Source organism: Pinus tabuliformis, chromosome 3_1, assembly GCF_031772625.1.
Source record: "Pinus tabuliformis cultivar Carrire ecotype Pingquan chromosome 3_1, CPIR1, whole genome shotgun sequence".
Taxonomy (NCBI): domain Eukaryota; kingdom Viridiplantae; phylum Streptophyta; class Pinopsida; order Pinales; family Pinaceae; genus Pinus; species Pinus tabuliformis.
This window is the reverse complement of record NC_142301.1, coordinates 495,765,399-495,909,577: the sequence shown is the minus strand read 5'-3', so window position 1 is coordinate 495,909,577 and position 144,179 is coordinate 495,765,399. Positions and strand designations below refer to the sequence as shown.

The following is a 144,179-nucleotide window of genomic DNA, read 5'->3' as shown; positions in this document are numbered from 1 at the left end:
TGCCCATATAAATAATAAATTGTCCTATTGATATTCTTATCATTGTTGCTTTGATTATTCTATCATAGAAAGTGTTGGCCAGGATTGAATGTTGATTTTGGTTTTTGTTTGCTTCAGAATCAATAGAATTCATAAATTTTAATGACTCTTATTCTTGCATCTTAATTCCTTATGGTTTATGTTCACCCATTTTTATGTTATTATAGATTTGAGGAATATTTTGATATTTGGGAAATAGAGGGAGGTGAAACAATTGGGTTTGCTATTGTTTGTTCCTGTGATTATATTCATCGTATTCTGAAAATATTCATGAAACTTGTATAAAATTAACTCCAACTCTTATATTTTATTTATGAATTACTTTAAAAGATATCCACCCATTAAAACGTAAAACTGCCTTTTTGGACGTGGACGTGGAGAAGAGAACTTCCTTTATAGTACATCAACCAGTTGCTCACACAGATAGCTTCAAAATAAAATACAGTATACGATATGCATTTCAAAACAAATGGTTAATTAATTAGATAATATGAAACATGCATCCACCCAGCCTAAAATAGAATTGTAAATAATTGAATTAACTAGATTGAAAAATTAACTTTCCAAAAGTTGTAAAAGAAATCAAACTGCAAAGGAAATAAAATGAACACACAAAAATAGAAATAAAGACTAACTAAAATACACAACACCTATTCTTATTCTTATTGCAGTGGATCTTGCATCCTAAAAATATAATTTCGACTTAAACCACAATAAACTAAGAAAACTCAATAAGCCACACATTCACACAAGCATATATTTATGAGACTGAAACTAGAATTGTGATTTGAGAAAAATCACCAAGAAATTTAAACCCTTTCATTCTCAAGTGGTTCTATATTTATATGTTCGTTATTATTGTCATAAGTAGTGGTTTTAACATGTTACTAACTTTATAGAGCTCACAACCAAACACACAAGCGGTTCCTGGGATTCTTGCTACATCGTATGGAATTTAGAATGTTGTAGACTGTATATTATAATATCTCACCCCAAATTCATCCAAGGCGTCTATTGATGGCGCTGGTTTCCCGGATCTATGCATGCATATAGAAGGTAGTAAAAATGGATCTACAAATGTGGGATTATAGTAATCTTCCTTCCCTCTACAAATGTGGGATTTTAGTAATCTTCCTTCTCACAGTCAAAACCATGAATTGCATATTTTATTATCTTCCCCAAATGGTCCTAAGAATGAATTTGTTGCATTAATTTCACTGATTTAAATTAGGTCAGAAGCACGTGGAGGAAGGAAACACGTAAAGCAACGCTTTGTGTTTTTTTTTCAAAGTATTGTGGAAGTATCTTAATGGTAAACACCTTTTATTTTGATTATGAAAAATTAAATTAACATTATCAAACTTAGAAGCCAAGTGTAGTCCCTAGAATTATGACCAAATTTGTACTCAAATTATAGGGATCATAGTGTCACAGTTGAAATTGTGGCTTTTTAAGTAATACACTATGACCAAATTTGTACTCAAATAATAGGGATCATAGTGTCATAGTTGAAATTGTGGCTTTTTAAGTAATACAACGTGCTTTTGTAAACTGGGTCCTAATCAATATAATGGTGAGAGATAATCAAAACCTTGTGCGGATTGGGGAGCTATAGAAATTTTATTTCATTAATTTATTAGTGTACATATTGTATCATGTGGCAATATAACAAAGTTTTGTGTTACAGGCTTGAAATTATGTGGGGAGATATTTGTTAACAAGGTTAAATTTAAATGCAACAGGACTTATAAAGATGGATGGAAATTATTGAAATTAATAATAACCTTACTATCTTTTATTAACTTTATAATTGGCCATTCAACTAGTGGTTTTCTAGCATCTTCCAATTAACTTTACAAGTGGTTTCTTCATTGGTGGTTCCTTGCATCCTCGTTGACAATGGAACCTCCAGAGGGGCGGGTCGATTCCCGGAATCAACCCGCCGCCCGACCCGGGGTGGCGCTGCGAGGCGGCGCCGCCCGACCCGGGGTGGCGCTGCGAGGCGGCGCCGCCCGACCCGGGGTGGCGCTGCGAGGCGGCGCCGCCCGACCCGGCGGCGGGTCGATTCCGGGAATCGACCCGCCCCTCTGGAGGTTCCATTGTCAATAAGTTTTAAGAAGCATAGGAATGCACATTAAAATCGACCCGCCCCTCTGGAGGTTCCCCGTGAGAAATCTATTATGATAGTTGAACGCCATGATGGTCAAAGACAACGGAGTAAGCTATACTGCGACTTTTGGAATTGACGTGACCTTCATATGGATGATAATACATGCATAAATCTCCATATGGTTAAGGAGGCCATTGAAGTGTTGCCGATGAACACATTCCGTGGTAGTAATCCCCTGAGAATAGTGATTCTGCATACATCAACAAAATGAACATTGTGGCTAGATGGTTGGGTGGAAAATCTTGTGGCAGGATTGATATACTTGATCCTGAGCATGACATCGCAGGGTCTATACACATTATATCGAGCAGAAAACAAGCCTGGACCTGCAGAGAAGAAAACAAGAATTTCTATGCCCTTACAGTCTGTGTAGATCAACCATTCATACATTTGTGCCAGTTTCATCCCATTGTTGATAGTGACCAGAAATCGACCAATAATTGTTTGCACCGAAGACAATAAATGTGCTTCTGGTTCTTGAGGTTGCTTGGTGTCTGAAACACCGTGTTGCACTTTCCATACAATTAAACACATTGGTAACATCTCTGTGTTGCTCATGAATTCTTTGAGGATGCAGGCCATAGAGATTGGTTTTGGGGTTTCACGCTACCCAGCAAATTGAATCAACCAGCGATTAAGCAATCAGATCTATCTATCCTCTCAGAGATTCAGATCCAAAGAGATGTGACGCGTGAGGTTGTCGCTTGCTGTGATAGTAGAGGTGAAGAGGATGACATATTTGGATATGCCATTTAGGTCGATTATCGTTGTATAATGCATATAGATATAACACGTTGACAAAAAAATTTAAACAACTATTTCGAATGAATTTTATTAAATTATTATCCTGCGAATGAATTTTATTAAATTATTATCCTGCGGCAGGCAGGTATAACGCATATAGGTGCAACACATTAGATATGTGTTGTCTAATGCATATAGGTATAACACATTGGATATGCGTCGATTATTAATTAATCAACCGTTGACAAAACAATTTAAACAATTATTTCCAAAATTCACATGTGAATTTAATTTATTTTTTACATATTTTCATTTTAGTTTTATTTGCACTTTAATTGGTTATGCCTTAGTTTTAGCGTCGATTCCGGGAATCGACGCTAAACGATTCTGGTATTGTTTGTTTAGCGTCGATTCCCGGAATCGACGCTCAGCAAGAAACTTACAAATGTCTGTCGATACAAATTCCTTTGTTTGTTTTTCTTGGATCGAATGATGGCCATATTGATGATTCTGACGTTTCCTGGTCGCAACAACAAAGAATTTCAAATGGACGTGAAAAAATTGAGCAAACAACAGTGACAAATTTCGCGAAACACCGAACACACACTCGCAAAATGAAAATACTCTCTTCGTATCTCCGAATTAGAAAATTTTGGAGGTGATTACTCTCGATGCTCTAGATTATATGTCAATTTATAATGTAAATCTTCTTGCAGGTCGACAGCCAGGCCTATAAGAATTTATACATTCTTCACAATGGTTCTTGCTGGTCTAGTCCAAGGTTGTGCTGGGCCTCCGAATTAATATTTTCACGATGTGAGTCGAACATTTCGTTAATCATGCATGATCCTCTCTTACAAGGGAGAAAGAATTGCTTTATTGCTTTTATAAAAATGCTTGATACTTCATTTTTTGTTTTCGGGTTCAATCCAAATAACTTTCACACTCCCATGATTGCAAATCAACAAAATGACTACACGACTGGATAAACACATACATCGTGCATCTTCTATTTCATGGTTTACATGGACGTCCAGTACACGGAGAGATCTCATGTAGGAAATCGACGGAGTTTGTTTAAGTGGATCTCATGTAGGAAATGACTTTTATATTTTTATAATGTATTGGAGTAAGTCAAGGGTGGTGTGACAAATTTAAAAATTCATATAAATTACAGATATCATTACATGGTAGAAATGTATAAATTCCCATCATAATATCAAATTTCATGCATGAAATAATCTCAATGTCATTCAGTGATTAAATTCAAAGTTCGGTGCCGAACTTACAGTGCTTATAATCCTTATTAATTAAATTTATTGCAAACCTCAGCATCGTATTTAAATGTTTGCAGAGATAAGTCAATGCTACGTTATTTTTTTACAATTTCAATGACATGATTTATATTATGTAATTGGAGAAAGTTAATGTCATTGTGACCAATTTAATATGAAATTCATATAAAAAATACTCCAATGTCAATTTCAACTTGATAGCTACATTTTGGCTCAGATCTTTGGTAATTTTTTTACAGTTTCAGTGTTCAGAATATTATATATGTAATTGGAGTAAGTTAAGCTTGGTGTGACAAATTTAACATGAAAATCATATAAAGTTTAAAGGCCCCGCCCCGCCCGAGGGGCGGAGCGTCGATTCCGGGAATCGACGCTCCACCTCTCGGGCGGGGCGGGGCGGCCCGGGGGTGGCGCTGCGCGGGGGCCGCCTGCGCATCGTGTCTGGTAATCTTAAACATGTTTTATGGTGAAGTTTGGAGAGCTTTGATGGTCGTAACTGTAGTTTTATTAATAAACTTGCTGTGTAATAACGACTTCGACTTGTTCGCCATGTGTGTAATAATGACTTCGATAGTTCAAATTATTGACTCAAATTTCGTAATAATAATGATTTTGTTAATTAAAATTATTATCAATTATCGTGCAATCGATATGGCTTTAAACTAAGTTAAAGGAATAATTTTGGTCTTCATTCATGGTAGCAATAATGACTTGGATAAGTTATATTATTGTGAGTTGTAATAATCATCTTTTAGAAAATTAAAAGCATTATCAATTTTCATCAATATAAAAGAGGTTTCAAAGATTCAATTAATTTAAGCGATATTAATTTAGGTATAGTTATAGGAGAGAAAATTATTTTTTAATAAAATAAGTTAGTTTACAATAATTGATTGAGAGGGGAGGGGGTTTGTAGAGTTCTTTCTAAAGACTTTTAAAAATATGTTGGATATTCACGCTGTTAGACTTTTTTAATGACTCTAATGAATATAGTAGGTATTTATGTTGTTTTTATAAATGTAGTGATTTTAAAGAGGGAGTTGGGCTTATTTCATATTTCTTGGTAATGCGGTTAACATTTTGTTGAGCTTGTGATCACTTTTTGAGTTCAAAGTGCTTGACTAGTCTACTACATTTAAAACCAAATCTTATTTTCAGGGCTTTATATTTTCAAGTATCCTTCACACTTAGTCAAGCTTCTTTCAATCTTGTAGCAATTAGCAATGTTTACAATGACAAAAACTTGATTGTTTCATTGCTTCCCAAGCTTTGTTCTAGCCCGGTTTTCAAATTGAGACCCTTGTGTACTTGTTTGAATGCCTTCTTTAGTTGATTCTCCAATCAACCTCCTCCAGACAATTTGATGTTTTCCTTGGTTGATCTTTGCATCAAGGCAAAACAAAACAACAAAACCCTCGAAAAACAAACATAAGTCAACACCGTTCGATCACCCCTCAAAGATCTGACGGATGAGGCTCATATCGGGGCGAGAACCTGCAACCACGTTAAAATTAGAATCGAACCCAATGAGGAAATACGGACCATTCTAAAAGGATTTTGGGTCTGAACGGGGGGATAACCCTCGAGCATGTAGTCCACCCGAAATCCACCGATTCCCACCATGAAGCACAACAAACTCAAAGGATAACACTCACCTTGACCTACATAGATATCCTCAATCGTCGAATCTCCTCGCTAGATCTAACGGCGGAGGAAGACATCGCTTGACCTACATACATATCCTTAATGGTCGAATCTCCTCGCTAGATCTAACGGCAATTGAGAAAGATCCATTACAATGCAATTTCATTCAGCAAAGAATTAATGCTCTTCAATTTCTTCGAGATGCAATGCAAGAAATTGGGTTGAACAAAGGGGACTTTAGTGAATCACGTGTGGCAAAAAAGGCAAAGGAACCCCAACCACCATTACATGGAATGTTTGGAAAGACATATATTGGGAGATTTGCAGACATCAAAGACCCATTAGAAGAGGAAAATGAGCAAAATGAAACATAAAATATTGTGGAAGAGGACAATGATGAAACTCTAGAGGACGAAGAATTTGGATTACGTTACATTGTTGATTAAATTTAAGTTATGCTTGTAAATCAAGCTTTACAATGTTTTGACTTTGACATTTTATGAGAAGAATAAACACTCAATTAGGGTTGTTATATGTTCAATATTGGTAATATGTGATTTCTGCATTGATTTTTAAGTTAATCATTATTTTTTGAAAAAAACAATAGTTATTATTATCTTTTTGACATGTAATTCATAAAAAAAACTATTATTTGACCATTTTTAGTTAATATTTTTGTATAAAAATTGTGATTTTGACATGTTAATTCTAGCAAAAAATTATCAAAACGTTTAGTTTTTTTGTTATATTTATGTTAAAAATGGTTATTTTTTATGTCCATTGTTAAAAAATGTTGGTTTTTAGAAACAATTATTTCATGTGGATTGAAAAACTAATTAAGGATGTCTAAACATGTAGATTATCTAAAATTCAAACTATCGACTTTCTAATTTAAAAACGCAAAACAATAAAAACCCCACTTAAAAAAAAAAAAAATTAAGATAGAGAACAAGAAAATATGAATACAATGACGACTTCAAAAACTATCAAATTTAGAAAATAATTCTTTACATTTCACACACTAGAAAATTTAAAGTCAAAAAATAGGTCTTTTAAAAAAAGGGTGTGATGCAGAATACTCACTTTTTAAAATCAGGATGAAAATCACTACAATTCACCGAGCCTCACCCAATTAATGCACATGAAAAAAATTAAAGTTCCAAAAACCATGTTCTTAAAAAAACATGTGTATTCTGCATCAACACTTTTGAAAATCGGGTCATTTTTTTGCCACCTCTACAAAACGGGTAACAGTATCAGTTCCCGTTTCAAAGTTTACATTGTTTCTTCTATAAGTGTGTTATAATAGGAGGAATAAACTGGAGTAGTCATACACTAGATTTCGTAAGTGTTCAGACCACCTAGCCTTCAAAGAAGGTCCACAACATTTACATCCATGATAACCTTTTGTTACAAGACCTGCGAAATTTTTATATACAAGTTGACACGTTAGAGACCATGAAGATCTCAACAATTACAAGAAATTAAATTAATATGCGAAACAATATTGTTAAGTATATAAGCAAATCAATAAAAATGTATTTTACCAGAGAAAACTCCTAATCCTGGATAATCATGTATGGTGTAAGCACATATGCCATACACTGTAAAAATCCTCTCTGTTGCAATGTGTCTTGATACATCGTACACATGTATCCCTTCCCATAATTCCTTCAATTCATCTACCAATGGTTGTAAGTAGACACCCATATTCTTCACTTGTCTTCTACCAGGGACTATGAGAGCGAACATAAGATGTCCATTCTTCACGAACAACCATGGGGGTATATTGTTATTGATCACTACTATAGGCCAATTAGAATAGTTGTTGTTTTGGAGGGAATATGGGTTGACGCCATCCATGGCTATGTTGAGTCATAGACTTCATAATTCATCCTTGAATTTTTCAAGCCATGTATCCTCTATATGCTTCATGGCTATTGAATTTGTTAGGATTTGCATAAATCCTAACTCACTTCTGTGTGAGGCATGCCATCCCTACAACATAGCTAATTCTTTGTTAGATTTTAAGCTTCTGTGGTTGTTTTTTGGAGTAGCATGATTCGGATTATCCACAGTATCATGTTCATTCTGTCGACGTTTCAAACCCCAAAAGGGGTCCATCATCAGGACTAATTTTTAGAATATGATTGATAGTTCCTTGAGAGAAGAATCTTGCGACCATAATATAAATAAACCTAAATCTTGATAAATTTTATATAGAAGCCGACCCTTATATATATATGAATTCTTTATTATTTTTATTTTAATGTATTATAATAATTTTAGTTTAATTATTTTAATTTTGATTATTATTTTAATTGATTTTAATATGTAGATTATTAATCCTATTTATTCTTTTGATTATAGGTTAGTTTTGTTGTTTTAATTAATTTTCTTATTTTTCTTTTTATTAATTTTCTTATTTTATTTAACCTAAGAATCTAAAAATATCTTTTTAATTAATTCATAAATTAATTGAATTAATTAATTTATAATTCTTTCAATTCAATTAATTAGTTAATTAATTTTATTTTATTTGATTAATTAATTAATTTAATTCATTGTTATTTTCCAATTTTTCAATGTTAATTTTATTGAACCCTAATTGGATGCGGTCTTCTTATGAGATCCATCAGAACATATTGTATATATTGCCTCAATATAATATAGTTCTTTTCTTTCTGGAAAAATAAGTAAATTATTTTAATTTATTTGATCAATTAATCAATTAATTAATTAATTAATTAATTTTTAATTTTTATAATTTTATTCTATCAAATGTTAATTTTTATTTGATTTTCAATTTTTATTTTTATTTTTATTTAAAATTAGTTTAATTAATTAATTAATTAAAATTAATTAAATTGATTTAATTAAATTAAATTAAATTAAATTAATTAAAATAAAAATTAAATTAATTAATTTATTAAGGTCCTCTCTAAGAGTCCTCTTGAAAACAAGAAAGAAAAAGAAAATTGTGGGAAGGTATACCTTCCATTCATCCAAGGGATTACAGATAAGATTGCAAAATTTTTAAGAAAGAATAACATAAATACTCAATTTACAGCATGTGGAACAATAAGGCAAATGATGAGGTCAGTCAAGGATAACATGGATCATCAACAACTCAAGGATGTGTACAAGATTGATTGCTCTTGTGGCAAGAGTTATATTGGGGAAACAAGTCGGTCTCTAAGAATAAGCCTTAAAGAGCACGAAGCTGATATAAAGAATGGGAGATCTCGTACATCAACCCTTGCGGAACACTCATCCAAAACCAAACATCATGTGTGTCTAGAAGATGCTAAAATAATTGCAAGAGAGGATAATTATCAAAAAAGAAAAATCAGAGAGGCCATCGAAATTATGAAATTTCCTCAGAACCTCAATAGGGAGAATGGGAGTGAGATTAGGAGAAATTGGCTTCCCCTGATTAGACAAATAAATCCCTCGAAACCTTTAGAAGCATAGTATCTTAGGTTTTCAAAATTAATAAAATTAATTAATTTAATTTTAATGAAATTAAACTAATTAAAATAAAATAATCAATTAAAATAGCTAAATTAAAATTAAATTAATTAATTAATTAATTAAATCAATTAAATTAATTTTAATTAATTAATTAATTAAATTAAATTTAAACAAAAATAAAAATTAAAACTGAAATTAAATAAAAATTAACATTTGATAGAATAAAATTGTAAAAATTAAAAATTAAAAATTAATTAATTGATTGATTAATTGATCAAATAAATTAAAATAATTTACTTATTTATCACTTAGACAATTAGGGTTAAATAAAATTAACATTGAAAAATTGGAAAATAACAATGAATTAAATTAATTAATTAATCAAATAAAATAAAATTAATTAACTAATTAATTGAATTGAAAGAATTATAAATTAATTAATTAATTAATTCAACTAATTTATGAACTAATTATATTGATTAAAAAGATATTTTTAGATTCTTAAGTTAAATAAAATAAGAAAATTAATAAAAAGAAAATTAAGAAAATTAATTAAAACAACAAAACTAACCTATAATGAAGGGAATAAATAGGATTAATAATCTACATATTAAAATCAATTAAAATAATAATCAAAATTAAAATAATTAAACTAAAATTATTATAAACATTAAAATAAAAATAATAAAGAATTCATATATATATATAGAAGGGTCGACTTCTATATAAAATTTATCAAGATTTAGGTTTATCTATACTATGGTCGCAAGATTCTTCTCTCAAGGAACTATCAATCATATTCTAAAAATTAGTCCTGATGATGGACCCCCTTTGGGGTTTGAAACGTCGACAGAATGAACATGATACCGTGGATAATCCGGATCATGCTATAGCTAATTCTTTCAACAAAAGAGTATTTGAATCCTTGGGATTATAGGCATGTGCCTCAATATCTTATGAGGAGGACCATGTGACTTACCTTTTTTTTTATAATTATGGTCCATGTCATGCCCACATTTTGGACATATCGCTTTGTCTGCATATTCTCCTCTATATAGAATACAATCATTCGGACATGCATGATATGATATGTACTCAACACCCAACATTTTCAACAACTACTTTGCCTCTTTGCAACTACCCAATAAGACATTATCACTTAAAAGAACCTTATCTTTGAATATCCTAAAGTTGGTGGGGAATATAATTATACAATATCAATATTTAATATTCATAAAAGTGACCATATTTTATTTTGATTGTGTGACAAAATATAAGGAACTTGATCGATCATGTAGCTCAATTACCTCAATATTGCCAATAAACATGCATTTGACATGCCAAAATTTGCTTTAACATTGTACAACAACATCGTTGTCCCTAGCTGAGTAGACTTTAACTTTCTGCCAGGTCCAAAGAGAGGGGTGGTGGAAGCATATTTCAGGCTTTTGAATAAGGTATCAGTGATATGAGAATCATCCCCTAGCTCATCATTCTAGAATGCATATAATAACATTGCCTCTATGGCAGTCATATCCAATAATTAATCATCCATACCAACCTCTATTTGATTGCCTACAATGGAAACTTGTGATGAATAACTATTATTGTTGTAGTCATTCCTAATTGGTGAATTTGGATGTAGTGGGAATTGAATAGGTGGTTGACTCAACCATTCTTTGTATGGTTCCTTTCCGAGTCTTTCTCTTAATGAAACCTTCTCTGGAGATGACATTGTAGTGGGGTGCACCAGAAGATGGTAGGTGGGTTGCTCATCATCACTCAAATCCTAATTTCAACAAATATTGAACGTCATTAGTACAATATCAAATATTAGTAAGCACGCCAATGCAATTGATTTGTTGAAATTACATTATACCAAATAATTATTACCATCATTGGCCCAGGATTGCGGCTGGAATATGCCATGTTTTAATTGGCAAGGTGAAGAGGTTGTCCATTTTCATCTATCAATTGCTTGCGATATGCTCCTCCTAATAAGAGCTTTCAGTTTTTGAAATGGAGGAATATTTTCTACATCCAAACTTGATTCTGAATCAAGATCCTACAAAATTGAATACATTTTTATTCAAATTGATATGGATTAAAAAAAAATTAGATAATTGAAATATAAATAAAATCTGAACTTACTGGAGATGGAAAGGGAGAACTCTGTGAAGGAATTTGATCAGCAATATGGAATGAGCTAGAATTTGAAGAATAAAAAGAAGAATATGGAACGAACTAGGACATTCATATCTTGGAGGTGGATGTTTCTAACAAGCTGGTGCCTGAAAATCTATGTAATGAATTGAAGAAGAAAAATAAGAAGAATTTGTGGTATTCTCTCATATGTGTTTCCAAGTAAAAATATTGTGCCTCCTTGTGTTGATGTGATGGCTTCTTGATGTATTATTGATGTGATGATGCATACTTATTCTATTTACTTATATGCTACAAATGGTTTTGATTCATTGATATATATAATTGTTCATTGATGAAAACTTTTGAAATGGTGAAATTGCTAACACACTAATTCACCCCTCCCCTCCCTTCAATGTGTTCTTTTGTCCAATAAGCTAACCCTCAACCATCATACCAAGTGGTTTCATCTTACCATAAAACTACACTTACAAATTCGTTTTCATATTACCATGAACTTCATATGGGTATACATGCCTCATCAGGCTTACATCACAACTGAATTAGATACATTTAAAGATAAACTCCACTCATGGCAATACCATGTACATAAATTCTCAAGGACTTCTACATCAATTCAAACATCAACCTATATAATTGCTTACATACATTACATAGTGGTCATGAGTTTCCTTATTCAACAACCCTTTACTTATATTTGTACACCATCCAATTTTAGCTGATACTCGAGCTAATATCCTTTGTTGCCATAGTGCCTCCAAAAACATTGTCTCTGCTACAATGATATACTTGACTTAGAATTTCTTCACAATGGAAATTATTCTTCTCCCTCTTGTACTTGCATACTATTGATTGTTGATGTCCATTTAAATTGAAACCCATCTATCGAGATATATGGGTGCCAACAATTGTACTTTCCAGTCTTCTAGGAATCCTTTTCTCCTACATGGTTCATCAAGATGTTAAACTTTCTCTAACTTGGTCCCTCACATTCTGATGTTACTTCAGCCCACATTCCCCTCCTTAATAGAAGATTGATTTCTTCGATTACACATCAATATTAGATAGGAGTACACTTGCCACCCTTGTACCTACCTAGTGATTAATTCCACAACTTGATGCCGTATCCTCTCTCTACATAAGAGATTGATGCACACTACACACTAATGCACGTAGGTCTGACTCAATAGGGCTTACTAATCCCCTAGGGAGATAAAAAAAAATTACAACATGGACCAAAAATATGGGGTGTCGAGTACAACCATTCATGCACCCCTTGCACATATTTACATCATTTTAAATCGAGTACAACAAGCATTCAAAATATTTTACAACAATTGAAATGTTGCCACCATTCCTTCATAGGAATCATATATCTAAAATATAAACCCATATTATCACCATGCATCACTTATGCTCTAATACCATGGTTCATGAACATGTTAAATTTTCTGTAACTTGGTCCCTCACATTTGGACATCACTTCTGCCCACATTCCCCTCCTTAATAGAAGCCTAATTTCTTCAATTACACATCAATCTTAGATAGTAGTACACTTTACACCCTTGTACCTACCTAGTGGTTAACTCCACAACTTGACGTCATATCCTCTCTCTATATAATAGAGGGATACACACTACACCTTAATTCATGTAGGTCTAACTCAACAGGGAATACAAATCCCATGGGGAGATAAAAAAAGTTTACAACATGGACCAAAACTCTAGGGTGTTGAGTGCAACGGGTCATGCACCCCTTGCACATCTTGACATCATTTTAAATAAAGTACAACAAGCATTCAAAATATTTTACAAAAACACCAAGGTTATCATCATTCCTTCATACGAGTCATATATCCAAAATATAAATTTGTCTTATCACCATGCATCACTTGTATTCTAATACCATGGTTCATCAACTTGTTAAAATTTCTCCAACTTGGTCCCTCACATTTTGAGATTACCTCAGCCCACATTCCCCTCCTTAATAAAAGATTAATTTCTTCAATTAACATCAAGCTTAGATAGGAGTACACTTTCCACCCTTGCACCTAACTAGTGGTTAATTCCACAACTTGATTTCATATATTCTCTCTACATAATAGAGGGATACAAGCCACACACTAATGCAAGTAGGTCTGACTCAACATGGCTTACAAATCTCTCAGGGAGATTAAAACTTTTACAACTTGGACCAACACTCAGGGGTGTCGAGTACAACTAGTCATGCACCACTTGGACATATTTACATAATTTTATATCAAGTACAATAAGTGTTCAAAATATTTTACAACAACACAAAGGTTTCCATCATTCCTTCTTAGGGATCTTATATCCAAAATATATACCCATATTATCACCATGCATCACTGATGCTCTAATACCGAAATAGAAAAGCAAGAGAATAATATTTTATTAAACCAACCTAGATTCATCTTAACTTCAGATCTACCAAGCGTTGAGAGGGAATCAAGCACCCCTTGCACATCTTTACATAATTTTAAATCAAGTACAACAAGCGTTCAGAATATTTTACAACAACACAAAGCTTGTGATCATTTCTTCATAGGAATATAATATTTCCCAAATATAACCCATCTTATCACCATGCATCACTTATGCTCTAATACCAAAATAGAAAAGAAAGAGAACAATATTTTATTAAACCAGCCTAGATCCATCTTAATACCAGATCTACCAAACACCGCGAGGAAATCATGCACCCCTTGCACATATTTACATCATTTTAAATCAAGTTCAACATGCATTCAAAATATTTTACCACACAAAGGTTGTCATCATTCCTTCATAGGAATCATACATCCAAAATAGAAACACATCTTATCACCATGCATCACTTATGCTCTAATACCAAAATAGAAAAGCAAGAGAACTATATTTTATTAAACCAAACTAGATCCATCTTAATCTCTTGAGGTGCAAACCTATTTTATTGTGAAAAGAGATTTGATTCCTCTCGGTGCTTGGTAGATCTAGATTTAAGATGGATCTAGGCATTCTTCTTCTCCCTCTTGTACCTGCATACCATTGATTATTGATATTCATTTAAAAACAAATCCATCTACCAAGATATATGGGTGCCAACAATTGTACTTGCCAGTTTTCTAGGAATTCTTTTTCCCTACATGGTTCATCAACATGTTAAAAATTTTCTAACTTTGTCCCTCACATTCCGAGATTACTTCAACACACATTCCCATCCTTAATAGAAGATATATTTCTCCGATTACACATCAAGCTTAGATAGGAGTACACTTTCCACCCTTGTACCTACCTAGTGGTTAATTCCACAACTTGATGTCATATCCTCTCTCTACATAAGAGAGGCATACACGCTACACATTAATGCATGTAGGTTTGACTCAACGGGGCTTACAAATCTCCTAGGGAGATCAAAACTCTTACAACTTGGACCAAAACTTTGGGGTGTCAAGTACAACCAGTGATGTACCCGTTGCACATATTTACATCATTTTAAATCAAGTACAACAAGCATTCAAAATATTTTAAAACAACACAAAGGTTGTTATCATTCCTTCATAGGAATCATATATCCAAAATATAAACCCGTCTTTTCACCATGCATCACTTATGCTCTAATATCATGGTTCATCAACATGTTAAATTTTCTTTAACTTGGTCCCTCCCATTCTGAGATTTCGGCCCACATTCCCCTCCTTAATAGAAGGCTAATTTCTTCGATTACACATCAAGCTTAGATAGTAGTACACTTGCCACTCTCGTACTTACCTAGTGGTTAATTCCACAATTGATTTTTGTAACTTGGTCAGTCTTCATAATGTATGTTTGAGTCATTAATGAATTTGTAAAGCATATTTCAAATGTTATTGGTGAAAAGAAAATTATTTTGTGTCAAGCCCCATTTGGAGTTTCAAAATAAAGAAACTTGAATTTTAGAAATTAAAGTTTTTGGCTCCAAAAAATGAAGTGAGCCTCCTCCTAGTCAAGTTGGCCCTTAAAATTTTCGAGTTAGCTTAGTTGAAGGACACACTCTTTTGGACCAAGTAAGATCTAGAAATAAGAGGCAACTCATACTGCCTTAGGCAACAACCTTAAAATGTTCAAGTTAGTTTAGTTGAAGGACACACCCTTTTGGACTAAGTAAGCTCTAGAAATAAGAGCCAACTCATAATGCCTTAAGGCAGCAACCTTAAAATGTTCAAGTTAGCTTAGTTGAAGGACACGCCCTTTTGGACGAAGTAAGATCTAGAAATAAGAGGCAACTCATATTGCCTTAAGGCAACAACCTTAAAATGTTCAAGTTAGCTTAGTTGAAGGACACACCCTTTCGGACCAAGTAAGATCTAGAAATAAGAGGCAACTCATACTTCCTTATGGAAGCGACTATAGCTCGCATATCTAAGGCTAGTTGTGAATACATTAATATTCTTAACTAATTAGTTAGGACAAAGAGAATTCAAAAGAAAAAAATGATATATTAATAATATATAATATCAATGTAATGATGATGACAACATTATTATTAGATTTTATTGGAAATTATTATGAAAGGCTTAGCAATACCACATGCCCAAAAATCATAACTCATTTCACAATAAAAAAAAATGTATACATATTTTATTTTAATTTAATTTTATAACCATTTTTTTAATTAAATCTAAAAGAAAAAAGTGTATAATTAATTTTGAGATATATATAAACTCCCTATCCTCACTATTACCAAAAATAGTATGTTGATATTCCATAGAGATTAAATCACGATTTTAATAAAATAAAAAATGAAAATACCTTAATATATAAACTTGTGAAATTGATAACAATTATTATTAATTATTATTATATATTAATATAAAATTGTATGGTGTATATTTTTTATTATAAATACTACATTTAAAAAAGTTGAAAAATTTAGTTACATTGTATTACTTATTTACATTGCATATCTTTCTTATATTGGGTTGTAGAGAATCTCTTGACTCAATCATATCTATGTTTGAAATACACAAAAATCTTATATTTGTAGTAATATCTATGTTTGAAATACACAAGAGTCTTATATTTGTAGTAATAAGATTAATACAAAAAATAACCATAATAACCTAGATTTTATTTATTTTCCATATTTGTGCCATGTGTAGCCGTCTTCTGGTGGTATATGGTTTTCTGAGTAGGAACTATTTGCAAGCACAATGTTAGTCACTGTTAATCTCATGCAATATTTTCCATATCTCTGTGAGGAAAAATTACACAACAGAAATATTGAAAATTAAGAGTAACTCAAAACCAACTATCTGCATATATGAGATAGACCTATTGGCAAGTAAGAAAGCTAGAAACTGGATACTTCTATCAATTCTAAAGGTTTGAGAATTATCAAAAGGCCAAGTATCTGCGGATATGGATTTTTAAGCACAAGGCCAGACTACTTGAGAAGTAAGAAAAACTGAATAACTTTACTAAACATTTCATCTTCTCTTGTAGGCCCAGAACAACGTAATGAGATTTGGTGTAAAATAAGGCAATAAAAATGAAATGTTATAGATATAATACAAATTCAAAACTATGACAAAGGGCGATAGATGCATGTGAAATGAAATTTATGTATATTAATAATATATGATATATGATTAAGGAACAAGGAGAAACTATTCAACATCTTATGGATTCTTGCCACATGGCCAACCAACTATGGGAAAAACTTACCTTTAGGTTTCAGCGACCTTGCAGAATCACAGGGAATATTAAAAGTACCATTCACAACTGGGACCTTGCTCCCTACAATAGCAAGCTTTTAAACCCGGGCTTCCTCTTTTGGACAATATAGAAGGAGAGAAACAAAAGAATTTTCAAAAATAAAAGCACTTCTTTGGAAATCATATGGAACAATCTATGCCAGAACATTCAAGAGACCCTGGCACTCCAACAGTGGAATGCAGAGGACCTCCCCACTCAGGCACAGGAACAGAGTATCTGGGACAATAGGCAATTATGGCTCCCATAGACTCAAAACAATCACAACAAAGCAACGGTTATCAACAAGCAGCCCTCATAATGGAATCCCCCTCCCACAACTGTGGTCAAACTAAATTTTGATGGGGCCTCAAAAGGAAACCCAGGCAAAGCAGGACATGGAGGAATATTCAAGAATCATGAAGGACAACCTCTTCTTCTATATTTTGGTTCAATTGGATGGGACACAAATAATTCAACAGAACTGGAAGGACTATGGCAAGGTATGAATTTAGCGCATCAACATAACTTTCATCCTCTTATAATAGAAGGGGACTCTCAAATCCTCATAAATATGGTTACTCAAATACAAATGGGAACCCTGACCTCAAGAGTAGCCACCAGTTGGAGACTAGCAGCTCGGCTCAAACTAATAGAGTAGTGGATGAAAAATAGAAGAGCCACCACCTTCATTCACGTCAAGAGAGAGAACAACAAGGTTGCAGATATTTTGGCAAACATAGGAGTTGAACATGATCAGGTACTCCAATCAGGAGCCATAAACATTTTAGATGATCAAACTCAAATACAAGCATGCACTGACCTGGTGCACAAGGAAGCACAACTCCCAGATGTGGGTGTACACAACAGTTATTAAGCGGGAGGTAGAACGGGATGGCAAGTGGCCCTTCCACATGGCCATCCATAACATTGCACTCTAATCTAAAAAATGGATTAACACTGGCCTCTGCCTGTATATACCCGCCTCGACTCAGCTCCATGACGACCTTAGGTGAAATTAATTCTACCGCCCCTATCTCTTATTCTCTGCCTTTGCAATGCCAATGCCCCCAGGCTGTCGCTACTCAAAAGCTCTCGAACCGCCACAGGTAGACGATGCAGCATCCTATGTTGCACTGATTTTGGCCCAGGACTTCATTATACTCAAAGCCTGCTCTACAATCTCATCATCCACTCAGCGTCTCTAGCTAATCCTCCCTCTGAACCATACCCCAGCAGAAATTCTCCTACTCCTGGTGTCAACATGCCTAGAACTCGCCATAGAATGTGGATTCGCAGAGGTGGCAGCAGATTAGGATCGACACGACCCCCTCCATCTCTGGCCTCTGAAACCAACTCCTCTTCGGCTCATCAGACTACAAGTCGCTACCCAAACACTCGTAGTGGTAGAGGTCGTTCACGAACTCTCCGCCTCAATTCGACACCCCCTGCTTCGCCACCCAACGGAATTCCCTCCAATCCACAACCGCCCCTCCACTCAGCCCAATTCCTCTACTGTTGCTCCCTGAGCAAACCCATCATTACCACCACCATATCCATTACCTTTCATGAGGAGGAGCAAGATACAGAAGGTGGTCGCCACTCCAAAATGACGCCTGCCAGAGTCGAGGGAAGCTCACATTCCATCACCTTCCACAAGGAGGAGCAAGCCACAGAAGGTGGTTGCCACACCAAAACGGACCAAACCATGGCCAAGAAAAGCATTCACTGGGCAGGGATGAAGCAAACTGGGAAGGAGGCGGACCAGGAACATCATGACGATGAAGACATGGATCCTTACCGTTGTTCTATCATGGAGGAACAACCGGTGAAGCAGGGAAATGACACGGGGACTTCGAAGAAGGCAGATGACGACATGGATGATTACAGGTGCTTCGTTATTGAGGAACACCCGTCGTCTCCGCAACGCACCTAATCGGCCACACAACCTGCCACGTGTCGACTATTCTCAGGTTCTGGGAATTATGCTATTTGGTTCTTTTATGGGGTTTTCAGGAAAACTTGTTGTTACTTGGTTACATGGTAGATTTTTTGTTTCTCTGTGAATTTTTTTTAAAAAATTTGTGCGTAATTGCTGGTTTCCCCTGCGTGGGCAGCAAGATAACATTGGTAATCTCATTTTTGATTTGGACTGGTTTCCCATCATGGGCAATCCAGACCTTGTTTTGTTGTTTTTTGCCCTACACTATGGCATGGACAAGCACAGGCTAAAGCCTTAGTGTACCATATTTTTATAGTAATAGAATTTAGTTTATATATATATATGATTTTGTTAGAGATTTTCTAGAATAATATTGTGTAATATGTGTGATCTATCTAATTTTTGGATGGTGATTCTATCCATCATTAGGGATCACAAAGAGCTTATGAGTAAACAAGTGTTCGATAGTCTTTTTATCGAAAACTATTTTTGAATGTTGGATTAATGGTAAAATATATATATATATATATATAACCAAATTTTTGAGACTAAAATTTATTTGAATTAAATAAATAAACCATATTTGACCAATAATGATTATGATTTGGCGATTTTTTAAATTAAAAAATGTGAAATTTTTAAAATAAGATTCTTAATTTTAATATTTTTAATAGAAAATGAAGAATTAGTTAAGAACTAAAATTTTAATTATGAATACTATTTAATCAAACTACTTAATTAGACTACTCAATCAACCCTAATGCAAGACTACTTAATCAAGTCATACCCTAGTGTAGGACTACTTAATCAACCGTAATATATACCAGCATAGATCCATTTTAAATACAGATCTAACATGAGCCAAGAGGGATCCAATTTCTTCACGTGCAAATTTTTTTATGAGTCGACATTATTTAAATGTTTTGTATAGTTATTTAATTTTTATTTTTTAGATTTTTAAATGTTTTTATTTTGATGTGTATAAGCAAAATTTCAATTTTGATGATGGACCAACAACTTTAAGCATCACACTGGCTTGTACTTTGATAATTGACCAATAGCTTTACACATTATACTGGGTTGTAAAATAAGCCTTTGGACTAATAACATGCATTACAAATCATAACATGCAACACATAACATGCATTACAAATCATCTCCATCTCTAAATCTGAAATAGAGAGGTTGAAAGGATTATTATCCAGCTCCAGCATAGAGTAATCAATTCCAGAATTGGGGGTTGAAAAAGCCTCTCTGTTGACGGATTCTAGAGTTTGAGATCTTAGTTCCCAAGTTCCCATGGTTTGTATCGGTGGTATAGTTGGAGGCATGGATTCTAAGGGTTAAGATTTTAGTTCCCAAGTTCCCATGGTTTGCATCGGTGGATTAGTTGGAGACATGTAATTACACTCAGAAGTGAATGGCAAGTTAAGAAACTGATCAAGGAATTCCAATTAGCATTCGTTATGTTGAGGATAAGAAATGGAATCAGTCTCACTGCCTTGTAATCTGTATATGGGACCTGGAGAATGGCTAGTGAATGTCATTGGACTCTGTGCTGATGAATCAACACTGAGTGGATAGGATGAGCTCTTTCCAACGCTATCCAAGCTCACACCACCATCTGCTTCCAACAAAGGTGTAGATGAGCTTGAAGGTACGTGGGTTGGAGGGTGTATCGCAATTTTGCCCGTAGGAGTACTGAATTGAAGATTAGAATCGGTCCCAAAGACACCAGTAGTTGGAGTTCTTGAATTGGGATCGGTATCTGAACATTGAATCTGAGAGATTGGGAAGGGAGACTGTAAAAACTGGGCATTGCTTTGGCAGGTGTGGACCCCATGGCGCTGTACTTCACGGGCCGACGGATTGTCATTTGGTCTTTGCAATATCATCTTCGCCTCGCAGCCTCGGTCTTTGTGGTAGGCACATCTGAAATAGGTCCTGTAAGTTCATTAAAATCTGTAGACCATTAGTTTAACTGCCATTAAAGAAATACAGAAGCTTTCTGGAAGAGGGTATAAAATTGAGAAGATTAATTATAATACCGAGTAATTGAGTTCCGAGCAGCGGTTTTCTGCCATATCTGCGCCATCTGTAGTCATCCTGTGGTGGTACATCGTTTCCTAGCTCGAAACTATTCCCAGGCATATTTCTAAGCCCTTCGGGAACTGATCTCCTGTAATATTAAATTACACGATAGAAATATTGGATATTAAGAGCAGAACTCAAAACCATCTGCAGATATGAGGTGGACCTATCGGGAATTAAGAAAATACTACAAAAGGGAGGATTTCTACCTCAATTCAAAAGGTTTTGAGGACATGGGATTTTAAGCAAAAGATCAGACTAGCTGAGAGGTAAGAAAAAATTTAAAAATAATACTTATAATTAAATCCAGAAAATCAAAAGAGAGAGGAAGCTCAAAAAGACAGAGGATTTGAAGATTTGAATATAAACAGACTAGAGCATATAAAAAATAATAGTAGGAATCAAATAAAAAGATAATATTTTATTTTATGGTCGTAAATATCAGTGAAATTACTTGTAAATCTATTCCAAATACTAAAACTCCAGAAACCAAAATAAAAATGATAAACATCTCTACAATTTCAATCATTCAAAACTAAATTTGAATCATTCAAAACTATACCTTTTCCTTGATATCACTTGCTCCTAGTCCTTGTTAGAGCATTTATTCTCCGAAGACTTTACAAATTCATGACATCTCTGTTCGCCTGAAACAAACCTTTCAACGTTTATTTTGGTGGGGCTATTTATCCCCACCATAAGACTTGTATCTGAGGACCTGCACCAAAAGATTTAGCAAAGCTAAGTCTCAGCTATCAGCAATTTAATAACCTAGGGTAGTTAACTTCAATCTAATGGAAACTATGACTGAATCAAAATGAAATTAGCACTGTAAATCAAAATGGAGAAAGAGACATGTAAATACCAATACTGTAAATCAAAATCGAGAAAGTAACATGTAAAGAAATAAACACAACCAAGTCTTTCGGATAGATTTATTTATAGAATATATTAAAATATTTTGAGCTAAGAGGAGGTTCATTTTGGGACGAAAACGAAGGGATGTGTAAGTTTGTCAGTTTGTTTGTCTTTTTAAAATAGAAATAAAAATTGTATATAAAAAAAAAATGTCGGCTATAATAAAAAAATATAAATGTTCTATAAAATACTTAGAAGTAAATGAACTGTGGGATGTGTAAGTTTGTTAAAATAAAATATTTTAATATTGTATATAAAAATTATTCAACTTGGGTTATCAATAAAATATTTTAATATGATTAATATTGAGATATACTTAAAAATATATTAATAATAAAAAAATATTTTAGTGTACATGTTATGTAAAATATTTTAATGTCAACCATATATATATTATATATCATTATTTATTTATTTTTTTTATGTATATACCGTGAAAAAATTAAGTTTTTATGGCTAAAACGTATATTTGGTCCTACATCCACTCTATATAGCATTCAGAAATACAATTCAAACAATAAAAAATAACATATTGTATTTTACACTCTGAAGAACTTTGTAAATGAAGAAAGTAACATACCCTTTGTATAGGTTATGAATCTCCATGATAAAATGAGGTGAATCTCCATGATTAAAAATCATGTTACATATTTTTTAAATGTATATATACTTCACTCATATACTAGAACCACTATAAAAAATAAATGGCTAGTAAATGTTGATGATGGGTAGCAAAATACTTACTTTATGATACTCTTACCATTACCAAGATAATTAATTCTTTTAATAATTAATAATAATAATTTTCAATAAATTTAGCTCCGAGGATGTGGTCCAACGAGTGTGGTGGTTTAACCGTACAAGTCCCAAGGTCAATTCCCCAAGAGAAGAATACATATGCGTAAAAGAAAAAAGAAAAAAAAACAATGAATTTATAATTTAGTTAAATTTTATTGTTGTTTTAAATCTTAATAATATTTAATGTATTGTGAAATAAATGTTTTTGTGTTTATTATGAATTAATACATATAAACATTCAATAGTTATTTAATTTATATAACTACACTAGTTTATTGATTTCAGACTTTTGTGATCTATATAGCTATTCAGAATGTATTTAGGATTAATCACATCTTTGTTTTTTAGTCAACAATGATGAAAAACCAGATCTATCTTTAGGTATAAATAGCAGAGATGCCTCAAGTCCCAAAAATAAATGCTGGAATTCAATTTAATAAATTAAATAATTTCAGCTATAAGATGAACGTTAAAGTATGGTTAGGTCAAAATAATATTCAAAGTAGTTATTTAGTTGGGAAATGAATTAAAACTAGAAATTGCACCAAATGTTGCAAAGGAAACGTCGTAAGGCATAAATTCGAGAAGAATCCTACCATATAAAACATCATTGAAAATAAAAATTAGTAAACAAAATGTCATTCAAAGCTAGAAGATAAAGAGAAATCACTTACCTTTCCAACATAGATTGCCTCTTAATCTTCAAAGATGGTGTTTCAAGTTCCAATAGCAAATATTTGATAGATTTTGAAAAAATACTAGTAGATGACATTAGATAAGCTAAATAAAATAACATTAATTCATGAAAAATATGATAGCTAACAATATGGCTATCTTTCCAAATCTAAATTTGCATAAAAGCTCACAAATTTCAGTCATCACCATGTATTAGATGAAAATGAGCTAGACATCAGCTCCCAATTATTCATAACTTTTGGTATAAAATCTGCAACTTTGATGGGAAACTCTAGTGCAATGCAATTGATGATGTTCAATATCTCTACTGTTTCCTATGAGAACATCATCTCTAAGATTGTAAAGAAACATTTTGAATTGCATTGATAGTAGCAACAAACTATTAGTATTTTTCATTGCCCCCTCAATTGTGCAAGGTATACATGTCGTGGTGGCCAAAATTCTAATCTATATTATAACTTCTTGTCTACATCATCGATTTATATTGACAGTTGGAATAGGCCATTGCAAGAGTTTACATGGTGAAAACCCTCTACATTGTTGAAGACATTGATTATTCATACAATCCAATAAAGCAACATTAAAGAAAATCATTCTTCATTAGAGAGAAGAACATTTTTTGGAAAGAAACTGAATGCGAGGGCACCATGAGGGAAATTTGATCCCTCTCAACTCATGTTAGATATGTGCTTAAGATAGATCTATATTGGTTCTAATCAATCCCTTTTTAACTATTTAACATATAAGCTAAGATCCCTAAGTACATTGATATCTAGTTAGTGTCTTGTTCATTCAAGTTGTAAATATAATAGGATACTTAATTGTATTCAAATTCAAAGTTTCCAAGTTATATTTTATTAAGGTAATGAACTTTTTATACAATACTTTATAGGGAAGATATAACACTTTTTGTGTATACAAAACTTTATAGGGAAGATATAAGGTTGGTATCATGATTTTTTTTAAGTAGAATTGAATAATATTTAGATGAAATTGTGATTCTTCATTATTTATAAAATATAATTTTGAATATACAAATATAATTTTGAATATATAAATGGATTCAATACCTTCAAAAACTCACTTGGATTATCCAAATTGCACAACTTAAATTTGTTATTCTAACCAATCCCCTTTTTTATCAACATTAAAAAAAAAGAGACCAAAAAAAATCCCAAAAATTAGAATGGTGTTTAATTTATTTTTTCTCAGTAAAATTGAATAATATTTAGATGAAATTGTGATTTTTCATTATTTATAAAAAATAATTTTAAATATATAAATAGATTCAACACTTTCAAAAACTCACTTGGATTATCCACATTACACATTGCACACCTTAAACTTATTATTCTAACCAATCCTCTTTTTGATCAACATTGACTTAAAAATAATACCTAAAAAACCCCCTAAACTTGGAAAAATTAAAGCACACCATATATAATACTTATGATCATTACATTACTAATGAAAAATTTCTAAAACCATGTGCAACAAAAGTTGAAAGAGAGTAATCATATTGGATTTTCCCACCCTTGTGTGGGAGGAATTTGGAAAGAAAAATGACTCCAGAGATGTACAAGGTATCGGGGTTGACACTGATTTGTTTTTGTTATTGTTGATTCACATGTTTGTTGCACAACAAATTTGGGTAACGAAGAACAACATGATTGAAAATGAACCTGTACATACATTGTGATACCTTAATTTTGCTCGAAGTGACCTTCTCCTACTCATACAAATGTTATGTCAGATGTAGTCTCTCCGCTTCCAACGGAAGGAGATATAAAAATTTGTGGTACGATAGCCTGAATTGAATTGCAAAAGTAGCGGTGTGAGTTTCAGAATGTAGAGAAACATGCTTGTGACGGTTGAGTTCTATCAGATACTGTGTCGATGAGATGTATTCTCCTGTGTCCAATGATTCCTGTAGATATGGTGTGTGTAGAAGCAACACTATCGAGGATTTTGAGTTTTCTATGTTCCGTCCTTCCCCATTTAGAAGCTGAAAAACCTAATTCAACATGCACTGCAATTTTCAAAAATAAAACACAGAGGTAGATTTGATGTGTATTGAGAATTGAGACAGAATTTGATGACTGTTAAAAAATATAGGGAGGAATTCTATAAAGTGAATATTAGAGCAGGTAATATAGAGGATTCCCTAGAGAGAGTGGTCAAGTATGTTAATGGGTTGAGATTTGACATTCATGATGAAATAAGTTTGTTTCCATTAAGGTCTGTTGAGGATGCATTAAAAGCTAAGGAAGTTTTGATTAAGAAAAAAAATCAATGAGCAAGAGGAAGGAGTTATGGAGAAAAAAAGGACAAAAAAGAGGAAGCTAGCAACTCAAGCGAGTAGGAGAAAACAGAGGACACCAGTGAGTTTAGAGGAAGAAGAACTTCCCCAAGAGGGCAACATAGAGGTAGAGGTAGAATTTATCATGTTAGATGCTACACATGTGGTAATTTAGGTCATATGTAATGGGATTTTATGGAGAATGTTGCAGTTTAGACGAAGGTACAAATTGCACAAGCTGAAAATGAACTTAAAGAAGAAGAAGCACATACTAAAGTTCCAGAAATAGGAGAAAATATATTGATGAACAAGGTATTTTTGATGCTAAACAAGGAAGTGTGTGAACCAATTCAAAGAAAGAACTTGTTTAGAATAGTGTGGGAGTCAGAAGGTAAGTGTTGTAAATTAATCATTGATAATGGCAACACTGATAATTTAGCTTTTGCAAAAATGGTGAACAAATTTGGAGCTGGGAGGAATGCCACATCCTACTCCATACAAGGTTTCTTGGATATAAAAAGGTCACCAAGTGTTGGTAAATGAACAATGTCTGGTTGTGTGACATAATGCCTATGGATGTTTGCCATGTTCTATTGGGTAGACCTTGGCAATATAACATGAAAACCATTTATGATTGGAGACAAAACACTTACACCCTTAAAAAGAATGGTTGGAAGCATGAGTTATTACCCTTAAAGGATGAAGGAGCCAAGGAGTAAGCTAATGTACTTGACACAGGGCTACCCCCGCGTATACCCACAGTATGCATAAAGAATGCATAAACTAATTTTCCAGGAATTTCATTTTCCCTACCTAATCAAACCTTCATTCGATTAAGGTTTAAGGCTGCTTAATTAATCTTCATTTCGGAAACATGTTATTTGACTAACCCAAAGTCTCAACCTTCAATTGCCTTTAAGCGGAACTTAATTCAACCTTATTACCTCCCATAAACCTTATCCGTGCATTATTTCTATTATAACCTTCATATAATAGGAATATACATAAATACATGTAAACTTACCTTTTCCGCCAATCTTTGGCCTTTTCACAGTTCTCGATGCTTACCTTTATTGCTATCGCAATCTCACTTCATCGCATATCGTTTTTTCCACCGTTCACCATCACTTGACTTTTGCAAAATGCAATTTGTGACCTTTTCAGCGAATCTTTGGCCTTTTCACAGTTCTTGATGCTTACCTTTATCGCTATCGCAATCGCGCTTCATAGCATATCGTTGTTTCCACTATTCACCATCACTTGACTTCTGCAAAATGCGATTTTCTATTAAACCTTGACCGTTGATCTGATCTTACGATTCGACGATTGCCACTACACACGATCAATGAAACTAATCATTGATCCTCCACCGTAGATCAAACCCCATTTGATCCGATGATTGTCAGAGATTTCGGGTGGACAAATAGTATGATGGTTACCTGCCCGAAATAAGCGGTTTCCTCTCTCCTCGATGTGCTACGTGTCACTTGGTTAGTGGAATCGGGTGACTCCCTCCTATTACCACTTACCACTATTTCTCTGTCCAATAACCCGCTTTCGCTTATAAATCCACCTTTCTTCTTGGTTAATGTTCGGACTTGTTCGCGCCCGACGATTGTAGATCTTCAACCATCGACCGCTGCGACGGCTCCTCCACATTCATCTTCCACTAGCACTTCAAGTTAATCTCGACCGTTCATTCCTTGATTCCAATCTACATGACTTAATCTTGGCCGCTTATCATCTGACAAACTCGTCCGTTGATCATAAAGATCCAACAGATCCTGTGTACTGACACCTCACTTCTTCATTCATCCCTTTTCTTGACTTCGCTATTTCTTCAATGTTTTCCTGTGGTTTTAGGTTTCTTCAAGGTTTCATTCTTCTGCTCTTCCGCTGCTCAACTCTCTCTGAGCTTAACTCCGCGAATTCTCACTTCGCTGCCTCTCCAGAGCTTCACTCTGATCCTTCAATTGGATTCGATGATCCATTATGATTCCTCTGAATCATTCTTCTCCTCTGCGTATTCTACAGAACTCTGCCTGCACACATATATTATACAGAATTCTGATTCACTCATAAAACATCATTCAATACTCGAAACACACACATTTATACAGTTTCAGGATAAACCTCTGTATTATATAAATACAAACAACTGATTACATATCGAGACTCTCTGTCTCTCTGGCCTGATCTTCAATATCAATGGCCTCTGTATTTCGACCTCTGCCCGTAGGCTTACAATTCCACTCTAACTGGCTTGCTGGCTAACTAACCTATCCAGCCTCTCTCTTTTTTTTCTTTTCAATACATTATTAGTAGTTTCTTTACAGTTGAGGAACTGTTCCTCAGTTACTTTTCAGTCGCTCAACCAGGATCAACCTCTATATTATATAAATACAAACAATTGATTACATATCGAGACTCTCTATCTCTCTAGCCTGATCTTCAATATCAATGGCCTCTGTATTTCGACCTTTGCCCGTAGGCTTACAATTCCACTCTAACTGGCTTGCTGGCTAACTAACCTATCCAGCCTCTCTCTCTTTTTTCTTTTCAATACATTATTAGCAGTTTCTTTACAGTTGAGGAACTGTTCCTCAGTTACTTTTCAATCGCTCAACAGTTTCTTCAATCTAGTTCCTAACTAATCCTAATCCTCTCATGTTCTCCTACATTCGAGAATATTTACAAATATGTCTCACAATATCTAATTAATTCCTAATCTCATTAAAAATCACTCAAAGGCCTAAATATTTACATTAATTCAATACTTAGGAAACCAACTTCCCTAAAACACAAGACCCCCCATGTCTACTAAAATACAATGATCTTGTTGGGTTGAATGCTCCTGCATCAGGCTACCAAGGTAGAAAATATTCATGATCTCCTGATCATGTGTATTCATATGTTGTTACAAAACCACCATGGTCCCAAACTTTAGTTTCCAACTGCCCAAATGCTTTGCTTCTTTGTTGCTACTGCATGTCTGCTGTCTTTTGCTTTATCTTTCTCTCCTTGTCAATCAGGTTCATACTCTGATTGATCATCCTTCCTGTTGCTGTCAACCTCCTCCATATGGACTACTTCATCATTAGCTGCCATAACTCTTCAATCTCCATCTCTAGCATTTCTTTAGGTTGGTCCATATTCTGCCATTCACAGTTACCTCTTTTTCTCTACTTCGGGTTGTTGTTGTTGTCCACTAACTCTTCAAATTGTTATTAGTTACTTCCACCGTGTAGTTGTTGGTTCCTTACTTATTCCTCACTTGTTCTTGATGCCTCCCTTTCATCCTTACCCTCTTTCATAGATATCTTTGTTTGCACTGAATTCTGACTTTCCAACATTCTCTCCAATGATTGAACATCTCTATTCCATGGATTAAATTCTTCCATAGAATCTTCTTCTTTCATTTTTATTTGGCTACTCATTTGTGCCAAATTTCGTCCAGCATCTGTAACTATACCTGCACTCACAAAATAATTATTAAAATAGAAAACATAAGGCCTCAGTGCCTCTTCTTCCTTTGGCAACACATCAGTATGCTACTCTAATTTTTCCTCCTCTATCAGCATATTAGTCTGCTGATTTGATTTCTCAAAAGAATTCATGAGGCTTTCAGTTAGTCTCTCCTCCACATCATCCGTTACAAGGATGTCTCCTTGCTTGAGTTCACTATAGTGAACTTCTTCTGCAATTTCCTTGTAATCTTCATTAGGTTCTTTCTTCCCTACTGGTGCTTTCAGCCATTTCTCCAGTAGTTCCAATTCTATCTCCCATTCACTGATCCTTTGATGAGATTTTAGTCCTTCTTCTTTAATATATTTTTCCTCTTTAAGACCTCCACTTGGTTGCTTGATATCCTTCTCCACTTCTTCTTTCTTTTGGCCATCATCATAAGCCAAACTTTCTTTACTCTTACCCCTTACAATATGCTGAAAAGAAACACTTCTCCCCAATTGTGTATGGACTTTTATATGAGACCTAGCTATCCCATCTTCTTTCGGAACAGAGTTTAGATTCTGCATGTCTTCTTCCTCCTTGATGACAATGTCAACAAATTGTCCTTCCTCACATGTTCCACCTGCAAACATACACAAGTTATCAAATTTAACACCATAAGACCTCTTGGTCTCACTTGAAGTTTCAGTCTTCAAGTCTTCCTCCTGATACTCACTTATTCTGAGTAATTCTTCCTTCAGTCAAGCATTCATCATTTTCTCTTTCCTCCTCTGTAGCCTATGCCACCTTATCTTTCTTCTCATATGAAAACCACACCTCTGGTCTTCCTCTTTCCTCTGTAACAGTTCCATCAGTACTTCAAGATGGACTATTATCTCAGCCTTCTCCCTCTCATATTCTTCATTAGTCAACTGCTTCCATATGCCATTTGCCTTGGCATCTTCTTTCTTCACTTTTCTTCTGTTTTGTTCTTTCTCAGAACCTCTGTTATGACTATTTATAGTCATCTTCTTCCCCATCTTCATGAGTTTCTCACACTCACTATGAGCTGGCTAGCTGGCTCGCTCGTTGGCTAACTAACCTATCCAACCTCTCTCTTTTTTTCTTTTCAATACATTATTAGCAATTTCTTTACAGTTGGGGAACTATTCCCTAGTTACTGTTCAGTTGCTCAACGGTTTCTTCAAACTAGTTCCTAACTAATCCTAATCCTCTCATGTTCTCCTACATTCGAGAACATTTACAAATATGTCTCACAATATCTAATTAATTTCTATTCTCATTGAAAATCACTCAAAGGCCTAAATATTTACATTAATTCAATACTTAGGAAACCAACTTCCCTAAAACACAAGACCCCCTATGTCTACTAAAATACAATGATATTGTTGGGTTGAATGCTCCTGCATCAGTTCTGTTAATAAGTGGGAAGCAAGTGATGTTTGGAGATAAAGAATTTGTGAAGCCGAGACAAGAAGATGAGACAAAGATAGTAGTTATAGTTCTAAAGGTAAATGATTCACTTTCAAAAAATCATAATTTATTAATTGATTATGAGAATAAAATAGCTAATAAAATGTTTAGTGAATCGATGCCAATAGAAAGTGAAGACCAATCGAGAGTCTCTATAGCAGAGTCTGTCATGAAGGAAGAAATTTTGATAAATGAATAAAATTATGTAAGGGGAACATTGTCTTGAAAGGAATTGAGAGAGATTTGAATGGGGAGCTCAAGAATATTGTTGAAGATGGTGAAGGGACATAATATTGTGAACAGGATGTAAGCAAAGGAAAATAGAAATAAATGATTCATGTAAAGGATTCTTGGTTGCACGCAATCTTAACAATTTTATGTATGATATTTCTCTTTGTGACAGAGAAAGGACTCAATCAGGTTAAGGAAGAAATTGGTTCTTTTTGATAAATTTGTTTTATGTGTAGGAAATATGGAGCCTTATGACAAATTCATTCTAGTTCTTATTGAAAGAAGGCAAGTTTTGAAAAATCCTGCTAGAAGAATTCAGGAATCCAAGTTCCATATGATAGGAAACAAAAGCCTAAATCAAATTCTTCAGGCATCCAAGTCCCTTATGACAGGAAACAAAAGCCTAAGTTAACTAAGCCACACAATATTGCAAAAGAAATCAAAAGAGAAGAATGTAATTACCCAATGTCAAGCTATAATATGAAAAGGTCAGCAACAATAGATGGGGTCATATTGGATTGAAAGCATAGAGAAGATATAATGTAGCAAATATTTCCAATACTTACTTAGATGGAGGAACAAGATATTTGAAGGAAGTACATGGGGAAACCATGTAGTAGGAGATACTGGATGATTGTTACACTATTACAGAAAAGTAACAGTTCAATGGAGACCTCATGAATAGGAATCCATGAACAATTATGTTCCTTAGGAGTTTGTAGGAGTTTGATGCAGGGGCTTGGCGCAACTTTTGAATTCAAACTTCTAGAAAGTCCAAGTTTTATTTTAGCAAGTGAAATATTTAAATTTAAATGTCTATTGTAATAGAATAACAAAAAAAAGAAATTCGATCTCTTTATTATGTGATAGTTTGAGTCATGTTTAGTTAATAGATCAATGAAAATATGGGACAATCAGATTTCTTATTCAAAATAGAATATTGTGATCCTATTATTTTGGATATGAGATTACCTATATTTGTATAAAGATCTAAACTTGAGACTACCCCACGGGAGACCTTGGTGAGGTTCGACACAGCAATAAAATAAAGGAATTTCAATTCTATATTTTTTCTTTATTTTCATTTTCCCACGGGATTGGAAGATTGTGGAATGACCTATGTTTTCCGTTCCCGCGATTTGAGTGCTATCTAATTTAAATTACAGAGTTGTGTCTGTTTTGTTGCGTGCTATTACATTGAAGTAATTTGTGGTTGTGTTTGATTTGTGAGTAATTGGGATGCATTGTGTTTGATTGCCAAAGTGATTGGAGGTTTATTGCTATGGAAATAATGATGTTGGGACTTTGAAAGAGGAAGGGCGCACCTCTGTCTAGGCCAATAGTATGCTACAACAAACGTTTACTTAATTTTTCCTTAGATATTGTTAATGCCAAATTGGAATCGATAAGCTAGGAAACCCACGCTCTCGTCAACAAATTAAGGAATCGATTTTCTTTGATATTTTCACAATTAAATTTAATGGGTAATTAATAGTTCAAATCGCTATCCATATTGATTTTGGTAACACTTTAGAAATTTTGGTAACCTCACTGTTGGACATTCTAGTAAGGACAAAAAATGATTTCTTGTAACCTTCACTGTTGGACATTCTAGTAAGGACAAAAAATGATTTCTTGTAACCTTCATTGTTGGACATTCTAGTAAGGACAAAAAATGATTTCTTGTGGGATGAGATTTTAAGATTTATGGATTCCTGGTATGATATATCTTTGTGCCATCAATTGGGGTTAATTTTAAATGATTTGCAACAACATTTTTGGAAACGTTGTATGAACCCACTATGAGATCTGATCATAGAGAATCTGGAAACAAAATTCATTTTCGATATGGAGGTTGTTAAAAAACCATCCTTTTTGAAACACAAATTTGTTGAGATAGTTGATTTGTGAGACAGAGGCAGTGGAAAATCTAGTTAGCATTCTAATCCTGAAAACAGAGTTCATTATGGTTGCATGGAAGGCAGATTATACCTTTCACATACACTATTTATCTACATGCCTGAAGCTATCATGGTTGTGCTTGGTGGTGGTGGTGATTGGAATTTGACAGTTCTTGTAGATGGAGTAGAAATAGTCAGCCCTATGGTTGAGGTGGCCATGGAAATGATCATTTCTAGCTTCATATCATATATTATCTTTAATGTTGTGCCAAGAATATAATTCTATATCCCATTCCTAGTTATATTTCTTTGGTTATCCACAAGAAGTAAAAGGCATAATATTGGTATAATTTAGATGTTATAATTTTTGATGTCTATAATAAAATAGAGGAACCAAAAAGGATAAAGTTATTTCTTGAACAAGTGGCAAATTTTTCCTCAATATCTCTATTTGGAGACACTTCTACTGAGGCAGATGATAAAATTCTTAAAATTGTCCTTGTATACTTTACATTCTATGGAAAGGATATTTTGATACATTTGAGTGACTAAATGATACCCATGCTTTACTGTTTAAAACAAGATTTCATTTTCATAGCATTGCTCGACAATTCCTTTTGAATATTGTATTTTCTTTCAACATTAGTTTTATGCTTTGGGGAAGAGAAATTTGAAAATGCGGTAACATTCAACCATAATTATCTTAGTTTTTCATTTAAGATTGTTGTTGTTTTCCCATAGTGATAGCAAACTTGGCATGAATTTGAAAATGCACTAAAATCCAACACTAAAATGAATTTGAATTTATCCTGTGGCGCTACTTTTCCTCATTGTGGCATGAAATTTAGACATGCTCCATAGTTTCCATCATAAGGAATCCCTTAAAATCTAGTCACCTCTAATGAAATAATCGTTCCATCATAAAACCCCCCTTAAAAGCTAGTCACCTCTAATGAAATATTCGTTATCTTGGATTCTCATAACAACATCTAAATAGAGCTCAAACTATGGTATCATATATGCCCTGGTTTTGTTAGAGAAGATTGAAAGGGTCTCAAGGAACAAATGTCCTAAGAATTTAGGAATGGATCAACTTACTAAGTTCCTTTAAAATATGCTTTAATGCATGAAATATTTCAATGATACAAGTGCAAAGCAAGACTAATGGCATCATCCAACCCTGCAGATTCTGCTATCAGTTATCCCTTACTCATAGAATATGGAGGCTTGTATGAATAATGAGACAAAGTTTACCTATGGGTCAAAATTCTCAGTGAGTAAGATGTTGGATGCTTTGATATCTATATGAATAAAGAAGCCTCGAGTTGTGCCCACAACACATTTGTATTGGATGTTCCAATCTAGTAGATGAGACTTTGTGCCTAGATAGAACAATCCAAAAAAGGACAAAACAAAACTCATGGATCCATAAACCTAAAATACAATTTAGGCGAGTAATGAATTTTGTGAAGAGTTGTTCTCCTTTTATAATTTCCTCTCTACACTTGTTTAATCAGAAATATAAATCATAATCTCCACATACCATGAAGCAATGATGCTAAGCTTCCATGTGGAAAAAACTCAAAAACAAGGTGCAGTCCACCTTCAACACCAAAGCCAATAATACAAGCTGAACAGTAATGAGTTGTGATCTTAATGTTGTCATTATTACATCAAAGTCATCTTTTGTCATTATTTTGACAGCAAAAGGTGCAACCCAACATGCCAAGCAGAAAATACCAAAGGTAGTTCATCCATCTGAGATAGAAAATACCAAAATAGACTTCATATCCTTTCGATCATGAGTAATGGTCCATGCTCTAAAATTATTAAGAACTTTCTTCCAAAAATGAAAATTAAGGTCTTTCCAGGTGAAATTTTAAATTATGAACTTATGAACTCTTTTCGAAATTGAATATCAATGTAAAAAGTTTTTATGATGTTTCATTCCACATTTTCTCATGTCCCAATATATGAAATTGAAATCTTCTAACACTCAGTTTTATTGGAACACCATCACATTCTTTTCATTCAACAACCCTATAATGTACAAAAATAAAAAACAAAAATAAATAAATAAATAAAAATAGTGTTTAATAATGCAGTTAATCCCATCTCATTTATCCTGATGTCAAGAATATCAAGAATATCGTTAATGATATTCCCTTCACGAAAAGTTCTCTTAGATATTCCATGATATGAAGTTCTCTCAAATTCAGATGAAACTCCACTTTGAACTCCATTTTCTGTTAAGGGAGATCCAATAAGATGCCTTGACGAAACACTTGTTATTTGCCCCTCCAATTTAGCATCATTTTCAACATTGCATGTATTAACATTCATACATGTGTCTTGTGGCTGAGTCCTTGATGTAGATTTGATAACTCCAACAGGTAAGACCCACTTTGACCAGTCACCACACCTCCTTATCTTGTAAGCTTGTCACAAAAGACTGAAAATGTAAATAATAGACAAATGCACGATAGTAGAAATTTCTGACAAGTTAGGTGATGATGACACTCACCTTCACTTCAACTACACTTGCACCTCACAATACAAAAATTATAAGTTTTATGTCAGATGTTAATGCCTTAACCTGCAAAATATATTATAGAAGCTTTTATTACATACAAGATTTACTACCCCAGAACAGAAACCAATTAATCTCCCTTATGTAAACCAGAAAAGTTATGAACTTATTGGGATATCAATTGTAGACATTAGTAGGCTTTAAAAGACATTGAACAATAACAGGTGAACACTTGTCCAATATCTCACCAGACTAAAACTATACAAGATTTACTACCCCAGAACAGAAACCAAATAATCTCCCTTATGTAAACCAGAAAAGTTATGAACTTATTGGGATATCAATTGTAGACATTAGTAGGTTTTAAAAGACATTGAACAATAACAGGTGAACACTTGTCCAATATCTCACCAGACTAAAACTTGCGATCAATGAAATAGGCACCCAACTCTGCCCATCCATATTCAGACGCAAAAGAGATCTTTACATAAATTTACAACACTGCAGACAACAAATAAATCGTAAAGAATGTACAACACAATGGGGTAAGAACAAACTAATTATAACCAAATAGAAAGTTCAAGTAAAAAGGATTTTTATAGTTATTAATAAGTAAACATATCAATTGTTAGTTTGCACAATGTATATTTTTGATAATGAGAATATAAGTTCTTTTTATGAGCGGAAAAAACATATCAATTGGTTCATGCTAATGGAAGAACAATAATAGACCCCCTCCCAGGAAAACCTGGCAGTACTAGATTGACTGTGATGGGAGTAAGCATGAGTTATTTGTCAAAGAATTTAAAAAGTCAAAAGAATCACATGTTGATGAATTACAAACATACTAATTGGTTCATGAAAATAGGCCACAAACAATAAAAGTGTATGTATGAGCAACCCTAAAGTAGTACTCAATCTGATTGACTATGCTAGCACACAAATGAGGATCAAGTGTAGAAATGAACACACCAGGAGGTGGGGGTGCGCACAATAAGGCCCTCTAACACTATCTAGGTGTGTTCTCGGTGGAAAATGTAATGTTGATATAGTTGCAAATGGAAAATTCACTACAAATATGAATATTACGACAGTAACAAGATGTGAAACACTATGAACCATTTCTACCAAATGAATTGGAATAAGAACCATTGTTAATGGAAAACAGGACAAAGCCCTTTTTTTCACCTCGAGTAATGACCAAGCGTAGGTTGGCGTATGCATCCGCTCAGCTCAACTGGAAAAGAACAACCCTCAAACCTTGAACATGAAACCCTTGAAACTGTTATAATTCCACCTGCATCGATGAACGAAAGGAAATTTAAGTGCTTTATTAGCAAGGGAGAAATTATATATATGCAAGAACAGAAAAAAAATTACCTGCCAGAGGGAAACTCCCCTTCCACCGCTAGAGGATTACCCTCTGTAGCCATCACGACCTTAGGAAACCACTCAAACTCAACTATAATAGTCAAAATATTAGCATAGATGGGAAACTTTTGTGATAAGGTCGACCGGTGTGCTCAGAGAGCCATTTTTTTGAGGCCTTGTCCAGACTAAGGGCTGGTCGGAGTCCCTGAAAGCCTAGTTGGGGTTCTACAGCTGCTCGTGGTGGGCCTTCTCAACAGAGATCATAGGAGAATATGAGGAAAGCATGAAATGAATACGAGGATATGACACCAAGTTTATCTAGAACTCAGTCACATCATCATTCAGAGCACCATCAAAACGCAGAGAAGCAGTTAGGGAATATATGACCTGAGATACAAGTCTATTAAGGTTAGTGTATGTAGGATGCTCGATGTCCAGGGAACGACGAAAATTTTTGTAGATGACCTCATTATCCAAAAACACAACCACATCTGTATGCTCTAACAACAAGTGTGTTGACAACACGTTATTGTAGGGCTCGACTGCAGATGTGAAAACCTGTGGAGATGGATACACAGTGAAACAAAACTTTCCATAATTGACAGAAAGCCTCTCCAATAGAAGGGACCCCAAACCAGATCCAATACCGCCTCCCACAACATGGAAGACCAGGAAACCTTGCAGGCCTGTACAGTTGTCTGCCAAATTCTGAATTCGATCCAAGCACAGAATCACAATTTCTTTACCAAGGCTATAATGGCCATGAGAAAAGTTGTTGGCAACATCTTCTTTTCCATTGATCAGCTGCTCTGGGTGAAAAAGCTGTTGATATGTGTTGGTTCGAACTTCATCAATGACAGCTGGCTCTAGATCCAGAATCACAGCACGGGGAACATGCTTACCCACACTTGTCTCATTGAAAAATGTGTTATCACTAGGAATTTATCCATGAAATAATCCCAGTCAAGTGCACAAAAAAAATCATGTAGCCGAGGAAAAATGACACAGAAACGAGAGAGCATTGTGAAGACGTCTGCGCGAAAGCTGAGCAGGAAGGCTGAATTGCACTCTGAAATGACCTAACTGACTAAATAAGAGTTTGGCAGACAATGGTGAGGTCGAACAGTTGATGACATTTTAATCATCTAACAAGCCATCTGACAGATGTCAGTGGAGACCAAATTCATGAATCACAAGTTGACAGATGTCAGTGGAGACCAAATTCATGAATCACAAGAGGAAATTTATTCTCAGAAGAGAATGTTTTACGCCGTAAATATATTAAATGAATAATATAAATAATATTAAAAAAAAAATCAAAGTCTGTTTGAGGTAGTTTAATTGGCAATGGCCGTGGAAATGTAAGTCTCATCAAACAACAAGTCATGGGTTCAAATTTTGTGCTATCCCTCAATCGGGGTGAACAGTTGCACATGATAAAATGTAGTCCTACCAAGCTTACCAAAAAAAGACCAAGGAAAAAATATATAATGGTTAAGAGAAGGACATAAAACACACAAGAAAAAAAAAAAAAAAAAAAAATTGGTTTAAATAATAAAAATAACTAATTTATACAAAATAAATAATAAAGCAAATTTATTATTAAAATACACAGAGAAATCAAGACGAAAGGATAAGAACCCAACTCCTATTTAGTTTCCAACCATCATCTCTATTGAGATTCCTCGCATGCTTTTCAATTTCAATGACCTCCCATAACTTCCTATAATAAAAATAATCAATCCTAATAATAACCTGAAAATCCTCAATACAAATATGATAATTTATCTCTACCAAAAATAAAACTCTCACCAAAAAAAACCTTTACAAAATTCCTTAACAGAGTCCCGACTCTCACCAACTTAATAACCAAGAACAAGTAAATTCAATGCTCATGTTTCCTCGATGGTAGAGAAGGTTTTTCTTTAAATAGTCTTTGCGCTCTACCCAAAGGTTTTTGATGGTCCTTACCATCTACCAAGAAAAATTACCCTTTTCAAACACTTTATTGAATTTAGTAAAATTTATATTTTTTACTTCTTATTTTTAAAATTGCAAAATTTTAAATAATTTTTATTTTAAATTTTAATTTATTAAAAAAATATTTTTATTTATTATTTTTTAATATTAGTGATATTTTTTAAAGTTTGATTTTTTATTAATTATATTTAATCTTTAATTAAATTGTAATTTAATTATTTTTTTATAAACTTGATAAGATTACATTTTCACTATGTCTAATATATCATTTAATCGAAGACTTTACATCAAGGAAAAATTGTAATTTAGTTATAAATTATTTTGTATTAATAAATTTATTTATGTTATGACATTAATTTAATTAATAAAGAAAAATATAATGTTTGAAATTACTTCATATATAATTTTATTAATTTTTTTTTAAATTACAAATTCTCTATAACTAACTTAAATCCATTTTGAACCCGAATTTATCAACTATCCAAAGGGATAAAAATATTTGAGATATAAATTTGCATGTACTAGTTTCTAATTAAAAAATGTGCTTTAAGAAATTTGATTCCTCTAAATTAGATTTAGGCTAATTTGTTTTTTAAACATTGTCATGTACATTTGATATATGCAATTATTTCTTTTTTGTTTTTTATTCTTCATGTAAATATATACATATGTAATTTTCTTTCTTTTTGTTTTGACATACATGACATCTTCCCAATACTAAGTTGTAGAACACCTAGCCTACAACCAACTATGACTGACTCTAATCTTTTTAGAGCAGCTCGTTGCAATCAACTATAAATAGAATCTAATCTTTTAGAGCAACTTGTTTGCAATCAATTATGATTCAATTCTAATAGGTTGTGTTTAGTATCCACTTATAAAAAGCAATCTTTTTCTAATTTCATTAATAACTCATGATCATAAATAAGTGATCATTGCTTTTCTTATTACAAGCTAATTAAGAAGATTTTTGTTTTCTATTTTCATGACCCATTCCTAATTAAAAAGTACATCTTTATTGCTATTTTTTTGTTTATTAGGTAATGTGAATCATGTAATGATTGGCACACTTAATTTGTGCCTTAAGTAGCCCTGACCCATGGTCATCTAAGCCCACTAAGTTTTGAATTGGTGACCTTTACACTATGAAATGCCTTAACAAAACACCCTATCATCGTTTTCTCTATGCCCAATGGATATTATTGTTATTATTAATATATAATAAAATGATAATAGTTTTGGGCTTATAGGCATTCTATGAGTGGGAAATGTATGAGGAAATGTTGGCCCATAAAGTTACATGACAACAAAGTACGGGGGAAATGAATGGGGAGATGTTGTCCCATAAAGTTATATTTAAAATAATCAAATAATACTTACATTAACAAATTTCAAAATAATAATAACAAAAAAAAAATCTTTAGGAAAAATAAAATGATTCAATTTTCACCTTAAAAAATCAACTTATATAGAGATAAAGTGATTGGAAATAAAAATGTTTCTATATAATTGGTTTCTACTTTTGAGTATGAGGGAGATGTGTAATTGCTTCACTACTTAATATGTAGTTGACATGTCGCATTTAAAAATATTTTTTATATTACAGTACTATGTCACAGATTCAAATCTGGGGGGGTAGAGTATGCATGCCTCCAAAGACTTTAGCACTCAAATCCTTACGTGGAGGTGGGTATTTTTCCCCACTAACTGTAACACCCTCCTCCCATATTTACCCAAGTTAATCGGTCCGTTGGGGTAAACGTGTGACGAGAGGATACTATGATGTGATTCAACTTCTCATGTACAATGGAAGTGGAACCAACATAACGAAATCAAATTGACCTTCCAAACATGCTACAGAACCTTCAGGAGTCAACTAATCCTTCCAGATGACCAACCCCTGAGACAATTTGACATTTAACTGATCTAGACCCTTAACCACTCCCATGACAAGTAATGCATGCGATTGAGGCCTTCCAACCGCTCCCACAGCAAGGCAAGCCATCGACTGTGGACTTTTTCAGGCAACCCCGTGCCAACAACCAAGGAGAGGTTAGGTCCAATGAGATGGGAAAGAAGAAGGATATGCGTAAGATCAAGTGCTTCCATTGCCATGTGTTTGGACACTATGCTTCTAAGTGTCCCAGTAAGAAGAAGGGGGTAAGGAAGGATCATGTTGCTACATCAAAGAAGGTGGATGAATTTTTTGCCCAGTTTGAGAAGGATTTCTCGTTGATAGCTTGCATGGAGAGCTCAATAGGTAGTATATTGATTCAGGAGCTTCCTTCCACATGACCGAGAACATGAATATTTTCAGCCACCTAAAGGAGAAGGACATGCAAGTTCAGATTGAGCTAGGAGATGATGGTCAATATGTAGCTAGAAGATTTGGTACTGTCAGATTTCAGAGGGAGTCAAATAATTCCCTTCATCTCAAAGATGTTATTTATGTTCCAGGATTGAGGTAGAATATTGTTTCAGTAACCACCCTTGAGGACAAGGGATATGATATCATATTCAACATAGGTAAGGCTCACCTTCAGCACTTAGTTTCTGGATGTAAGAAGAAAATAAGTGTGAGCATGAATAATATTTACAAGTTGCAGGTAGAGACAAGTGCAACTTTGAGTAGCAAGGAAGGTAGTGTACAAAGTATAGAAGTGATGGTTGAGCGAGAGAAGGATAAAGCTCTCAAGATGGAGCCTCAACCAGTATCTCATTTTTAGGTTAAGGTAGATGGCAATTTGGTTGACTAGTAGGAGGATGAGGAGGAGGAGCAGAGCTCACAGAGTATGGTGGGAAAGAATAGGTCTTCAAAGTAGGTTCCACAGAAGAAATCAAGGAAGTCTTCTAGCTTAGAGGGAGCAGTTGTAGCCATGGATAACTTGGTAGTGTTGGGGATAGATCTAGGTGGACAAGGTTCTTCCAGGAACACCTTCTTCACTAAGAGGGAGTGTTGAAATTAGCGAGAAGAGTGATTCCTTGATTTGTGCCTTAATTAAATGAGTCAAAGTTGAGTTTCTTTTTGTGCATGGTCGAGTTCCTAAAATTTAGGAGTTTCCTTAAAAATTAGGAGTGCATGAGGCAGTTAATTGATGTGTTGAAATTGAAAGTCAAGTTCTTTATTTTCTAGTGTGAGTTAAATTAGGAATTGAAAGCTTAAGTGGAGTTAGCCTCAGTTAACTAGTTATGTTGACTTTTGTTAACTAGAAAAGCTCCAATTCAATTCCTTAACTAGAAACTCGCTTATTTTAACCATTTGAATTGCCTATAAAAGAAGGAACAAAGGCACAAGTTTAAGTATTGTTTTGGTGAGACCAAACAATAAGAAGCACAAGGTTATACGTGGAGCTTGTGAGAGAAGGTGAACAAGCCTAGGAAAGGCTTGTTGGAATTGGAGAAGGACGGATTGCTTGGGTAAAGAAGCAAAGATCAGAATTCTTGCATAGATTTCAAGCTTAGATTAAGTAGGGAAAACAAGGTTGTTTTCAGATTGAAACAATTGTATTGTAAGAGATCTAATTCTCAATTTTCTTCAATAAATTCTTAATAATCAAGCAGAGGATTTTCCCAATTGGGTAAAAATTGTGTTATTCAATTGTTTGATTGTTAATTTATTTCCGTTCCTAATTCCATTGCAAATAGAGTAGACAAATTTTTTGTTTGTAAGAAAAGAATGTGTTTTTGAGATTGTTATTATCAACATATTAGAATTTCATGGATTTTTTACAATTTGCATACTATGTATACTAGTTGTACTAGTGATCGAGGGCCATGATCTCTGCTACGAGAGCCCCATGATTATTTTATTGATGGATTAAGAAAATAATTGAGCTTTCAGCTCAAATCTATGTGTACTAAATTGATTTCATTGTTGAGATTTCCATTGTACAGAGTGCTATAAGGTTGAGGGTTCCTAATGTGTTTGTGTGTGATTAGCCTCAGACCAGATCTAGGGCCTAAGGAAAATTCAACATGGTATCAGAGCTAGTTTAAAGGAATTGTGTAGACTCAGAGGTTGTTTGCAAGGGATTGTCAACTTCCCTATGGAAGTTTGAATCTTCAAGTTCTAACGAGATAGAGGATTTTTTAGCCCATGCAAATAGCATTCATAGACCATGATAGAACAGTAATGATGATGCAAGGAAAGTCGTAGATCCTGCGAGGACAAGCATGGATCACGTTGGAAAAGTCATGTTGCATGTGAGGACATTCATGCACCATGCAAGACAAATCTAGGCCTAGTAAAAAGAAGTCGTGGCACATACGAGGATGGATATGGATACACAAAGAAAGTCATGACTCATGTGAGGACGATCATGGGTATGCAAGGAAATTCATGGAGTTGGAAGCGTGAAGAAAATACCTTCCTCACTAAGAGGAATTGCTAGATTTTGGGTAGTTCAAAAGATATTTCCCAGAGAGGACAACCCACCAAAAATGATTTTATTGGGCAATTTACCCAAAAGTGGGGTTTTGGACCAAAATAAAAATAATTTTTTATTCTAAGGGTTGAGAAGAGAAAACCCTAAGTTCTAGTGGTTTCCTAAATGACCCTAGAGAAAATTATATAAGGAGCCTAAGCAGAGGCTCATGAGACACATCAATGAGAAGGACTTCATTGTGTGTGAAGGCTAGAAGGATGTAGCCACAGGACAACCCTAGAGGAGCCAAATATAGAGGATGAGTAGGGTTGGAAAAGGGGTTGAGTTTTGTCCATGAAGATGGCTGAGTATTTATGTTGTCATGTGACCTAGTTTCCTTTGTGTGGTGACTACAAGTGAAGTAGTTTTGGAGTTGAGGTTTTATCGATATAACCGCAATGATGCGACAACTGTATCCATGGTTGAGAATAGGAGGATGCCATAAAAAAAATCATGGGGTAGCCACAGCCTACAAAATGGTCCGATTTGTAGCAAAGTAAGCCAAAAAGGGCCAACATTAGACATGTACAGACCTGATCCAAGGTAGTCAGGAAGGGCCAAACTTACAAGACTTAGATATGTAGGTTGAGGCTCTAATCTGGAGGTGCCAAGTTTAGGAGGAATGGTCTATGGTTAGGCTTAGGGCTTAAGAAAATACAAGTAGAAGGTTGAGTGCAGGAAGAGCGGCAGATCATGTAACCGTAGGGTGATTAAGGCCTAGTATGGCCAAATGATACCTGAACAAAGGAGCTAAGATTCAGATCTAAAGGGTCAAGGATCATCTAAGGAATAATACCATGTTATCCCATCTAGATCAATTGTTTAGGAATTTTAATTTAGTATTTACAAAATTATATAATTGAATTCCTAAATCAATTAGACCTTGCAGTGAGACTGTTATAATTCATTATTATAATATTTTACTTCTTGAACATAGAAAAAGGCTTGAGGAAAAAAAAGTTAGCAATTTAGCATCAACCTCACAAACTAGTTTGGAATTTGAAGATTGAAACTTAACCACATGATATCCATTAACTGAATTGAATGAAAGTATGGAAATTTTCTATGATCTTGCAATTAATGGAAGATATGAATAGCAAAATGATATACTTTGTAAGGAAAGTTTCTCCTTTTCCAATCAATATTTCCCTTCATCTTCTCAATCTATTCTTATGAAATCCTCACCTACTACTTCCCTTGTAAGTCACCACTAGTGTCATTCATGTTTGGACTATCATGATGAAAAAAACGTGAGGTTATGAAAGAGACCAATGAGAGAATTTTTGGCAAGAAACATGTATTTCTAGTCAACAATGGTTATACAAATATCTTAGATTAGTTAGAACATGTAATTCATGTTGTAACTACTCATGTGCAAAATCATAATACAAAATTACAAAATAATTCCTTTAATAGAAATAATACTAATTTTGCTCCTAAGCAATCTACTTCTGAACACCCTCCTATAGGTGGAGTTAATGTACCCAACAATGAATAGTCATTGCATGTTTTTGAAGATCATAAGCAACTTCATCATTTTCTTGTTAATGAAGTTCAAGAATACTCCTAGATTATTAATCTATGGAAAAATAAATATCCTAACGGTCTTGTTCCTTTAGAAGACACCTTTTCACCCTATTAGGTAACAAAGATTGAAACTCCAAATATAACCTTCAAGAAAAAAAATGATGCAACTATTAATGTTAATATCAAAATTGAAGAAGAACCTAAGATGTTATATGTTTCAGAAACTTTTTCTATTGAAGAAATTGAGCATTTTTTTAAGCCTTTTCAATGAATTTTCAGATATATTTGCTTAGTCTTATAGTGATATTAAAGGATTTTATCCTTTTATTATAATTCATGCAATACCTATTGAAAAGATTGTTTACATGTAAGAGAAATGCAAAGACTGATAAATATTTCTCTTGAGGAGACCATAAGAGTTGAATTAGATAAGCTACTCTCTCCACATATTATTTTTCCAATTATATATTCTGAATGGGTAGCTAATTTGGTCCTTGATAGGAAAAAGACTTGTCATATTCATTTATGTGTTGATTTTAATTCCCTTAATTAAGCCAATCTAAAGGATAATTTTCTACTCCCTAACATGGAAATAATTTTACAATAAGTAGTTGGTTCTATTATGATGTCCCTTTTAGATGGATTTTCTAACTAATCAAATTTTTCTTAAGAAAAATGATGGGAAGAAAACAACATTTACTACTAAATGGTGAACTTTTGCATTTAACCGAATGCCTTTTGGCACATGATGATTTAATTAGAATCATTGTCCATGTATATTTAGATGATTAAATTACTATGCATTCTAAACATCATATTGACCATTTTGCTCATTTAAGAAAAATATTTATATGTGGTTGAAAAATATGGTGTGTCTTTAAATAATGCAAAATATATCTTTGGAGTTAAATTAGGAAAAATACTTAGACACAGTCTTCGATTTTGGAATCAATATAGATCTAGAAAGGGTAGAAGCTATTTAGACTCTATCTCCTCCTAAATTTAAAAAAATACATACAATTTTTCATGGGAAAAATTATTTTTGTTTGGAGATGTATACATGATATCACTAGGATCATCAAACCCATTCATCATATGCTGAATAATGATAAATTATTTCATTGAAATTCATCAACAAAAATATATTATCAACAAATTAAAGATTTTGTTTCATCAACTCTTGTCTTGGCCACCCTGGACTTTAGAAAAGACCATTATTTATACGAATGTTATTGAAGTAGCAATCTTTCCTATTTCAATGCATAAAAATCATGAAGGGCTTGAACAACCCATAGCATTCATGAGTCAAAGTCTTTGGGATGAAGCTATGAAGGATTCTTTAATAGAAAAATCATGTTTATTCTTTTTGGAAAAGTTATTGAAAATTCTAGGCATTTAATTATTAGTAAACACATAGAAGTTAGAACTCCTTTACCAATTGTCAAATTCTTACTATCTCTAAATATTATGTATGGGAAATTAGCTCATTGGATGAAAAAAGTTCAAGAACCTAATTTAACAATATGTACTATGTACACAATCAAATGAAGAGATATGGATTTACATTTGGAACAGATTCTAGGAAATAATGAAGATGTTGAATTACTTCATGAATATTTTTATGATTTATTATATATATCTATCTATCTATATATATATATATAGTAAAGAATCTGAGTTGCACCAACACCCTTGGTATTGTCACATGATTCTTTATTTAATTCATCAAAAATATCTTGAGTACTTAATTAAGACAAAAAGGAAATGTTTTATTCAAGAAATCTCTTAAGAGTATATTGCTGAGATGTGTAGATGATAAATTTGCAAATCAAATTTTCAAGTCATTGCATGGTTCTTCTCAACAATCTAATCATGTAGGTGTTCATTTTTCTTTTGAATCCACTGCTTAAATGACTTTAAGCACTGAATATTTCCTCCCTCATATATTTCAAAACACTTTTAAATTCATGAAATATTCTGATGAATGCCACTGTGTAGTAGAAAGGTTAAAATATTCAATTATTCTTATTATCTCCACTTGGAATTTTGTTAAGTGGGAATTATATTTTATCAAACCCACAAATGCATCATCCTTATTTTGACATATTTTATTTCTTATTGCGATATATTACATTAATAAGTGGCTTGAAGTCATTCCTCTAAAAAACATAATTGAGGATCAACTTATCAAATTCTTTGAAGAAAATGTACTTCCTCAATTTGGAACATTTATTCACAGAAATCGACATGTGTCCAGGTCCATCTCTAGGGATGTCGACCTGGATTGTTTAGTTGGGGAATCCTCTTTAAGCCTTGAACCTCTATCTTTAAAGAGGACTTTTGTCCAATATAGGGAGAAAAAGAAACAACAAGATTTTGGATCCAAGGAGCCTCCCAGAAGGAGGAAGAAGGAAACTAAATATAAGAAGGTGGCACTCTATGGGGCTATTGATGAAGAAATGAACGAGTGATTTTTTGAGTCTATGGAAGAAGTTCTTATCCCCCCATGTGATCCTGGACCCAAGAGGGATACATTCTCATGTAAGGGGATGTAAGAGTCATTGGGCCTTAGAGCAGTGTCTCCGGCTCTGAATTCTCATAATGAAAATCCTATCTTTTAAGATCAGGGGTCTGGGATCTCCCCAATATAAAAGATATCTCCTATGGATCATTCAATCAAAGGTCCCTGATCTCATACTATTACAGGAGACAATAATCTTTGAGGACAAGGCAAATTAAATACTCCTTTGGTTATCCCCATGCTGGACTTCTTGCACTAAAAGTGCCAATGGATTTTCAGGGGGATTAGCTAATCTCTGGAACCCAAATAAGTTCTCATTCAAATCATATCAGTCAGATGTTGGAATCATTCTATCAAGTTACTGTCAAAGCTTGGGCAAAGGATCTGGATAATGAATGTTTATGGTACTTACTCTAAGAGGAAGTATTTTTGGGAAAGAGTGGTTGGGAGTGGATTTCTCGATCTACAAAATCTTATAGTTGCAAGTGATCTGAACTTAACTAGGGCCACTAGGTAATGTTGGGGTTTGAAGGTCAGACTGGATCCTTTGGCCATCTATTTCAAGGACATTTTCGCTAGTAATCATCTTCGAGATATTGTCCCATCCACTATGTGCTTGACATGAAGGAATTCCAATGCTAGTGGGGAAGCCATAGCCAAAAGACTTGACATATTTCTAGTCCACTCATCCTTATCAACATGGATGGATGCACTAGAAGCCTCATTTATATTTTTTGAGGCCTCAGATCATAATGCGATTATGATACAATGGAAGGGGTTGGAGGAACAAAATTCTCTTCCCTTTAAATTTAATCATCACTAGATTCAAGGGCAGGATTTTAGGGAACTATTTACCAACTCCTAGTGTCATTCCATTTTCGTTGTAAACCAATTAAAAATGGAATCCTTCTATCACAATCTCAAGGGGCTAAAGTCTAAAGTTCGAGCTTGGATTGGCAAGTGTAAGGAGGAGCAAAAGATGGAGTTGAGAAAAATTGAGGACGGTCTTGCCATTCTTATGGACCCTTCTACTGATGATTACTTCTTGGATTGGCAAAAAGATCTGATGATGGATTTGATTCAGAAGAAGAACAACATTCTAAAAGAACAGGAGGAGGAATGGAAGGTTAAAAGTAGGGTTACATGGATAAAAGGAGGTGATAAAAGCACAAGTTTTTCCCACCGAGTTGCTTCTAAGAGAAAGGCTACCAATACAATATGGAAAATAAGGGATGCAGAAGGTTGTATTCTCACTTGCCTCAAGGACATTAAAAATGAGGCGCTCAGATTCTCAACAATCTATACAAAGCACAAGGGGAGGACTACTTTAATGATAAGATGGAGTTAGCAAGCCTTTATCCTATTGTTGTAAAAGATGATGACATCGGTCTGATGGACACCCCTGTCAATGATGAGGATCTCATTAATACATTGAAGAAGATGGCTAAAGACAAAAGCTTGGGGCTTGATGGTTGGTCTGTCGAGTTGTGCCTATCCTTTTTCGACATCATGGGTCAGGATTTGCTACAGCTAGTTGAAGAATCCTGGAATACTAGACAAATCTCAGGTGTTATTAATGCAACATTCATTGCTTTAATTCCTAAGAAATCTAATTCTATCAGTTTCTCATATTTTAGGCCGATTTCTCTTTGTAACTTTCTTTATAAGGTGATTTCTAAAATTATTGCTAACAAAGTAAAAAAAATATTTTGTCCTCCTATATTTTTCTAGAGAAATTTGGCTTTCTCCTTGGAAGGAGAATTCAGGACGTCGTCATATCTCAAGAATGCATCCACTCAATAAATTCAGGTAAACAAAAGACTTGCCTCATGAAAATAGATCTTTTGAGGGTGTATGATTGGGTAGATTGGGATTTCCTCTACTTGATCCTACACAAAATTGGCTTTCTTCGTCGACATGTCAAATGGATCATGGCATGTGTGTCCTCGGTCTCAATGGTGGTTTTAATCAATGACCTCCCTACTTATTTCTTCAAACCTTCAAGAGGATTGAGACAAGGTTGTTCTCTTTCCCTACTCCTTTTTATTTTGGTCATGGACTCTCTCAGTCATAGCATCTTCATTGTTAAAGCAAACATTGCCATCTCGAGATGCTTGGTCACTCCTTCATTGGCTATAACCCACATTTTATTCGTGGTTGAAGTCATGGGTTTCAGTGCTGCTAATTATTTGGAATGGGAGTCTTTATTTCATATCCTTGCTACTTTTGGCAGAGTTGCAAGGGTTACAATAAACAAGGATAAATCGGGTCTCATTTCCGAAGAGAAGGACATAGTGGTCTATTAGTATGTATCCGCTTTATTTGGGATCAAATCCTCCCTTTTATCTATAGGATTTAAGTATTTGGGTTGCTTGCTTAAGCCCTGTAAATACCACATTGCTAATTGGGAGTGGTTGGTCCTTAAAATCCAGAAAAAACTAGCTCTCTGGGACCATAAATGGTTGTCTCTGGGTGGAAGGGTGGTCATGATTAAGGTGGTCCTTCAAGGAATATCAGTGTATTGGATGCATGTATTCCTATTTCTTGTAGTGATCACTCATAAAATCAATGCCATCTTTGCAAAATTCCTATGGTCTGGTTCCTGTCAAGCTAAAAAATTCCGCCCTATTAAGTTGGCCTCATTCTCTTGTCCCATTGATTCAGGAGGTTGGGGTATAAGGAACACAAAACTATTTAAAATGGCTCTCCTCTCTCGTAATATTTGGATGGTCTACAATGTCTCAGGCTTATGGAGCGACATTCTGAAGGGTAAATATCTCCTTCATCAGAGCTTGGAGGATTGGATTGCTGATGGAGTGCCCTCTAGGAGAGGAAAATCAATGATTTAGAGCAGCCTAATGATTTCTAAGTTCTATTTATGTGGTAAACCGAGATGGCAAGTAGTAATTGGTGACAAAATAATGATTGGATTGGAAGCTATCAAGGGTCTTGGTGGGGAGGACATCCTTTATCTTCAAACACTCTTTGTGTTGCATCAGTTGGGTTATAACCGATTGTCTGATCTGAAAAATTCTCTCCCTCTAGAGCGTGATACCCTCTCCGGGCCTCATTCATGTGAGTTGGGCCTTAGTGTAGAGTTTGAGCTCGAGTGGGAGACGCACAGGTTCAATCTTATTAAGGTTGGCATATATTTTAATGACAGATTTGATGCTCTAGTGTGGGGTGGACATGTAGTTGGAGGTAACATTGTTGTCAAGGAATTTTATTAATATATTGCATGTTCTTCCTCCCCTAGTCCCTTTGATATGTGTTTTATGCCCATGTGGAAATGGGATGTGCCTCTAAATATTAAGTGCTTCACATGGATGACCCTTCACAACAGGATCTTGACTTGGGAGAATTTGATGAAAAGGGGATTCCAAGGTCTGGGCAGATTCCATTTTTTTCATTCAACTCCAGAAGATGTATTACATATTTTCATTGAATGCACTTTAGTGAAAGCTATCTGGGACCATGTGGCAGATTTTTTAAATCTCAAGTTCGACGGTGGCTAACCCTCCATTGTCGACCGTTTAATTTATTGGCTTTCATGTCATAAGCCCTATCGATCTCTCCCTTATATGTCTTTTGGGGGATTTGGGGTTCCCAAAATGCCACCATCATTGAGTACCAGACCCTAAATTATCATTCTGTCTGCGTCAAGGTAGTCGGTAATTTCCTTGAGACTGTCCCTTGGTTCCTGTTGAATCCCCAAAAATCGGGTCTACAACAAGGGGGATACCCACCCAGTCCGAACCTTGGTTAGAAGCTCCTTTTCCGTTTGGTATAGTGGGTCCGACTGGGGATATGGGACCAGTTTCCCAATATATGTGTGTGTGTGTTGAGAATTGATATTTCCTTTCTAAGGGTTCCTAAGTGAAATGCTTTTATTCTAAATCTAATCTAACAACATGCAATTGTATTCTAATAAACAAAAATATCTAATTTTAAACTAACCCGGGATGTAATATTTCTGTTATGCGATCTAAAATGATTTCAAATAACAATTGGTAATAAAGATCATTCAATTGCTACGAGAAAAGAATTCAATGAAGATAAACCAATTCATATAAAAAGTTAGATGAAACAATTGTGGAAAACATATCGCATAATAAGCTACTCATATATTAAGCATAAATAAATAGCTATCATCGTACAGAAGTGCCAAATGATAACTCAAGCATTCACGCATTCATACATAAATAAATGAACATGAATATCACTTTAACACATAGGCAGAAATAGTTAAGAGATAAAAGTACCATTTATAACTAGTTCTACTCATGAGCTTCAAGCGATAATGATTTATCTCTTCTTAATCCAACACCCACTAAGAGTACAGAAGTGTTGTAGTGGTTCCAGCTAGGGTACTAGACTAGACTCTGTATTTAATATCGACCGAGGTGCGTAAGCTTAGAGGCGTGGTCTAAAATATATAGACATAAAGAATCTATGGCCAAGTGATTATGATGTAGGTTACAAGGCTTCTTTACGGAAGACCGGAATATGTAGCCTATCATTCACACACCTAGATTACCCTACTGATATGCTTGATTACAGTGCTTGTTATGAGATGCATCTATCAAATCAAACCATGAACCTAAGTACTGTGTATGACTGTAACAATGATTTTAACCTCCTTACAGAGATATCACCCAGAAAACCCTTGTTTGGTAAACACACACAGCATGCAAAGATATTTACACTATCAAACTATATAAAGAGAACATAAATGAACTGTGAAATAAAACAGAGTTTATGATAATGTCTCTATAAGTCACACAGGGATCGAATCCCTTACAAGACTCCCTTCCAGATCCTAGTGCTGACCATTCAACATAACCATAAACCATTCATAAGCGCACACCATATACATGCAATGAAAATCAAAGGCTATGGAAATCGAAAGCTATGTAACTGCTATGCAAACCATAGGCTGTGTAAATCGAAAGCTATGTAATCGTAACTGTGATGCAAACCATATGCTATATAAATTGAATCCAATATAAATACTGTGTGAACATGTGATAACCGAAATGTAACAAAACAAATGAACAGTATACCAATCGAAGAACGCAGGGCCCGTCCGCGTCCTAAGGGTACACTGGCTATAACCGATCAGCTATCAAATCAATGCAAGAGGTATACACACGTCGTGACTGTGAATAGGTCTTTGTATTAACTTAAAACTCTGTTCTGAGAAAACGATTCAACGATTAACCCTTCAAACATTAACCTGACTGTATTTACATATGCGTACGCACAGCCATGTCATTGATACAATGAATGTACATTCGGCTGTTGCCGATTTTATTACATAAGCCTTTTCAAAATGTTTCCATGCTAAGTGTTTCAAAAAGAACAAAAACTAAAATGAAAATGGAACGATGCTGTTGCTGCTTTTATTTGCCAGAGTGCCCTGCTTTGACTTGAGTTGACCGCATACATAGGAGGTTCGATTTGGCTGGGAGATAGGTGTTTGTCCATGCTTGGACATTCTGCTTTTCGCCCATGCCTTTCGTTCTAGCTCATCTGCTGCGCCACATGTCAAACGATAAGCTCATTACAGGATGTGGGTACTTCCTGTAACCATGTCATCAAAAACTTCCAATTCTTGAACATAAAACCCCTAAATTAATTTCTATGCAATTTAATAACTATAAAACGATTAATAATCAATATTCAAGGATTTTGAGGGATATATGATGAAAATGTATGGATAAATGATATGTTTTTGGGAAGGAAAAAGGGTCTTGGGATGATACCAACATCTCTCCCCGACTTAAGGACTTAGCATGTCCTCATGCTACCCCAGAAGTACTCCCCTTGAACTCTGTCCCTGCATGGATCTCTGCTGCCTTGAGCAAGGTATCTACATTCTTCTTCACCTGGTGATCTTTCTGTCCCTTGAGCTCCTGCTTTAACTTTTTATATTTTTCTTTAAGAGCCTTCTTCTGATTGTACCACTTAGTTGCCCAGTTGGAAATCTCAGTTTGCTCAGTCTCCAACTCACTGATTCTTTCCTTTAGCTTTTCATTTGTTTTCTGTGTTTCTTTGCTTTGCGCCCTGAGCATTTCATTTTCCCTTTTAATAACTTTTTCCAACATGTTAGCTTCCATGAGCTCTTCCTTCAATTCTTCAATTTGTTTTTCTAATTTCTTCTGTCTTTTGGTGGGAGGTGGTGAACATTTTTCCTGTTTGTTACAGCTCTCTACCTCCATGTCAACTTCTGGTGCTGGTAGTGAATGGTCACCACTCTCAACATCCATTTGTGCAGGTGCATAAGATTCAAACTGGTCTTCTTGCAACTGAGTTTTTGGTGTCCTCCTTGTTCTTCGTGAGTAGGTGGTAAAATTTTTGTCTTTCTCAGCCCTCTTGGCATCCTCTTTTTGCATGTTCCTGGTCCTTATGCTGCCCACAGGTAGAGGTGCTCTGCTGGCTTTGGACACTGGAATTTCCTCATCAATGTCCTTCATAAACCCTGAATCTTCTTGCACTTCCTCTTTTTCCTCCTCATCTCTGATTTGATTGACAGCTAAGAATTCTTTCCATGGCTTCCCTCGCTTTTGCAACTCATGTTCAATGAGGATTTTAATTAGGCCAAAATGGTACAGGCTTTTGTCTTCATTCCCCTTTTGCTTCTGGATAGTTTTGGCCATCTTTGTTAAACTTTGCAGCAGAAAATATGGCACACTGATTACACATTGTTTCTTTAAATGGAGGAGTAGCTTGATGTGGTATAGATAAACAATACTATACCTACCTTCACAGGTTATGAAATTTTGAAGAATGTAAACCATTTCATCCCAAGGATGAACTAACCAGCTTCTTGGAACACCCTTCTTCCAGTTTACTGAGGAAACTCTAGATCTGGACATGAACTGTGTCCATGATTTCTCCTTAAATTGTTTGGTTTTAAAGTACTTCTCTCCTTCAGGACTAATTCCAATTGCCTGAGCTATAGTATCCTCTGAGATTCTGAAGGAGAAGTTGCCTATTAGGGCCTTTTCTCCATTAAAGGTGAAGGCAAATTGCTTGGTGATTTCCTCATTACTCCCATGGAATTTTTCCAGAAAAGGTAACCACTGTGTTTCTCTAAGAATCTCAATGCAATCCTCATGGTATTGTGAGCTGTCGAATATACTGGGTTCGACCCTATTAGTCATGGTGATGGCAGAGGGTTGTGCCTCTAACCCTTCTCTGTCTATACTCTTTAAAATTTAAACACAGAAATGTCGAGTTGGTTACCTGGTATATATCGCTTCCTTCAGTCTTCAATATGGTGCTTGGCCGGTCGATATGACTGTGATGGGAGTTAGAAATAGAATGGTGATGCTTTCCCTTTTCGGCGCTCACTGGTTTCACTGTGTAAACCGACCCCAAATGGTGATACTCTCCTCGGCGCTCCTTGCTTCAGATTTTCACTTTGTAACTCCACCCAAATGATAATAATCTCCTCGCGCTCCTTGCTTCTGATTCTCACCTTGGAAGTTATGGGAATCGAGGGTGGAAAGGATGGTGAAATAACCCTGTACTCACTTCACAATGTAATCATTCATTTAAAAAACAGAGTGTTGTACGCTTGCATGCATGTTACCACAAGAACGCTGAGAGCGTACCCATAGTGCTGGGCTATAACGCTGGGTGGCGAAGTTATGATTCAGCTGTGTGTGGAGTAAAATATATATAGGCCGCTTATTATGATTTGACTGTATGGAGTGAAATATATATATAGGCCGCTTCCACATCTATCTCATCCTTTGTATTTAAAAATACACAGCTCACCACGTACCCTTTTCAATTAGTATTCGGTCGTATAGAGAATGTTGGTATGCCTGTAGGGTATATGACAAGGTGGATGTGTTGGTAATGGGTTTTAGGGATATGAATAGGTTAATGTAGGGGAATGATGAGAATTGGTGGGATAAGGGTGATAGATTGATGTATATAGGTGTCCTTGAAATCAATTACAACAGCTTATAGTCACCAAAGTTACATTAAAAACCAATCTAGGAAATTAAATGTTTAAGAACAGAAATACATTACTCCTTTGTTGATCATTTGACATGCTGAGTTGCTAATCCTTTTTGACTGTTCTTTTTGACAGGTCCTCTGAGGGAGATTGAATGCACAGGTCTTTTGAGAAAAAATTTTGAAGATGTAACAGGTCCCTTTGAAAAATTTGAATGTACAGGTCCCTTAGAGAACTGAAGATGTAATAGGTCCCTTAAGAAAATTTGAATGTACAGGTCGCTTGAGAAAACTGAATGTAACAGGTCCTTTGAGAAAACTGAAGATGTTCATGCATCTCTTTATATTGTTACAAGTTCACTGAGCTTGCCATTTGCTGAAGTGTTGGTGCCCAAATCCTTGTAAAAGCTTGGTGGAAGTCTGTTGAAGTAGCCTTTGGTGTCAAAAACTTTTTTTTAACAGGTCCCAACTGAATGTTTTAAACAGGTCCCATTACTGCTGGTTGGAATGTCTTAACAGGTGTCAATTGCTTTAACAGGTCCCTTCTGAAAATCTTAAACAGGTCCCATGACTGCTGGTGTTGGACTACTGGTGTTGGTAGCATAGATGTCTGAACAGAACAGGTCCCCCTGCAAAATATTTATAACCAGGTCCCTCTGAAATAAAATTATGACAGAACAGCTTATTTGTTAAAGTCTGGAATTACTGCTGGTAACAAGCTGCTGTTGGAAATTTACAGTGAAATATAGAATAAGAAATCTGAAGAATTTACAAGGGAGAGATAAAAGTAACAGAACAGATGCCTCTCTCCCAGACTTAAAGTTTGACTTGTCCTCAAGTCATGATTCAACTGAGAAATGAAACAATGAACAAAAGAAAGAGAATTCATACCCGCCAATAAATTGGTTTTCAGGTAGGAATTCGGGGTTAGATTGTGCCAGATACTGGTTTTCACATCTAACCCATTATTATTATTTTTTTTAGTTTTTGTTTTTTTTTTTTTTTTTTTTTATTATTTTTGTTTTTTTTCTTTTTATTTTTCTTTTTGATTTTGAAATTGAAAGGAAATGAAACTAAGGCAGTGATACTGCAGCTGAGGGCTGCAGTATCTCAACCTCTTCTTGCTGAGATAGTGTATGGAGAAAATCTTGCTTGCTGATGGGCTTGTTGTACAGCTTCAGGCGATGACCGTTGACTGTGAAGGAATGACCTTCGCCATCAATAGTTTGGAGCTTTACTGAACCATTGTCATAAGCCTGAACAATTTCATAGGGGCCCATCCAATGGGTGGTGAACTTAGCTTTATGATCCTTGAATTTTGAATCAAAAAGCAGAGCCCAGTCACCTTCCTTGAAGTGCTTCTTCTTAATGTGTGAATCATGCCATTACTTCCTGTGCTTTTGCATGAGGATGGTGGTTTGTTCTGCTTGCTGCCTCATCTCATCCAGCTGGTTCAACTGCTGGATTCTCTCTTTTTGTGCTTGATCCAAATCAATTAGTAAATCTGCAGCTAATTTAAAAGTGTGAATTTGGAATTCAATAGGAAGCATGACATCCTTACCGTACACCAATTGGTATGGTGTAAATCCGGTGGTATCTTTCCAAGTAATCCGGTAAGCCCAGAGTGCCTCTTTGAGCTTTTCTTCCCAGTTTTTCCGGTTCATTGCAACAGTTTTGGTAATGATCCCCTCCAAAGTCTTGTTGGTTGATTCCACCTGCCCATTGGCCTGTGGATGGTAGGGGGTACTTTTCCTATGCTTTATTTGGTACTTGCCTGTGATGTCCTTCATGAGCTTTGAGGTGAATTGAGTACCTTGATCAGTGACAATTTCTCTTGGCACCCCATACCTCACAAAGATCTCCTCAAAAAGGAAATTGACTACTGTGTGTTCGGTTGCTCTTACCAGTGCTTTTGCTTCTGCCCACTTTGTGACGTAATCAGTACATACTAGGATGTACTTCTTACCATTAGAGGCTGGGTTGATAGGTCCTATGAAGTCCAGAGCCCACTTATCAAATGGTTCTAAGTGAACTTGGGGCTGAAGGGGCATCTGATTGGTAGCTGTTGGTCTGCCCATTCTTTGGCAGCTGTCACAACTCTTTACATACTTCTTGGCATCCTTGAAAATGGATGGCCAGTAGTATCCAAGAGTAAGAACTTTGAAGGTTGTCTGCTTCGCTGCAAAATGCCCACCACATGGTTCATCATGGCAAGATTTTAAAATGTCAATTACCTCATCATTTCGTACACATGTCCTAATGATCATATCAAAATCAGTGTAAAATAGATCGCCATTAAGCCATGAATATCTAGCACTTTGTTTGATCAGTCTTTTCCTTTCCTTTGCAGTGAAATGTGGAGGTGTTCTACCTGTAGACAAGTAATTAGCTAAATCAGAAAACCAAGGAGTTACTATGGAAATTGCAAATAAGTGCTCATCCGGAAAAGAATCCTCAACAGGAACAATCTCACCTGGATTTTGCAGTCTAGACAGAAAATCTGCCACCCGGTTTTCTTTGCCTGGTCTATCTAACACTGTGATGTTAAATTCCTGTAACAATAGTAACCATCTGGTAACTTTGCCACTAGTTATTGGTTTATTCATGAGATGTCGAATGGCAGAATGATCAGTATGTACAAAGACTTCATAACCAGTTATGTAATGGCGGAATTTATTCACAGCATAAATGATGGCAAGTGTTTCCTTTTCTGTAACTGTATAGTTTAGCTCGGCAGGTGTGAGATTTTTACTAATGAAATAAATTGCATATGTACAAGATTCTTCTTTTTGGCCTAAGGATGCACCTATTGCAGTGTCAGATGCATCGGTAAAAATATGAAATGGTAAACTCCAATTAGGCCCTCTCAGGACTGGTGCGGTAGATAGTTTCTTTTTGAGTTGTTCAAATGCATGTTGGCAGTTCTCAGTCCAATTGAAAAGTACATCTTTGGCTAGAAGTTTAAACAAAGGTAAGGCTATCTTGCTAAAATGTTCAATGAATCTGCGGTAATAACTAGCATACCCAAGAAAACTTCTTACCTCTCTCTGATTTTGTGGAATAGGCAAATCGGCAATAATCTGGATCTTGGCTGGGTCAACCTGGATGCCTTGAAAAGAGATATAATGGCCCAACACTATCCCTTCATTTAACATCATGAAGCACTTTTCGTTGCTGAGGGACAGGTTAGCTTCAATACACCTTTTCAAAACTCTCTCTAGATTTTCTAATGCATGTTCAAAAGAATTGCCATATACTGAAAAATCATCCATATACACTTCAACACAATCATGAATCAAATCAGCAAAAATAGCTAACACAGCTCGCTGAAATGTAGCTGGAGCGTTACAAAGTCCAAATGGCAAAACATTGTAGGCATAGGTGCCCCAAGGACAGGTGAAGGTGGTTTTGTCCTGGTCTTCAGAGGCAATCCAGATCTGGTTGTAGCCACTGAAACTGTCAAGAAAGGAAAATGATGATTTGCCGGCTAGGGTGTCTAACACTTGATCAATGAATGGCAGTGGGAAGTAGTCTTTGAGCATTGCTTTGTTCAGCTATCTGTAATCAACACAGATGCGCCACTTGCCATTTTTCTTGGGCACAATAACCAATGGGGATACCCACTGACTGTCAGAAATAGGATATATAAAGTTGACTCTCAAAAGTTTTTGCAACTCCTCTTTGACAATGTCTTGGAGCATGGGGTTCATTCTTCTTTGTGGTTGCCTCACCGGTTTAATGGTGCTATCTGTGTAGATGTGGTGAGTGCATGTGTCGGGGTGAATCCCATGCATGTCAGTGTAATCCCAAGCGAAGGCTTTTTGGTACTTCGTCAAGAGTCTAATCAATTTCTCTTGTTGAGATGAGTCTAGGTGGTTGCCTATGTTCAAAGTTTTCCCTGGACTGATCTCTATGACTTGACTCTGTGTATTGGTGATGGATTGAACTGGAAAGATGTCATGAAATGTAGATTGCAAGGAGTGGATAGTGCATGTTTCTTGAAAGTTTTGAGCCAGAAGTACATCTGCAGCATTATATTGTTCATTTCTCAAATTTTCAGATACATCAGGTTGAGAAAGAAATAGTTCTACCAAATCATTATTGTCTTCGTGGAAATCATAGATCTGGTCAATGCTAAAAACAGATTGTACTTCCTCTTTGTCATTAAATTTATCATCAAGCCACAAGTTATGTGTTACTATAGGTGATTGTGCCGATGGATAGAGGGTGAGTTGTTTCCTTTCGGTCCCTCTAGAGATAATCATGTTACCTGATCGGCATCCAATAAATGCATCAGCAGTCGCTAACCATGGTCTACCTAGAATGATAGGATGTCCTCCTAGATTGGATTTGGGTTGAAGGACTAGGAAATCCACTGGATACTCCCAAGAGTCCAGTGAGACAATGATATCTTCCAAAATCCCCTCAGGAATGACTTTGGACCTATCAGCTAGTTCAAGAACAATCGTGGTATGTTGCAAATTCATAAGCTGGAGTGTTCTCATGGTTTCAAGGGTCATGACATTGATTGCGGCTCCTAGATCTATCAAAGTGTTTGGAATCCGTATGTTGTTAATGATGGTGGTCACTTTTGGAATGCCCGGATCAACATACTTCTCCATGGAGATGGTATTGGTCATAAGGCCTGCTAAATTTCCTAAAACATGAATGGTCTGAGGATCAATCCTCTTTCTAGCAGGTTTCTTGAGACACATGTCTTTGATGGCTTTGGTGTAGATAGGAATGTCCTTTATAGCTTGCAGCAAAGGGATTTTTATGTAGACATTTTTAAGTTCATCCAAGACATCAAATTGTGGTGGAGGCAGTGGTGGTTTTACTTGGACCAAACGGTCTGGAAAAGGTGGGTGCAATGATTGCATCTGTTTGTCCTTGGTTTCACTGCTTGGTTTTGTTTGAGTTGTCATTTCATTTTCTTTTTCTAAGTTTTCTTCTTGCTGATCTGTTATTGGAGAATCCTTTTGAAGCACCCTACCAGACCTCAGATTAATGTTTTGCAAAGGCAGTGTGGAGTAGGAGGTTCCTTCCTCTACATTATAGGCTGGCCTCTCTGCTCTATTGTTCGGATTTGGGACAGTTTGAGCAGGTATTTGTGTGGGTCTGGGAGGTTGTGGGTTAGTTGGAAATTGAAGTTGTGGTACATTTATTTGTGGAGGAGCAGGCAATGTTTGTTGAGCAGGTTGGGGCTGATAAACAACTTGCTGAGGGTGCTGCTGATATGGATGTGAATGTGATGGATATGGCTGTTGGTACTGCTGATATGACTGTGAGTAAGGTGGGTATGATTGAGGATATGGATGGTAGGATTGGGAATACTGTTGAGACGGTCTCCATTGATTTTGTTGTTGGTTTCCATGCTGCCATGGCATAGGTATATTCCATGAGTTTTGTGCATACATCTGATCATTCATAGGAAATTGCATATTTTGATTAGGAAACATACCTTGGGGTGCTTGCCTTGGCTTCCATGGTCGCTTTGCACCCATGTAGTACACGTTCTCCATCTCTGTGATGGCTGCCATGTTACAGTTCTGCAAAATTTTAACTTTAGGACAGTTAAACATATCATGATGCTCAGTACAGAAAGCACATACTTGGATATTCTCTAGAGGGCAGTCTTTTAATGCATGTTTCTTGCGACACTTGGGGCAGAAAATAGCCATGATATTGTCTTCTTCCTCCTGTTTCTTTTTGGCTTTTAAGGTATCAATTTGGTTTCCTAGAGTGCTCAACAAATCTGTTTTGAACTCTTCTAAAAGATTACCAATTTCAGCCCGGGTGACACTAGCAGAGGCAGTTTTTGTGACCCTAGATGACAAGGTTCTCTTTCCCATTTTGGCTTTACTTCTTGAATATTTTTCACACAGTTCAGCTATTTCTTCAAAGGGTATGTTGGGTCCCTATAATACTAGTGATTACCCCATTACTATTGTAGTTATACCCCTTATTTATATTGATGTACCCATGTAGTGCCCATATTGTTACTATTGTGCCACATAGAAGCCCACTATTGTTATTGTTGTGCCCTACAATATTATTGTTATGTAGGCTTTGATTGTATTGGGACCACTTAGACTCCTATATATAGAAAGGAGGTATTTTCATTTGTATCATCCAAGAATTGTTCATTTATGTAATGTAAAGGAGGTTGCCCCCTCGAAGAGGCTGAATTCTAAGTCGTGGATCTCTCTTTTCTATCTTTTTGTGAGCTGGTTTCATAACATTTGGTATCAGAGCTTTGGATTCTAGGGTTTCGCTGCTCCAAACAGGTCATCGTGGCATTTTCGCTATAACTTTTTTTCTGTAACGTTTCAGAAGTCGCAAACAAAACCCATTTGAGAAGAATTGGCGCTGAACCTTGGGTCCGAAGTTCATAACCTTTCTCGCGATATTTTCGGAGATATGATCTGAGGAAGTTGGTCTTTTTGCAGACTCCTGAATTACATTCAAAACAGGTGACCTGGGGAAAATCGTCATAACTCTCTCTCTGAGGATCGGATTGAAATTTCGTAAAAAGGTACATAAAGAGGACGGACTGTAGTTTTTTTTGGGTGAGTTTCAGATTCAAAGGTTGAAACAGTGACTCGTGGCACGTCGTACAAGTTCGCTCTACTGAACCAGTCTAAAAGAAAGTCACTGTGGGAGATTTCACATAACTCTTCCTTGGAGAATCCAATTTGGCTCAGACTTGTGGCAGTGGAAAGAGGACGCAGAAGGCTACTACAGATAGCAATTTCAGAACTGGATGATCCGAAATCACAGAGATACATCAGATTCAATATCAGGCTTCTATAAAGTGAAAAAAGGTGTGTAGTTTTTTTTTAAATTTTTGTGTAAGCTTGGTTTAACGGAATTCAAAGGGCATAGTAAAGCATTATTATTGGTAACTGATGCCCCGAGGAAAGAAAATGCAAACACCTAGTAAGGAACCTGAAAGCTCTAGCATGACTCATGAAAAAGAGGAAGAAATGCTACATGATATATCAAAATTACAAGAACAAGTGCAACAAATGTCACGCTCACAAAAGCTAACAGAAGCTAAGATAAGTGGCGTGGAATCTAAGATAAATGGCGTGGAATCTAAGGTAAATGGCGTGGAATCTAAGATAAAGGGCATGGAAGCTAAGATGGATGGCATGGAAGCTAAGATTGACGCTAAATTTGATGGCATGGATGATAAGATGGATGAATTGAAGAAGTTGCTACAAGAAAGGGTCACTAATGGTGAAAAGGTAGTAAAGGAAACTCATGATGAGAATAAAAGAAATGTTAATCATGATTCCATAGACTCTAATGTTGGATCGAAGACTCACCATGTTCCAAAAATCGATGTGAGGAAGTTTGATGGCAAGGATCCCGCCACATGGATATTACAGATGGAGCAATTCTTCGATCTCAATAATGTGCAAAACACACAAAAGGTACGTATGGCAACTTTATATTTGGAACCAAATCAGTTTGTATGGTATCAATGGCTTTTTTCTCGTAAACAATTTATCACTTGGGCAATTTTTACGGAAGAATTGATAGCACATTATGAGGATACAAAAAGCAACACTTTTTTTAGCCAATTGATGAATCTCAAACAAAAGGGTTCAATAATGGAGCACATTGAGGAGTTCCAAAAATTGAACATAAGGATAAAAGATATTCCAGAGGAGCATAGGATTGATGTGTTCATAGGGTCTTTAAAGGATAATATCCAACACGATGTGCGCCTTTGGGAACCTGATTCATTAGAGAAGGCATTCAGGTTAGCAAGAAAAATGGAAAGCAAAATTATGGCAACTAGGAAGCATACCATTCACAACTATAAAGATGGAAGTGTTGTTGCCCATAGTCTTCCACAACCTACAAGGTTGACACCACAACAATTGGAAGAAAAAAGAGCAAAAGGGCTTTGTTACAATTGTGATAGCAAATACACAAAAGGTCATAAGTGTGCTGAGAAGAAATTATTCTACATAGATTGTGAAGAGGAAGAAGAAAAGGAGCAAGAAAGGTCAAAAGAAGAGGATATATTCCAGGAACAAAGCCTAGATGAAGAACAAATAAATCCGACCATATCTTGTAATGCATTGGTGGGAATTACCACTCCTCAAACCATCAAGATAGAAGGACAAATCAAGAAGAAAAAGGTAATAGTGTTGATTGATTCAGGAAGCACCCACAATTTTATTCATTGTAGGGTAGCAAAAGAATTGAATTGCTTCCTATATCCAGCACCAGAGTGTCAAGTGATGATTGCAAATGGAGGAACAATAAATTGCTCTGGAAAGTGCCATAATATCAAGCTATCCATGGGAGAATATGTATTGACTAGCCCAATGCTTTCCATTCCAATGGGAGGTGCTGATGTTGTACTAGGAGTCCAATGGCTACAATCCTTGGGTACAATAGCTTTTAATTTTCAAGAACTTTTCATGAAATTTTCTGTGGAAGGAAAGGAAGTTGAATTAAGGGGTATTGCAGGGAAACCAGGAAAGATAATCAGCTCTAATGGTATGACAAAGCTTCTAAAAAAGGAGCAAAGGGTGTAATTGCACAATTATGTTCGCTAGATGTTTCCACATTAGAATCATCTATTTCTCCAGATCTCCAAAAAGTCCTGGACAATCATTCCAAGGTATTTGAGACTCCCAAAGGTCTCCCACCTATGCGTGATCATGATCATGCTATTCATCTGATTCCAGGAAGTGTTCCTCCAAACATCAGGCCGTACAGATATCCCTATGTCCAAAAAAGTGAAATTGAACGTATGGTTGCAGAAATGCTAGAGGCTGGTATAATTCAACCGAGTCAAAGTTCTTTCTCTGCTCCAGTAGTATTGGTGCACAAGAAGGATGGATCATGGCGCATGTGTCCGGATTATAGGGAGCTCAACAAGCTCACTATTAAAGATAAGTTCCCCATTCCTGTCATTGATGAATTACTGGATGAATTGCATGGATCAATTTACTTCACCAAGTTGGATCTTCGTTCAGGATATCATCAAATCAGAATGAAGATTGAAGACATTCCGAAAACGGCATTTAGAACTCATGAGGGTCATTATGAATTTTTGGTCATGCCTTTTGGCCTTACCAATGCACCTTCAACATTTCAAGGTTTGATGAATTCAATTTTCAAACCATTCCTTAGAAAATTTGTGTTAGTATTTTTTGATGATATACTATCTACAGCAAGTCTTGGAAGGATCATGTTGAACATGTTGACAGGGTGCTACAACTATTGGAAGAGAAACAATTATATGCCAAAAGATCCAAATGTTTCTTTGGAGTCCAGGAGGTGGAATATTTGGGTCATATTGTATCTCATGAAGGAGTTAAGGTAGACCCTAGCAAAATTAAAGCCATTAAGGAATGGAAAATCCCCACATCCATAAAGCATCTGCGAGGATTTCTTGGGTTGACAGGGTATTATCGCAAGTTTGTTAAGAATTATGGGAGAATAGCAGCACCTCTAACAACATTATTGAAGAAAGATGCATTTTCATGGACTCCGGAAGCAACAAAGGCCTTTGAACATCTTAAAGAGGCAATGTGCCAAGCACCGGTCTTAGCTACACCGGACTTCACAAAAACCTTTATTGTGGAATGTGATGCTTCAGGAAATGGAATTGGTGCTGTTCTAATGCAAGATGAAAGACCCATTGCCTTTGAAAGTCGTCCAATCAAGGGAAAGTTTCTAAGAAAAGCTATTTATGAGAAGGAAATGTTGGCAATACTCCATGCACTTAAGAAATGGCGACCCTACCTAATGGGAAGACACTTCAAGGTAAAAACAGATCATGATAGCCTTAAATACTTTTTAGAACAAAGATTATCCTCTGAAGAGCAACAAAAGTGGGTCACAAAGATGTTGGGTTATGACTTTGAAATCATCTACAAAAAGGGGAAGCAAAATGTGGTGGCAGATGCACTCTCAAGGAAGGATGAGGATGTGGAAGCATTGTTGTGCGCTATTTCTATTATCCAACCAGATTGGATAAATGAAGCAAGGGAGGAATGGAAGAATGACGAAGAAGTGTGGGCACTTATTCGAAAGCTACAACAAGATTCCAGTACGTCTGATACATTTAGCTGGAAAAATGATTCGTTATGGTACAAAGATCGCTTATACCTCTGTAAGAATTCCCAGCTAAAACAAAAGATTCTTATGGAATTGCACACTTCTCCCTTAGGAGGGCACTCAGGATTTTTAAAAACTTACCACAGGGTTAAGAAGGAATTTTTTTGGGATGGCCTTAAATCAGATATTCAAAAGTTTGTGGCAGAATGTTTGGTTTGCCAGCAAAATAAAGTTGAAACAATTAAGACACCGGGTCTATTACAACCTTTACCCATTCCAAGCCAACGTTGGGAGGAGGTATCAATGGATTTTATCACAGGTTTACCCAAGTCTGAGGGAAAGAGTGTCATCATGGTGGTAGTTGACAGACTTACCAAGTATGCACACTTTTGTGCATTATCACATCCATTTAAAGCCAGTACAGTTTCTACTGCATTTATGGAAACAATTCAAAAGCTACATGGAAACCCAAAGATTATTGTAAGTGACAGAGATCCCATTTTCACTGGAAATTTTTGGACAGAATTATTTTCTTGTCTTGGTACTCAGTTAGCTCATAGCTCATCTTATCATCCTCAATCTGATGGGCAAACTGAGATAGTAAACAAATGTTTGGAAGGATACCTTCGTTGCTTTGTATCTGATAAACAGACACAATGGGTCAAATGGTTGCCTCTGGCTGAATGGTGGTATAACATTTCCTTTCATACAGCAACAAAAATGACCCCATTTATGGCACTTTATGGGTATCAACCACCATCCATCACATCATATTTAAGAGAAAATTCTAAGGTTCAGGCAGTGGAACATCACATCGAACATCAACAACAAGTCCTCCAACTCTTAAAGGATAACCTTGTGTTGGCACAGAATAGAATGAAACAACAGGCAGATCAGCATCGCAGTGAAAGAAGTTTTGATGTAGGTGATTGGGTATTCCTACGGCTACAACCATATAAGCAAATGTCCCTCAAGCAAGCTAAGAAGGATAATAAATTATCACCAAAGTATTATGGTCCGTACAAGGTGTTGCAAAAGATTAGTACTATGGCATACAAATTGGAGCTTCCTGCAGCTTCTCAATTGCACCCAGTTTTCCATGTTTCATGCTTAAAGAAGGTTATAGGCGACAAGCTCCCGGTTCAAACAATATTGCCAGAACTTGACGAAGAAGGAAAAATTATATTGGAACCGGAAGCAGTTATAGAAACAAGAACTCGACAGCTACGAAATCGATCAATTTCAGAGTACCTTATCAAGTGGAAGAACTTATCCGCTGAAGATTCCACATGGGAGGACGAGAATTTTGTGCAAAAGTATCCTGAACTACTCAAGCATTGAGGACAACACTTTTTTGAAGGAGAGGGGCATGTTGGGTCCCTATAATACTAGTGATTACCCCATTACTATTGTAGTTATACCCCTTATTTATATTGATGTACCCATGTAGTGCCCATATTGTTACTATTGTGCCACATAGAAGCCCACTATTGTTATTGTTGTGCCCTACAATATTATTGTTATGTAGGCTTTGATTGTATTGGGACCACTTAGACTCCTATATATAGAAAGGAGGTATTTTCATTTGTATCATCCAAGAATTGTTCATTTATGTAATGTAAAGGAGGTTGCCCCCTCGAAGAGGCTGAATTCTAAGTCGTGGATCTCTCTTTTCTATCTTTTTGTGAGCTGGTTTCATAACAGGGTAAGGCAGAGATGTCACCTTTGCCCATTAAGTTGAGATCATCCATGTATTCTTCCGGATACCTTTCAAGAATATTGTGCGGACTAGATCAGGAGGCATTGTTCGGTGTTTAGATTTTTGCAAGTTATAGACAAACCGTTCTAGATATTCTTCTAAGGTTTCATCCTCCTGCTGACTCATTCTAAAGATGTCATCTTTAGAGTCTTTGGATCTGCAATAAGGCTGATATTTCCTCAGAAATATTCTCCTCATGCCATCCCAATCTACTATGGCATGCTCACCTAGCCCCATAAACCATTTCAAGGCTGCTGCCTTTAATGTGGCTGGAAACAATCTGAGTCTATGAGCATCATCCGTATAGCCATAAGTTCGACATACAATGTCAAACTCGAATAAGAATGAGTCCGGATCCTCTGAAGCCATACCATAGAAATTGGGTAGCACGAATGGGGGTATATTTTTCATTTTGATCTCCTCATCCTCCTGTGGTTCTTGTATAGGGAATTTAAAAGTTGATTCCTCCTCCTCTTGAAGGGGAACTGATCCAGATCCCTCCTCATCCATTCTAATTGGTCTCTTGGTGGAAAAGAGAGAAAGGAAGATTGCTTGGTAATGGTACTACTTTTCCCTTGTGTAGAAGATTTAGGAAAGGGTTGCTGCTGTGATTTATGTGCAAATAGAGTTTCCCTCTCAGCAAGAGTAGTGTGCTGTCCTGAATAAAATCTTTCTGCCAATGTTTGAATATCCTCCTCAGATGGTGTTGTATTCCCTGGAGAGTCTGCTCCTGATGATGATGGGTTAGTTTTGAGATGGTGGGGGGTTCTTACAAATCTCCCTTGATTGTCCCTAAGTCTAGGCATAAATGAACATGATTTCTAACTGTGTTTTTGTTTGTTTTTGTGTATTGAAATTTTTTTCTTTTTGTTTGAATCCTTTACGTACGCCTCCCCGGCAACGGTGCCAAAATGTAGTGGTTCCAGCTAGGGTACTAGACTAGACTCTATATTTAATATCGACCGAGGTGCGTAAGCTTAGAGGCGTGGTCTAAAATATATAGACATAAAGAATCTCTGGCCAAGTGATTATGATGTAGGTTACAAGGCTTCTTTACGGAAGACCGGAATATGTAGCCTATCATTCACACACCTAGATTACCCTACTGATATGCTTGATTACAGTGCTTGTTATGAGATGCATCTATCAAATCAAACCATGAACCTAAGTACTGTGTATGACTGTAACAATGATTTTAACCTCCTTACAGAGATATCACCCAGAAAACCCTTGTTTGGTAAACACACATAGCATGCAAAGATATTTACACTATCAAACTATATAAAGAGAACATAAATGAACTGTGAAATAAAACAGAGTTTATGATAATGTCTCTATAAGTCACACAGGGATCGAATCCCTTACAAGACTCCCTTCCAGATCCTAGTGCTGACCATTCAACATAACCATAAACCATTCATAAGCGCACACCATATACATGCAATGAAAATCAAAGGCTATGGAAATCGAAAGCTATGTAACTGCTATGCAAACCATAGGCTGTGTAAATCGAAAGCTATGTAATCGTAACTGTGATGCAAACCATATGCTATATAAATTGAATCCAATATAAATACTGTGCGAACATGTGATAACCGAAATGTAACAAAACAAATGAACAGTATACCAATCGAAGAACGCAGGGCCCGTCCGCGTCCTAAGGGTACACTGGCTATAACCGATCAGCTATCAAATCAATGCAAGAGGTATACACACGTCGTGACTGTGAATAGGTCTTTGTATTAACTTAAAACTCTGTTCTGAGAAAACGATTCAACGATTAACACTTCAAACATTAACCTGACTGTATTTACATATGCGTACGCACAGCCATGTCATCGATACAATGAATGTACATTCGGCTGTTGCCGCTTTTATTACATAAGCCTTTTCAAAATGTTTCCATGCTAAGTGTTTCAAAAAGAACAAAAACTAAAATGAAAATGGAACGATGCTGTTGCTGCTTTTATCTGCCAGAGTGCCCTGCTTTGACTTGAGTTGACCGCATACATAGGAGGTTCGATTTGGCTGGGAGATAGGTGTTTGTCCATGCTTGGACATTCTGCTTTTCGCCCATGCCTTTCGTTCTAGCTCATCTGCTGCGCCACATGTCAAACGATAAGCTCATTACAGGATGTGGGTACTTCCTGTAACCATGTCATCAAAAACTTCCAATTCTTGATCATAAAACCCCTAAATTAATTTCTATGCAATTTAATAACTATAAAACGATTAATAATCAATCTTCAAGGATTTTGAGGGATATATGATGAAAATGTATGGATAAATGATATGTTTTTGGGAAGGAAAAAGGGTCTTGGGATGATACCAACAAGTGCAACATCAGTAGTACATATTAAATGCAGATATTAATAAATCCTGTTCCATTCATTCATCAAAACCTCCTCGGACGGTGCAAGTGCATGTTCTGAGGACAAGTTTTTGACAAATTTCAGGACCCTTCTCTAAATGCATGAGAAGGGTTTAAATACTACTAACTTAAATCTAAAAATAATTTCTTACAAAAATGTAGGATGTGGTTTAAATGACCGTCCTCATTTCAGGCAAAAATAAAGCAAAATTAACACTAAAACTGAATCTAAAACTAAAACTAACAACTAACTATTTATGAATATGTTCCTTGAGATCACAAGCGTTCAACATTTGCTTGAGGAGAGTTGGCTGGCCGACTTCCGACTTTAGCTGTCCTGCGAAAACGGAATCGGCAGGAGCTGGCACCATTTTCTCGGCAGAATTGATGATACATTTGAGAGTCATGCACTAGCTGTGTGGTTTTACCAAATACGTCCAGTAAGAATCCCAATTCAACTTAGTTAATCTTTTGATTGATTCTGCCTTTTCTTGAGCCTTCTGTCTCCAGCCTGTCTGCAGATGTTGTACTTATCTACATACCACTTTGAGGATATCTCTGATAAATACCACTGGTTTTAGAGTTTAAGTTTTGCTTTTTTGCCTTTAGCATTTTTTTTCCTACAAATTTTCGGGCTTACAGGCGACTGAGCAATTAGAGGCTTTCCTCTTCAAAGGGTTTTGCCCAGCGATGCGTGATTAGCACTAGGAAACTACCTCTGTTTCTTGATCCGGGCTTCCCTGGTGCGATTTTCGCCTTTCGCGCATTTTTTGTTAGAAGATATAAAGCTTAAATTTTGTGGAAATAACGACTCCATGAGTTCTTGACTCTAAGTCTTAAATTGTCTATCTATAATGTCAGCGCTATCCAGTACCCATTTAATCATATCCGTGTATGGAACAATTTTGGGCCTCGCCGCTATCCGGTGCAAGAACGAGCATGCGAGTTCTGTAATAGATGCTTCAGAAGACCCATGTGAGCCTGCAGTAGTTGTAACCTCCATCATTTTGGGATTTTCTTCCTCAAGTAGACTGTACATGCCTTCCCAAGTAGTAATACTGGCATCTTTGTTACAGGCGGTGTCTGTATATAAGGGCGTCATTTCTTTGTCTTCAGAACTCAGAGCTTTACCCTTCTTTCCCATAATATCCTGAACACTGCTATGTATAGTTCTCTGCTCTTCGTTCCTGTAGTTTACAAATGAGGTGAGAATAATGATAAGAAAAAGGTGATGGGAAAGCTTTAAATGCCGAAAACATATAAAAATATACCACCTTACGTGAAATGGCTCTTCGATCAGATCAAAACCATATTTCATTAATGATTTCCAACTAACTCATTGATTAACATTAACGCGCATAACCGGGTCTCGGTTTATGGAAAAAGCTTTTTCGAACAACGAGCCCTAAAGATCTGCGATAAGGCGATTTGCGATTTGCTTCGCAATATCGCAGATCGCAGTATCGTAATATCGTAATATCACTGGTTTGTGGCGTATGACAATCATCCATTCATGTGTTTTCAACAAAATGCGATTTGCGATATGCACCATCGCATATCGACGATTTGAAGTGTTTCAGCTTTAAGTGACATTTGAGGCATGCGATGCGATGGATGTTTTTAGTGTGTAGTTTCGCATCACGATTTCGCAACTTAGAATTCCGCTTGTAGGAAGGCATTCATTACCCTTTTTGTGATGCGATATTTCTTAAGGAATGATTTTATTCTAACTTATCATAAAACTTAAGCCTTTTTATATTTTTCGAGGGTATTCTCCTAAGTCTATGATAGTAAGTTTTATTGAAGAAGGAAATACAAGCATTAATCGATTTTTTAAACTTTTTTAATAAGGGTCTTCACTTATTTAGTATTAGTGATAAAACTAAATAAGAAGGGGGGGTTTTGCTGGCCACAACTGTTCCTTAAGCCTTCTCGGTGATCTATTCAGCTTCAAGATTTGGAGTCATTTTTCCTGATGGTCTTTTTTGATGGGGCCTCTGTTGTTGGGGTCTATGGTTGTGGGGCGGTCATTAAAATATGCCCCAACATGCTTGTCATTTCTTTTGGAAAGATGGAGTTAGTACAAGTTGTCAGGAAGAGGTATTGGCATTCTGGGGGTACTTTAGATTGCTTATTGGTTGTCTATAAACTCCTTGAAGGTGATTGGTGACTCTTGAATTGTCATTGAGTGGATGATGGGGAGGATTGTCCTACAGGTTCCTCTGTTATTTCATTGGATGGCATGTATTTTTTCACTCCGTTCTTCCTTCAATAATATTTCTTTCCTCCATGTCTATGAGGAGAAGAATTTGAAAGTGGATTTTCTGTTTAAAAGATGGGTTTCCCTTCTGCCTGGCAGAATGTTCTTTGAATTTCTAATTGATAGATCCATCTCTCAAGAGGGCTCCTTTGAGCTCTGGTTTCTGGATGACTATTTCTCTGGCTCTTTTTTTTCTCCTGGTCTAAGCTTATAGTGTAGGAATTTACAGGGTAAGTTCCTCAGATAGAACACCAAAGAACACCACTTACAAACAGATCACAGATCAATTCACGAGTATTCTTGACGTGGTTAAAACCCTCAAAGAGGGAAATAGTCCATGACATGAGCCAACGCGACCACTTCAGACAATTTATTAATAAAAGAGAGAAAATTTATATAAGCTTCTCTCATGAACAGTTACCTTACAAATGACCCTCCATGCTCTTTAAATAGAGATCATGGACCAATCGAGTGTTAAGCCACAAATCAAGTGTCAGCAATTCCGATGAGAGAATGAATCGTTGGATCACTTCATCTCTAGAACATATCGTGACCGTCGGATTGTAAGTTACAAAAGTACATAGTAAAGAAACACACTTTACCTAACTCTACACTAGACCAAGTTATACTTAATTGTTTCCTATGTGTCGGAATATCCTAACATATGGTAAACTAACTCTTCATTTTTTTTGCATGAAAAGTGTTGCCTCTTAGCTATCGCTTTGTCTATATCTTTTTGCTTTGTTTTTAGTGGTTCCTCTCTTGTTTAGTCTCTCACTTCTTCTAACCTTGAAATATGCAATGGAGGAATTTTGAGATAAAAAATAGACCTCCTAAGGAAAAAGTACAATCAAAATTCACTTTATGAAAACCAATCACATTTTAAGATATGACATCATCCTCAATAGTTGAGGTGACATTCCTTGAGTTAAAGGTACTTGCTTGTCACATTCTCAATGGTGGATAAAAACTCATGGTTGACCATGGTAGTGCTCTAAAGATTTTTAAAGTCAAAATAAAATACTCATAATAAATGTCATTTCACACTTTTTGAATAAAATATTATTATTGTCATTTCATATTTTTTGAAAGAAACAATGCATATCCCTATACAATCTTCATGTCTTTACACACTTTTCAATAAATATTATATTTGTATATTTTCATATATTTATTTTTAAATTATATATTCATTTCATTTTATTTAATATTACAATTTCACATTAATTATAAGTTAATATCTATACATATATAAATAAATACTTACTCATAAATTAAATATATTTCAATATTTTTTTTCTTTAATTTTAAATACAATTCATTTCATTATGGTTATATTAATATTATATATTATTATATATAATATTATGAAAAATAATCTAAATGTAATAAAATATGTATTAAATTCATTTTTATATTATACATTATTTCTGCTTATATTATTAGTCAAATCAATTCAATATGTAATATAAAATTAACACATAAAATAATATATTACATTTATTATTTTATTTTATTTTATTTTTATATAGCATCTTAATTACATGTTATTATATAATTTAAATAATATAAATTTTGATTAATAGTATATTATACAATTAAGAATTTATGAATTTATATTTATAATTTATTTTAAGTTATTTAAGCACAAAGGATAAATGCATTAGTTGTACAATGATAATATTTTTTTCTTGAAAAGTTCATTTTTATTTATAGTCACATTAATACAATTTTTTATTAATTTTTTTTGGTACAACTTTTCAATTGAATTTAACTATGGTTACATGGATTGTGGTGCAAAAAGTAAATTGCAAATTCATAAATATTATTTTATTGGTTTAACTATTACTTTGTTATTTCCTTAAGAGGTCCAATTTAAACCTCAAAATTCCCCTATTGTAACTTCTCTTTTTTCAATGAAAAAAATATGTTTTCTTATGCTGAAAAAAAAAAAACAATGATAATCACCATGGATGGGATAAAATTAGGGGCCTTTGAGATCATATTGTTGTGATCGACCAATCTAAAGCTAGAAAATGAAGCAAAACTCTGATTCTTGGAGTTTCCCTGAAGGAGCAAATTAATGTCTCATAGTCTAAACAAGCCACAATTTAGCCCGGAAAACAATAGAAATTCTGGTGTGATTTTGAAAAATTCTAGTGGAATTTTTTGAAAATTAGGGTTACAGCAGTCAACCTTCAGAAATTTGGGTTCCACATAGTTTCTTGATAATGTTGAATCCATTTCTGCCACCAAAAAAAATTATTTAAATGATGCAACAATGGGATTTCAAGATCCCTGCTATTGTTATCACAAGCATAACCATGATAATCACCATGGATGGGCTAAAAGTAGGGGCATGTGAGATCATATTGTTGTTATCGACCAATCTAACACTAGAAAATGAGGAAGCAAAACTCGGATTCTCATAGTTTCCCTAGAGGAGAAAATTAATACCTCCTAGTCTAGACATGTCATAATTTCACCCAAAAAACAATAAAAATTTCAGTATGAATTTGAAAAAATCCAGTAATTTTTTTTTAAAATGTGGGTTACAGCTATCAAACTTCATGATTTTGGGTGTCACCAAAGCTTTTGATGGTGTTGAATCCATTTATGTCATCAAAAAACTATTAAAACAATGCAATAGTGAGATTTTTCGGTTGGAAAATCACAGTTAAAGCGAAATTGTGGCTTCAGTAGACAACGCCATTTAATACCTGTGTGTTTTGTAACTAGGTCCTCAAGCAATTCAAAAGGGTCAATCATCGGCTATTCATTATTTAACCCGATCAATTAAAAAATAAAAATAAAAATAAATCCCAATTTCCTTATAAGAAATAGAACTCACACCAACTTTCTTTATATAAATTTTAAAAAGTGCAGGTATCTAAGACTTCAGTTTCAGATTGCTGTGGCACCCAAGAATATAACTCCAGAAGCAATACGAACTTACCCTCAAATCTTTGGATGTAATAAGCAGCAACAACATATATAGGCATATTTTGGATCTATTCAATGACGCATCACCATTCGGAGTTCTAGCCCAAGTACTTGTGAGGATTAACTCAAGCCAGAGACAACGCCGAACAAATGAATGGATCAAATTCTTGTGCAACACAGCTTGATTCCTCTCAACCAGCTCCTCAATTACTTCAACGATCTAAAGAAAAAACACACTATAGTGAGTGTAACAGTAATCCAAACCACTCTCCTACAAACAGTTCTACTCCTACTCTCCCTTTCTATGGGCCCATCCTTCAGGGAGTAAAGTTAATTCATTCTCTATGACCGAATTAATATTCGATAAGCAAATTTAATTAATTTATGTCACGTAAATATACGAGTGTTATATCAAGATTGAGAAATTGAGTATTGAGTAGTAAACTGCATTTTTTGGAAAATTTTCTAGTTTATTTTCCTCAGATTTAGAACCAACAGTAATTTATTGAAATCATAAGTTTGACAAGTGAACTTTTTACAATTGAAGTGCCTTAGGGTTTTTAGAGGGTGTTGAATTTATATATGTAGTCAAAAAAGCAGTTTAAAAAACACAAATCAAGATTTGACCACAATTTTTTTCATCAGATTTCGACCAGAAAACCACCAAAAACTCCAAAAAGTTGCACTTAAAGCTGAGTAGTCTTTAAGTAGGAACTATCTTGACTCTGAGTGTGTCTTTAATAAATTCATGTCAAGTCCGACTCTAGCATCAAATTAATATTTGATAAGCACACTTAATTAATTAAATATTGAGAAGGGAAATAGTCTCAACATGGTTGACCAAATCTCTCGACCACAAACCAATATAGGAATCTAGTTAACGGAGAATATCTCTTAACCTAACCAGATTTAACAACCTCCTCATCATACTAAATTTTACACAAATTTAACCAAAAAGTGTGATCAGTGAATCTTCAAATCATACAATAGTTAGACTACACTTATGATTTGAAATCACATAATAACTGCATACAAAGATGACAGACGAGCAGAGAAAAAATAAAAAAGCATATCCAGAATTTGAAATCATGGAATTGCTGCGTACAAGAGATAGAAATGGGAAGATAAATTAAAGAGGCCATCTAAGGTAGGGAGTAGGAAAACAAGAGATAGACAGGGGGCAGAGAAAATATAAAAGGGCATCTCAGGTAGGGATTGATGTTGGGAGTTACAATAAATTTTGGACTAAAGGACTTAATAGTTATGAATGGTAGTCAGGGAGGGCGAGTACTATCCATGAAAAGTTTTTAAAGGTTGCCCTATCTCCTCTCCTTTTCGCCATAGAAATATTTCACTGCCACCCCGTGATATTGATAGCCATCAAAATGTTCCCATGTGAAATGATATGATATATGAGGTGATTCACCGTCACCACCTAATATCGATCGCCATTGAAATGTCCCCGTATGAAATAAGTGGTATAGTATCTGAATCGGATTCATTAACAATATTGTACACATTAATTCCATGCTCATTTGAATTTGAAAACCTGCCAAAAAATTTCAAATTCAAAGTTTAAGCTTGTAAACACGCTCGCGACATCGGCCACATTCAAGCCTTTAGCATGTTGGTTTGTAAAGAGCAGCAATGCAGGCGTCCGAATTGGAACTGGAGGAGCGAGTGGCAGATATGGTGTGCGTCCAGTTGAGTAGCAGGTCGTGTAGGTGGCCTAGGTGGTGGCGACAAGGTGTGTTCTATATTTTATATATGAAATAACTTTTTTCATCCAAATGGAATGATACAATTTTTGAATGCATAAATAGATTCAGTGCTTTGAAAAACCCATGGGTACTCAAATTCTATAGATTAAACAACTTAAACCAAAAAAAATTAACCAAAAAAAATGTAGTGAAAAAAGTAATTTCATTTTTAAGTTATACAATGTCGTGGCAGCATAGATAGAGGATTTGGTGGAGCCCATGGTTGCATTTGTCAGGGTAGAGGAATTGATGGTTGAGATGCTAGTGAATGTGGGCTAAGTGGGGTTCATGGCAGTGGTCTTGGTGGAGTACATGGTCGCAGTGGCCTTGGTGGTGTCTTAAGTGGTAGCGGTGTCTTAAGTGGTGGTCATAGTTGAGGTGTTGGTGGAGGAACTCGAGGTGGAGCTGGATGAGGTGCTCATGGTGGATCGGGTGCAAGTGCAGTTAAGGATCTGGTGGTGGAGTACTTCTACACCAACATCTAGAGCATTTTGGTATCTACGTTTTTTTACCTTGGTATTTCTTTGAAGGTATTTTTTTAAGACTATGAGTAGGTGCATAATGTCACTTTTGAGTGAATTTTCCTTTCGCACCACATTTTTCCTTTTGCACAACCTTTTTTGCAATAAACAAACTTATTGACACCGCATTTTTTCCCAAAAAGTGCAATAAACAAACTTATTGACACCACATTTTTTCCCAAAAAGTGCAATAAACAAACCTATTGACACCTCGGATGAGGATCCTTTGCCCTTTCCTTAAATAGAGACAACGTTAAACTCCGATTATTAAAAATTGCATAACTATTTCAAAAAAAAACAAAAAAAGAGACATTCATTCATCTCTCTTAATAAAAAATTGTAATTTTGAATATAGAGAAACAAATAATGAGTATTTTGAATTGAGGTTTTATAGAAAATTATAAGGAGTAGTCTAATTAAGCCATAATTTTGCTGGGAAAATAGTAGAAAGTTTTGTAAGATTTTGTTAAATCCAACATAAATTTAGGGAAATTCGAATTACAATTGTCAAGTTTCAGGGATTTGGGTGTTCGGGATTTTTGATGGTGTTGAATCCATTACTACCATATATATATATATATATATATATATATATATATATATCAAACACTCTTATGGTCAATTTTTTTGAAAAAAAGGTGGGATTCTGGCAAAAAAATAGTGTTTCGAGCAAAATTATGCCTCGATAGGCAACACCAAATTATAATCCCTAGGGAAATCATTCCAGAAGGATGTAAATTTAGTTTTGAACATTTCATAGTGTGGATATGTATAATGATTTTGTATGATGAGTGTTTTTAAATTAAAATTTTTAATTTTTAGTATTTTTTGTTTTGTTTTGTAAGCTTGGCAAGACTAGATCTTCATCATGTCCAATATATCACCCCAATAGGGGCAAGAAATTGAATTGGTGATTTCACTTCAAGGAGTTCATTAACAGAACACCCAATCACCATCTATCCAAGACCTCGTGGACCATTTTTAGTTTTATTTTTAACTAAATTTAAAATATATAAATAAAATTGTAAATCGAGTTTTTTATACTTCGAATATTGTTGTAGCAGCTACAAACACCCTCCAAAATCTTGCCTATGATTTGATTTTGGAGCCCTCCTTCCTATCCACAGGAGCTTACCTTACATTGATTCAGGTATTCATGTTATGAATGAGACTTATCTTTTTCATTTGTGTTGTGTTTCCTTGTTTCCACAATTAACCTATCTTTCTAAGTCACAAGATGATCTCCTGACTTGGTCTCGTAGCAATTCTGGGCTTGCCTCCATAAACTACGCAATCCTTGAGGTCAAGCAGCCTTGATGATTGGAATTGCGCAGTTTAGACTGACAATCAGCCTTGAGCTTAGAAATTGCGTAGTCATGGAAGGAAGCCCAACACTAAGCCCGGAAATTGCACAATCCCTCACTAAGCTCAGAAACTGTGTAGTGAACTGAGCCAGAAAGTTGCCTAGTTCCCCAAAATTCCGCAGTATTTCCTGGTAGTGTGCGTGGCAAGTTCCCCAAAAAAAGTAAAAAAGATAATTAAAAAAAGAAGCAAAAACATCCCTAAAAAATAGGGATTTATTATTAGTATCCCAAAGGAGGCACTTTTGTTATTTTTAGAAACTTCTGCCAAGTGTCGTTTTTTCCTTGATTTTAGGCATGTGTGTCATAAACACTAATTCCCTCAAATCTATTCAATCGATGCCTCTAGAGCTCACTTTCACATTCGATCTTAGATCTCTAGAATTTCCAATGAGATCAAGGAACCTTTTGTGCAGTCGTTGTCGCTTTTTAGGGTGAGTTTCGCTTTTGTCGTCTTTTGTCGCTTTTTCTATCGGTTTCTTTTGTTTCGTTTATGTGAGTGTTGTTTTACTTATTTCTCTTCATGGTTACTAGAGTTTCAACTTATTTTAACTTTTAGAAGTTATGTTTTAAGTTTTCGTTTTCCTTTCATAAGTGTTGCATCGATTTTCCTTTTTTTGCACCGATAGTCGTCGTTGTGGTGACTCTCCTCACATGTTGATTTTCCTTCTGTTTGATCAATTTATGCACTTGATCTACATTTATTTACTCATACTTAGTCAGTTTTTCACTCAATATCACATCATCGTTCACTTCCGCTCATTTTTTACACTTCCTCGAGCATATATGCACTTTCCTTGGCCAGGTCTTGACTTGCCCAGCTAGGCACTGCGCAATCCTAAGGCTCAAGCTGAGAGCTTTGCCTCTGGAACTATGTAGTGTGAAGTACAGGTTGGCCCAACTACGCATTGTGAAATTCCAGGGCTCAGCCTGTCAACTTAGCTGTTGAGACTGCAAAATGCGCAGTCTCTCCTAGTCTATGTCGAGGATGAACTACGCATTCAATGGTCTCAAGCCTCAATCTTTACCCTTGACTGCTAGGAATACGCAATGCACAGTTCCCACATCTAGTCTCCCTTGCTTGTTCATGAAAATTGTGAAATCCCTCTCAATAGTTGCCTAGTTTTCTACTTGATCATGCTTTGAAGGTAGATTTGATAAAGTTAATGTTTTCTTTCCATGAGTGTCTATTTTGTCCCATAGGTACCACCTTTGTGAAGAACTTCTCTCCAACAGTCATTGATACCATGCCACCAAAGAGAGCTAATTCAAAAAATACCACTGAAACCAATACTGGGAAAGCAGTTGAGCAAACATTAGTAGACTTGCCATTGTATGCAGACACTCAATTGTTTATAGAAAAGGGGTCAACACTAACATGGCAGCAAGTTAATGAAGCTCTTTCAACAAAGAGACTTGAGGCAGATCTAGAGGACCGACATGTTTATCTCAGTATCTGGTAGTTAGGACTACACAAGGTTACATGCAAATATCCAGTCTTCCCATGTGAAAATGTCATCAGTTGGATTTTTTCACACGTTGATGAGAATACCATGACACTAAGCAGTGCCAGTGGACAAAATCTTGCTACCTTTCGAGCATAAGATTATTAGTGCATGTATCACTTGTTTGAGCTAATGAAGCTCATGGACTCATTTTTCTATGCCACCAACAGCTACGTGAATACACGAGACATTGTCAAAGGCTGGGTGCAGGAGCCATTGAAGTTTTGACAAACACCCACCCATTCATATAAAACAAAGTATCTCAGAAAGGCCTGCCAACTCTTGGTTATCTTAACATGCAGAATCCATGGTCAGCAGAGCACGAAGACTTTTCATGAAGGGTGAGTAGTCTTATTGAACCAGGTTGTGAACAAGGGGAAGTCGTTCAACTGGTCATATATGTTGGTTTGATAATTGAGAGCCCATGTAGCACAGGTTCAAATTCCTCCCAATGGTGAGTTTTATATGTCTTCATATTTACTTGATTTGAAATGGAACAGATTAGTAATGTTGTGCTAATTCCCCATTCAGAATAAAAACCCAAGATGCTTATCATTTTCTTATCAAATTCTTAAGGATTCACCATTTTTGCTTAATTAACTAATTCCCATGAGAGTTTCTTATGTAAATGTTATAAACAATTTAACATAAAAACATATGTTGAACAACAACAAAATAACATCAAAATACAACACACAAGACAGAGATTTGATGAGGAGTTCACCCCTCCTGGGCTACGTCTCCTTGGTCTAGCTTCCAATGCTTAGGCCTCTCTATTATGCTCAAAATTACAACAAAAGTGTGTTTGCAATGTTCAAATGCTTCTGAAACCTCTCTCAGTGAGTTCATAATAGCCAAAACTGCTAGCATTGACTCTTTTTGCCCCTAATTTGGATAAGAACTAAAGAAGCTATGACCTCTCCCACTTCTCCCACAATTTTCTCAACAAATTCCCCTTTTTCGATCACTAACCATTAAATTCGGCCTGAAATCCGCCAACTTTTCCACATTTTGGCCACCAAAGCCATACTTCCCAGCGGGTTCGGAAATTGCAATCACAATTGGTGTTGGCGGAGAGACGGATGGAACAACTCCTTTCAAAAACTGCGATCGCTAATCTGCAATGGCGGACTTAACAATTTAGGCACCATAGTTCATAACAATTTCACATCCGGTATATATCGGCTTGTCACAATTGGTGCAAGACCGAGGGATTCCTTAACAACTTGTTGTTTGCTACCGCGAAGTGCGAATTGTGATGAATTGTCAAACCCAAATATTCCATACATTGCAACCTATTCTCTTTTCACATCCGATTCCATCGGCGTTTCACTATCTGCGCAGGCAGGGTGATTCTTAATAAGACTTCCTATTGCGATGTGATTTTGCAATGTAATCCATGCAATATCGCATATCGCATCTCAACGGGACCGGGGGCCAATTTTTAACAGAAAACTTATGCCGATGCGATGCGATGGGCCAATTTGCGGGACTAGCGACAAAGTGACACTTGGCACCTCCCGATTGGCTGAAGAGACTTGAACTTGCTGACTGTGCGCTTGGTTTGCCTATTTAGCAAACTGATCAGAACTCATTTATGGGAGCATCCGAACTTCATTTTCGATTAAATGAGTTTCATTGGATTCAAATCGCTAAGATCTATCCAACCATACAATTTTGCATTCCATTCTATGAACTTTGATTTTTGAGCATAAACTTGAGCACCTGATCACTCCTCCCCACTGGAAGCTTTTGGACCCAAAAGATTATATTCAATTATTGAACAGATGAGGGTATTGTTCCCTCACCTTCTCTTCTTCAATCCATTTTCTCTTTGATGGATTTGTACCTTTGAGACCCACTCAAAGATAATCAACATTTCCCCTCTTTGATGAACTCGTTCTTCTGTCAAGTATGGTGTCTTACTGAAGCTCATCAAGAAATTCTGGAGAAAAATCTTTGACGGAATCTGTACACTTTCTCCTTGATCTTCAATCAAAGGAGGTTCATACAATCTCAAATTTTCAACATCAACAATGAAATAAATTTGCATATATGAAGGCAAATCAAGCTTGAAAGCATTATTACCGATCTTTTCCAGAATCTTAAATGGACCATAATGGATTGGTTTCAGCCTTTTACCTTCACCTTGAAGCCTTTCCTTGCTAATGTGAAGCCAAACTTCATCACCTACTTGAAACTGATGATCCACACAATGCTTATCATGCCTTGCCTTATACTTGCCTTGACTCTTGTTAGGATATTCCGACGCATAGGAAATAGTTAAGTATAACTTGGCCTAGTGTAGAGTTAGGTAAAGTGTGTTTATTTACTATGTACTTTTGTAACTTGCAATCTGATGGTCACGATATGTTCTAGACATGAAGTGATCTGACGGTTCATTCTCTCCTCGGTATTACCGACACTTGATCTGTGGCTTAACACCCGATTGGTCGATGATCTCTATTTAAAGAGCATGGAGGGTCATTTGTAAGGTGACCGTTCATGAGAGAAGCTTATGTAAATTTTCTTTCTTTTACATTAATAAATTTCCTAAAGTGGTCATGTTGACTCAGGTCATGGAAGGTTTCCCTCCTTGAGGGTTTTAACCACGTCAAGAATACTGGTGTATTGATCTGTGATCTATTTGTGAGCGGTGTCCTTTAGTGTTCTATCTGAGGAACTTACCCTGTAAATTCCTACATGGTATCAAAGCTATTTGAGGGCTGCATCCATTGGTGATCCAAATCTGAAGTCAGTACAACTGCATCTGACTGTCATTTCCTAGATCAACTGTTTCTGACCGCTTTCGGGCCGAGATGGATACTCTATTGTGATAGGAGCATATGTTCTAGTGAGGAAACCCTTTCATTTCACGCGAAAAGGTTTCTAGTAGCCCTAGCTACGTCGTTTTTAAGATCTTGAGGTATACAAAAAAAATTGCAGTTTTAGTTATTTATCTCTTTGTTTATTTCAGTTTATTTATCTCTCTATTTTTCTATTACCAGATCTATACCTTTCATTTTTGCGTATTCTCTTTGCCCTACGACTCTATGCAATTTGGGCAAATCAGAAACAGAAGGGAAGGATTTTTATCATGCGTATGCTCTTTTCCGTTGCACCTTAGTGTGATCTCGGAAAATCAGAAACAGTGAGGAAAATATTTAGTTTCCGACAAAATCTAACTTCAAGCCGTAAGGTTTGGTTTTTTTACATTTTCATTTTGGGTTGTGTGTTTTTTTGTTTTGTAGGCAAAAAGGGCTTTCTTAAGTAAGCACGCACTCCAAAGCTTCAGTGACTAAAAGAAAAAAAAACCCTTTCTCTTTTCCAAAAATAAAAAGCACATGTAACTTATGTTTTAAATTTACTTTATGTAAAAGTGTTTTCACCCATTATAAAAAGTGAGTCACTTATAATTCTAAAGTCTCTTTATCTTTTATTTAAGTTACAATTTAGTGGGTAGCTCATAAAGTACCATTGTAAAAGTGACTTTCACTTATTTATAAAAATGGGTTAGATAAAATTTTTTTTTTAAGTGAGCTAATTAGATTAAGTTTGGAAAGTGGGGTTTTTTTTTTAATATAACATTATCATTCACTTATGCACATTCACGTACTTTTTCGGCATCTTCAACAACTTTTCTTCAAAAATCCATAACTTCTTCATCCCGAAGCCGTTTTCAGACGTTTTTTTTAATGATGCTAATTTTTCTATATCTTTCCATTGGAACACTTAATTTCAACATCTAAAACTCCAGTTTCTATTAAAATGGAAAGTCCATGCCAAGTTAGTCTTGACAGTACCAACTACTTCCAATGGGTGTCAGTCAAATGGGAAAATAAGCAAGATCAAGCACGTGGGTTGATAGGGATGTCTATTTCTCCAGACCTTAGATTCCATATCACAGAACTTGATACCCCTGATGAAGCAATGAAACAACTCAATAAAGTTTTTGGAATTAAAAATGAAATTAGAGCCCATTAACTCGAAAATGAGTTTCTTACATTGGACCCCAATAATTTTTCTTCCATTGAAGATTTTTTGTCCAATTTCAAGACCCTTAGACTTCTCTTGGAAGGTGTTAAGGTTAAGAAGAAGATGGTAGCCTTATCTATTCCATTCTTACTAAGTTAGGACCAGCCAATTATGTGTTTGTTTCCACCTTGCATTCTACTAGAGAAGCCTTTATTTCTCAAGGACAAGCCTAAAATTCCCCCTCTTTTGATGCCTTTTGTGATTCTTTAATAAGAGAACAAGAAAAACTCTTATATCTTGGTCTTCTTAATCTTGGAAACTCTTCTAAGAAATCCTTAGCTGCCCAGAAGCAACCAAGTTCAAAGAATCCTAAGAAGCAGCATCCTAAAAAGAATGGTCCTAAACCAACTAAGGGTCCTAAGCACTTTCAGTCTCAAAATGAAAAATCAATTCAACAAAATGATAAGGAAAATAAAAACAAAGGGAAGAAGACTGATAGACATTGCAACTTTTGTAATCGATATGGCCACTTAGAATCCAAATGCTTTAAGAAGATGGAAGCCTTAGAAGCAGCAATGAAGAAGCATAACATCCATTTGGAGCACTCTTCAACTTCAACTTCATCTTCAATAATAGCCCTTTCTGCATGTGGTTGTCAAGAATCTCAGTCTGGTTATGCATTAAATGTATCTTATTCTTCTCATTCTCATGAGTGGCTCATTGATTCTAGAGCTTCTTATCACATGGCCAAAAACAAAGCCATGTTTTCTTCTTTAAATGATTGTAACACCAAAAATATATATGTTGGTGATGATAGATCTCTTAGTGTTGTAGGGACTGGAACTATTCATCTAGACAATGGTCAATTTAATGATGTATAATGTGTTCCAACCTTATTTTTCAACCTTTTATCTATATATCAGATAACTCATTCAAGTGAAGGTAAAACCGTTGAATTTTCACCTCATGATGTTGTGACTAAAGACCTAAGAGATCCTGGACAAATTTTAGCTACTAGAATTGCTCATGATTCTACAAGGTTGTATAAGTTTAACAACTTTGGGTCATCAACCCTTCCCTTGGTATTTGTTGCTCATAATGATGAAGTGAGCAAACTTTGGCATGAGCGATTTGGTCACTTATACTATCATTCCCTTCAAAATATATGTAAAGAAAATATGGTGACAAGTCTTCCTATGGTATCTTACAAAGATGGTTTTTGTTCCATATGTGTACTCAGAAAACATTATCGGGATAGTTTTGAAAAATGTGCCTCTTGGCACGCCTCAGCCCTTTACAGTTTGTGCATAGTGATTTATGTGGTCCACCTCCAGTTGTTTCATTCTCTGGCTACAAGTATTTATTAACTTTCATTGATGATTTTTCCAAACACACTTGGGTATACTTCTTAAAACTCAAGAGTGAAGTATTTAACATGTTCTTGGCCTTTAAGGCCTTTGTTGAGAAACAATCTAGACATCAAATTCTTAAGCTAAGATTTGATAATGGCGGAGAATATGTTAACAACAAATTCATCAACTTTTGCACTAAGCATGGAATTCAAATGCAACAAATTGTTCCATATACTCCACAAAAAAATGGTGTAGCTGAAAGGAAGAATCACACCTTAAAGGAAAGGGCTAATTATATTCTTCAATCTAAAGGACTTAGTCTTAATTTTTGGGCAGAAGCAATTAACTATGCAAATTACATAGTAAATCGCACTCCTACTAAGGTTTTAAAGAATATCACTCTAGAAGAAGCATGGAGCTCAATTAAACTAGATGTAAGTCACTTTCGTGTTTTTGGAAGTGAAGCATGGGCCCATATTCCATATGAGAAACATAAAGCCTTAGAACCTAAGAGTGAAAAATGTATTTTTGTTGGATATTTTGAAGATGTCAAAAGATATAGACTTCTTCCACCTAAATCCAAAAATGTTATCATTAGAAGAGATGTAAAGTTTGCTGAAAATATATCGGCCTACGAGCCTAGTTCGGCGAATGTGCCACCTCTCTCTATCCATTCTACTTCTGAAAATATTTATTCTTCAGATGATGATAGCGAGGATGAAAATCCTCCCCTACCTTCTCGAGATCCTCCTTCAGCTCCTCAGTTTCCAGAATGGGTCTGTATTACTCAGGATGCAGCAGGTGCTCTTGCAGGTGATCCTACGTATCAGTTGACATACGCGTTCTCAGTTTGATAGAGCCTCTTCTTTACTGGCTCAAGCTTCAACGAATTATGATCGTGACAGCTTTACAGAAGCTTCAGGCCATCCAGATTGGGACGCAGCTATGAATGAAGAATATCGTTCATTATTGGCAAATGATACATGGGATCTTGTTCCTCTTCCAAAGGGACGAAAACTTGTTAGATGCAAACGGGTTTACAGAACCAAGTTTGGACCAGATGGAAAAGTTGATAAACATAAAGCTCATCTTGTTGCTAAGGGTTTTTCACAAGTTGAAGGCAATGAATATACTAAAACCTTCTCCCATGTTTCCAAAATGAACTCTATCTACCTTGTTCTTTCCCTTATTGCCTCTTTCAAATGGTAAGTCCATCAGATGGATGTTAAATCTGCCTTCTTGCATGGGGACTTGCATGAAGAAATCTATATGGAACAACCTCTTGGATTTATACAAATAGACTTCAGCCTTGTATGTCGGCTTAAGAAATCCCTTTATGGTCTCAAGCAAGCCCCTCAAGCTTGGTATGCCAAAATGGATAGCTTTCTTTTAGATACTAGCTTTTCTAGGTGCCATTCTAACAATATTGTCTACACCAAGAAAGTGGGTAAGTATCTTATCATTCTTGTTCTTTATGTTGATGATCTTATCCTTACTGGTAATGATCCCAACCTTATAAACCATGTGAAGTCCAGCCTTAAAAATCAGTTTGAAATGAAAGACTTAGGAAACTTGCATTATTTTCTTGGTCTTCAAGTCCTGCAATCCAAGGAAGGTATTTCCCTTTCCCAATCCAAATATGCCTATGATCTTCTACGCCACTTTCATATGGAAGACTGTAAGTCGGCCCCTTCTCCCTTTCAGTCTGGAGCCAAAATTTCAGTCACTTATACTCCCCCTGAAGTTGATGTTACCTTATATAGTCAGCTTGTAGGAAAAAATTTGTATCTGACCCGTACCCGTCCTGACCTTTCCTTTTATTGTTGGCCTTATTGCTTGATTTATGCAAAACCCACATGAAAGTCATTGGAAAGAAGCTAAAAGAATACTTCATTATGTTCGAGGTATAGTTCAGTTTGGGATTCATTATAGTGCAGAATCATCTCCTCTATTGGTTGGTTTCACTGATTCTAATTGGGCTAGTGACCCTGATGATCGAAAGCCTACTGCAGGTTATGTGTTCACTCTTAGTTATGGACCTATTACTTGGGTTTTCAAGAAACAAAGTTCCATTTCTCTTTCTTTAGCAGAATCAAAGTATCGTGGCGTCGTAGAAGCTAGTAAGGAAGCCATGTGGCTTCGTCAGATCCTGTCAGAGTTTGGCTTTCAGCAGCAGCATCTGACTACACTTTGGTGTGATAATTAAATTTCCATTCAACTATGCAAACATCCATTCCAAAATCAGTGCAACAAACACATTGAACTACACATGCACTTCATCAAAAATCTCATTCATGACCATGTTCTTGAAGTGCAATATTGTTGAATTGATAATCAAGTTGCAGACATCTTTACAAAGTCTCTCACAAAGGCGAAGTTTTCTAAACTTCGACTTATGTTTGGAGTTCAAGAAGTTGCCACTAAGGGGGGATAAGCTCTAATGCCTCCTTCCTTCTCCCATTGTGTCATATTTGTACATCCTTCAATCCTATCCCAAGTTGTTCTTAAGGGGGGATGTTAGGATATTCTGACACATAGGAAATAGTTAAGTATATCTTGGTCTAGTGTAGAGTTAGGTAAAGTTTGTTTCTTTACTATGTACTTTTGTAACTTACAATCTGACGGTCACAATGTGTTATAAACATGAAGTGATCCGACAGTTCATTCTCTCCTCGATATTACAGACACTTGATTTGTGGCTTAACACCCAATTGGTCCATGATCTCTATTTAAAGAGTATGGATGGTCATTTGTAAGGTGACCGTTCATGAGAGAAGCTTATGTAAAATTTCTTTCTTTTAAATTAATAAATTGCCTAAAGTAGCCACGTTGGCTCAGGTCATGGATTGTTTCCATCTTTGAGAGTTTTAACCACGTCAAGAAAACTGGTGTATTAATCTGTGATCTATTTGTGAGTGGTTTCCTTTGGTTTTCTATTTGAGGAACTTACCCTATAAATTCCTACAATCTTTTCTAGTTGTTCTTGAAATTTTTGGTGAATCAATTGAATTTTCTCAATGAATTTCTTTGCTCTACGTATGTCGCTATGTCCATCTACAACTACATCTTTCTCAAAGATGAAATCCAAATGCGGTTTAGGAAAATAACCAAGACATGCCTCAAAAGGCAAAGTTAGAGTAGAAGAGTGTTTTTCTCAGTTGTAAACATGTTGAATATAATGCAATTGTTCATCCCACAACTTAGGATGTTTGATGCAATATCCTCTTAGCAAATGAATAACTGTCATCTGTGTTCAACTGTGTTCACCTTCCAAGGAACATTTTATGAGCAAACATCCGGTGTAGCTATGGGATCACCCCTCTCGCCAATCGTGGCCAACCTATACATGGAATATTTTGAGAAGAAGGCCCTGGAATCATATCCTTTAAAGCCGGCCTGGTGGAAGCGTTTTGTCGATGACACCAATATAAAGTGGACACATGGTAAAGCAGAACTTGACAAGTTTTTCATTCACCTAAATTCCATCTCCCCTGAAATAAAATTCACAATGGAGCTTGAAGAAAACATGAGCATCCCATTCTTGGACATTCTTATCATCAGAAAGGAGGATGGCTCTTTGGGCCATAAGGTTTTCAGGAAGTCAACCCACACAGAAAGTTACCTCCATGCGGATTCCCACCATCACCCAGCCCAAAAGTTTGGCGTTCTAAACACTCTTGCCATTAGAGCCCTTCGAATTTCTGACGCAGAGCATATAAACGAAGAAAAGAGGCATTTAGTTTTAACTTTTAAGAATATAGGCTACAAAGATCATGAGATTAAAAAAGCCATGGAGAAAGCTGAAAGAAGGTTGTCATCTCCCAAGCCTAAAGATCAGGACCAACCTCAATGTGGTAAGGTTTTTCTTCCCTATATCCATGGGGTTACAGACAAAATCGCTAAAATCCTAAGAAAGAAAAACATTATTACACAATTCTCAGCTCCTGGTACTATCAGGCAAAGTTTGAAGTCTGTAAAAGATGATATTGACAAGCATCAACTTAAAGGTGTCTATAAAATAGATTGTTCTTGTGGAAAAAGCTACATAGGTGAAACAGGTCGCTCCCTCCAGACAAGACTCAAGGAACATGGCGCTGACATCAGGAATGGAAGATCTCGTACCTCAGCATTGGCAGAACACTCCTCGAAGACTAAGCACCACATCTGCCTGGAGAACGCATCAATTATCGCAAGGGAAGAGCAGCATCAGAGACGAAAGATCAGAGAAGCACTTGAAATTATTAAGCATCCTTGTAATCTGAACAGAGACAATGGTATGGAGATTAGCGGGAGCTGGCTTCCCCTGATCAGGGAAATCAAAAAGCGTCAACCCATCCCCAGGTAAGCCTTCAGCAGGTAAGTTATCCCTATCCTATCCTATTCTATTGGTCAGTTCTTTTTATTTTTATCATAATTAGAATTATTAGCATTAAAATACTTTAATTTATTAAAAAATAAAAAATAAAAAATTCATAACTATTAATTAATTATTATATTAATTTATTATAAATATTATTTATTTATATAGAATTAATATAATTTGGTTCAAATAATTAAAAAAAAAATTATATAGAATTTGATATATTTCCCTAGTTTTTCTTTAATAATTAATCCTCCCTTCATTTTATTAAAATTGCTCCTTTAACTTAATAATTAACTTTCTAATGCTAGAATTTAATAATTTCTATATAACTATTAATTAATATATTAATTATTATATTAATCAATTATAAATATTTATTATTTATAATTATTAATATAAATTGGTTTAATATATTAAATTAATTTATATACAAATATATTAAAATTAATTTATATAGAAATGAATATATTTTAGTTCATCTATTATTTAAAAAAAAAAATTAATATCAATTCTATCTTTAGGTTATAAACCTAGTTATTAAAAATTTTAATAAAAATTTCAATAAAACAAAAGAAATTTATTAAAATGAAAAATAAATTAAAAATTAAAATAAAAATAAAAATAAATTTAGATTCAAGCCGACCTGTGCTTTTCCTTAAAAAATTTATCCTCTTGAGTATTTATTCTATCCATTCTGCTCTTCTTTTATCATCATTCTCAAACCCTGATGATGGATCCCATTTGGGATTTGAAACGTTGGTATAAAAATTTTCATACTGTGGATTCTCCGGTCAATGGTTCAAAAAAAAAAAAAAAATTGTCATGTTAACCACTTCATTTTAACCCTCTGTTTGCAGATGGAAGGTTGTACTTTTCTTCAACTTGGTGTCCAACAAGTTCCATAAATTTGACCAAAAATTCCAAAAAAATTGGGAATCATGATCACTTACAATAGAAGTAGGTAATCCAAAATGAACCCATACATTTTGAAAGAAAATTTGAGCTATTTTCTCAACTGTAATTTGTTTTTTACAAGGCATTAATATGCACATCTTATTGAACCTATCCACAACTACGTACAAATAATCATGACCTTTTCTTGATAAAGGAAGACCTCCTACAAAATCCATAGAAACACTCTCCCATGGACATAAAGGCACTGGAAATGGTGTATACAATCCTAGTTTCCTATTACTAGGCTTACTAACTGCACATAATGAACAACCTCTGATAAAATGTGACACACTTTCAAGCATACGAGGCCAGTAAAAATACCTCTGAAGATTTTCCACTGTTTTACTTACACCGAAATGTCCAACAATAAGAGAAGTGTGTGCTTCCCTTGTGACATTTACTCTCTCTCCTTGTGGAACACAAAGTTTTCCCAAATGATACAATAGATTATCATGTACATGGTAGTCTAATTCCTCAACTTGGTGGCCTTGACTCAAGTTTGAATATACCTCTTGAAAGTTAGCATCATGTGCGTATTGTTCAACATAACTTTTAGGAAAAACAAATGATTCTTGAGTAAAATGGCTACATTAGCAACCGATCTAGAAAGCATATCAGCAACTCTGTTATAAATACCTTTCTTGTACCTAATTACCAAGTGGAATTGCTATAAGAATTCCATCCAATGAAAGTGCCTTGATTGTTGCAATTTTTTTTGAGATTGCAGATATTGCAAAGGTTGATGACCGGCGTGAATAATGGTTTTTTTTCCCATTAAGTAATGCTTCCATTTCTTCACACTTTACACCAATGCATAAAGATCTTTATCATATGTAGGATAGTTAATAATAACACCATTAAAAATCTCATAATGAAATGAAATGGGCTTACCATGCTGTAAAATAACTGCACCCATGGCATAGTCACTTGCATCTGTTTGTATTTCAAATGGTTGTTTCAAATTTGGCAATGCTAAAACTGGGGCTGAACTGATCTTTTGTTTTAAAGCATCAAATGCTTTTTGTTGTTTTCCTCCCCACTAGAATACAACCTTCACATTGGTCAAAGCATGTAGTGGAGCTGCTATGGAAGAGAAATTGGCAATGAACTTCCTCCAGTATTGCGCTGCTCCTAGAAAACTCCTTACTTCTGTGACTAATTTGGGTATTGGCCAATTCACAATGACCAAAACTTTAGAGGGTTCAATCTTCAGCTCACCTCCTCCAACTATGTGGCCCAAATACACTAAGGAATTTTTCCCGAATTCACATTTAGACATCTTCAGAAATAATTGTTATTTTTTCAAGACATCCAACACTTTCCTCACATGTTTGACATGCTCTTCTCGTGATTTCCTGAATATCAAAATATCATCTAAATAGACAATTACAAACTCATCAAGAAAGTTTCTTAAAACATCATTCATAACTCTTATGAATGTAGTTGGAGCATTGAAAAGACTGAAAGGCATAACCAGCCACTCAAACAATCCATGTTTGGTTTTAAAAGAAATATTCCAAATATCCTCCTTCGCTATTCTAACTTGATGATATCCACTTCTCAAGTCTAATTAAGTGAAATATTTTGCATTCTTCAATTGACCTAGCAAATCATCTAATATGGGCAGTGGGTATCGATTATTTATGGTAATTTTATTTAAAGCTAGATAGTCTACACACATGCGCCAGGTTCCATCTTTCTTGGGTACCAAAACAATTGGTGAACCACATGGTGAAGTAGAGGGATGAATTACACCTTTATCTAACAATTCCTGGACTTGTTTCTTAATTTCTAAACTTTCCATAATTGACATTCGATACATACCGATATTTGGGAGTGGACAGTCTTGTTGTAGCTGAATTTCGTGTTGAATTCCCCTTTTTGGTGGCAATCCATTTGGTTCTTGAAACACATCTCCATATTGATTGACCACATCAACCAATTCAACTTTCAGCTTCACGTCACATCCTGCAAAGGATTCACACTTTATGTCATTCTTTTGCTTGATCATAAGGAGCACGAGATTCTTGCTGGAATTGACCAGTCGCTTCATTTTCCCTACACTTTCTAAAGACATATTAAGCTTTCTACGATGGGATCTCAAAATATACTTCACTCCATCTTTGAACAAATGATATTTTTTCTCAAATCTATGGAGAAATACTTTTTGGTCATATAGATATGGGCTTCCCAACACAATTCCAGAAATATCTCGCGGCACTACATCTAATTCGACTTCATCAACAGAATTGGAAGTAATAGCAAACCTGAAAACGCATTTCCTTGTGACCTGAAGATTTGCATCCTTAGTTATCCAACCTAACGGATATGGTTTATGATGAGGCACGGTTTCCAGATTCAACTTCTTGACCAAGTCTGTAGAAATTAAATTTGCCTGGGATCCACTGTCAAACATCGTATCAATCTTGGTGTGTTTGGAAATAACTCTGATATGGAACAGCTCAATTCTTTTTTCTTCATTTTAAGCGTTGTTAGAGTTATTTTTTGCATTGGTGCTTGCCACGGCTTCCTCTTTGCTTGTTTTTTCCACGGCTTTCCCTTTAGTGACTGTGGATGCAATCTTTGTCTCATCACCTAAGTCGGAACCCAAGTCTTGTTGTACAACAACATTTGTCTTATGTTTCCCTTTATTGTTAAATTTCATCGGTCTTAATTCAAGATGAAGCTTCCAGCAACACGCTTCATCATGGCCCTCTTTGGAACAATTCTTGCACACGGGTTTTTCCCCTTCTTTCTTAATAGAAGCATTTTTCTTCTTCTTTCCTTTAGATTTCTTTCCTTTTTCACCACTCTGGAATGGCTTCTTATTACCCTCTTCTTGTACATTTTTCCCTCTTGCTTCAAGGTGTGTAACTTGAACAAACCTCATCAAGATTCGTGGGATTAAACATAAGAATGGTGTGTCGAAGATAGCTTTGCAAACCTCCTATGTATTTCAACAAAGTATGTTATGAATGCAATTCTACTCCTAGCATAAGAGCTCTTCTTCTAAACTCCTGAGTATACTCTTGCACATTTTGACCTTTTAACTGTCTGAAATTTTTCCAATTCATGATAGCTTTTTTCATATGAGCTAAAGGGTAGAATTGTCTTTTTATAGCAGCAATGAAATCAGACCAAGTAATAGAGATATTACCATGTTTTTTGATTTCGTCTTGAGTTCTTGCTTCCCACCAAATGAGTGTTGCACCCTCCATTATCAATGAAGCCAATTGAATTTTGATATCATCCTCCTGAAGGTTCTGAATTCTATAATACACCTCCAACTAATGAATCCAGTTATCCAGCTTTTCTGCATTAACTTCACCATTATACATGGGCAACTCGAATTTTAATATCAAGTTTTAGAAAAGGTGATTTACCAGTTCAATTTGAAGAATGATGATGAGTATGAGTAAGGGTTATATTAGTGGAAGAGTGTTAAGATTCTTGTGAAGAAGAAGATGAAGAAGATGATGGAAAGGATGGAGGTTTGTTTCCATTCCAATTACCTCCTTTTCCATTACCTCCTCCTGAAGAGCCTTCTCCTTTGGGAGGTTTGCAATTTTCTCCTTGTAACCTGTTATTCCTCTCTTCATAGAGGACCTTCACCATCTCTGTCATATCAAAGAAAGCCTTTCTGAAGGTCTTCTCATCTTCTGTCATGTTTGTAGGTTCTCCTTCATGAGACATGATCTCTGGAGTCTCAACTGCAACTTGAGGATGTACTGGTGTAGAAGACTTTGGAAACCTTGCTCTTCTTCCACTTGAGCCAACTACAGGGCTTTCAACCAGCTTTCCTTCACCTCTTTTGAGTTTTAACCTTGTTAGCATGACACAAAACTAGCAAGCAATACTTCTTCTTTACACAAGAAAATATACTAAACAAAAACCAGTGCTCTCATACCAACTTGATCTGAAATGGATCAGATTAGTAATGTTGTGTTAATTCCCCATTCAGAATAAAAACCCAAGATGCTTATCATTTTCTTATCAAGTGCTTAAGGATTCACCATTTTTTCTTAATTAACTAATTCCCATGAGAGTTTCTTATGTAAATGTTAGAAACAATTTAACATAAAACATATGTTGAACAACAGCAAAATAACAACAAAGAACATCAAAATACAACACAAAACACAAAGATTTAATGAGGAGTTCACCCCTCTTGGGCTATGTCTCCTTGGTCCAGCTTCCAATGCTTGGGCCTCTCTATTATGCTCAAAACTACAACAAAAGTGTGTTTACAATGCTCGAAGCCAACTTGGCCTTTGTAGGAGCAACGAGATCAAACATTTAGTATTTGACGGCCGAGAATGAGCAATTGGCAAAGAACTTGCAGGTTTCTTGGCAAGAGGCAAAACAACTCCGCACAGTAGCACAAAATGCAGTTTCCACACAAGTCTACTTGGAGGAGATGAGAGCAGCAATACTTGATGAAGTATCAACACTTGGAGAAACAATGCAAAAACTCTATGAGGGGTTTGTGACCATACATAGAGCATTTGCCTGTTTTCATGGCCTACAGCAACAAAGCAAAGATTTTGTTAAAACTCTCAAGAACATGCAAGATGCCATTTTCTATATGTAAGAATGGACAATGCGATACAAATGGGCATCGCTTGACTTAGTAAAGAAAATGAAGCCACAAGCAAAGCTAGAGAGAGCGAGAGTTCAGATGTTGATTCAGAACAATAAGCAGCTCGCCTCATTTATTGGTAGAATTCAGGCCTCATATGTATGGTTGTTCAATAGTTTGGATGTCTTGGTGAAAACACACAAGATCCCATCAGTTGGTTCACTCACCAAAGCCAAACCCAGGAACCAAGTCTGACAGGAGATTGAAGAGTACTTGGAGCAGTTGAGACAAATTTCCACCAAGGAAGATTTGGAGTTGAACAGACATAACATGTAGACCTGCATCGGTGGTCCTGTCCAAATTAGAACAACATTGATCATGCTTCAGAACGAAGTTGAAACTGGTTCCAAGTCATTATACCAGAATTCCATGGAGGCTAGAGTCCACTTCCAGTCAGACACCATTACACAGTTTGGGGATGTCATCACACAATACTGAGCTTGGCACCAATATGTTACTAAGAAGAATCAAGTGGAAGTTGTTGAGCTAGAGTTTTCCCAAACTCAAGCATCATAGTGTTTTGTCTTGTTAGGCTGTCAAATTGTCTCTACCCTATTTTGTCTTATATGGGTACAAGTGTAAAAAGTGATATTATTTGTAACTTTGTTGCAAGTGAAATTCCAAGTGTCAATATTGGAATATAAAGAGTCATAAATGTAATGAGTCATTATGTAAATAAGTTGAAGAGTCACAAGGGAAGTCCAAAAGTCACAAAGGGGAGTTGAAGAGTCACCCCCTCTTGTTATAAATAGAACCTCATAACTCATGTAAAGGACTTTTGGGAGCCATAATTTTGGCTAGGCTTAGGCTTAGAAGGAGCTTGGGAGTATTGTGAAAAGCCTCGGCTTCTCCATAGCGTAGAGCGAGTATACTTCTTTTGAGGAGCAGTTGTTCTTGAATTTAATGTTTCACTATTGGGGTTAGTGATCCATCAATGGTGTATGGATGGATGGAACTTTCACTTACAATAAAACTCAGATCCGAAACGCCTTCATGCATATGGTGTGAATATATTAGGACTATTCTTGTTGTATTTTCATTGTATGTTATTTAACTTACGCTCATGCTTATGAACTATTTCGTTTGCATTTATATGTATCTTGTTGAATGCATGTTATTGTATTAATTCGTCACCTTAACTTGTGGACTATTCTGCATGTTAGCTCATGATGTCATTATGCTCGTGTGTTCCTTTTAAGATGCGTACTATTACAGGCTTCCAAGGGGTACACTTCCTTTTCCCTTCGTGTGTTGGAACCTTTATACATCGCACTTGAATGTCCGCAGGGTCACACACTTGCTCCCACCAAAGTTATCATACTTCACTTTGCATGTTTTTGCAATCAAGGCATAACATTAACACCCGTTGTTGGGACTCCTACTCCAAATGGTGTGAGGTCTAGTTGGGACTTCATATCGGGGAGATCCCCTGAATGTTGGCAGGTCCAGCACTGTGAGCAAATATTTATACTAATTTTATTTACTACTAGCCTGGATTTATTTTAATTCCTTATCTACTAAGCGCTAAGAGGGATAGGATCTTTTTCACTCTAAAATAGGTTTGCATCTCAAAAAAATTGATCCCTCTGGACGCATGGTAAATTTGGAGTTAATATGGATTTAGGTTGGTTTAATTTCCTCCTTTAAATATGGTATATTCCACATGAATACCATGAGTTCTCATAAACGTGAAGCTCAAAAACAACCAGTTACTTGACCAAATAAACATTACAACATCTCTACCATATAATATAAAGTACCTCTTGACATAATGATCTTTTTAAATATTTTTTCTACATTTTTTAATAATGAAAGAAAGGTTGGTTTCAAATAACATTTTAAAAAGTTTTTTGTAACCTTTTTTAAGTGTTTATTAAAGAAACCCTAAGCTATGGCTATCGCTGTAACTTGCTTCTCGAGATCGAAGACCTGCTTTGCAAACCCCCCAGTTCTGGTGATTCGGCGCATAGATGTTTCTCCTGCAGCTAAAGAAAAAGAGAGCGAAGCTAGGGGACCGCTCCACCCCTTTTCTCCTGCGACATACAGGGCTGATTTTAATTTCTGATGCAACGAACCAAGGATTCAGCCATGGATCTATATCTACACTTCATCCCATTTCTGCAGCTGTAATGCACCAGATCTCATCTCTGCCGTAAGCAAGTAGCGTATCTACTTCTTGTTTTCGCCAGATATGCTTGCAGACGTATTAAGGTTAGCAGCACACAACCACTATGCTCCTCGTCCAGCTTTGGTCAATGCTCCAAGACCAGCAAATCTGGTTTGTTGGAAGAAGGTTCCTCTCTTGAACCAGCCAAATCTGTCTGAAGAAACACTTGCATTTTGATCCAAGTCAAACTATTGGGCAAGACGATGATGCAGTGGGTTCGCGCAACAGATCTCATGCAGGATCTTCTGCAAAAACTCGAATGCCGGCTGGGGATCCCCTCCTCTTATCTCAGATTGCTATATAAGGGTAAGCAGCTTATGAATCCCCTTCCTCTCTCCTTTTACAGCATTCATAAGGACGCTTCTATTGGGGCTTCTTTTCGTTTAAGAGGGGGTTCCTTTGGGCAGACCTCCTCTACCCCTTCTTTCTCTTATAAAGATGCAGCTCGCAAAGACGCTGCCCAACCTCAGTCCTCTTCGAAAGCAGCCCAACCAAATGGGGTTCCAAAACCGTTTTTGGTAGACAAATCAGAGGAAATTCCTTCCATCAATTTCTCTCATCCTGAGATTGAAAATCGCTACCAGATATTTGCAGAATCCGCACTCATATGCAGATTTAATGGGCTTTGGCCTCGCACAGCAGATCTATACCAATGGATCCATACCACTTGGACTAAAAAAAGCAAGATCTACTTATGTTCAAAAGGATTCTTCATTGTGGTTTTTGACTCAAATGAAGATTACCAGAAGGCCTTAATGGGAGGCCCTTGGTTCTGGGGTTCGGCTGGGTTTTTTCTCACCCCTTGGTTTCCAAACTTCGACCCTTCGACAGCCGTCATCACCAAGACTCCCATTTGGGTCAGGCTCCCAAATCTTCCGACACATCTATGGCATTCCTCTGTCTTCTTAGCCATTGGAGATACTTTAGGACGCTAGCTGGCTACAGATAATTCAAGAAAGAAAAATGGTCTCTACACCTATGGCAAACTTTGTGCATAAATAAATTCAGCAAAGGACTGTCGGATCAGATTAATCTCAAGATTGGAGATTTCCATTGGACTCAAACCTTGGATTACGAGAATACAGCCTTCCGTTGCCACCATTGTCATCAAACGGGGCACCTCCAGAGTACTTGTACCCAGTTCCTCAACAAAAAGAAGAATCTGAAATGCAAACCCAAATCCAAGAACTGGAACCCTTGTGAGCCACCCTGTCCTATGGATGATTTAGATTTCTCTAGTTCGGATGAGGAGGAAACTGAAGTAGATGTGCAGAATGAAGAGATTCTGATGGACGCTCCCTCGGTCAGTTCGACAGTCCCCTCTGACCCTCAAATTTCTCAGAAACGTACTCATTTTTCTTCGTCCTCAAACTCTGATAAGGATATTCCGCCGCCAGTGCAGAATAGTCTGCAACTTGTTATGGCTTAGCCAAACTCCACTAGGTGGGTCAAAGTAAGCAAGAAAAAAGGAAAAAAATGTCGTGTGGCAGGAACTAACCCCTAGGGGTAGTTTTCTCTGCTTAAACTCTATCTTTTTGTATTCTCGTGTTTCTATGACCTTTCCCTTGACTATCTCTAAGGAGCGAGGTAGATAGCTATCTCCTATGGCTCCCTTGCTTTTTTGCTTCGCTTGCATGTAAGCTTGGTTGTACCATACATTTCCTTTCTTAATAGAATTAGTCTTTATTCAAAAAAAAATTAATAATAATAATAATAATAATAATAATGAAAAAAAAGTTCACCACACAACGGGTGCAAATGTGTGATGTTCCCTACCTCCATTGTGACATGCCTATCGGCCCGACCTCACGCAAGGTTGGTGCCACTTGGCACTTAGCATACATGGAACTATGTAATCAGTATATCTCTCAGGCCATTCTCAAGATAGAGTCGTCTACATTAGACCATTATTGCGCATACATCCTCTAGGCTTCAACCTATGTGAGCTCTCATCGACTCCAGTGCTTCATGATGGCGAGAAGGTTGAGCTTGTATCAGTTTTATCATTACCCGACTGCAGAAGGAATGATGTCAATTTATAGCTCCATTTTAAATGAAGGCCCTAGGTGCGGCTGCCATCACCACACTATGGTGAATTCCTCAATAAGCTCTATACAAGAAGATTATACTTTTGATCTATATTTTATGTCACTTGATCTATGTTAACCAATAATATCAGCAAAAATTTACAGAAATTTATCTCTTCTTATCTATATTATATTCTAATTAAGCAAGATCTTTTTTTTCAGAAAGAAAAAGCATTATATAGATTATAGTGAGAGAATATAAGTTCAGATGATACAAAAAACAGCAAATAGAAGCTGTATGACCCAGATAGTAGAAATACCAGCAGTATGTGCCTGATATTTGGGATGCAAAACAGATAGCAAAAATGCCCAAAAAAAAGTGACATACATTTATATTTTATTAATTTAATTTCCCTTCCACATACCAATAGCAGCTTATTTTTCCATATACTATCTTTCTTTCTCAAGTAATATAAGTGCCTAAGGCCACACAAAAAAGAAAGCAATTTTCAAACAATAGTATATTTAATGAAATTTTCAATTCAAATTTTGGAAAGTGATTTGGTATGTTAATATTGATTATAACTCTATTTAACAATTTTAATTTTGTTTAAAGTGGATTAAATAAATTGTAAATTGTATGCCATGTTGAAAGTGATTTGGTATGTGAATATTGATTATAACTCTATTTAACAATTTTAATTTTGTTTAAAGTGGATTAAATAAATTGTAAATTGTATGCCATGTTTAGTTATTTTAAATGTATTTTAAAAAATATAAAATTAAATTTAGTTCAAATTTTAATTTTATTTAAAGTGAATTAAATAAATTGTAAATTGTATGTAATGTTTAGTTATTTTAAATGTATTTTCAAAATATAAAAATAAATTTAGTTCAAATTTACTTAGGGAAAAAAATTCAAAACTTACAACAATTAGAATATGTTAGTCTCAGTGTTTTATGGTTTGGGAGGTCAGAATTTAATGATGCATTGGAATATGTTGCACACTAAACCTAAAATTCCAAGGAATATTTTTTATCTAAATTTGATAATATTATTTTTTTGAAATAAAATTGATATTATTTTATATATATATATATATATCTTAAAAATTGATTTAGTAAAAGAATTAAGAAACATCTAATTAAATGTATAGTGTGCAAAAAGATCAAACTTTTAAAGTGCAAACATTTCCTCAAATTTTACATTAAAAAGGATCAAATTTTTAGAAGTGCAAACATTTCTTCAAATTTTACATTAAAAAATGATCAAATATCTAAACATGCAAACCTTTCTTCAAATTTTATGCTAAAAACACTTAATAAATCTAAAATTAAAATAGATATAAACTAAGTCAAATATCAACAATAACAATAACGATCACAATAAATATATATATATATATATATATATATATTATTGAATTAATTATAATTTTAATATTTAATAATATTAAATATAATAATTTTTTAATTGAAATAATATATATTATATAAATGACAATTACATTACACTAATAAATCAACGCAAAAAAAATACAGTCCAAAACTCAAGGATCCAGTTCAACAATGAAGTAATTAAATTGGAATAATTAAATGGTGGGGATTATTTTGGCAGCGAGCCAAGAAGCAGAGAAGCTCACCCAAATTCGAATCCGACGGCGATGAAAATCGGATAATGTTTCTTTTAACCTCATAAGAAAGCACAACCTCACGTTCGTAATCGGATTGGACTAATAAGCAATCATTTGGACGGTCAAGATGAACTCGGAGACCAAAAACGCACAATCGAACGGCGGGTATCTCATCTTATAATCCAATATATCATCATCTGTTCATCCATAAATAAAAGTTGGTTTCTGTTTGTGGCAGAGATAGGAATGAGATCGAACTGAGGGATGTGAGTTAACAGTGGTGCCAACTTTGTGATATTGAACTTTCATTCTACCAACTTTTTGATGCTGAACGTTCGTTCATTTCATGATCGGATACCACTCTAATTATTAGAGCGGTTTTTTTGGTTTTTTTTTTCTACGAGTTAAAGATTTAAAGAGTTATGGAGAAGTTTTTTAAGTATATATTGCGAAAAGAGGGGTAAAAAAAACAAGTATTATGTTCAGGAATTCAACATTAAGTGTGATCTCCAATAAAAGGAGTATATTGGAGCTAACATTCCATGGAAAGCAAAGATTCTTATTGCTCAATTAAAAACTAACTCCATTGAAGCTAATGTTACATGGAGAGCAAAGATTTTTATTGCTCAATTAAGAGACCTAAAGAAGCGTGGGAAGAGTGGGTGTGTAATTTTTGCACTTCTAGGGTAGTGGAATCCGAAAAACATTTCATTTTGGAATGTGATACTTTCAGAGACAGTTACAATAGTATGTCAACATTGGTTCCTTGACATTGTCTTTTCAGGGATTGTTAGAAAATTGGGTTAGCTCATCATTAATTGAATAATTAGAAGATTGAATTGCAAAACACAAAAATTAGGGAAGCTAGTGGTTCCATAGACTATATCTAATCGAGTGTACGTTAAAATTTCATTCATATGATGAGTTGTAAGCTCATCTAGGAACTTGCATCTGTCAAATTGTAGTAGTTATTCTTAATAGAAATTTTCTATTTACATTAACAACAAATTTATGAATACTTCAATACTCTTTCATAGTATCAAAACTCGTGAAGTTGTGATAGTTATTCTTAATAGAAGTTTTCTATATACATTAACAACAAGTTTATGAGTAATTCAATACTCTTTCATGTTATCAAAACTAGAGATTCTTGTGCTACTGAATTATTTTTGAGTTTAGTGAATTTTTTTATGTTCTAAATGGAGTTCTGTTTTAGTAAGGTCTCTCGGTATTTTCATTTTCCAGATCTACAAATTCAATTAAGTGATATGATTTGGATCCGATTGTTTGTGAATCTGTTACTTATGATGTCTTGTATTTTATGAATGGCTGCACTTTTGGTCACCTCTTTGATCTATTTTGATCATGTCTTTAGTTGTGATCTTCTCCTTGAATGCGCTGGATCTGCAGAGAAGTCTGGATCATTTGCTCATTGGCTTTGATGGTGAAATTGCTGGATAAAGAGTCTGTTCCAACGGTTCTGCGCCATTCAAAGATTGCAGTTTCGATCTGAACTTCAAGTTCAATCTGGTTGTTGTTTGTTGTTAACCACATTTACTGAGTTTATCTTGATTACTGATTTGCTGAATATTTGGTAATCAGAAATAATTGCTCAATATTTAGTTAAATATATGTCCATCTTATTACCAAAAATTTAATGAATCAGCAATCGAAATAAAAATGCCTAACTCACCAATCAGCAATATTGGTGAACTAGAGCCATTCATTTTCCCGGTTGTAGAGATGCCCAATTCAAGTTGTGAGCTCCAAAATAAAATGGCACAGCAGAGATCGCCAATTCACATTCTTCGGAATTGAGGCCGCCTGAGAATCTGTTGATTATCAGAGTCTATTCCAATTCTAATTCTTCAATTTTTATTGGGGATCATATGCCTGCAGTAGCACAGCACACAAAAAAAATGACAAGCGCATTTCTGTGATTCTCTTTGTTCGTAAGGGTGGTGAACGGCGATCTGTGAATAGGCAGTTGAAGCGTTGAACCCCATCAAACTCAGAAGCGTGGAGCCCCGATATGCCAAAGTTGGAAGTGTTGGCGTTGCCTCCCTTGCTGGTCGCCTTGGATGAACTAGATTCGCTGAGAAATCGTCACTGCGAATGCTGTTCAATCCTTGATGCAGCGCGGGTGTTCAATGCCCCATTCAACGATCTACCGGAAGTTCTCAAAGCGTATCCTAATTGCCATTCTTTTAATTCGCCCGTTCATAATGTGCCCACTTAAATATAAAAAAAAAATGGAGAAAGGCGTATCATTAAAGAGGGCGAAAATGAAATTAATTAATTTTTCCTTTTTTTCAAAAAGGAGAGAAAGCCTATTATTAAAAGGGGAGAAAAAGGCATTTTAATAATTTTTTTAGATTTTTGAATTTGGTTTCAAATCATTTAGTGTAGTTTATCTTCGGGAAAAGAAAAAGTGCATTTTAAATTATTAAAAAAAGACTATTTAATTTGTCCAATAGTTTATCACAACAAGATGAGGGGCTTTTTAAATTCTTAAAAAAAATGACTAAATTTGTCCCATAGTTTATTTTATGAAGAACCATGTACATCATTGTTTTTTTTTTTTTTGGCAAATTTTATTGAGTTTAAAAAAACAGTGTGGGCAAAAGTTATTGGGTTTTAAAAGGGAGGAAAAGAATTGAGTAGATATTATTCAGAAAAAAATCACTAGGTAAAAAGAGATTTGGGCATCCTTTTGTACTCGCTTCCTTGTCGATTTACCTTATTTTGTTGTTTTTTTGGAACATAAAGTTATTGTTTTTGTCATCATCAATTTTGTTTTGTAGTAGTTTTTGCTTAGTTGGTGGAAATAAATTTGCCAATTTTGTCTTTTCAAGATGGGTAAAAGTTTGCAGGAGCTTCGTGAAAAGAAGGCAACAGATGAACTTCGTAAAGAGGTCATTCAATTGCAATATGTGGTAACTCTATTACAAGCAGAAAATGCAACACTTAAAAATAGGTTGCAAACTTCAGTTACTGAGAAAATCCAAAAGGTTGATCATCTCGATTCAACCATGGGAAAATATCTCTAGATGATTGCAGATGAATTTCAAGGGAAAATTGACCTCCTTGATGACTTGCAGGAGGAAGTTGAGTCTTTTTTTGACTCAACAACATAAAAATTGAAGAAGTAGTTAAAAGAGAAAGATAATCAATACATTATGGAGATTGATTGTTTAAGAGAAACAATGATGGGGCAATATCAACTTTTGAAGCAAGATTATGATACATTGTCACAACAACTGATTGAGAAGGATGAGGTCATTCAAAATATGCAAGAGTCTAAACAGGAACTTGAATTGGAAGTTAGTCGTCTTCATAAATTTCAAATCGAGACAGTTGATGTTAAGGTGCCAAACTCTCCTTCTTCCACACTTAATTATGTTGATTGTCATATGACTAATGGAAATGACTATGAATCATCACATGCAATTGTCACACCCAGTTTTGAAAACCATACTACTAGTATTGGGTCTCGATTGCTGAGAAAAATGGAATATACCAAAGGAGGAATTGGGAATAATGGATAGGGAATTGTTACTCCTATTAACCCTGTAGCGAAGATATCAAGAGGTCTTGGATACGATCCCGTCGATGCTTCATCATCTACATCCAACTGTGAGGTGCTTGAAGAAAATGCTCTTATTCATTCTGATAGACATATGGATGACATGGTTGCAAATATCATTCTGAATGAAAGTGTTGTTGCACTCAACTCTAAGTCCATAGAGGCAAAAATTAAGCCATCTGCACATCCTCATCAGAAGAAATTACCCAAGCATCAGCATTATTGGTCAACTAGTATTCCAACATTCATATCATTATAGAAGAGACGTGAAAGAATGAATTGTGGACCAGTGCCAACCATCAGGATCGACTGTGGATGGATCGATGAATGGTCATGGCATCATTTGAACCAATGCTTGAAGAATTCATATCATTGTATTGCATCAATTGTTCGTTGTTGATTGCCATTGTTCCCTTAGTTGTGCTTTAGGGGGGGAATTTGTTGACAACGAAGACTGTTGATTCTTGCTTCTTCCACAGTTTTGTTTTAGGGGGGGGGGGGCGCAGTTAGATGGTGACAGATATTGTTGTCATTGCTTTGTTGATAATTGTCATCTTTTGTGTTTGATTAGTGTGATGGTGATAGTGTTCAAACAACTTCAGGATTTTTGTTGTACGACATTTTCAATACCTGCAAGCCTCATTGTGTGTTGGCTGGTTGATGGTGTTGCTTCTATTTGAAGCCTTTGTCTTGATTACCGGAACCTAGTTTCTTTGAAGCATTTTTTGGAGAAGTTGACAGTGTTTGCTACATGTGTGCCTCTATAACAATCCTACTTCAGAGATCGACCAACCTCATTGAGGTTTCACAGCTTTCATCTTCAAAGTTTTGGTACTTCAACATTTCATACTTTTTCATTGGAGCAGACCTATGTTCTTGTCATTCAGTGGATCGTTATGGGATCTACAATTTCAGCTCCATGATAATTTGAGCACTGAAATCTTGAGTCTCTTTTCGGGGGGGGAGTTTTTTCCTATGGGTTTTTCTCTCTTTCTTCGCTTATGAGAATTTGTACATGGGTATATAGTCATGTCTCGTTGTCAGGACCCATTCTTTGTTTTCTTTAGTTACTCCTTATGTTTTGCTTAAGGGAGGGGTGTTAGAGTTGTCTTTTCCAACACCTCATTTCCCTATGATATAAGTATGGTGAGTTGTAAGATCACATAGGGACTTGCATCTGTCCAGAGGTTGTAGTTATCCTTATTCAACACTAGGCTTCCTTCATTGATATATAATGGAGCCTTTTTATGTACATTAACAACAAGTTTGTGAGTAATTCAATACTCTTTCAATGACTGCTTTGATTTGTCACGTATATTTCTTTTGTTTTATTTTGTGCACCTTATATTTTCCCTTTCTTCTTCTGCAAATTATGTGTTTGGTTTTTTTTTCCTTCTCTTTTCGTTTTTCCGTTTCTGATTTTCGCATACTTTCTATTTCTGAATTTTCACTAGGTTTAATATTTATCTGGGATGGGAATAAGATGGGATTTCTCTTCCGCATTTATGATTTTCTTTTTCTTCCACAATAATTTAAAGCGTACTTGTTGTTATTGTTACATTGATTAAGTTCTAGCAATACTCATCTTTCGGATAAAATTCATCTTTGTTAAACATGTCCTTCCTCACTACGTGGCTTGAGCTTGGAGTTCGATGAAAAAGCCACCAATCCAATTCGAACTAGATTTACATAACTCATTTTGGCAGGGATAAAGTGGAGATAAATAACACTCAAAGCATTTAGTTTTTTAAGTTGATTTTCTAAAAAAATAAAAATTATCAAAACTGAAAAAATATCAAAAAATTGTTTAACCACGACAACAATATAACTACCCCATATCAAATACATGCAGCATGACCATACCCATGCTATAGAAGAAGAAGTTGTTTTTTCGGGCACCCTTAGCATAACTATACCCATGTTATAGAAGACCGAGCTTTTTTTTTGGAGATATCAATTGATGTGTGGCATTTGTACTTGGCTTCAACATTTCACCCAAACCAAATTGTTAATGTTTACATGACATGACCACATCACTTGATTGTTTTTTAGTCCTAGTCCCTTCATAGGTTCTAAATTTGAAATTGTTAATTTATTTGTGCATGTTAGAAGCCCTCTTGGCTAAAGAGAGTGTTTCTTATACTTCCCTTATGTTTCTCATTTTGGGAAGTCTTTGGGTTTTGGTCCTCGTTCTAGGTTTTTACTTTGTTTCTATTAACCTCTAGCACTTTTCAACTCCTCCCATATGGCAATAAATGTTTAATGTGTACACCTTAGTCTATAAGTAGGTGCTTCTATCCCTTATATCTCCCTCTCTTTATATCTTGATTGTGTCTCCCTTCCCTTGTTCCATGATGTTGAGAGTGATCATGTTTGTAGGTTGTTGAGGCCACCCTAGAAACAAGCATCCTAAGCTATTTGAGAGATCAACAAGTGGAAGATTTGTCTGTAGTGACCTATACGGAAAATACTCCAACTGAGATTCATATGGAAATCCAAAAAGCAAAGTTGGAAGCAAGGGTGGAGTGGAGATTTCTTTCAAAAGTTGAAGTGGCAGAACAAGTTGGCAATTGGATTCTTGAAATAAGGAATGTTCACACTAGACAAACTAGATATATATAAACTATAGATCTATATTAGTATATAAAAACAATAATTGGTAAAGTATTTGTGGAACCTGAGAAGCTCAATAGAAAATCTTGCTCATTATGGATTATGTGCAAATGTTGTTGAAGGAAGTCAATGATAAAGGTTAGCTAATTTTGATTTCTAAACTCTAAAAGTCAATGATAAAGGTTAGATAATTTTGATTTCTGAACTCTAAGGAGGATACAAGGGCACCTGATACTATTATGGTTAGATTGTCCATCTCGTGAAATAATTTCCCTTATAACTTTTGTTTTCCATACTAGAAGCAGTAAGGCTACAATCGTAGGAGATGACAAGCCTCAGTTTCATACTGGGTTTCTATATTTTTCATAATCTCTTACTTACATGTTTGTTTGATATTTAGATATATTGTTTCTTTTCTAAAAGCAATCATTTTGTGCTACTAATTTGCTCTCTCTCTCTCTCTCTCTCTCTCTCTCTCTGTATATATATATATATATATAATTCAATTCTTTAATTTAATAATATAATTATAAAGGTATTAATTTGTATTTAATTATTTGTGAAAAAATGAATATGTGAAGATGATGATGATGATGATTAATGTCTGCTAAAATCAATATGGTCAATGGGACCTTAAGAAGATAAAATATTACTTGGAATTATTCAACGTTTTATTTTTATGCTAAAAAGCATTAAGAGAAGCATTCCACAATCATTGTAATTTCGCTGACCTAAAAGGTCAAGAAGGTTGGTAGTGTGAAAAATATTTTGAAAATTAGATCACATGTGAGTATAAGATGGACAATCTAAGAAAAAATGTTTTTCATATTCAACCCTCTTAGTGCCACAAAGGTGATAAAATCTTGCATCTCATGGTGTTTTGGGAATTAACCAACGCCTAGTCTCACTATGAAGCTTATAAGAATTTGTTCTTATTTTAGCAATGTTTATTTTCTTCTTAGTATTAGTCAAGATAGAGATATATTTTTTGTTTTTGAGATTGGGGTTGGTCGCCTCTTATTGGGGTTTAAACATAAATGGAGTGTTAATATTAAACAAAATGATATAGCTAGGTTCATAGTAATAGTACAGTAAAACTTGTTGAGAAAAATGGTACCAAGGAAGTGTTTCCTAGTCCATTGGCATTTTTGCCTAGGAAAACACTTTAATGACCTTTTGTCATGAGACATTATGATTTTTATTAATGTCATGGAGTTAATTAACTTTATGAGGTGGTATATGTGCTAGGTAACTTTTAATTAAGTCTCTTTATGTTTTAAATGTGACTTTGGGGAGAAAAGATATAGAGTGACTTTTAATATTAAAGTGACTTTTATATTTTAAAATTGACTTTATGAGAGAAAGAGTGCACATAGTACAAAACATATTAAAGTGACTAGGAGTTTATTAAGTGAGGGGGACTATATGAGAGAGTGGGTCAAGTGTGGGACTTGATCTCATCCATTGATTTCATGGGTTGAGATTTACTCTCAACCCTTGATTAATAGGGTTAGATTTTCTCTTTCTAATGAGAAGACAAAATGAAAAAGCAAAGGGTTTTTCTCATTATTGTCATGTGTGCTATGGAGGAGAGGAGAGATAGCAACTTGAAGGGCTCTAACTTCTAGAGAGACTTCCTGCACGAATTTCTAGTAGAAACCACATGCACGATTTCCTAGATATTCACACTAGGAGTTTAGGCTAAGGTTGCAGATATTTTCAGATTGATTTTAGGTCGAATTTTTATGATAGTTATCATGAATCTAGGTTGAGATTGGTGGTGGTTTCTAGGAAAATATTAGGTTGAAACTTCAGGAGGAATCTAGGTCGGAACTTTAGGAGGAATCGAGCCAAAAATTCTGGGTGAGAATTCCTAGAATATGTCAGTGTGTTAGCGAGTTTTTCAAGGCCCTAACAATGCTAAAATCAAGGTGTTTTGGTCATTGTTTGAGGGCATATTTTCAGCTGAAAATAAATTTGTTTTCAGGAAAAATTATTGATTGTCTAGTGGATCAATTTCTTGTGCATAAGGAGCTTATATGAAGCCCGAAATATTTTCTTGAGGAGAGTTGACTATGTGTGAGAAATATCAGTTCGAAACTCAGTGAAAAAACACTTCAGATGCACTCCTTTAAGGGAAGAGAAAAGTTCAAATTTATTGTTGTACAACTTAATTCCTTAAGAAGAAAATTTAAAATCCTCCCTTAGAACTGGTTTTCCTATGGTTTTCCCCTTGTGGGTTTTTCCAAGGTCATTAGAGAAAAAATAAGTGTAGCTTTATGTGTGTGTTCTTGCATTTCTTCCTTACATCAACTATGAAAAGTGAAAGATATTAGAGTAGTTCTTTGTTTCAAGTTAAAAGAAAATTACATGCTATATGAGTAATATGTTTAGGATCGTTTTTGGGCATTAAACCATGCAAACACTTGAAACTGGGTGGGCTATAGCATAAACTTTTTTTTCTACAAAACTCTCTTTGAGAGGTCTTAAACAAAATTTAAAAGAAGATTATTTTCTATCCTATCCTATATTTACTATTAGAAAGGATGAAAAACAATTACTTCTACTAGATGGTGATGGTGTATATTCTATAAAATTGACCTAGAATGGTGGATACTTTAAACAATATATAGTGCTAAGAAAAGGAATGTCAATTGGTTGCTTTGTCTCGCACTACATTTGTTGAGTCTAAATCCACTTTGACAATGTATGTGTTCTTTAAGAGCTAGTGAATAGTTTCATCTTCCTTGAGATGCCCAAAGTTTGGATTAATAGATTGTACTTAATTATATGCTCCTAATTAATCTCGTTGAAGAAATTTTTTTACCATAGTCTAGAGCATGCTACAATTTTCTTCCAAAACATAGTTTGGAATTTGAATTGAACCAAAGTATGCATTACTATAGCATTTTGTGAGGTTACATAATTTTCCTATTCCTAAATTCTTCCTATAGTTTCCATGATAGCACTTATGTTACCTTAAATGGATTTTCCATGGCTTATCAATGCCTTCACACACTCCTATGATTTTTGTAGTCCATTTGATAACCATTACTATAAAATACTATGCATGGAAATGGAATTGTAGTGACTTTGTCCCACACTACCATAAAGGTGACTAGGACCAAGAATTCAATCTAAGTTAATTATCGATTCAAATTCAAGTAAATTCTTAAAGAAATTTACTAATGAATAAAGATAAAGGAAACTAGTCCCCTAAGGAAGCTAGAGAGAACACACTACACATGAGATTGAAAAGGTCTGAAATAATGAAACTGAGAAGGTTCTACTTAATTGAGACTAGTGTCAAACATTAAGAGCAATAATCCCACGAAAGAGGGCAAGCACTCAAATGTTCCAAAAAAATGCAAACTGGGAGGAATCCTTAAAAGATATGAGAACCCAATTAGAGACCCCCTAAGCCCCAAATGACCATGCTATACACCCTGAATATGAATGAAAAGGACGGTAAATGGTCCAATTTCCATGTGCTACAAAATAGGGAGGAGACCAAATAAACTAACCAATTTATGAAATATGAGTCCTCTAGTCTAGAGAATGAGCCAGTCCTCTTGTAGGTTTACCCCAAGTAATCCTTTATCCTTGTCATTATCCCACAATGATGCCAAAGAAATCCTCCCACAATTTTAGTTGCATGTAAGACCGAATGCAACTTTCTGTCATCTGAATTGAAATGATCTAATTGTTAAGACAAATACCCTGTCACAAACCATGTTAGTAACCATGTTGAAACAAAAAAAGATTAGACACATAGAAATAAGGATAATATTCCACTGACTAAAGCACATGCATAATCTAAGATCTTGAGCAAATATGAATAGTCCAATTCACCTAGAATCTCCCTATTTCATATTAGGCTTTAGCAAGCATAAGATAAATGAAAATAAACACCATGATACAAGGAGAATCTCATAGGTTATAATATCACACCCAAAAGCACTAATAGAAATGAGAAAGGATATAAGAGTCTCACGACTAAATAACGTTCTACGAGAGTATAAAAACACTAGCTAACAAAAGTATATTTATTAATAATGAAGATAACTTACAAGCTAAAAAGAGAACCTTTTGTTTGAATGCAATAAATTTATGTATAGTTTTATTTTGCAAATCTTGGGCACCTTGATTACTCTTTAGCTACCATAGATTTCCTTTTAGCTACCCTAGTTATCATCTTATTCTCACTTTGACTATTCTACTAGACGTGAGAGTATTAGCTTCATGAAACCAAAAAAATAACATTTTTCTCCACGCAAGTGAGCTTTCATCAAACAATATTGACAAAATGACATGAACTTCTATTCTTGTATGTCTATCTTTTTCTTTTTCTTGAATGTTTCCAACACTTGTGTTATCACCCAAAAATTCTCTAAACTTGGACAGTTTACATTTGTTCCTAAGTCATAGTGTTAGATAGGGGTTAAGTCATTTTTATGTTTTTAGAGTCTAAGTCATAGGGTTAGAGTCTCATTTCCATCATCAAATAAAGTTCAAAAACCTTGTTTTACACTTTATGGGTCCCATATCATGTTTTGAAAGTCATGTGTTTAGCCATTTAAAGAAAAAAAAATTAAACGTGCTATGAAACTGTCTAGTCGTTTTCGTAGCGCAAAACCCTAAATTTACACTAGATGCGCTACGAAACTGCTGTAGGTGCAGTTTTGGTATTTTGCTAAAATTTCAAAGGGAAGAAACAATTGGTTTTTTGGAGAATGATGCTGCTGGAGGGTGTGAAGAGATCACCAATGAAAATTTAAGACTCAAGGCAGGAAAAACTAAAGGGTTAAAAGATATGTACAAAGGCAAAATTCTGCGCTACGAAAACAGCAAACAGTTTTGTAGCGCAACCAAATCAACCTTCTTTATGCTCCTTCAGGGGCTTGTTTTTTTTTGTACAAGTGGAAAAGCAAGGTTCACGGGATGATAGAACACATGTCACATGTCTTAAAGGGTCAATTTTGTTAGCAGAATGATTTGAAGACAAGCATAAGGATGAAACCCTAAAAAGGAGGAACTCTGTGTCCCTGTTTTTAGAATTCAACTTCCAAGGGGATTCTTGAGCAACTGAAAACTCATTTCTGAAAAGTGAAAGAGATTTTTGTTACTAACATACTGAACTACAAAAAACCTCTTTCATTTTCTTCAAATTCAGTATGAGGTGGGAGAAATTGATGGTTTAACTTGCACTACGAAACTGCTGAGAGGAACTTTGTTTTCTAGTTTTAGCAGTCTTTTTCAAGATCAGTTTCTGGCCACATGCAAAAGTATTTTGGAATTCTGAAGGAGGTTTCTCTTAATAAAATCTCCAGCTACAATAACCTATCTCACTTTTTTCATAAGTGTTACCAGTTGGGAGATACAAGGCTTTCTTTGAAGCCATATTTTCAGAAATCAGAATTTTCCAGTTTTATACATGATGTTCAAAGACAGTTTCTGGGCAGTAGGAGAGGTATTGCAAAAAACCAAGAGAGGTATTTTTTTAAGACAGCATGGTTTCCAAAATCCTCCTTCAATTTCTCAAAATACATTTTGGATAAGGAGATAAAAGCTCTGTCTCAACACCTATTTTTCAGGGCTGAAGAGGCAAATTGAAGATTTTGAAATTCAACTAACAAAGTCTGAAGGTCAGCTACAGTAGAGATGAACAAAGCAGTGGAAGGGCACGGTTCTATGGAAGTGATAACACATGTCACTTGTCTCAAAAAGTCGAAATTTCCAGCAAAATGGTTTGAAGATCATCAATAAAGGTAAAGTCATAATTGCAGAAAACAAATTTCTTGGTTTTCAGGGCAGTTACGTCATGGAACAGCAAGGTTCATAACAAGGCTAGAGACATCACCAAATTCGACCTCATGAGGTTGCAGGTGGCAAAGGATTAATTGAAGACTAGATAAGGTTGTTAGAAGTATATTTAGGAGTTTTAGTCCTACTTGAATTAGGACTCTTCAAAGACAGTCAAGCTGTCATTTTGTAATTAATAAGCTTGTTTTATGGTTAGAATAGGTGTCTAGGATAGGAATTCGAATTCCTCTGATGGTGGATCATAGAATCCAAGGTTTTAAAGCTATATATGAAGTAGGAGGTCCAATTAGCAAGGGGTTGGAGACTTTTTGGCCCAGCTGCTGCTTTATGTGAAGGAATACAATTAGTAATGTAGAGAGGTTTTCTTGAACAAAACTGAGTTTAGATAGAGTTTAATCCTTTTTTGATCTATATGCTATTTTAATTACTTGCAATAGATATTATTGTTAATACTCAGAATTCATAATCTAACGCTCTAACTTCCTTTAACAATAAGATGACTGTGTTTTATCTTTGAACCACCAGCACTAGATTACATTGCTATTATTCAAAATTCACGACCATGTGCTCTGATTTCTCTTAGTAATGGAATGATTATGTTGAGCAGTAGATCTCATTGCTATTACTCAGAATTCATATTCTTATGCTCTAACTTCCTTTAGTAATGAGATGACTGTGTTTTTTCTCAATCTTGTGAGTAAACCACCTTTGAACCATCAGCAGTAGATTTCATTACTATTACTCAGAATTCATAACCATATGCTCTAACTTCCTTTAGTAATGGAATGACTCTTTTGACCTATGTTATCAAGTGAATTGTCTTCGTTTAAGAACCTTATTTGTCTCAGCTTTCATATCAGGAAACCTTGCCACTGAATTTATTGACTTGTTGACTCCATAGCCCAATGGTAGCAAGCCTCCATCTTTTCAACCTACAAACACACAAAACCAAGATAGAGTTAGCCATCTATATTATCATTAATCAATATCATTAACCCTTGAGAGAGCCCTCTCAAGCTGAGGAGGACAAGCCTTAGCTAAAAGATTGGTTTGAAATAGTTACACTAAGATAGTCTGGTCAGCAGCCTATCGGGGTCCTATTTTGATAACATTTTGGTGCGTTTGCTGAGAGCCTGAAGATTACTCATTTCCGAAATCAAGAAGCTGAACTTCTGAAGGTAGCAGGAGCTCAGGAATCTTTTCGAGGCTGCAAAACTACCTTGGCGACTCCATTGTTGAAGAATTCAAATTTCATAGATTTATGGTGATTCTACTGAACTTATGAAGAACTCAAATGCTGCCATTCTTGTTTCAAGGTATGCATGTATAAATTTTTCAGAAATTCATGGTTTCCAAAATCATTTTCCCAAGGATACATATTTTTTAAGGAATGGTCCAAAATTCAATGGAGAAGATTTGAGTTTAACTTTGAAGCATATATCAGATTTTTGTGATTTTACCGAGCTTCTTAGAGTCAAACATGAGGATGTTTGCATTATGTTGTTCTATGATTCATTTCAAGGGAAATGTAAACAGTGGATTGAAAGCTTTCCTGTCAAATCTATTAAGTCATTTGCAGACTTTTGGCTTATGTTTTTGGAGGAATGGATAGACAGAACAGAGTTGGTGGCAAACTCTCCTTCAATTCAAGGTTTCAAACAATGGAATGATGATCATATTAATGAAGAAATAGATGAAAATTTTTCTTTGTCCTTGTCTTCTTATCTAAAATCATTTGAGTGCAAGATAGAAGATAAGATGAAATTTTTGGATGAAGTTGCTAAGAACATTGAGAAAGACATTGAAGGTTTACAAGGTCAAATTCAATCATATAGTCTTCATGATCATGATCATACTTTTCAAAAGCTTTCTATGGCAGAATACAAAGAGAGGGTGTTGCTTCCTTTCTCTTTTGAGATTGAGGAAGAATACATTATTTTTGAAAATCAATTTGAGGAGCAGTTTGAGAGCACACAGCTAAAGCCTTATGTAGATGATCAAAGTATTGGTGAGTTGTCCAAAGCTGCAGAATATCACAAGAAACATCAAACTGACCATGTGTTTTTTGATCCTATAGCTGGCTACATGGAAAGGTTCTATAGTCCAGATTTCCAACTATATTTCCATTATGAAGATCAGATATATCTCATGCTGCCTCGGTTATTTCAGTATCATGTTTATTTTTGCTTCAAGCACAGCCAAGAGATTCAAGTGTCAGATCAGATCAATGATTGGCTTCATTGGAAGTTTTATGTTCCTTGAGCTACAAATGGAGATTGTAGCTGATAGGGTAGGTAGGAGTGTGTGAATAAGCTCAAGGTAGGTTGACTGAGCATTTTTTTTAGTAGGTGCAGTTTGAGTCCTTCTTGCAAAAATCATTAAAGCTTGGGGAGCAGATTGGGCAGAATTTTAGAGTTTTATTCTAAAGGATGGATAGCAGCACTGGAGCTACCGGTTCTTAGTGTACCACTGGGGCACACTATCCCTAGTGGAGCCACTGTTATCACCCAAAAATTCTCTAAACTTGGACAATTTACATTTGTTCCTAAGTCATAGTGTTAGATAGGGGTTAAGTCATTTTTATGTTTTTAGAGTCTAAGTCATAGGGTTAGAGTCTCATTTCCAACATCAAATAAATTTCAACGACCTTGTTTTACACTTTATGGGTCCCATATCATGTTTTGAAATTCATGTGTTTAGCCATTTAAAAAAAAAAAAAAAAAACGCGCTACAAAACTGTCTAGTTGTTTTTGTAGTGCAAAACCCTGAATTTACACTAGATGCGCTACGAAACTGCTGTAGGTGCAGTTTTGGTATTTTGCTAAAATTTCAAAGGGAAGAAACAATTGGTTTTTTGGAGAATGATGTTGCTGGAGGGTGTGAAGAGATCACCAATGAAAATTTAAGACTCAAGGCAGGAAAAACTAAAGGGTTAAAAGATATGTACAAAGGCAAAATTCTGTGCTACGAAAACAACAGACAGTTTCGTAGCGCAGCCAAATCAACCTTCTTTATGCTCCTTCAGGGGCTTGTTTTTTTTTGTACAGGTGGAAGAGAAAGGTTCCAGGGATGATATAACACATGTCACATGTCTTAAAGGGTCAATTTTGTTAGCAGAAGGATTCGAAGACAAGCATAAGGATGAAACCCTAAAAAGGAGGAACTCTGTCTCCTTGTTTTTAGCAGTCAACTTCCAAGGGGATTCCTGAGCAATTGAAAACTCATTTCTGAAAAGTGAAAGATGTTTTTATTCATAACATACTGAAATACAAAAATTTCTTTCAGTTTCTTCAAATTTAGTATGAGGTGGGAGAAATTGATGGTTTAACTTGCCCTACGAAACTGCCGAGAGGAACTCTGTTTTCTAGTTTTAGCAGTTGTTTTCAATATCAGTTTCTAGCCACATGAAAAAGTATTTTGGAATTCTAAAGGAGGTTTCTCTTCATAAAATATCCCGCTACAATAACGTATCTCACGTTTTTCATAAGTGTTACCAGTTGGGAGATACAAGGCTTTCTTTGAAGCCATATTTTCAGAAATCAGAATTTTCTAGTTTTATACATGATGTTCAAAGACAGTTTCTGGGCAGTAGGAGAGGTATTGCAAAAAAAAAAGAGAGGTTTTTGTTCAAGACAGCATGGTTTCCAAAAGCCTCCTTCAGTTTCTCAAAATACATTTTGGATAAGGAGATAAAAGCTCTGTCTCAACACCTATTTTTTAGGGCTGAAGAGGCAAATTGAAGATTTTGAAATTCAACTAACAAAGTCTGAAGGTCAGCTACAGCAGAGATGAACAAAGCAGTGGAAGGGAACGGTTCTATGGAAGTGATAACACATGTCACTTGTCTCAAAAAGTCGAAATTTCTAGCAAAATGGTTTGAAGATCATCAATAAAGGTAAAGTCATAATTGCAGAAAACAGATTTCCTGGTTTTCAGGGCAGTTAGGTCATGGAATAGCAGGGTTCATAACAAGGCTGGAGACATCACCAAATTCGACCTCATGAGGTTTTAGGTGGCAAAGGATTAATTGAAGACTAGATAAGGTTGTTAGAAGTATATTTAGGAGTTTTAGTCCTACTTGAATTAGGAATCTTCAAAGACAGTCAAGCTATCATTTAATTAATAAGCCTGTTTTATGGTTAGAACAGGTGTCTAGGATAGGAATTCGAATTCCTCTAATGGTGGATCATAGAATACAAGATTGTAAAGTTATATATGAAGCAAAAGGTCGAATTAGCAAGGGGTTGGAGACTTTTTGGCCCAGCTGCTGCTTTATGTGAAGGAATACAATCAGTAATGTAGAGAGGTTTTCTTGAACAAAACTGAGTTTAGATAGAGTTTAATCCTTTTTTGATCTATATGTTATTTTAATTACTTGCAGTAGATCTTATTGTTAATACTCAGAATTCATAATATAATGCTCTAACTTCCCTTAACAATAAGATGATTGTGTTTTATCTTTGAACCACCAGCACTAGATTACATTGCTATTATTAGAAATTCACAACCATGTGCTTCGATTTCTCTTAGTAATGGAATGATTATGTTGAGCAGTAGATCTCATTGTTATTACTCAGAATTCATAATCTTATGCTCTGACTTCCTTTAGTAATGAGATGACTGTGTTTTTTCTGAATCTTGTGAGTAAACCACCTTTGAACCATCAGCAGTAGATTTCATTACTATTACTCAGAATTCATAACCCTATGCTCTGACTTCCTTTAGTAATGGAATGACTCTTTTGACCTATGTTATTGAGTGAATTGTCTTTGTTTAAGAACCTTATTTGTCTCAGCTTTCATGTCAAGAAACCTTGCCACTGAATTTATTGACTTGTTGACTCCATAGCCCAATGGTAGCAAGCCTTCATCTTTTCAACCTACGAACACACCAAAACAAGATAGAGTTAGCCATATATATTATCATTAATCAATATCATTAACCCTTGAGAGAGCCCTCTCAGGCTGAGGAGGCTAAGCCTTAGCTAATAGATTGGTTTAAAATAGTTACACTGAGATAGTCTGATCAGAAGCCTATTAGTGTCCTATTTTGGTGATAACAACTTGATTCTCGATTCTCCTTAGTTTGTAGTTGCTTTCAAATTGCATTATCTTTGATTCATTGCTTAAATGAGAATATGGTTTGTCATCCTCTTTACTCCATCTCTCTTAAGATATGAGGTTTGGTAAATAATTTCTCTTTTTTTTAATTTCGATGGATGCCTCTAGCATCCCTCCATGTGATATGTTTTGGTTTTTAAATGCTTCTTTGGTCCTTGCACTTGAGTGAATCACAATGGGTTTTGTCCCTACATTTATTCTCCTTGAACCCACTTGTGCACTTCACAAACAAGCCATTGTATGTCGCAAATGGCATTATTATGATAATGTTTGGCTTAACAAGATATTTATGATACATAAAAGATAACAAACTATCATCAGATGCCCAATGATTTGCTAAACAAATCATATTAGCAAGACTAGCCTACTAGTTTAACGAAAGCAATGCATGTTGAATTAGCAGGAAAGAATTAACATGATGGAGGTTCAAGTGTCAAGTCCAATCTTTATGTAAATGTACATGTCACTCGTGGAAAACAGAAAACACTATAAATTTCCCCTAAAGGTGTAAAGATACACCGAAGGAATAGAAGATTTGGGAAGACCGTCTCGTCGAGAAGAGAGCCCACGTTGAATGCGTGCTCATAATGCCTGCCAAACACATGAGAATAGTCAAACAAGAAAAAAATATCCATATATCTCTATGAATTTAGAAAATTTTATTTAATTTCTAAATATAATTAAAAAAAAAATCACGCACAAATTGTTGTTGTTATACAAGTCCAAAAGGGCACTTTTGGTGTTGTAGAGTGTACCAGGCTTGCAATAGTCTCACACCTATTTTGATGTCGGACTGATAGCTATTGTTCAAACCATTGTTCATTTTTTTTAAAGCATACAACTATGCCAAAATCTTATATACATATTACATCCAAACTATAACATGCATGGTAATGGGAAGAAACATTATCGTAGGTCCTCATGGGCACTAGCACACAAAAAATGTAATTGCACAAGCAAAATAACTAAAGTCAGTATGTGTTGATAATGAGATTAAATAGAGAGCGTCTTTCACTGGAGCGACATTCAGATTCCAGGATATTTTTTTTATAATTTTAGCTATCTCCTTTTAAGTTTTTTAAATTAATTTAGAGCCATTTTGATGAGTAGAAATTACAGCAGTGTCGTTTTCCTTCATGATTTCAATGTCACCTAATTATTCTCTAAAATCGATTAATTCTCTGCACTGTGTGAGTGTTTTTTTGGCAGATAATGGGCAGTAGTCTCTCTAGACTGAGAGTGCCCTTGGGACCCATATTAGAACATGGTGTTGCCCTTTTGTCTTGATAATGTCACACAAGAACAAGAAACCATAGAAAGGATCTTAAGGAAAAGCTAGGGTTACATTGAGCGTGCCTAATTCGATTGGGAAATGAAAATGCCAGTTCCAATAATTAAACAAATTTAATGTAAGGAAAATGGAATAGGAGGAAATAGCAAAGAGCAAAAGAGACCATCAAAGCAATAGTTTTGGTTCCTATATGGAAAATGTAACTTAAAATGAGAATTACAAATAGAAATATGGATTTCTAATCTTGAATTCAGATCTAATTACATATTTGAATTAAGTTAAAATAGAAACAATTGATTTTCGTTGTCCTCTACTGCCAGGTCCAGTGAATGGAAATGGTTTCCAAATTCTAGAATGCTCATATTGTTGGGTATAATCATAATGGCAACATATTTGGATGCATGCAATCTGTTTAAAAAAGTGTTCGAACAAAGTAAGGTGTCATGGACTGGGAGGATCATTGGTTATGTTCACCATGGGTACTTTGAGGAAGCCATATCCTCCCATGATGTTGCTATAGGACCCTAGTGTAGACGAATTGCATTTTTCATTTGTGTTTATTTACACAAGGCATGGATAAACAATAAATAATGAATCATTTTAATAAAGTATTGAGAGAATCACCTCCACCTCCATTATCATAGGTGTTGCAAAAAGGAGTTTTAGAACAATTTTATTTTAATGTGAAGGAAAAGGTGACAATTGTTATCATTTGAATGTGGACACGTTATGCAAGATTGATCCGTAAACTACCATGGATATTCCACTGGACAGTTCGTCAAAACAGATCTAATAATATTATATTGAAACTCTGAAAATTCTACACTAATACAGTTTATTAAACTTTAAGATCTATGGATTTAACTATAATTAGTGCATGCATGCGAATGAAAACTATGAAGAAAAGTAGATAATGACAAAATAAGCGCGCACACACACACACAAGACACAACATATTCTCTCTGGGAAACCCTTTCGGGAGAAAACCCAACTAGAAGGTGAGGTTGTGTCACTCTCTTTCTTTATCTAGAAATATGGTTGTAGGTACAAAGAAGTAATGCTTATGGCTCGTGGGCTACTACAGTGCACAGATCCTCTTTGTGTGCTCTACCTCCTATCTCTCCTGGCTATCTTTTCTCAGTTATGGAACAAAATTCTCTCAAAAGAATGGAATGTGTCTTCCTCTTGGTGGCCCGATTATAACACAATCTGATAGCCTACTAGTGGTTAATTTTGACTACATCAACTCTTAACTAGAGTTACAATATAGACTCTTGTAGAGTATTTTACATCACAAACACGTGGCTAGCCCATTGTCCTTGAATAATGGGGGCCGATGCGACATCCTCTCGAACTATAGATGTGAAAACAGGAAGGTCAACTTATGAGTAGCATAATTTTTGCATACAGACTTCGATTGATGTGCTTCTTGCACCGTTGGAAAGGTCTTTGTGTGTAGAATATCATGAAAGGATTTTGCGCTAAAGAGACAAAGTTTTACCCCCAAAAAATGTCGTTTGATGCCTCAAAACGCTCCAGGAAGGTTTCAAAGCCCATTTCACCAAACTGGGTTCCGCCAGTAAAAACGGTCTCGTGAGCTGACTCCTCCACTTTTTCCACTCCAAATGCATCGATATGGATGATAAACAATATAATGATCCAATTCGGATCAAAGATGGGATGATCCAATGAAGCTCTAGAAATTTCCATGACATGACACAATGCCTTATAAAGAAAATGGAGTACATAATTCTCTCAAGGGAGTGGAGATCTACTTTTAGTACTTTTCCACATTCATCAGTTTCATTGATTTCGGCATAAATTCAAATGGTTTCATGCTCGACTTCAATAATGAATGATTTTGATGTGTGAATAGTACGTTGAATGTAGTGTTTGTTTGGGGAAGGAGTTCAAACTCAAATTGAAATGATGTTCTTCTTTCAAGTTGCATTGGGTTGTTGTATTTTTTTTTGCCATATGAACATAAATTGTAAACTAAGTTTGCTTTAGGTTTTCAAATTATTTTGTTGTTCGAATGTAAACAAGTTTGAAGAGAGGCTTCTTCAGCTATGTTTTTGTAGAATTAGGGCATTGTGAACATCAAATGACATCTTCCATTATATTTAACATGAGATTAATTGTGTCTACAAGAAGACTGAAAATGGCCCTAGATATTTGACTAATCCCCATGAATGTTTGAGGTTTTAAATTATGTTCCTCGATGGTGACTTTGGGGGCTTAAATGATATTTTCAATCCTTGTAGTAGTCTATCATGTAGCTAAAATATTATTCAAATCACTTTTGTGATTTTGAAAGATTAAATCCCTAATGAAGAGTGCATATGTAAAGCATATATATATCCTCCATGAAGCTATACATTAAAATTTATAGAGATGAGTAAATGAAGCAAAGGTTCATCCATTTTCTTGGACCCGCTAAAATGGTTACATAAACCATCCAAATGCATACATTTTTTTTGTGAAGAGAATCTACTTCTAAACATGTAAGCTTTCTATTAAGCTCATGACATATATGACTATCTATTAAGCTCATATATGATTATCAAACTCGAATATTGATTCTTTCATTGGTTTCTTCTATCACATGGCAGATCTTAGTTTCTTGGTTAGAACAATGCTCCCAGTTTTATGTCGAGTCATGACCATAACACAAGAATTTCAAAAACATGTGTAATTGCAGGCTAGAAAGATAAATATTCTGGTGGGAGAGAGGAAAATAATATTGGTACAATTTTTCTTTTGGTTGTACCTTTGGATTTGGAATTTGTAAGGCTGAATAGTCCAAAAGAATCCATACAATCAAAATAGTTCAGTGTGTCAGCTTGTCAAGTATCAAAACTTTCAAAATTTCAATGTGTTATGAAGAAAAATGTCGATAAAGAGATTTCAACAACTAGGCTTAGACTAATGCGTTGTCCCAATTGTGGGAAGGTTCTTCCTAAGATTGAAACATTCCTTTCTATCAATGTGATGATTGTGACACAATGCTTCAAGTCAAGAACAAAACCTCGTCAAAATTAAGTGATACACAACTTAAACCAACTCCTTCGCAATCAAATGACATAAAGTATCATTGCACAAAGGGTTATGTACAAGAATCCAATGGAACTACCCAAAAAGTGGACAAATTATGATCATAAATCCTACTTCTTAAATTTAGTAACAGATCTGCTTGGAAGGAGGGAAAACATTAATATGGAGCATGACCAGTGACATGCATCCATTGATGTAATGACAATTGTTGGCTTGATTAAACGGCGAAAAAAAAACCAACAGTGGCCTCTTTTGGTATAATGACAATTGTTTTCTTTGAATGAACGATGGAAAACAAAAGTGTAGACGAAGGTCGACGGTGAACCTTTTCGAAATAGAACACCTTCGGTGTAACTAAATCAAGGGTGATTTGATTTGATTCCCGTAGGAAATATTTTGATCAAGTATTATAGTTTGACAAATAATTATAAGCAATGTACAAATAAGTATTGAGGTTGGACACTATATTTGTACTTTAATGCTTTTTAAAAGAAATAGTATATTGATTTATAATATTTATTTTATTTTTTACATTTTAGTGTATGTTTTGTAAATATAATTTTTTTATGTGCTTTTAACTTAAACAATATTAACATTATTGATTTTAAATATTCAATTATAATTACACTGAAGGTGTTTTCTTTGTGGGGTTGGGTCAGGCAAACATTGTTCACCGCAACCAATCCCAGTGTCTCATTTTCGTCATCCTCCATCGAGTGAAAATATGACATGTGGAAAATGTCACTGCCAAGTTCACATTCACATGTCGCTTTGGAGGAATTTTCCAGTACTCATATATGCAAGAAATTCATGTATGAGCAAGGTCGAAGTCTCTGAGTTTTTCATCCTAACATTTTCATTACCAAGAGACATTCTAGTGAACTCAACCTATCTACGAAAATCCTGCAGTTGAGCCTGGCCCATTGCACTTGTATGGGTATTTCGATAAATATTTGTAATAGTGGTTCCAACTGCCATTTTATTGAAACTAGAGAGAAAATGGTTCTGCAAAGTGACATACTCTTCATTTCCATCTTCCAATTTGAGCAATATGTCACCCAACGATTCAAGTTCAAAAGCTTCCAAACTTGAACACTATGGAATCTGGCCATTGGGAGATATTAACAACATCACCAATAGCCTCCTCATCTTTTAAATATTTCAATGGTTTTAAGGACAAAGAAACAAACTCATTGCCTTTGCTGCTTGAGCTTCTCTTCAATTCATTTGTATGCATTTGTGGCTTGAGCTTCTCTTCAATTCATTTGTAGGTGCAGGGACCTCAACTGACGCTTTCCCAATCAATTTGTATGCTTTAAAGGAATCCATAGCTATTTCACTCTTGTTATCGAATTCAATAACATTCAAGTGCTTTGAGTTACTATGAAGTTCACATTTCTCAGTTTTTGCAAGAGCGTATGAGGGATCAAAATTATTGGGGTGCACATCTTTGTCAGTGTTTGAAGCCTCCGACAAGGGATCCAAGTTACCCTCAACTCTATGCTTGTTATCCTTCAAGCCCTCAGTTGCACTTATTCGAATCTCGATCTCAACTTTGACTTTCGGAGCGACATCATCATCATCAATATTATCCTCAAAGAAGCCTTTAAGGAAAAAACAAAAGGAAATATTATCAATCCATGCAATGGATCTTTGACAACTCACCCTCAAATATATTTTCAGCATCCGTGAAAAATCGACGAGGTAACACAATCCATCTATTACCACTTTTGTAGTGGGCATGCCAGCTGAGAATGCCTTAACAAATTTGAAGCTTCAGCTGAAAAATCATTCCAATAATACATATGCCTCTCAAGAACCACACTTTTTTCGAAAATTCCCATAATTGTGCAAAATTGTCTTGTCAGAACAACCTTTCATTTGACACCCATCACAAGTTTTCACATTCCTACAACTTTATGTTCTCTATTTCCATAATTAGGAACACCACCAGTCCCCTTAACCATTTTAAAGGCCCCCTTTCCCAAGGTTAAGCCACTAACTTATGTATCAATATGTTTATAAGGCCATTTTCTCTTCATTTGAACTCTATGCATAATGCTTCTAGCAAGGTTGGAGAAACACTCCCTTTTTTAATCCATTTCTATCATGAATTAACCCGACAGGTTCTCTACCATTCGTTATTTATTTAAAACATCGTAATCACAATGCAATATATTTCATCTTTGTAGCAACATTTCAGAACTAAACAAGTTGATACCTAGCTATGATTTAGCCCTGTGACTCCCATAAAAAACTTACAACACCAAACTCAACTCGGGACATATCTGAAACCCCTAACCGAGATGAGGCCAAGAAGTTTAAGAAACAAATCTACCAGTTGGTTTTCCAAACCCTAACGAGATGAGGCTGAAAATATGCACAACCTAAGCCAAAGAAAAATATAATGTATTACAGAAAGTGTGGAGAATCAAGGTCAAGAGTCGAAACGTGTAAAACCAAAGGCTAAAAATATCTTGTACCGAAGAAAACAAAACCCTCACATATTTTTCCCCTGCAAAGCCCCTCCTCCTTCCTTCTTTACTTGCCTCCAGGGAAACCTTCTTCTCACACACCGCATGTTTATTTCTCATACAAACCCTAGTTACATTGCTTCCATAAGAGGTTCTTAAAGACTATGAGCAGAGCCTTCTACTACTCTTCCATCCATGTAAATGTGCTCTACTCTTCATCACGAATGTGATTCTTTTCATCCATAGTCAACGAAATTCATTTGGCATTTAGTTGCCCCTCCTCTTTTACCTTCAACAAGAATTTTTCTGAGTAGCAAAGGAATGAAAATCCAATAGAGAGTAAAATTTTGTTGATTGTGTCTCGGTGGTGATTTGCATGCATCCCACGTTGATGAGAGCAGTGAAACTAAAATTCATATTGTGACATGGTAGATGTCACATTTGTTGTTGCATATACAACTAACATGTATAAATTACAACCACTCACGTCCAATGTGTGTTGAGGGTAGAGCAAGGCCTCATCAAATTCATGTTTCTAATGTTGTGTTTAGTATAAAATGTGCGACTTATGGATAGAACATGTGACCCATCATGCGTGCAATGTCGTCAGTGACCTGAAGCACTCTAGATTTAATGTTGGTCATTCCACTATGCTTCAAGTTGATGCCCTTGAATTCATTGTACACAAATTCTTCCTTCCCGATGCCCTGAAAGTTGATTAACACAATTGAGAAAACAATAATTATCATACTTTTCAAGATTGCCATATTGAGCGCACTTTTCCTCAAATTCATTTGGGTATTTTTTTGTTCAGCCAAATATGTTGTTGGGAGCGTGGGATAAAAATTCAACCTTCTCATCAAAAGTTTGCATTATAAAATCCCACAATCCTATTTCTTTCCTTTTTTCGATGAAATCCTTTTGGATTTACTTTTTCCAGAAGAGAGTGTCAAGACTGTGGGAGAGCCCAACTTTTTCTAATGTTGTCTCCATTGCAAGACAATTTGTACACTTCATTGCAATTATTTTGTTCGATGTTTTCTAGAGAATTATTTTATCCAGTGTTACTTGCAGATCCTTGACCACTCCTTGACCTCCTTACCCTTGTTTTAACTCTTTTTTTCACTATGGATACCAAAAGATTCTACCACCTTGGCTTCCCTTGGAATGTCAGAAAGGTTAATTTAGCAACTTTATTGCATTTCAAACTCTTTTTTTGAAATTTCTTTAATTCCAAATCTGAAAGCTTGGTATTGTTTATCTTCTTGTCTCATGTTTCCATGTCTTTTCTAGTGAAAATTCGACAGTATTCTTTATTTTTCCTTTGGCCTTTGGTCTTTTAGGGTACTCTTTCTTTTGCCTTCAGAGACCATCACTAAAATGCAAAGGTAACCAATTCTTCTTAACCTCAAGATGATCTTCCCAAATCTTCTATTCCTTCAGTGTATCTTTGCACCTTTAGGGGCAATTGCCAGTATTTAGTGTGTTGATAATTTTGATAATCTCAATTAAAATAATGTAACTATATAAATTAATAACTAATAAATTCAATAAAAATATAATCAAAACCTATTATTTCGTAAAATTATTATTTTGTTATTATAATAGTATTATTATTATATTACTATTATAATTATGTTATTAAATTGTTATTTACAGCCTCTATAACAGATAAAAGTCAATCATGGGCCTCAAGTATGTCTTAAAAGTTATTTTCTTGGGCTAAGAGCTTGTCTTCCTTAGACGTAAGGAAACAGGTTAACAACCCAAGACCCAAAGGCCGATAGGAGTGAAAGCCTACCCCTTTACGGAGCACCAACGAGGTAATTACATGTGGTGTGGTTTTCTTTGAATAACAATGATGAGTCAACCTACATTTGTGGATAGTAGCTATTAATGGTTGTGCCTCTTGGTGCCCTATTGTAAGTTTGACAACTATAGATTTTTGCACTATAGATGTGTCTCATGTGACCATAAGCATCCCATATATGAGCCAGTGCAACAATTCCTTTATGGCTATAATAAATTCCTAGGGCACAAAACAAAGGCTACCTCATAACATGAGCTCTAAAAATGAAGGAGGTGATCTTCAAAATAATCCTAACCCAAAAAATAAAGAGATGGAGAAAGAAGATTGCAGCAAAAATAAGGTATTGTTCAATGTTGAGGTGAGTATAGACATCAAGCTATGCAAGGGACATTAAATACATCACATTAAATCAATGATTACAACTAGAAGTCTGTTTTAGTGTGCATGAAGTGAGTGGAACACAAAGAATTTATTTTCCTATTCGAAGATAGACGGTCATGCTTTGACATGGTGGGAGAGAATGTGGTAGCTCCAAGACTTGAAACTAAACCATATGTCACTCGTTAGGGCATGTTTAATCACCTTATCAAGTCATACTTTTGATGAAATGTGTAACTAGGTTCGGTCTTCATAAATATGAAATGTACTCTTGATTCTTGTATGATGTAAAAAGAAAGAAAATGTATTATTTTTGTAGCATGGGTTTCATGCTCAAGGTCTTTTTATTTAGAGGTCAAGCACCCATTGAGTGCTCCTAGGGTTTGTTCTAGTGTCAAGAAGCCATAGAGTCATTGTCATATGAAGAAGACCCCATTGGGCACATTGTAACATGTAAAAGAATTATTTTTGTATTTAAAAATGTCAAAATACCCTCCAAGGCCAAGTCTACCTAACATCTAAGAAGTCGGCCTCATTAGGGCATGTCGTCCTCCTTGGAAGCCTATATATAGGAGAGAAATCGACCTCCTATGGACACTCACTCACTCATCATCATCTAAGTGAAGGAGAAGCAGAAGAAGGCTAGAAAAAAAGGAAGAAGGATGAAGGACAAAGATTTGGGTTATTTCTCTCTCTTTTTCTCACACGTGCGAAGAAGGAAGGTTAGGGTTTTGATGCTACAAGATTGAAATTAAGGAAATCGTAGAAAGAAGGTAAAAGGAAGGTCTATTAGGTCACATACAAGCCCTAAAAGAAGGAGGAACCCAAGGGAATATCAAAGGAAGCCTTGGAAGCCCTAAAATTGCTCACACGTGTGGAAGAAGTGACTGTTGCAAGGGTTGAAAATTTAAGACCTGCAGTGGAGGTCGAAATTCTGTAGCTGAGGGTCGAAGTTGTGCAGTTGGAAGAGATTTAATTGGGTTTGACTTGGACAAAGGAACCACATCATCAAGAAGGTCATACTTGGTCTGGGAAGGGTATTGGTCTTGGTCTAGTGGTCTTGGAATTCGTCATTTGAATAATCTATAAAGGAAGAGATTTGTGGGTTTTCTTCTCAAGTGGAGAGATTTTGGCCCTAGATTGCAGCCCACAATCTCTGTTCTTTTGTATTGTTGATATTCTTGTTTTGGTAGTTGTTTGATGATAAAAATATCATAATAATAAGAGAAGAAGCTAATAAGTAAGAAAAAGTAAAAATAAATCACAAGCAATTATCACTTTTAAGAGAAATCATCCTAATTGAAGCCCTATAGATTTCTCAACATGGTATCAGATCTAAGGTTGACAAAGGGCATGATGAAGATCACTTCATACTTGAAGAATTCATTGAAGCAGTTCCCTATGATGGAAAGCCGTCTCAAGTAAGGCATCGAATCATTTTGGAATATCCTACTTTCTATGAAGAATCATATGACCAAAACTTCCACTACAAAAGACGAAGGGTTATTTTCAGCACTCACAAGTACGTTTGAAGATGAAAATATATGGGTAATCAACATTGGATCGTCTAGACATATGACTGGTGAGAAAAAAAAACTACAGACATTATCAAGAGGAAAATATTCCTACTTCGTTGAACTTGGTGACAAGAGGAGATATCATGTAAGAGGAATTGGATCAACCTCACTAGAGCTAGATAATGGAGGAAACATTCATCTCAACAACATCCTATTTATTCCAGGTTTGTCGCAAAGAATCTACTTTCTATTTCAAGTTTATAAGATAATGGAGATAGAGTCGCTTTCATTGATGGAAAGGTTGTAGTATGAGACAAAGATTCTAGCATCAACGATGAAAAAGTCATTGGGATTCGTGAAGGAAGACTCTATAGGTTGTTGACACCTCTCTCTCAAGAATTGGTTCACATTGAAGTAAGTCCATGTGAACTTTGGCATCAAAGGTTTGGACACCTTCACTAAATATTATTATCAACTCTAGATTCAAAGGTGAATGGCATCCCTAAATTCAAAGAAGATCATGAAGGAGTGTTCAAGGGATGTGCATTAGGGAAAAATGTTAAGAGACCATTTGGAAGCAGTGCTAAAAGGTCAAACAAAATTCTAGATCTCATTCATTCTAACGTTTATAGTCCTATGTCTACAAAGTCTCTTCGAGGTCATTTATATTATGTAACATTCATTAATGATCACTCAATCAAAACTTGGATCTATTTGTTGAAATCCAAGGATGAAGTATTTGACAAATTTCAAGAATTCAAAGCTAAAGTAGAGAACCTTACATAAAGGAGGATAAAGATACTAAGATCTAACAATGGGGGAGAATTCACATCAAAGGAACTCATAGATTTTTGTAAGGAGGCTGGGATTAAGAGGGAGTTGATAGTCCCATATAATCCTAAACAAAATGGAGTTGTTGAACAAAAGAATCAATCGATTAAGGAAAGTGTTAAGAGCCATGTTACATGATCAAGACTTGCCTAAATTTTTGTGGGGTGAAGCAACAAAAGCTGTTGTGTATGTTCAAAATCGAAGTCCTCACAAATCACTAGAAAACATGACTCCTAAGGAAGCATTCACTGGAAAGAAACCCAACATAGACCATCTCTGAATATTTGGTTGTCCTATCTATATTCACATTCTGAAAGATAAGAGAAAGAAGTTGGATCCTACAAGCATGAAGGGAATATTTGTTGGCTATAGTAACACTTCAAAGGAATATAGGATCTACATAAAGGAAGGACACCAAATAGAAGTAAGCCGAGATGTGATCTTTGATGAAAGTATTTCATTCAATAAATCAAAGGACCTCCCAATCGACTCTGATGATGAAGAACTTCCAGTATTTGAAGAAGAATGCACTGGGGAGGAAGAGGATTCAACTCATGAAGAAGAAGGTCCTAGTGAACCTGTGCAACAAGTCATTATCCCTGAAAGCATAAAGAGGCCCAATTGGTTGAATTCTACTCTTCTAGATGTGGAAGGACATGGAGTAGCCAAAGGTACATTCAAGGAAAGTAAGAAGCCCATAAGATATTCAGGGTATGCAACCTACATTAATAAGTTAATCGAAGTAGAACCACCAACCTTTGAAGATGTTTTCAAACATCAAGAATGGAAAGATACTATGAATGAATAATATCAATCGATAATGAAGAATGGAGTTTGGGAAATCGTTACTAGGCCTAAAGACAAATATTTGGTAACTTCCAAGTGGCTCTACAAGATTAAACATGCAGTAGATGGAATTATTTATAAAAAATAGGAAAGATTTGTGGCTAGGGGTTTTTCCCAACAAGAAGGCATCGACTGTGAAGAGACATTTGCACCTACAACTAGGTATACAATGATACAATCGTTGGTCTCTTTGGCAGCATCAATGGGATGGAACATCCACCAAATGGATGTCAAGACAACATTTCTTAATGGTACTATCAATGAAGTATATATAGAACAACCCTTGGGATTTGAAGTGAATGATAGAGAGACGCATGTCTACGTGTTGAAGAAGGAACTTTATGGCCTTGAGCAAGCACCAAGGGATTGGTATGCTAGAGTGGACACATATTTGCAAAGATTGGGCTTCTCAAGAAGTGATGTTGATCTGAATCTCTATATCAAGGTTGTGAAGGATGAGACGGTAATCATTCTTCTATATGTTGATGATCTTCTCATGACAGGTGTGGAATGTCGTATTCAAGAGTGCAAGAGGAAACTGGCAACAGAATTCGATATGAAGGATTTAGGGTTGATGCACTATTATTTGGGGTTGGAAGTATGGCAAGGACCTGATGAGATATATCTAGGTCAAGGAAAATATGTGATTGAGATGTTGAAAAGGTTTGACATGATGCATTGCAAACCTATGAAAACCCCTATGATCACAAATTTGAAGAAGCTAAGAACTTCTGATTTTATCCCTGTGGATCTGACAAGGTATAGAATGGTTGGCTCTCTGATGTATTTGGTGAATACTCGACCAAAAAATTGTTTTGTAGTGAATATTCTCAGTGAGTTCCAAGTAGAGCCCAAGCATGACCATTAGATACCAGCCAAGCATATACTAGGATATCTGTGAGAAACAACCCACTATTGCCTGAAGTAAGATAGTAAGAATTATGTCCACTTGATTGGATATATAGATTCTGATTGGAGACGTAGTGAGATGGATGGGAGAAGCACTACTAGAGGATGTTTTAGTTTTGGATCCTCCATTATATCCTGGATGAGTAGAAAGCAAGAATCATTTTCTTTGAGTAGTGCTAAGGTTGAATACATTGCAGCCTGTGAAGTAAGAAGAGAAGTTGTCTAGTTGAGGAAGCTAATGTATGACTTGTTTGAAGGACCGATGGACCCTACAGTGATACATTGTAACAACACTAGTTGTATAAGGTTGTTTGAAGACCCAGTGTTCCATGGAAAGACAAAGCACATAAATAAAAAGTATCACAACATACGAAAGCCTGTGCAAGATGTAGTGTTGCAGCTATAGTATACCTCCACCAATGAGTAGGTCGTTGACATCTTGACAAAATCTCTTCCTAGTAAGAAGTTTGTGTATTTGAGAGACAAGCTTGGCTTGGTTGATATATCCTCCCTAATTGAGAGGGATAGATAGACACATCATTCTTGACTTCATTTTGTGAAAAAAGAATGGAGGATTGGGTAATCATCTAGTTTCTAATACTCTTTGAGGATGCAGTAGGCCATCCAAGAAGTAAGAGTAGTCGAAGAGGAAATTCCTTGAGGATGTGTTATCCCAAGATAGGAATTGTCCTAAAAGGACATACCTTGTGAACACCCGGGTAGGGTATGTGCCTTGAGAGACAATGAAGATGGTGTTTATCAATCATTGGTCTCACTAGCATTGTGCTTTGATCTTGTGGAGAGATAAAGTTGTTAGTCATGGCCTTGCTATTTGACAATGCTAGTTGGTATGATGCAAATATATAAGCTGAAATGATAGCTTATGAGATGGCTTGCCAATCCGACTCTTCTTATGACATCTCTTCAGTTTGACAATGTCCAAGTACCATTTATGAATAACTCCCTAGTTAAGAGGAAGTGTTGAAATGTATAACTAGGTTTGATCTTCATAAATATGAAATGTACTCTGGATTCTTGTATGATGTAAAAAGAAAGAAAATATATTATTGTTATTTTTGTAGCATGGGTTTCATGCTCAAGATTTTTTTATTTAGAGTTCAAGCACCCATTGAGTGCTTACAGAGTTTGTCCTAGTTTCAAGAAGTCATAGAGTCATTTTCATATGAAGAAGATCCCATTGGACACATTGTAACATGTAAAAAGAATTATTTTTGTATTTAAAAGTGTCAAAATACACTCCAAGACGAAGTCGTCCTAGCAGCGAAGAAGTTGGCCTCATTAGGGCATGTCGTCCTCCTTGGAAGGAAGCTTATATAGGAGAAAACTTGACCTCCTATGGACACTCCCTCCTCATCATCTAAGTGAAGGAGAAGTAGAAGAAGGCTTGCAAAGAAGGAAGAAGGATGAAGGAAAAAGATTTTGGTTATTTCTCTCTTTCTCACACGTGCGAAGAAGGAAGGCTAGGGATTTTATGCTCCAAGATCAAAATTAAGGAATTTGCAAAAATAAGGTCAAAGGAAGGTCTACTAGGTCGCATTTAAGCCCTAGAAGGAGGAACACAAGTGAAGTTCAAAGGAAGCCTTAGAATCCCTAAAATTGCTCACACATGTGGAAGTAGTGACTATTGCAGGGGCCAAAATTTTCAAACCTGCACTTGAGGCCAAAATTTTGTAGTTTGGGGTCGAAGTTGTGCAGTTGGAAGAGATTTGACTTGTTGTGACTTGGACAGAGGAAGCACATCATCAAGAAGGTCAAACTTGGTCTTGGAAGGGTGTTAGCCTTGGTCTAGAGGTTGAAATTCGTCATTTGAAAAATCTATAAGAAGAGAAGATTTGTGGGTTTTCCTCTCAAGTGGAAAGGTTTTGGCCCTGGCTTGTAGCCTATAACCTATGTTCTTGTGTATTGTTGATATTATTGTTTTGGTAGTTGTTTGATAAGAATAACGTAATAATAAGAGAAGAATATAATAAGTAAGAAAAAGTAAAAATACATCACAAGCAGTTATCATGTTTAAGAGAAATCATCTTAATTGGAGTGTTATAGATTTCTCAGCAAATTTTACCCCATTGGATTAGAGAAGGAACAAAAGATACATTGGGCCCCCATCTCAAGGAAAGGTGGGTACAAAATGTGCAAATATTACACCATGAACTTTTGCAAGAGAGATTCAGTCAGATATTTCACTTAACAATCTAAAAGTGTTCATTAAATGTTTAGGAGGTTTGCATAGTCATATTTAGATACCTTATGCTCTTCAAGTCAAATATGTTGGATGAGGCTTGTGTTCAAGCTATGTGCATTGAAGGGGATAAGAAAACACATTTTGGTGCACTAAATCAGAGATAAACAACAAAGGGATTCCAAGCTGGAAAAATAATAAAAGTAAAGAGAAGAAGATGGCAACGAATCAACAAAACCTAGATTCTAAACCTCATTGTAAACATCATGATGTCAATGGGCACATAGAGGAAAATGTTGGAATTTGCATCTAGAATTAGTCCAAAGAAACACAAGCAACGAAAAAGGAAGGCTTTGTTATCAACTGAAACTAGAAACTAGATTGAAAGCAATTATGATGTAGACATAAGGATAGCACGCACGTCCACTCAAAAGGAGGTAAACATAAATTTTTTTAGTCTTGAAGAGGAATGGGACATGTCCCAATTATTCCATCATAAAAATTCAACTCAAGAAAACAAAGATTGATTTTATCTTTTTTATCTTAGTCCATAAGCAAATGCAAGTTCAACTTTTCCATTGATGCAAACTACATTAATGAGGTCGTTATGAATGTCTCTTTTAGTATTTGATGTGTGTGGAGTAATACTTGGGAGCCCATACATGTATGTGTGAGATGTTGTCTTGAGACAAAGGAAAAATATTGCTTGGTAAAGGATGGGCTTACTTCAATTTTCAATGCTCACAAAGGAAAATCAAAGCTCTCCTTAATGAGTGTGCGCCAAGCAAGAAGGATGTTAAGTACAAACAAGAAGTTTGTGTTGTTCTTGAGAGAGGATCAACAAAATGAAGGTAATATGGAGGTTGAAGCACCCTTAGAAGGTTGTAATGGGAGGTAGCAACAACTAAATAAAGTTTTGGAACCATGCAATGAAATGTTTCAGGACACAAAGAGTTGCCACCAAAGAGGAGTTGAACATGAAATTTAGTCGCCAATGGAAAATATTCATTGACTGACATTGCATTATATTGTCGTTCATTGTTTGACGAAGATGAATTAAAGTGATAAATGCAATATTTATTTGAACAAGGCATCATAATGCCAACTTCACTTTACTTTTCAGGTCACTAATCCTTATTGTGCCTAAGAAGAACAAGTTGGTGAATATGGATTGACTACCATGTTCTAAAAAAAATGACCATCGGAGAAATTTTGAGGTCTAGGAACCTGCTAAGAAATGAATTTTTAAAAGAAAAGAAAGAAAACTATTTTTTTAATTGTATTTTTTACTTATTTCCTTATATGTTTATTCAAATGTCAAGTATAAAAATGCATACATTTTTTCATGTATTTTCAAATTTTATTGGTGTGGATCTACTCAGAACCATAAGAGTAGGTACTCGTTGGATATGAAATTTAATTTTCCATTTAACAAGTGTCTACATTTCAATTTCTAGTAAACATATCAAGAGATAAGTTGAAAATACTATTGAAAAAAATAGTTTTCTTCTTTTCTCTCCAAAACATTTTCCCTTAGTGATAACATCATCACCTTAATCCTTTTGGTTCTTCTAAAGTCGATTTTGATAGTACATTTTCTATCTTGAGGTCCATTTTTACCTTATAATTCCCCTAATGAATAATCATTACACATCGCCATGGATTGATAACTCTACTAAATCATTTGCAACAAGCAAAGTACTTCACCAAGCTAGCCCTGAAGTTTAGATACCACCAAGTTTGGATAAAAGAAAAAGACATTTCTAAATTTGCTTTGGAAACATGACAATTTCAAAAAACTATTTTGAAACATGATGAGGTCATTATCACTTGTTAGTTGTCTTTTGGTTACTTAGTTATGTCTTTTGGTTTGTAATGCACCAGTGAGTTTTGTGTGTTTGATGAAACATGTACATCATCCTTTTTTCAATTCTTTTGGAATTATATATTTCAATGGCATATTTATATCCAGTGCCATGCAAGGAGAACATGTCTCCCATTTGAAACAAGTACCAGAGGACTGATGAAACATTATTAGTTGGTAAACTTTAATAAATGCAAGTTTGTTAATTAATCCTTGGTTTACCATGTGTGTGTGATCAATGGAAATGAATTGAATATTGATCCAACAACGATTAAGGGAATTAACAAATGCCCCACACTTTTTAATTTTATATAGACGTGAGAAACTTTGTTGGGATAGCACAATACTTGAAAATATTCATTCCATATTTTTACACCATTGTTGCCCCACTTCGCACAATCACAATGGATAGCTAGAATTTTGATTGGAGAAAACAATGGCAAAGATATTTTGAATAATTGAAAGAGAAGATCAATGTCGCATTGATTTGGCAATGTTTAATTTGAAACAATTACTTGAAATTGAGACTAGTGCTTTATGAAATTGCTTTTTGAATTGTTCCATGACATTGTTTTGAAATATCCCATTTATGATCAAGTGCTCTATGTGTTAGTGCAAGTTGTGAAATGGAAATACTACCCATGTTGGACAAGAACACAATGATCCATATCAACCATAAACCTCCTTCGTATTTGTAAAGTCAAACGAGATTGCAATAAGGGAGGCATTACAAGTGGATGGGATTCACATAGCAATTCAATTATCTTATTCTTTATAAAAAGGGCACAACTAAAAATGTAGTAAATCTGTTATCCAAACCATCCATGAAGAAGATTGCAGTGGTGATATCAATAATGCAACATGAATCATTCACTCATGAATTTTATGTGGAAGAATACCATAGCGATGTCAATTGTGGATAGATATATCAACAACTAAGAATAAAACAATAGTTGACCTTAAAGAGAATGAATACCATCTTTGAGACAAGATGTTGTACAAGTTGGGTAAGTTTTGCATCCCAAAAAAGGGGGGCTCAAGATATGTAAGAAGCCTAAACTTCTAGAATTGTTGGATATTTTGGTGTTGGAAAACAATAACAATTTTAAAAAGGTATATTTATTAGTCAAAGATGTAGGAGCATGTTTCGAAGTTCATACACAATTGGGAGGTGATTAGGGGAATTTTGAGGTCTAAAATGGGTCTCCTAAGGAAATTATAAAATAATAGTGGAAATAATAAAATAACATTAGATTACATCATCAAATTTTAGAGGGAAAAAAGACAACTATTTTTTCATCTCGTATTTTCAACTTATCTCCATATGGGTTTACTCAAATTTTGAGCGGGAACACTTGTTGGATGCAAAATTTGATTCATCATCCAAAGAGTACCCATGTTGCATACTTTCGATGGACCCTGCTACACAAAAAATGAGAAATATATGAAAAATGTGATTGCAATCATGTTTTTCATGTATTTTTCATTTTTCATGTAGTAGGGTCCATCAAAAGTATGCAACATGGGTACTCCTTGGATGAGGAATTAAATTTTGCATCCAACGAGTACTCCCACTCAAAATTTGATTAAAACCGTAGGGAGATAGGTTGAAAATACGAGTTGAAAAAGTAGTTTTATTATTTTATTATTTTTTAATATTTTTATTTTTTTACTCCAAAAATGGTGAATCATCCCCCATGGTTGACATCATATCTTGAATCCTATTGGTTCTTTTAAAGTTTATTTTGGTTGTACATTTTTCTTAGGAGACTCGTTTTAGACCTCAAAATTCCCCTAATGAGTACTAATAAACCTAGCAAAAGAAAGCTCGAACTTATATGCCTCTACCAATTCCCAAGGAGCCAAGGGAAAGTATCTTTATGGATATTGTTGAAGTGTCAATGACAAGGTGAGAAAGTGAAAGATAAATTCAGCAACATGTGTGTTTATTCTATGTCTTGTGTAGAAATTACCGGAGATATATTAACCTTTACGGAGAGGAAAAATAACACAATGTTATGAAACCAGCTCACAAAAAGATAGAAAAGAGAGATCCACGCCTTAGAATTCAGCCTCTTCGAGGGGGCAACCTCCTTTACATTACATAAATGAACAATTCTTGGATGATACAAATGACAAAACCTCCTTTCTATATATAGGAGTCTAAGGAGTCACAATATAATCCAGCCGACCTAACAATAATAATATAAAGCCACAAAAATAACAATAGAGGGATTCTATGGGGCACAGAAATAACAATATGGGGGTAATAGGGGCACAACAATATAAATAAGGGGTATAACTACAATAGTAATGGGGTAATCACTAGTATTATAGGGACCCAACATGCCCCTCTCCTTCAAAAAAGTGTTGTCCTCAACGCTTGAGTAGTTCTGGATACTTCTGCATAAAATTCTCATCCTCCCATGTGGAATCTTCAGCGGATAAGTTCTTCCACTTGATAAGATACTCTGAAATTGATCGATTTCGTAGCTGTCGAGTTCTTGTTTCTGTGACTGCTTCCGGTTCCAATATAATTTTTCCTTCCTCGTCAAGTTCTGGCAATATTGTTTGAATTGGGAGCTTGTCACCTATAACCTTCTTTAAACATGAAACATGGAAAACTGGGTGCAATCGAGAAGCTGCAGGAAGCTCCAATTTGTATGCCATAGTACCAATCTTTTGCAACACCTTGTACGGACCATAATACTTTGGTGATAATTTATTATCCTTCTTAGCTTGCTTTAGGGACATTTGCTTATATGGTTGTAGCCGTAGGAATACCCAATCACCTACATCAAAACTTCTTTCACTGCGATGTTGATCTGCCTGTTGTTTCATTCTATTTTGTGCCAACACGAGGTTATCCTTTAAGAGTTGGAGGACTTGTTGTTGATGTTCGATGTGATGTTCCACTGCCTGAACCTTAGAATTTTCTCTTAAATATGATGTGATGGATGGTGGTTGATACCCATAAAGTGCCATAAATGGGGTCATTTTTGTTGCTGTATGGAAGGAAGTGTTATACCACCATTCAGCCAGAGGCAACCATTTGACCCATTGTGTCTGTTTATCAGATACAAAGCAACGAAGATATCCTTCCAAACATTTGTTTACTATCTCAGTTTGCCCATCAGATTGAGGATGATAAGATGAGCTATGAGCTAACTGAGTACCAAGACAAGAAAATAATTCTGTCCAAAAATTTCCAGTGAAAATGGGATCTCTGTCACTTACAATAATCTTTGGGTTTCCATGTAGCTTTTGAACTGTTTCCATAAATGCAGTAGAAACTGTACTGGCTTTAAATGGATGTGATAATGCACAAAAGTGTGCATACTTGGTAAGTCTGTCAACTACCACCATGATGACACTCTTTCCCTCAGACTTGGGTAAACCTGTGATAAAATCCATTGAAACCTCCTCCCAACGTTGGCTTGGAATGGATAAAGGTTGTAATAGACCCGGTGTCTTAATTGTTTCAACTTTATTTTGTTGGCAAACCAAACATTCCGCCACAAACTTTTGAATATCTGATTTAAGGCCATCCCAAAAAAATTCCTTCTTAACCCTGTGGTAAGTTTTTAAAAATCCTGAGTGCCCTCCTAAGGGAGAAGTGTGCAATTCCATAAGAATCTTTTGTTTTAGCTGGGAATTCTTACAGAGGTATAAGCGATCTTTGTACCATAACGAATCATTTTGCCAGCTAAATGTATCAGAAGTACTGGAATCTTGTTGTAGCTTTCGAATAAGTGCCCACACTTCTTCGTCATTCTTCCATTCCTCCCTTGCTTCGTTTATCCAATCTGGTTGGATAATAGAAATGGCACACAACAATGCTTCCACATCCTCATCCTTTCTTGAGAGTGCATCTGCCACCACATTTTGCTTCCCTTTTTTGTAGATGATTTCAAAGTCATAACCCAACATCTTTGTGACCCACTTTTGTTGCTCTTCAGAGGATAATCTTTGTTCTAAAAAGTATTTAAGGCTATCATGATCCGTTTTTACCTTGAAGTGTCTTCCCATTAGGTAGGGTCGCCATTTCTTAAGTGCATGGAGTATTGCCAACATTTCCTTCTCATAAATAGCTTTGCTTAAAAACTTTCCCTTGATTGGACGACTTTCAAAAGCAATGGGTCTTTCATCTTGCATTAGAACAGCACCAATTCCATTTCCTGAAGCATCACATTCCACAATAAAGGTTTTTGTGAAGTCCGGTGTAGCTAAGACCGGTGCTTGGCACATTGCCTCTTTAAGATGTTCAAAGGCCTTTGTTGCTTCCGGAGTCCATGAAAATGAATCTTTCTTCAATAATGTTGTTAGAGGTGCTGCTATTCTCCCATAATTCTTAACAAACTTGCGATAATACCCTGTCAACCCAAGAAATCCTCGCAGATGCTTTATGGATGTGGGGATTTTCCATTCCTTAATGGCTTTAATTTTGCTAGGGTCTACCTTAACTCCTTCATGAGATACAATATGACCCAAATATTCCACCTCCTGGACTCCAAAGAAACATTTGGATCTTTTTGCATATAATTGTTTCTCCTCCAATAGTTGTAGCACCCTGTCAACATGTTCAACATGATCCTTCCAAGACTTGCTGTAGATTAGTATATCATCAAAAAATACTAACACAAATTTTCTAAGGAATGGTTTGAAAATTGAATTCATCAAACCTTGAAATGTTGAAGGTGCATTGGTAAGGCCAAAAGGCATGACCAAAAATTCATAATGACCCTCATGAGTTCTAAATGCCGTTTTCGGAATGTCTTCAATCTTCATTCTGATTTGATGATATCCCGAACGAAGATCCAACTTGGTGAAGTAAATTGATCCATGCAATTCATCCAGTAATTCATCAATAACAGGAATGGGGAACTTATCTTTAATAGTGAGCTTGTTGAGCTCCCTATAATCCGGACACATGCGCCATGATCCATCCTTCTTGTGCACCAATACTACTGGAGCTGAGAAAGAACTTTGACTCGGTTGAATTATACCAGCCTCTAGCATTTCTGCAACCATACGTTCAATTTCACTTTTTTGGACATAGGGATATCTGTACGGCCTGATGTTTGGAGGAACACTTCCTGGAATCAGATGAATAGCATGATCATGATCACGCATAGGTGGGAGACCTTTGGGAGTCTCAAATACCTTGGAATGATTGTCCAGGACTTTTTGGAGATCTGGAGAAATAGATGATCTAGCGAACATAATTGTGCAATTACACCTCTTTGCTCCTTTTTTAGAAGCTTTGTCATGCCATTAGAGCTGATTATCTTTCCTGGTTTCCCTGCAATACCCCTTAATTCAACTTCCTTTCCTTCCGTAGAAAATTTGATGAAAAGTTCTTGAAAATTAAAAGCTATTGTACCCAAGGATTGTAGCCATTGGACTCCTAGTACAACATCAGCACCTCCCATTGGAATGGAAAGCATTGGGCTAGTCAATACATATTCTCCCATGGATAGCTTGATATTATGGCACTTTCCAGAGCAATTTATTGTTCCTCCATTTGCAATCATCACTTGACACTCTGGTGCTGGATATAGGAAGCAATTCAATTCTTTTGCTACCCTACAATGAATAAAATTGTGGGTGCTTCCTGAATCAATCAACACTATTACCTTTTTCTTCTTGATTTGTCCTTCTATCTTGATGGTTTGAGGAGTGGTAATTCCCGCCAATGCATTACAAGATATGGTCGGATTTATTTGTTCTTCATCTAGGCTTTGTTCCTGGAGTATATCTTCTTCTTTTGACCTTTCTTGCTCCTTTTCTTCTTCCTCTTCACAATCTATGTAGAATAATTTCTTCTCAGCACACTTATGACCTTTAGTGTATTTGCTATCACAACTGTAACAAAGCCCTTTTGCTCTTTTTTCTTCCAATTGTTGTGGTGTCAACCTTATAGGTTGTGGAAGACTAGGGGCAACAACACTTCCGTCTTTATAGTTGTGAGTGGTATGCTTCCTGGTTGCCATAATTTTGCTTTCCATTTTTCTTGCTAACCTGAATGCCTTCTCTAATGAATCAGGTTCCCAAAGGCGAACATCATGTTGGATATTATCCTTTAAAGACCCTATGAACACATCAATCCTATGCTCCTCTGGAATATCTTTTACCCTTATGTTCAATTTTTGGAACTCCTCAATGTGCTCCATTACTGAACCCTTTTGTTTGAGACTTATCAATTGGCTAAAAAAAGTGTTGCTTTTTGTATCTTCATAATGTGCTATCAATTCTTCCGTAAAAATTGCCCAAGTGATAAATTGTTTACGAGAGCAAAGCCATTGATACCATACAAACTGATTTGGTTCCAAATATAAGTTGCCATACGTACCTTTTGTGTGTTTTGCACATTATTGAGATCGAAGAATTGCTCCATCTGTAATATCCATGTGGCGGGATCCTTGCCATCAAACTTCCTCATATCGATTTTTGGAATATGGTGATTCTTCGATCCAACATTAGCGTCTATGGAATCATGATTAACATTTCTTTTGTTCTCATCATGAGTTTCCTTTACTACCTTTTCACCATTAGTGACCCTTTCTTGTAGCAAATTCTTCAATTCTTCCATGTCTGTCTTCAAATCTATCTTCAAATCTGCCATCGAATCCTCCATCTTAGCTTCCATGCCCTTTATCTTAGATTCCACGCCATTTATCTTAGATTCCACGCCACTTATCTTAGCTTCTGTTAGCTTTTGTGAGCGTGACATTTGTTGCACTTGTTCTTGTAATTTTGATATATCATGTAGCATTTCTTCCTCTTCTTCATGAGTCATGCTAGAGCTTTCAGGTTCCTTACTAGGTGTTTGCATTTTCTTTCCTCGGGGCATCAGTTACCGATAATAATGCTTTACTATGCCCTTTGAATTCCGTTAAACCAAGCTTACACAAAAATTTAAAAAAAAAACTACACACCTTTTTTCACTTTATAGAAGCCTGATATTGAATCTGATGTATCTCTGTAATTTCGGATCATCCAGTTCTGAAATTGCTACTTGTAGTAGCCTTCTGCGTCCTCTTTCCAATGCCACAAGTCTGAGCCAAATTGGATTCTCCAAGGAAGAGTTATGTGAAATCTCCCACAGTGACTTGCTTTTAGACTAGTTCAGTAGAGCGAACTTGTACGACGTGCCACGAGTCACTGTTTCAACCTTTGAATCTGAAACACACACACAAGAAACTACAGTCCGTCCTCTTTCTGTACCTTCTTACGAAATTTCAATCCGATCCCCAGAGAGAAAGTTATGACGATTTTCCCCAGGTCACCTGTTTTGAATGTAATTCAGGAGTCTGCAAAAAGACCAACTTCCTCAGATCATATCTCCGCAAATATCGCGCAAAAAGCTCTGAAATTCGGACCCAAGGTTCAGCGCGATTTCTTCTCAAATGGGTTTTTTTTGCGACTTCTGAAACGTCACAGAAAAAAGTTATAGCGAAAATGCCACGATGACCTGTTTGGAGCAGCGAAACCCTAGAATCCAAAGCTCTGATACCAAATGTTATGAAACCAGCTCACAAAAAGATAGAAAAGAGAGATCCACGCCTTAGAATTCAGCCTCTTCGAGGGGGAAACCTCCTTTACATTACATAAATGAACAATTCTTGGATGATACAAATGACAAAACCTCCTTTCTATATATAGGAGTCTAAGGAGTCACAATATAATCCAGCCGACCTAACAATAATAATATAAAGCCACAAAAATAACAATAGAGGGATTCTATGGGGCACAGAAATAACAATATGGGGGTAATAGGGGCACAACAATATAAATAAGGGGTATAACTACAATAGTAATGGGGTAATCACTAGTATTATAGGGACCCAACACACAACCAATAACAATAATAAAAAATGCAAACATTAACATAATTTTACCTTGGGAAAACCCAAGTCTGGGAAAAAATCCATCATAACGGAATTCCATTAGCCCTTGGCCAAAACCCTAGCCAACTCGGCCTGATGAGCATTCACTACTCACCTCCTTAGCCACATTACAATGAAGTCTTCTTAGTGTTTTAAAGGCTCCATTACATGCAATCCGATAGACAGAAAACCATAAATACGTTATACCAAGTGCCCAAAACACCATTGTTTGACTTGGTCAACTTTTTTTTTTATAACTAAAACGATTAATATATTGATAAATCAATGGTTGGGCTGCAGCCTAATCAACCGACATTACATGGAGGCATGAATACACAAATCTAGATTACGCCAAGCAACCTTTCCTTTTTTGTTTTCGATATTTGCGAAGTTTGGTCTGCACAGCGCTGATCTAGCTATGGTATGGTTGTCCATATTGGTTCTTCTGAGTTTTTTTTTAAAAACCTTGAGCCAGCCTGCATCCCTCATTGGCTTTGATGTCTGCTTCCTTGTTTGAGCTGCGGAGGATGTGAAAAAAGGAGGAGGTAAAATCAACCAGCAGGCCCCGCAGCCTTTGGAGAGTATTGTTGACAGCCAGGTTGCTAAAATGCTCCTCTGAGTTTAACGTTTTTATCAAGAGTTATGAGTCCCCGAAGTCTTGAATAGCTTTGTGTCCCTGTTCCTGTGCAATCTGGAAACCTTTTAGAAACCCGAGAATTTTCCTGGTTGTTTGTGTTCTGCCCTAGTCCCCAACTGTAGATGTCTATTCGGGAGCCATCCTGAGAGTAGACCACACCTCCTGCACCAGAGATCCCTGGATTGCCTTTAGAGGCGCCATCAAAGAAAATTGTTACCTTTCCCTGCTTCCTCCACCAAGTTTGGAACTCTGCAT

At 35.5% G+C, this 144,179-nt stretch overlaps 1 pseudogene; it reads right to left on the bottom strand.

The window, feature by feature from the left end:
- Positions 1-37,107: 37,107 nt before the first annotated feature.
- On the bottom strand, positions 37,108-124,312 carry LOC149187979 (tubulin alpha-1 chain pseudogene; annotated as a pseudogene).
- Between the last annotated feature and the right edge of the window lie 19,867 nt (positions 124,313-144,179).